General features: G+C 36.9%; 12 protein-coding genes, 1 long non-coding RNA gene and 1 pseudogene across 28 annotated transcripts; 6 read left to right on the top strand and 8 right to left on the bottom strand.

Moving 5' to 3' along the window:
• Positions 1-1,863: 1,863 nt before the first annotated feature.
• On the top strand, positions 1,864-4,250 carry LOC104599304 (RNA-binding (RRM/RBD/RNP motifs) family protein). The gene is made up of 3 exons (XM_010261790.3): positions 1,864-2,313; positions 3,728-3,796; positions 3,866-4,250. Exons 1-3 carry the CDS (start codon positions 2,187-2,189, stop codon positions 4,099-4,101), a joined length of 432 nt encoding a protein of 143 aa, XP_010260092.1. The 5' UTR covers positions 1,864-2,186; the 3' UTR covers positions 4,102-4,250.
• A 1,740-nt stretch (positions 4,251-5,990) lies between these two features.
• LOC104599303 (uncharacterized) lies at positions 5,991-12,440 on the bottom strand. Of its 2 annotated transcripts, none has more exons than XM_010261788.3 (3): positions 11,666-12,440; positions 7,724-8,123; positions 5,991-6,599 (listed from the first exon to the last, which is right to left on the bottom strand). In XM_010261788.3, the coding sequence occupies exons 2-3, from the start codon at positions 8,054-8,056 to the stop codon at positions 6,117-6,119; spliced, it is 816 nt and encodes a 271-aa protein (XP_010260090.1). In that variant the 5' UTR covers positions 8,057-8,123; positions 11,666-12,440; the 3' UTR covers positions 5,991-6,116. The 2 variants fall into 2 exon arrangements, with proteins under 2 accessions (XP_010260090.1, XP_010260091.1); XM_010261789.3 differs by having other exon boundaries at positions 5,991-6,590.
• Positions 12,441-15,996: 3,556 nt separating this feature from the next.
• On the top strand, positions 15,997-17,209 carry LOC148802139 (transcription factor bHLH25-like; annotated as a pseudogene).
• A 7,894-nt stretch (positions 17,210-25,103) lies between these two features.
• LOC104599302 (histone H2A-like) lies at positions 25,104-26,085 on the top strand. The gene is made up of 2 exons (XM_010261787.3): positions 25,104-25,441; positions 25,664-26,085. The coding sequence occupies exons 1-2, from the start codon at positions 25,232-25,234 to the stop codon at positions 25,901-25,903; spliced, it is 450 nt and encodes a 149-aa protein (XP_010260089.1). The 5' UTR covers positions 25,104-25,231; the 3' UTR covers positions 25,904-26,085.
• Positions 26,086-37,162: 11,077 nt separating this feature from the next.
• LOC104599299 (uncharacterized) lies at positions 37,163-40,135 on the bottom strand. The gene is made up of 3 exons (XR_735503.3): positions 39,999-40,135; positions 37,517-37,594; positions 37,163-37,367 (listed from the first exon to the last, which is right to left on the bottom strand). It is a non-coding gene; the product is annotated as an uncharacterized LOC104599299 (long non-coding RNA).
• LOC104599300 (glycine-rich RNA-binding protein 2, mitochondrial-like) lies at positions 39,984-56,466 on the top strand. Of its 7 annotated transcripts, none has more exons than XM_088898775.1 (7): positions 40,017-40,760; positions 40,846-40,882; positions 41,300-41,353; positions 46,982-47,103; positions 55,807-55,875; positions 55,968-56,074; positions 56,167-56,466. In XM_088898775.1, exons 4-7 carry the CDS (start codon positions 47,007-47,009, stop codon positions 56,215-56,217), a joined length of 324 nt encoding a protein of 107 aa, XP_088754901.1. In that variant the 5' UTR covers positions 40,017-40,760; positions 40,846-40,882; positions 41,300-41,353; positions 46,982-47,006; the 3' UTR covers positions 56,218-56,466. The 7 variants fall into 7 exon arrangements, with proteins under 7 accessions (XP_088754899.1, XP_088754902.1, XP_088754903.1 ...); XM_010261784.3 differs by having other exon boundaries at positions 40,834-40,882; XM_010261785.3 differs by having other exon boundaries at positions 40,025-40,658; positions 40,834-40,882.
• A 901-nt stretch (positions 56,467-57,367) lies between these two features.
• Positions 57,368-66,394, bottom strand: LOC104599298 (small RNA-binding protein 11, chloroplastic-like). Of its 2 annotated transcripts, XM_088899048.1 has the most exons (5): positions 65,988-66,287; positions 65,698-65,886; positions 65,362-65,430; positions 65,084-65,190; positions 57,368-57,823 (listed from the first exon to the last, which is right to left on the bottom strand). In XM_088899048.1, exons 2-5 carry the CDS (start codon positions 65,795-65,797, stop codon positions 57,749-57,751), a joined length of 351 nt encoding a protein of 116 aa, XP_088755174.1. In that variant the 5' UTR covers positions 65,798-65,886; positions 65,988-66,287; the 3' UTR covers positions 57,368-57,748. The 2 variants fall into 2 exon arrangements, with proteins under 2 accessions (XP_088755174.1, XP_010260084.1); XM_010261782.3 differs by having other exon boundaries at positions 65,698-66,394.
• Positions 66,395-66,758: 364 nt separating this feature from the next.
• On the bottom strand, positions 66,759-67,430 carry LOC104599297 (histone H2B). The gene has a single exon (XM_010261781.3). It carries the CDS (start codon positions 67,327-67,329, stop codon positions 66,886-66,888), a length of 444 nt encoding a protein of 147 aa, XP_010260083.1. The 5' UTR covers positions 67,330-67,430; the 3' UTR covers positions 66,759-66,885.
• LOC104599296 (uncharacterized) lies at positions 66,759-74,835 on the bottom strand. The gene is made up of 2 exons (XM_010261780.3): positions 73,991-74,835; positions 66,759-70,782 (listed from the first exon to the last, which is right to left on the bottom strand). Exons 1-2 carry the CDS (start codon positions 74,578-74,580, stop codon positions 70,776-70,778), a joined length of 597 nt encoding a protein of 198 aa, XP_010260082.1. The 5' UTR covers positions 74,581-74,835; the 3' UTR covers positions 66,759-70,775.
• A 4,858-nt stretch (positions 74,836-79,693) lies between these two features.
• On the top strand, positions 79,694-84,513 carry LOC104599295 (small ribosomal subunit protein uS8z/uS8w). 2 transcript variants are annotated; one of them, XM_010261779.2, is made up of 4 exons: positions 79,694-79,846; positions 81,685-81,834; positions 81,965-82,125; positions 84,197-84,513. In XM_010261779.2, the coding sequence occupies exons 2-4, from the start codon at positions 81,702-81,704 to the stop codon at positions 84,293-84,295; spliced, it is 393 nt and encodes a 130-aa protein (XP_010260081.1). In that variant the 5' UTR covers positions 79,694-79,846; positions 81,685-81,701; the 3' UTR covers positions 84,296-84,513. The 2 variants fall into 2 exon arrangements, with proteins under 2 accessions (XP_010260081.1, XP_019053590.1); XM_019198045.2 differs by having other exon boundaries at positions 79,722-79,846; positions 81,682-81,834.
• Positions 84,514-88,049: 3,536 nt separating this feature from the next.
• On the bottom strand, positions 88,050-95,127 carry LOC104599294 (soluble inorganic pyrophosphatase 4-like). 5 transcript variants are annotated; one of them, XM_088897110.1, is made up of 10 exons: positions 94,868-95,127; positions 94,128-94,202; positions 90,859-91,003; positions 90,694-90,722; positions 90,487-90,552; positions 90,306-90,413; positions 89,687-89,752; positions 89,486-89,606; positions 89,232-89,313; positions 88,050-88,381 (listed from the first exon to the last, which is right to left on the bottom strand). In XM_088897110.1, the coding sequence occupies exons 3-10, from the start codon at positions 90,992-90,994 to the stop codon at positions 88,339-88,341; spliced, it is 651 nt and encodes a 216-aa protein (XP_088753236.1). In that variant the 5' UTR covers positions 90,995-91,003; positions 94,128-94,202; positions 94,868-95,127; the 3' UTR covers positions 88,050-88,338. The 5 variants fall into 5 exon arrangements, with proteins under 5 accessions (XP_088753236.1, XP_088753235.1, XP_010260077.1 ...); XM_088897109.1 differs by having other exon boundaries at positions 90,859-90,996; XM_010261775.3 differs by having other exon boundaries at positions 94,132-94,202.
• A 12,792-nt stretch (positions 95,128-107,919) lies between these two features.
• Positions 107,920-124,500, top strand: LOC104599292 (ras-related protein RABE1c-like). 3 transcript variants are annotated; one of them, XM_010261772.3, is made up of 9 exons: positions 107,920-108,198; positions 108,416-108,512; positions 122,063-122,135; positions 122,244-122,344; positions 122,658-122,723; positions 122,989-123,086; positions 123,519-123,581; positions 123,675-123,767; positions 124,022-124,500. In XM_010261772.3, the coding sequence occupies exons 2-9, from the start codon at positions 108,440-108,442 to the stop codon at positions 124,103-124,105; spliced, it is 651 nt and encodes a 216-aa protein (XP_010260074.1). In that variant the 5' UTR covers positions 107,920-108,198; positions 108,416-108,439; the 3' UTR covers positions 124,106-124,500. The 3 variants fall into 3 exon arrangements, with proteins under 3 accessions (XP_010260074.1, XP_010260075.1, XP_010260076.1); XM_010261773.3 differs by having other exon boundaries at positions 108,033-108,198; positions 108,398-108,512; XM_010261774.3 differs by having other exon boundaries at positions 108,169-108,300.
• Positions 124,501-127,869: 3,369 nt separating this feature from the next.
• LOC104599379 (putative pectinesterase/pectinesterase inhibitor 7) lies at positions 127,870-129,926 on the bottom strand. The gene is made up of 2 exons (XM_088897565.1): positions 128,779-129,926; positions 127,870-128,694 (listed from the first exon to the last, which is right to left on the bottom strand). The coding sequence occupies exons 1-2, from the start codon at positions 129,776-129,778 to the stop codon at positions 128,003-128,005; spliced, it is 1,692 nt and encodes a 563-aa protein (XP_088753691.1). The 5' UTR covers positions 129,779-129,926; the 3' UTR covers positions 127,870-128,002.
• Positions 129,927-136,753: 6,827 nt separating this feature from the next.
• On the bottom strand, positions 136,754-138,897 carry LOC104599291 (pectinesterase-like). The gene is made up of 2 exons (XM_010261771.3): positions 137,825-138,897; positions 136,754-137,717 (listed from the first exon to the last, which is right to left on the bottom strand). Exons 1-2 carry the CDS (start codon positions 138,822-138,824, stop codon positions 137,026-137,028), a joined length of 1,692 nt encoding a protein of 563 aa, XP_010260073.1. The 5' UTR covers positions 138,825-138,897; the 3' UTR covers positions 136,754-137,025.
• Positions 138,898-142,620: the final 3,723 nt, after the last annotated feature.

The raw sequence follows: 142,620 nt of genomic DNA, 5'->3' as shown, positions 1-142,620 counted from the left end.
GACATGTTGAGGGAGTGGGGTGAAATTTCAAGTTACACACAGACCAAGTTAGTTATGAGTGTGGCTTGGACCCCTCCACCTGGTGGATTCATGAAACTAAACTTTGATGGGTGTAGCAGGGGAAATCCGGGACAATCGGGGATTGGGGTGTTTTTAGGGATGAAAATGGGATCATTTCTGCCATGTTCTCAGGTCCAATTGGAGTGGGTAACTCCCTTAGAGCTGAGATCTTTGCAGTTATGGAAGGAGTCCATAAAGCTATGGAGTTGAATATCAGGAGACTCTTAATTGAAGGGGATTCAGAGGTGGTGATAGGGTGGCTTTTTAAAGATCACAAGGGCTTATGGAAGTACAATAATGAGAGGAGGAAATTCAAGTGACTGGTGCGGGAGATGGAAGTTAAGATATATTGTGTTAAAATATCGGCTAACTCCCTAACTGACAGTTTAGCTAAACAAGGGGCAGAAAGGGACTCACTGTTTTGGGCTAAGCTGTAATTATAGTGTGTTTTCTTTCTTTATTTTTTTCCTTTTCTTGAGGTTCTTTGTTGCTCTTGGAAGATAAGCGTGTTTGTATTCATATTGTAAGTATTCTATTAATGAGTTAATGAAAGTGTTATTGATAAAAAAAAATGGGGTGTATGCCTCCTGGGTGCAAATACAAATTATGTTCATTACACTCTTTGCAAATAGAGTTTTATAGTCAAAAGGCATTGAAGGAATGCGGTTTTGCTCTACCTCACCTCAAGGTTAAAACTAAGAGCCATCATTTACAATCCGGCCTAGCCCACTTCGAAACTTCTGTGGACTTGGGCCTTTGTTTGTTGTTCAGGCACAGCCTAGGCCTAAGCCAGCTTGTACATATATACATATATACTTTATATATTTATCTGTATATGTTATTTTATATTTTACATATAAAATATTAAAATATTGTAATATTTTTTTGAAAGCCATAATATGACATGTGAAGCTTATAATACATATTTTATTATATATTAGGGTTCAACTATATACCGGAAAGGCATCATATCTGTAGAACTTGTAACCAATCAACCAATATTATAAACATATTAACAATCAGATGATATTTATCAAAATTCAGGGGTGAGCTTTGATTGATCAAAGTTCTTCTGGTACCATGCCTTTTCAGCATCATAGATTTTTCCTATATTTTATTATATAATATATAAAATAAATTGTATACACATTATATGAAATAAATTCATGGGCTTTGATTTATTTGGTACCATGTCCTTTGGGCATCATAGATTTTTCAAAATTTCTTAAAGTACCCCTAAGGCTTAGGAAATTGACCATCCACCAAGGTTCAAAATATTGATACGCCCTATACACCGATAGGGGCGTATCGGGCGAATCGATACACATTTTCAAGCCCTTTTTTATTTTTATTTTTTTGCAACCGGTTCAGGGGGGTCGATTTAGGTCTCCGCTACCCCCCTAAACCGGTCAGACCTCTGATACACCCACTATAGAGGTGTATCGGAGGGTCCCAAAATGATACGTATTGGCAGATACGATGCTTTGAACCTTGCCATCTACTATTGGAAAAATAATTGTTATCTAATTTTCTTTGTAAACCATTTAAACATTGACAAAAAATCAACGGTCCCAACTCCTTGTCTCTTCTATCTTGGCACTGTTAATTTTTTGTCAGCGTTTGAATGGTTTATAAAGAAAATTAAATGACATGCCAAGGACATTAATATATTCCAGTAATGAATTGTGGCATTTTAAAAGTTGAGGACCAAAATGACATTAGACAAAGTAGAAGGTACTAATTCATAATTTTCCCCAAGTAAAAACAGTGTCTCAGTCCAAAGCACTTCAACTTGATAAATCAACCCTACCAAATACAACCTTGTCGACTGTCGACCACCTCATCGCCTCGCCAGTTCTTCAAGTGCTAAAATTCGGAACTCGGGAACTGCTGTGCTGGCTGCTGGGAGTCCTCACTCTCTACATTTTGGAGTTCGTGTGGTCTCTTGTCCAATAAGGAGAGTTGGAGCGGCTTCGGCCTCGGGGCTTAGGGTTTTTATCAATATTCGTCGAGTCTTAAAGTCTCAAACTTGACTGATTCAATTTACCCAAAGAAAACAAATATAACTTACAAGTGTTTCTTTCTTCTCTATATCGAATCTCATTTTCGTTGTGGTTCCTTATCTAATGGCGTTTGTCTCTGCTTTCCGACGCGCTCTTAGTGGATCTTCGACGCCTTCGTCTCTCCTTCAGTGGCGATTGGCTTCGATCCGTCTAAACTCTACGCTTACGACACCGAAACTCTTCATCAGCGGTACGTTTGGAAATTAGATGGCCTTTCTCATTTTTCCCTGATAAATAAATTGGACTTTTTATTTTACTCTTTCTTCGTACTTTACTATGGATTGGTTTCATAAAACTTCTTAAAGAACCCTTCTCGCGGTAGGCTGGTATCTGTTTTTTTCTGAGCTTTAATTGTGATTCTAAAAATAAATCATTTTTCTTTTATGACGAACTAAGCTCGCTGGGATGTATATTGTGCTTTCACTTATTCTTCATTCATGGTGGCCTTATTTTGACCTGTTTGTTCACCTTTTATGGAGATTTTCTACTTGCTTGTTTTAATTTTAAAGCCAGAGCTTGGTAGAATTCAATTAATATTATTTTTATTCGTAAAAGTTCAATTAAAACTTTTGTAATATAAGCACTGTGATGTTAGAGCAATGGAAGGTGAATTCCATTTCTTCTTCCTTTTTGCATATAGAAGATTCATGAAGAAAAAGGAGAGAATGGTCCAGAGTTGGTATTTGATGGATGTTTAGAGTCTGGGTAACAGACATGTCGTGCTTTTAGGGTTCGGTATCCAATTCTATGAGGAATTATCACCACAAAATGAACAGGGGAAATTTCCGCTCATGGATGTTAAAGTCAATAGTGTTGTTTTTGGTTGCATGTAAACGAGAGGAAGACAAACTTGAGTGGTAATTGGGTGTTTAAAGTTAGTAGGAAATGAGTAGTTTTCCTGGTAATTGGATTAACTTTGGAAGACAAACTTGAATGGTTAAGTGCCTACTTGTATCATCAATCATGAAATTTTAATCAAGAAAACTTGTTCTCTTTTTGGAATTTATGCAAGATTAGAGGAAATGTTGTCTTCTGATAATTATAGTTGCAACCTTTTTTTTTGGATTTTTTTGTTCATATAGCGATCAACCTGCAAATAAACACTGTAAAATAACATTTTACATGAAAAATATTTATTTTCCTTCATTATACATGCAACCAAATGAAGCCTAAGGGACGCTGATATCATAACGGTTGAAGTGGCTGAATTGAATGATTTATTGCTTTGTCTTTTAACAGATAAAATTATTAAATAATAAAACATTCAAAGGTATAACCAATCTAACTCCAACATCTGCCATTTAGGAGTTCACAACACTGAAAGATAAAGGAATATGACATTCAGTTCAGCCACTTAAGATGTTATTGAACAGCCCCTAATGTTTTTTTCCTAAAATTATGGTTGGCAAATGAAAATTACACTTATGGCCTGGCTGCTTCATATTGCATACCACCCTTATTTGTGCATTTTTCTTTCTCCCATGCTTTCCATTGGTCAACAACCAACCACAGATCTCGTTTGTGCATCCTAATCTATTCATCGGAATATACTGGATGAGAGATATATGGCATGCCTCCTGATCCTAATGCCTCCTCTGTGACAGGTCTTTCGAGATTAACTACAGATGAAAAACTGAAAGAGGCATTTTCTCCTTTTGGCCATCTTCTTGAAGGTATATAGCTTCTTCTTGGACTTTTCAGTATATTATATCATATTCTGATGTAGACATGCAACTTTGCAGCAAAAGTTATAGCGGATAGAGTATCAGGAAGGTCAAAAGGCTTTGGTTTTGTAACATATGCAACCATAGAAGATGCAGAGAAGGCTCGCGAAGGGATGAATGCCAAGTTCTTGGATGGATGGGTTATTTTTGTTGATCCGGCAAAGCCCAGGGAGCCAAGACCACCACCTCAGCCAGAACCAGAACCTTCAGAAACTGGCTTCAGGACAAATAAAACAGTTGGATGGTGTGGGTAATCATTCAGAAATAGTTAATCCTTACGTTTTAGAGACTACTTAGATTATTTAGTTGGAAATACCTGCGAGTTTTGTTTGTGAACCCTTCTATATACTCATTTTTGGCTTAAGTTTAATGTTTTGGTGAATTGTTTTTGTTTTTCTGAGCATTTCCTGTAGTTGTATTTCAACTTATTTAGCTCTCTACCAACAAAGCAAACATGCAACTGATATCGGGGTGTTGAGGAGGTTCTGACCCAGCAGGTGATCACGAAGAAAATTTCAACGGAAAGGAATAAACCAACTCATTGAACCTGAATTTTGGGCAGGATTTTTTTTTTTATAAGAAATATTTACATGAGTATAAATGTTTGAGTTATAGTAGATATATACTTGAGATTTACATGCAAAAAAAGCATGAAGGTGAGTAAGGTGTTTGTGTTGTTTTTTTATATGTACAAAATGCATAGACTGGAATGGGGCAATTAATCTCTTCAGATGATTCCATTGAAGCTGTTCTAGTGTAGTAGGTAGGCATCATTCCTTTAGTAATGAGATCTAGTAGCTTGTCGGCATCTGAACATACCAGGAGGTGCGATATATTAGTAGAAGCAGCTGCGTCAATATCATAGATTAGGGCTCTTAATTCTGCATCATAGGGTCCATTAGCCCAGCATGGTCTTTCTTGTGCTTTATTAATGCTATTGTTATTAGGACATTTGATGAGAAAAGCTTGCGGGTCACAAGAGCCATTAATAAACAATTTTGCATGATTTGACAGTTCAGGTCTGGAAATGACAGTTAATAAAACAATGTTGCATGGTTAGTGGTGTAGCCTGAACAAATGGTGTAATGTAACTTGCTGCCTTTGAAATGATGTCAGAAAGGTGTGGCTGAACCTTGTCAAAAATCTATTTGTTTTTAGCTTGCCAAATGAGATACATGAGGGCGCAAATTTTCCCTGAAGGTAATTTCCTACTGGCTGAACCGACCCTGTAGACTGTAGTGAGGATAGACAATTACTTGATAGATGAAGTGGTTGTGGCGATAGATAATTACTTAACGATATCAGATTGCTCTAGCAAAATAACATTTAAAGAAGATGTGAAAAAAGGACCATTGATGATGATGGCACAGGGAGACTGCTGATTATTAATGATGGAAGCCATGGGTCATTGAACACAGATGCTGGATCCGTCCTTGATTAACCAAACGATATCAGATTGCAAGTTTGCAACTCCTTCAAAATGTGATAAGCTTGCTTCCACCAATGAGAGCTTTTCCTTATGAGTTTGGCTGAAATGTACTGCCATTAGGAAAGTAGTTTAACCTTGATAGTTGAGACCATAGATTGTTTCGGAAGTAAAGAACCTCCAGATCTGTCCAACCAAATAAAACTTTGTTCATGGGTGCAAATGTGCAATTAGAGTCTTTATTTTAGAGTTGGTATCCTTCGGTAAAATTCAGTGGCCATACAAAAATTGGGAATCGCTTGCAGCCTTGCACCACTGAATTTACTAGTGTTGTTTTTACTTCTTCCTGCTTGGGGTTGAAGATAAAACCTTTTTTCAGATTGAATTAGGAAAATATGGGAATCCTACGTGCATTAACAATTGCGTGTGTTTTGTAGCAGATATTTCGTTGTTTATTTTACTGCACAACAGGTTAAAATATTTTGAATTAGTAAAAATTCAGTTATATGCGTGGCCGTCACTTGGGATGAAGCTCATTTCTCTTCCTGAATGAGGACATCAATAGAGATAGATGAGAGACGGAGATGCTGGTGGTAGATGAGGGATGGATCAATGAGCTGACCGGGGAGACTGGATATCCACCTTTACACATTCAGGATGGTGGTGTCCATTCCTGTACAAGGACACCAAAACAGACATAGCTAGAAATCCCAGTCGTTTGAGCTGACAAATGGGTTTTTATTTTTTAAGCCGAAACGCTCATGACAAATGGTGTCCATCCCTTTAGCCGTTCAACAAGATCGGACCATAAGAAGAAACTCAGAAAGTACGACATACAGACATTCACACTGAATGCCCGTGAGGCAAACTATAGGGAAGGGAAATTATGTTTATGTAGCCTCCGCAACCGAGATAATGCTGCTTGGCCAATGACGTCCTCAGGAAGCTACTGCCGCACTTGGATTCCTGACCAGTGACCGCCAAGTCCACAAGTTCGACACTCGACTGACAAAAACCGCCTAAGAGCAACCTTTCACCAACCGGCGGCTTGCAATGCGTGTCCGTGACAACTTTTCGATATTGTTTCTTCTCACCATCGCTACCTCGGGAAGATTTGCCCTTGTGTTTGTGCTTGCCTTTTCCATTTTTCTTATTCCCTCTGGAATGATGGTGGATGTGGCTCTTCACGGTGGTGCGCGACAGGGACGTAGCAGGTGGATCAAACACATCAGAAGCCCATGTCACATTCAACTTCTTCAAAGCTATACCCTGCTTTTCACGGCTACCTTTCATTGCAGACACAAGCTTCAAAGATGTCTGAGAGAGCTAGGCATATAAACAAGGAAAGGTAGAAACTGTTAACAACATATCAAAGTAACTATAAAACCTCAGGGCTAATGACCTCCCACTTGGGAATTGGGAGCAAAGTTTGGCGGTCTGTTCCAAAATAGCCAAGAACTGCATGGATATCATGGGTGGTTTTCACCCAGTCAATTTTTCACATAAGAACTAGGAAGCCAAACCAACCAGTTTTTCAAGGCGCCCTGTATAAAATTTAACTTGATAGTGTCAGACAATCCGGCATCAACATAATCCAGGTAATGAGATACCTCCATATGGTCATTATTATGAACTTTTGGGTCAATAATATAAAATTGAAATTAGGAACCACTTCTTGTAGCAATGGTAAAATTACTCGCCAAGTGACAACTGATGAGTGGAAGGTAGCAGGTTGGAATCTGAGAGCAGCCATTGTGTGTAAAACATACCGAAGGCTAGGTAATGCCCAGTAATTTACCCCAAAAAAAGGTTCATACCCAGTCCACCCCTCCCAAGGCCCGGAACAACATTGCATAATAATGTTCCTTCTATAAAATATGAAATCCAGTTCATATAAAGGTCACAGAACCTTTTTATTAATAAATCTTTCCCCAACTTTCAATACTGTGTGTGTGTATTCTAATGCGGCTTTGGTCCCCAAGGGTGAGATGCATACACTAAACCTACTCGGTAGGTTAGAAGGGTTAGTGACGGGATGCACATGGCACCAGTAGCGTAACATGAAGAGCCTGCCAATCCACGGGCAGGTTTGAACCCATGCCACCTACCAAGGGATACTGTGCAACCAATACCAATTCAACAACGGGTCATTGGTGAAGACATGGTTCCTGCTAATCAAAGCTCAGTATATTTAAGTTCAACATCAGTTGTCATAGTGGTGTGGAGGGTAGAATAGAAAACAACGTTTTTTTTATGTAAAGGTAAGGTAACCATTTAAACTATTAATTTTCATGAATGCTTTATTTTGGAAAGATACCAGCACTTATGAAGTGAACCACATCCAGAATAAATGAAATAAAACTGATAAACATAAACAATCAGGATTCAGGAGTTATCTTTTAACCTTGAGGAGGAACTTCAACATACAGACTAATAATAAACAAACTTACAGGCAGAGATAATGAGCGAGTGCAGGCTGGATTCCAAGGTTCAGTATGGCCATGCAATGTTGCACCAGTTATCTCCTCTCTCCCATCCATATATGCAGAACATGTTATTCCAGAACATGGAAATGTCATACTTTTTGTCAAGCCTTTCTGAGTAGTTGAAACCAATGAATTAGGCTGATGAATTTTCAACTCCCCCGACATTTTGTCATCTGATTGGTATATCTCATCCCCACCTGAAGGTGGAAAACAGCCTGATACCAATTCTTGATCATCATGAATATCTAAGACCTCATTAAGTGCACTTTCAAGTTCTACTACTGAACTATCTCCCATTCGATTACAGTGCCACTGGTTAAGACTTGACCGTCCGTTGATAATACCAGGTGCTACAGAGATAGCACTGCCAAAATACTCATATTAGGAAAACAAAAATCCATGCAATTCACTGATAAATAGTTAAGCTCCAACAATAATTATTATTTACCCCCACCATAATGCACCTGACTCAATAACTTTGACATGGTAAAATCCAGCTGAGAAGTTTATCAACATGCACAAGCAAAAAAATTCTAAAAATTATATATATATATATATAAACTTTATACCATAGACAACTAAAAGAGAAATTACCCATGAAAGACTATTTTACACCATAGCCACAAAGCATCATGATCACATGGTTAAAAGAGTCTCTATACTGCAAAGAGACTTGCACAAGAAGATTAGATACAAGTATGCAATAAACTGGATAAGAATTCCACTGAATGGCAAATACCACGGTAAAGCAGTTAAAAGAACACCAGATGCATGCTGAAAAGAAAACAGAGTGTCTGTTTATACAACAGAAAAATTAGACCGCTGCACACTAACTGCAAAAGGTATTGCAGCCATACAGAGAACATTAATTTGGGAGCAACCTTACAAAAAACCATGTACCTTCCTTGGACCGACAATAAGTTGCATAATAGTTTCATGCCTCAAATGCTCAAGGGGCAGATTAGATGCAACCCTTTCACCTTGGTGCCATTGTTATGTAAGATTATCTCCATCTGTTCACAGCATGAGATAGACAATTTTTTTTCTTTTTCCCCCAATGTGTATAAATTAAGAAATCCTTAACCAGTTGAGGCCACTAGTTTCCCAACCCTTATTACCTAGAAAGTATCCATTAACCAAGGCAGGTGGCACATACAAGTCAATCTCACAAATATCAACTAATAGATGAATATTACCAAACCACTAACATATATAGACCAGTAGCATACATAATGGCACATATCTCAGATTGTTTTGTTATAAATTAAATATATTATTTAGTTATATACAACAATAAGATATGATAAGCATGTTATTCCTAAGAACCCATGGGCAATAATGTGCACAAGTTTTGAAGATAATGTCTCTGCATTGTTCTTAAAGCTTGTTCTTTTTTATGACTGAATCTTCTGATAAGGTGTATGGTCATAAAGTATTGGGAAATATGCATGACTTTTTTTGGCAATAAACAAAAAAGAAAAAATCATTATGAAAGAAAGAAGAATTATTTATCAAAAAAAAAAAGAAACAAGGATACAAAGAGGATAAGATATCACCCATGTAAAAAAATTATAACCCCTTCAATCTACCTCACACCCCAACAAGACAACAATGAACACAGTGACAAAAACCCCTATAACTGAAATAGAAAAAGAAAAACACACACTAACAACACCCCATGATAGATCATATCACACTACAAACATTGCCACAAGGCCCACAACACTCACATCACTGAACTCCCCCCCCCCCAATCAACATAAATCAACAGCAACTTCAGGGGCATCACTACAGAGACTCCCACTAAAATCTTCTAAAATTTGCTTGAAATTTTTACTGCTTCAGACTCTAGACAAGGAATAACTTAACTCGTCAACTTCCCTTTCTTTGCTTTCCTCACCTTCCTACTAGGTCCGACACTAAATAATCTCATTTTCATCTCAGGTAGATATTTGAAACCTGAATGTGTAAATATTCCTTTTTACTTCTGAAGCTTCTAACAGCATTGGGCAACTTAGCTATCCTTTGAATTGGCATTGATTCTCTCTAACTCTAATGCACTGCATTCTTCTTGAAAATATGGACAGAAGCTGTCTCTCCAATCCGACTATTATCAGTCCCTGCAACTCCAACTGAACTCACATTACCTTGATCCTTCTCCCCTTTAGTTCACTTCATCAGTACATTCCCGACCATTCTCAATCATGAGCATCCTAAATTTATCTTCCAATTCTTTAAAGGTTTTCTTGCAAATTCCTGTCATCTAATAAAACCCAGAGCTTTGCTTACCTCTACCTCTGCATTTACAATCACATCTAAGTCAATTGATCTTTGAATTTCATGAGTTTCGTCTACTGCCACTTTATTCATCACTTGAGTCACAGTTCTCAGACAACAACACTTCCAATCTTTCCCTGCAAAGGTCTCGCTCTATATTACCTTTTCCTTTTAAACACCCTCACACCTGAGCCTGTTGGGCTATTCTCCCTTGTTTCCCTCTTCCTGATTTCAACTAATTCATTCTTTCCCTTCTTATCACTTCCTCCTCCACCCTCACCTATCTCATAAACTTCTGCTATGCCTTCAACACCATCCCCTTCTCTTTGTGTTTGATAAGTATTGTCCCCCTCTCTTTCAGGTGTTTGCTTCTCGCCAATCTCCCTATTCCCTTCAACATACTTATTTCCTTCAATGACAATTCCATCTTCCACTGGCTTATCTCTGAAATGGTTGATTGCTCCCTGCAATTCTTCCCAACTGTTAACAATTATCTCAGCTTTATCATTGAACTCCAGATTGAATTAGTAATACTTACTATACTACTATTCAGAGTTGAATTTGAATTAGTAATTGTAGTTAGATTAATAATGCACAAAAAATATGTTTAAATCACCAATGTAACAAACAAAAATTGTATTAGTTCAACAGTAAGCTCATTGACAAAGCCAAAATTTGATTTCCAGACAACCCGTACTGTAAGATTATTGAGCTCACAAACTAAAATTGATGAAGGACCCACAAGGCCTAATTAAAAAGGATGATCATAAGTTATTTGGGCTGCTCTACTGCTTGAAAATAAATGGGATCAGGGGCAGGTCCTAATAATATATAAAATCTTAAAGAAAGAAAAAGAAAAAAAAAAGTCAATAAAAGAAAGATTTTGTCCTCTTCTTTTTTGGGTGTAGGGTATTTTTTTTATCAGCATTCTGGGTGTAGGGTATTTTTTTTATCAGCATTTTGGGTGTAGGATATTATCAAGGCAAATATTTTCATCATCATAGTTTTTTTTTTCCTTTTTCTTTTACTCCAGAAAAGATTGTACAAAACCGGATTGTGTTATCTAAAATTCTAAACTACCATACAAATTTGAGATATGGGACTCCTAACAAATGTTTCTGTATGGATTCTTTTCATATGTGACAATTTCTTTCTTCTTTAATCTCTATGTATTTTTGGTGCCAAAACAACTTTTGATTCAAGTAGTTTTCTATTCTTGGTGAAGAGAACTAGTTCATCCTAAACACAAAGAGCAACTTTTTACTCGTGTAACTTTCTACCCTGGGTGAAGAGAAATATCCAAAGCAATTTCCCCCCTCTGAACGTGTGTCACGTTGATGATTCACTACCACACTACTGAAAACAGAATAATTTTGCAATTACATACCACCGTTTATAATTCATCCTAAACACGACAGGATCGAGCAGAAATTACGGCATTTATTTTACGGAATTATAACGAAAAGCAAAGATAAGCCCAATAATATTAAACACGGTTCTATTAAAATCAAGAAAATTAGGATGCATTTTAAATTCACAGAGTAACGTAACAATTAGCTTATTTATCAAAAAAAACGTAACAATTAGCTTAAATGACAACAGAAAAAAAAAAAAAAAAAAAACTTTTACCTCTAGATTTGAAAGAAAAGAGGTCTCTTCTATAACGAAAGCCAGAAGCACCACGATCCACGACCTTAGAAAAATGACTGAATCCACTCAAACTGCAATTTAACAAGTATTGCCAACTCCCTTGGAGGATTATACTGGTTCAACCGGTTTAAAGAAGAAACGGAGTGAGATTATTCAATAACCGGTTTATAGTATGATCTATAATTCCTTTGTCTCGTTCAGACGGTAAGAAAAGAGGAAGAGGATAATGTGATAGCCGTTCTTATCCAAACGTTAACTGAAATTAACACGACGGTTCCATTTTTCAAACTGTTTCAGACGATGTGAACATGGACCACCATGAAAAGAGGTCACCGAAGGAATCATCTCTTCACGCCGGTGGAAGAACTCTCCGAGCACCGAAGGCATGGTCGATGCTCTTTGAAGCGCTTGACTGAAAGATCTAAAAGACTAACCAAAACGAGCAGTTGCAAAAGAATAGACAAAATCGGATCAACCCAGGATATTGACAAACCTCTCCGATCAATTTAATGAAAACAAGAACAATCGCATCCCCCTTAAAAATCAGCCCATTTAGAGATCGATCTTTTAAATTCAGAGGAGGAAACGTGTTGCGAAAATCCCACAGCGTCTATTCCGATCGACATGGAAGGAGATAAAAGAGTGGATATTACTTATTCGCGGGCACCGAAGGACGGAGAAATGACGCGACTTTTATGTGTACAGACGGGCTTATCGGCTTGGGTAGAAATCAGATTTGATCTCACAAGACCGTGCTCACACCGGTTTACCGAGAAAAGCCTAATGGCCCCAATCCAATACGCACACGTGTCTATTAATACAGTAAATCATGCTTTGTCGTACCTTTCATCGAAGTCAAGTCTACTTTTATTTATCCTTTGGCCTTTCGCTATTGTGGCCTCGTGGGGCTCTCAAGTGTCAACGCCTCAGTAATGGACATCCAGACCCACTCTGTGATCCGAACCCGATTATTTCATACTAGTAATGGTTGGCCGTTCAGATCCGATTGTTTGATCGATGCCGTTTTCTGATAGGCGTAGGGATGAGCAAGAAAATTTGAAAAATTGGAACCGAACCCAAAAATCAATCGAAATTGAACCAAAAATTTGGTTAGTTGAATCAATGGTTTAGTTTCGGTTTGGTATTTTTAAAAAATCAAAGATATTAATTCGATTTTAGTTAGTTAATATAAAAAATAGGTGATTAACCAAACTCACTGGTATATATATTTTTTATATATTTTATATATATTTATGAATATTATATATTTTTTATATATTCTAAATTAATAAAAATGTATTGTATATAAATATATATTTATAATATATAATTTATTATTTATTATTTAAATATGATATTTTTATAAGAAAAATTCCACTTTTAATACCCTAAACTTTAAAGATAATGTAAAGTACTAACTTGGTAACTAAACTTTCAAATGTAATGTGTCACTTCAATACTTCAAACTTTCAAAAAAATATAAAGGTGGTCACTTAAAATAAGACACTATTGGGCCAGGCTTCGTGCATGAATGTCATATGAACTCTCAATTGACGAAATTGGGGAAGATTTTCGACTCTCTTTCTCCCTTGAGGTTATTACTCACTCCCCATATTTAACATACTAAATAGCAATGCGTCGTGGTTGCATAAAAAACTCTGCAACAACCAATGCAAATTTAACATGTCATTGGTTAGTAATGGAGGTGTAGAAGGCTAGCACTAACGGTCATTATTTTATTTTATTATTTTTACTATATTTTGAAAAACCTATTAGTCTTTTTTCGATGCTTCCTCTCTGCCCCCTTTCTTTCTCTCACCCTTCCTTTTGCTCAAGATTTCACATTGTCTACTCAGCACTCCTTTCTCTTGGCTTCCCTATTCCACATTGACCACGGATGATGATTGTGCCACTAGACACTGACCTCCGGCAATGGTTACTCCTTCTCTCTCTCTCTCTCTCTCTCTCAATTTTATTGTTTCCTCTTCTTCCCTCTTCCTTCGAATCGGCAACATGTTAAAATGTTGACTTCTAATGATTTTGAACCCTAAAACCCTAGCTATTGTTTATTGTTTCCGGTGTTAATTATTTGATGCAATAATTAAGGGATCAATATTTTTGCTTTTTTTCTAACATTTTTTGCTTCTCCCAATTAAACCATTATATCTAAACCATATCTATTTTTTTGCTTCACTATATGCATACCTGATTTTAGTTGTTCAGTGTTCATCCCAATGGTCTTCCCACTGATGTGTTACATCAAACTCTTATTCCTTCTCATCCCACTCAGTTATAGATATCAATAATATTTCTCTATGACTTTTAAAAGAATTATAATCAAAAAAGTTGGTTGAATGTTGGGGTTTGGGAGGGCTACTTCATCCTAGGGTTTGGGTTGAATGCACCCATCATTAAATTTTGGTATAGTCTAATACTGGTCTTATTATATTTCCTGATTAACAAGACTGTTTATGATATTTATACAAATTTAGAATAGTATTACTATTACTTGTCAAGTGAAATACCTAATCTACCAAACTCCTTAATTATTGACCATTTCATAAATGACCCAAATCTATATACTTCTTAGCTTATCAACTTCTTGGATGACTGTGTGTTGACTTGTTGCAAAGATACTTAAACATGGCCAACCACCTAAACGTTTATTATTCTTTCTTTAGTTTCATACTTATAATATATTATATACTCCTCTAATATCAACTTTAAATTCATTTTTGTTGAATTCTTTGTAGAGGTAGTTGAATTCAATAGAAACAATAATCTTTTATTTGTTTGTTTTCTTATGTTTTTCTTATCTTTTAATTTGTACTTGATTTTGGTATACATAATACAAAGCAATGAATTGATATATATGGAGAGGAATCTCAATACATATTGAAGCATCCTGATTGGTCTGTGCATCCATGCAGCCATGGGATTTTGATCAATACACATGGGAATAAAAGATTATTAAATATCTCCTTTGGGTTGTGTTTGGTCAATACACAACCTTGATGATTGTGTCAAGACGTTGAAGAACGTGTGATATACAAACTAGCTTAGAAAGAATAGCAGATTTTGATTAATTTTTTTGGTACTTTGACCTATAAATTTGAAAACATGATTCCAACAGCATAGATAGGAACTTCAAAATGTGTGTATATCCGGATTTAGCATCTAAATTCCAAGCTGAACCTCTAAAACCCACTTTTCTTTAACAAATGTTTATTCTTGCTGACCATATTAGTTAGCTTCGTTGTTGTTAAATCATATTTGTGTATGTGAGTCTGTGACTATATGGATCATTAGTCATTATAAGTGAAAGATGAAAAGCATTCGGAGATAAGAGCATTTCGATAATGCTTCTAAACAAATCTCTAATTGCTACCATCGAATGCTGTCAATTACGTAATTAATTACTTATTTTATTAATTCGCATAATTATTTTTGTTAAGTAATAATTTGCAATTACTTATTAATGTAAAAATAGCCATTTCTTAAAGGTAGCGGCATTCAGGTACTCGAACAATAACTTTACATTCAGAAATCCAAATAATTAGAAAAGCAAATTTCATGAATAAAGGAACAAAGTAGAGCTGCAAATTGGGCAGGTTGGGGTTGAACATTTGTTAATGGGTGGAACTTAACAAAGGAAGGTAAAAGAAGGGAATATCTCATTTTTCTCATATCCATAGGTTGTTACTTTTCAGCCTTGAGATTGACATCTAATTCATATGCCCCCTTCACTAGTAAATTGCTGCCCATCATGATCATCTAATTGCAAACCTTCATCATCTAATGGGGCCAATTAAATTAATTGGTGGAACTAAATACTCAGTAGTCAAATAGAGTCCCACTTGGTATGTATGGACTTCAACAAAGTCGTTATCCAATTGCAGCTATAAAACAAAGTACACTACATTGTAACCTATTGTTCGTGCTTTGTCCGATGCCCGGTGATTGCAGTAGTGTTGATGATTGCAGCAGTGGCCCAGACGGAGTGCTAGGTTGCCAATTAAGAGGAAGAGGGAAGAAGAGGAAACAAGAAAAAGGGAGAGAGAGAGAGAGAGAGAGAGAGTAATCGTCGCTGGCGGTCGATGTCCGATGGCGCAATCGTTGCCAACGGTCGATGTGGAATGGGGAGGACGAGAGAAAAGAAAGAAGTAATAGACTATTGGTGAGTTTTTCAAAACATAGTAAGAATAATAAAATAAAAAAAGGGGCCATTAATTTCAGCCTTCAACACCTCTCTTACCAACCAATGACGTGTTAAATTTGCATTGGTGCAACCACAATGCAGAGGACGTGACCTCAAGATTAGGCTCGAGAGACCCGAAAAGCAGCACAAGACCAACGGTTGGAATTCTTGCACCACGGAAAACAAAATTCTTGCATCACGGCGAGTGATCGCGCTCATCAGTCGTACGGAAATCCACTCGGTAACGTAAACTTGAAGGAGGAGACAGTGTCACCGGCGAACATGCTCTTCCCCTCCCACGTTTCTGATCAAAATTATGCATCCAAACCCGGGCATGGGACTAAGAGGGTGAACCCGGCGACGGCGCGGCCGATGCAAGATCATGTAATAGCAGAGAGGAGGCGACGAGAGAAGTTCAGCCAACACTTCATAGCTTTCTCAGCAATTGTTCCTGGCCTTAAGAAGGTTCCCAGGCATTGATATTAATTCGTTATGTCAGAGACTAGCTAGGCTTTCTATTCTTAAGAAAACTTATAGCGTTAAGTAACAAAAAATAAAGAATTTGTTTGGAAATTTATAATTTGTGGTTGTAACAACTGGATAAGACTTCTGTCTTTGGAGACGCTATCAAGTATTTGAAACAACTGTAAGAGCGAATGAGGACATTATGAGAAACAATATTTCAGGAATGAAACCCTTGCTTCTTGATCTTTTTATTCACAAAAAACATACACGTATAAATAACATTACAGCCCTAAAAACAAGGACCTTATCAAGCAACTAATCAATCCTAAACAAGAAGGAAAATCAGCAGCCTAAACAAGAAAGTAAATCACTACCTTCCAATCTCCTACCTAAAATAAAAAACTAATACTTACTTGCTATACAAAGCTATTATACAGCTAATATACAGATAACATTCCAATACATTATAAGCACAGGCCGAGAAGAAAACAGAGGAATCGGTTGTGTTGGTTAGAAGAACTCAGATGTTGGTCGAAGATGACAAGTGTTTCTCGTACGAGAACTTTGGCAGATGTTACTATGATGATGACATGCTCCCGAAGATTGACGTGAGAGTCTCGAACAATAACATGATCATAAGAAATCATTGCGAAAAACATAAAGGAGTTGTGGTGAGAGCACTGGGTGAGATGGAATATCTCCACCTGAATGTTTTGAATATCAGCGTCATACCTTTCAGAAATTTGGCTCTTGATATCACCATAGTTGCTCTGGTAAATTTGTCACCAAATCTTCCGATTAGGGGAAGGGTGATCTACTATCCTCTTATTTGTTTGTTTTCTTATTTTTCTTTAATATGAAGTGTTAGACGTAATCGATTGAGGTGTTTGAGATTCTAGACTAATGAAATTATTGTCTTCTACCTTTAGATTTGAAATATATTATTGTCTAGTTATTTCTTTGCTTTCAGTTGTTTTTTTCTCTCTATCATATTTTATGTTTTTTCTCTCTTTTTCTTTGAAGATAACCAGTAAAGGTAGAAGCTAATGAACAGTGTTCTTTTGAAGGATAGCTTTGACATTTCAACAGATAATTGATAATTGATGGTTGGTTAATGGCAATGTTCAAAATATTATTATGTATCGACCTGTATTAGCCGATACATATCGTATCGGGGCCTTCCCGATATGCCCTACAAGGGGGTGTATCGGGTCAGGCCATGGTTCAGAGGGTAGTCGGGACTTAAACCGACCCCTCTAAACCGGTTTTGAAAAATAAGTAAATAAAACACAAAAAAAAACATCAATACAGGCTGATACACCCTACCGGCGTATAAGTCTGTATCGATATTTAGAACCTTGGTTAACTGCAGGGACCAATTTGACACTTTTTGAAGGTTTAGGTAATGCAGTGACACGTTTGAAAGTTCGTGTACTAACTTGACACTACCCCCAAAATTCAGATACTAAAGTGGAATTTTCCTTATTTTATATAACCGATGAACCAAACCGCTGGTTAACCGATAAGCTTCAGTTCGGTTTTGGTTACCGGTTTGATCTAAAAAATAGGCCCATGATTCGATTAACCTTATCGTGAGCACCCCTAGATAGGCGTTTGCTCATAAAAACGGTGTTATATAATTTCTTAGGTTTTTTTATTTGTTATCATTATTGTTGCTGTCATATATATAGGCGTTTTTGAAAACCACATCAGAAATTATCCTCAGCAAAGGTAGGAAAAAAAAGGGAAAAATACTAAACATGATATATTCTCATACCACACCTTTCTGATTTCTAAGGCGTGGTTTGAGTAAACGTTTTTCGAAAAAAATGGCTAACCAAACAAAGGATTCCCGATGCAGTACTAATGTGGCACCATTTTCTAAAAAAAACTACATCAATCCATCTATCCCAAACACTTAGATCTGAGTCCTATTAAATTTTACATGTATATTACGATTCAACCATCTTAGCCAATTTTCTTAATTGTCTCATAAAAAAACTTACATGGTGTTTGGAAGCGTTGGCGTTTTTTTGGGACCGATTTTCAAGAAAAAATGCCCATGCTTTCAAAACCCATTTTTCACAAAAAAAAAACAAAACAAAACACTTCTGCCACGTAGACAATGAGCAACAGTATGTTGTTTGGTAAGGTGATTTTCATCACCGTTTTTCATGGATGTGCTGACAGGTAAGCACCGTTGAGGGAAACAGTTCACCGAATTTGGCGTTTCATGCATCGGTAGGGTCCCGATTTTCAAAGCATGCCCAATTTTTTAATAATTGACTGAACCAAACAATGAAGTACATGGGCGTTTGCTGAAACGCCTATATAGATCCGGCGTGGCACCATTTATTTGAAAAACAGCCTTGGTTCCAAACATCCCCTTAAATTGCCTTTAATTTTTTGGCAATTAATTAAATATATTCATATCGTTAGTGCACTATTACAATCTATTCGCATGTGATAAATCACATGATCCATATGATTTTTTAAAATCTCAATTTAATCCTTTTGTGGTAAAAAATAATAGACTATAAACGTAAATTGGAGCTGAAAAAAAAAAGATAAATAAATTTTGCTTTTAGGTTTTTCAAATAATTGTTGGAGCTTTCAAATTTCTAGTGGGATTCCAGGAGAAAGAGAACATTACTAGACTACTAGTGGTTGGGTGCACAATACATACACAATGACTTGTAAAATCAAGCAAAGTTCCCATCAGAGACACATGGGATAAAAAATAATCCATGATTTTTCAATCTGTTTGGTTGGTTGCTTTTTGCAATTTATGGGAAATCGAAATAAATAAAATCCTTGACATCATCTCATCTTGAGGGATCACAATTTTTTGTTGATTCTCTGATTTTTAGGTGATTTCGATTTTTGGAAGATAACATGGCATCGGACATGTCTTCGAGAAAAGGATGGTCAATAAAAATAATTATTTTTCTTAATAATGAAAATTAAATACATACTTTAGAATTAATTAAAAATAAAATTATTTTAATATTTGGCAAATATCAATAATTCAACTTTTGGGTCAAATGTATTAACATTTAATGTCATAAATAAATAATAAAAATTAATAAAATATAAATATATAAAAATGAAAAAATATATAATATTGCAAAAAACACTAAGGCACATGTATAATATTAATTAATTATCATATTAAAAAAAAGTAAGTGTGACGTATTCAAATTATTTTTACACCGAAATATAAAACAAATATAGAAAAAATTGAACACATCTATAATTCTATATATACACAATTATTAAAAATATAAATAAGATTGTGGAACTTTGTTTTGACTAAAATCAATGTTTTTAAAAACCAACCCCAAAACGGAACCGCTTTGGCTTCCGGTTTCCGAGTCAACGATTCAACTGTCGCTATAACATTGCTTGCCCTCTTCTTACATCTCTCCCATATCTCTAAATCTCTCTCAAATCCAAAACCATATCTCATATTTTAATATAAGATCAGTGTTTGATGTCCCATCTCTTGCATCAATTTTTCAATTTCTTCACTGGAGCTAGGGGTGAGCATAGTTCGGTTAAAATCGAAAAAATGAACCGAAATTTCGGTTTCGGTTTAATCAGTTTGGCCTATTCATTTTCAGACGGGTTCGGTTATTTTATTCAGTTTTTGTTTATTTTGGTTTTCAGTTTCGATTACCATATTTCCCAATTCGGTTAACGAAAAAATCGAATTAGTTTTATAATTATTTTATATTAATATTTATTAAATTAATTAATTAATACATACACTTATAATGGAAGAGCGAAATCCATGAGATAAGACCAGCCATTAACCGAATTAGCAAAAAATAGGCAATTTTGCATTAACGTATTAGAGAGAGACTCTTTGTCTTCCTCACTGCGGCGTTTGCAGACTTTTTAGTTTCCAGTTTGGCAATTTCACTGTTCGTCTGTCGTCTCATCATCTGTTCTAGACTTCGGAGCAAGAGCAGATCAGATTCCAAAGAGGTAGAGATCGAGAATCATCCCAAGTCCCAGACTCCCAGTCCGATAGCTCCAACCTCAAAGCATTATGCACTTAGGTAGACTTCCGACTGCCACAATTACAACAAGTTACAGCCTTCTTCGATTCTTTTTCTTCTTCCAACTCTAACTTCCGACTACCGCAGTTTAGGCAGGCACTCTGCACCCAGGCAGAGTTATTTGGTTCTTCTTCTTCTTTTCCTGTCTTCACCGCCATCCGGCTTCTGACTGCCGCAGTTTAGGCAGGAACTCTACACTCAAGCAGAGTTCTTAGGTTCTTCTTCTTCTTCAGTGTTCACCACCAGTTTACAAGCTTATAACAACCAACAGGTATTTATTAACTTCTTCTTCTTCTTGAAAGTTAAATAACAATACAAAAAATATTTCAGTTAGAACCGAAATAGCTGAAAAAAAAAGACGGTTCAATTTATTCGATTTTCAAGTATTTCGGTTCTGGATTCGGTTTGTAATATAGCTAATTCAGTTTTTGAAATTTCTTTTTTTTTTTTTTGGTTTTGAACCGAAAAAATCGAATGCTCACCCCTAACTGGAGCTGTAATCTTTTTTTTTGTTACAGCTTAAAAAGAATCACAAAAATGAGAAAACTCTAAATCAAAATGGAATAACTAAAAAACATAACTAAAATTGGCCATTGGGAATAATCAAATAATATTTTGAGATATGAAAGTTTCTTTTATCATTTTTTATATTTTAAAATAAATAAAAATTTAGAATTAGTTTGAAAGCAATCCAATAACTGTTAATCGGGTCAAACATTTTAACAGTTAAACTATCCGGATTAGCAGTTCATTGACCATTTCAACGTTTTTTTTTTTGGTAAAATAGCCGTTTAGGGCCAAAACAAAACCACTAACCTAACTAGTTCTTGGGCCAAAATGGTTAAACCATCTGGTTTGGCCCAATTTTTAAAACATTTACTAAAATACTCATTTTTTGAATTATCTATACTTAATTGTAAGGTTTAAATTGTAAATTGGACTTCTACGTTTCACCTCATTCAATTTTCTCTATTTAAATCTTACATTTTTCTGATAAATGAACAAATGAAAAAAAAAGAGTTATACTATAAATAAAAGCGCCGATGCATAGTGGAATTTTTTTTGGACTAAAATTACCCTCTATTTCGTTGTTTGATAAAGGGTATGAAAGTCTTTTTATTACAACTTTAATGCCAACTTTTGATAGCTACTAAAATGTCCATATTTGTCTATTTATTACATCTCTAATTGTAAGTGTTGAAAATGTAACTTTAATTATTATTTTCCACCTCATTTAACCCCTTTCATTAAGTCTTATACTTAAATGTATTAACTCCCATATTATCTTATTAAATCCTATATTTAAGTCATTTTCGCCAATAAATGGTACTAATTAGATCTATATCAATATTTTTTACAATGTAAACCCATATATCTTAAAAATAGCTAGAAAACAAAAGCATTCTTTATCCAAGTGATGGCTAAGTAATTAAACCATTAAAATCAAATTGACAAACCTATGAATTCATAGTTAGGTAATTAAAATTTAAAAATATACATAAATATAGAAAATTACAAATATGTAGAAAAACTAGACACATTTATGATACTTTTATTAATCAAATTAAAAACAAGTGTAATAAAAAAAAATTTTATTGATAATGAAAATAAAATACATACTTTAGAACTAACCAAAAATAAAATTATTTCACTATTTGGCAAAGATCAATAGTTCAACTTTTGGGTCAAATGTATTAACATTTAATGTCATGAATAAATAATAAAATATAAAAATACAAAAATACATAAATGTTGCAAAAAAATCCAGGCACATGTATAATATTAATTAATTATCATATTAAACAAAAAGTAAATGTGACATATCATAATTATTTTTACATAGAAATATAAAACAAACATATAAAAAATTGAACACATCTATAATACTATATTTACACTATTGTTAAAAATATAAATAAGACTATGGAACTTTATTTTGACTAAAATACTCATTTTTTAATTTAGTCTCTATTTAATTGTGAAGTTTAAATTGTATATTGAACTACTGATTTTCACATCATTCAATTCCCTGTATTTAAATCTTACATTTTTTTGATAAATGAATAGAAAAACACCAAAAAGATAAAAATATTATGAACGAAAGAATTTAACCAAGCATGTAAACATGTCAATGATACTTGAAACTTCAAAACTCAATCCGATCACTGCATATTTAGATGAGGTGTTTATGCAATCAAATTTGTATTTTGCAATATGCATCCGATTAATATTGAAAAACAAAAAGCATGTAAAAACAAAAAATAAAAATACATATTTATAGTATTTTTTGGATACATTGTTACTATCGTTATCATCATATAGAATTACCACTTTCAAAGCATATGCACGCTTACTAGTATAAAGAAAGGGGTAAAATACTTAAACATACTTTGAGTTTTCATTAAGTGACTGAAACATTGAATTGTTCAAAGGGAAAGTCTATGATAAGGAAAAGATATTACTAGTATAAAGAAAGCATTTGACCAATCACAACCCCCTATGAATTTGATGAAAACTCACCTGATTGGTTATTACTTTTATGATGTCGGTTGATTGTTTGTAAGTGTTTTCGATATCATATATCTCTGACATCATAGTTGAACCCTGGTTCGAAAAGACTTAAAGATACGTTGTGACTCTTTTACCCTTTATTTTCTTTCAAAATTTAAAAAATAATAAAAAAAGTTGACAAATCCGAATAAGATTTCAAGTATCAGAGAATATCACTTCTCCCCTCCAACCTTTGATCAGAATATGGTAAGATAGGTTTTAGAGGTCGATTGCAGTGCTATGCTTTCCCAATCCTCTTGCTACCCACTCCCATGTCAATCCCTAGGGGCGCAAATGGATTGGGATCTGATACCCGAGCATATTTGATTGGATTCAGATCACCCCTTTGTTTTGGACATTCGGGTTGGATAAGCTTATATCATATTCGGATTCGAATCACCCCTATTCAATTCAATATATATTATATATTTATAGATATAAATCTACATATAAATAACACATATATATTATTTATTTATATATTTATAAATATACTATTTATATTATAATTTTTATAAATTGTTATATTATTTATTTATTTTTATAAAAAAACGTATGTATATGATAAAAATAATTAAAAAATACTTGTATTTTTTTGTTTTAATTGTATTTAAATTAATATATTTTATATTTTATTTTAATAATTTACTAATTTTTAAGGAAAATAAGTCAGATTTGATCCGAAGATTTAACTTACCAATAAGACTTTAATTCAAATCGTGTCCTACCATATCCGATTGAATCTTCAAATCCAACATGAAGACTTGACTTACCAATAAGACTTGAATTCAAATTGTGTCCTACCAGATCCGATTGAATCTTCAAATCCAATATGAACAATGTCGAATTAGAATCAAATATACCCCATATCAAATCCGATCCAATCAGTTTGCATGCTTATTCATCCCATTAATCCACCATGCCACCAAAAAGACAACTCACGTGTTAATTTTTTTTCTTTGGAAAAATGGAGGCTGCGGCAACATCCTATGATTAAAACGCATCTGCTGGTTTCTTCAGCATCAATTGCCATGATCTTTTGGGGAAGAGATATTAGTTAAAAATAAATACAATTTTGGCATGATGGGGCATGGTTATGTATATAATGGGGAAGGGAAACTTTTAATTTGGGACTGAGATTTGAGTTAATTTTGAATATGTGAACAAACATGGGGTAGGTAATGAATATATGAACAAACAATAAGATTTCATTACTCTCATATGTTAAAAGGGTAAAATAGGATATTAAAATTTTTAAATGAATTTACATTTAAAGTTTCAGTAATCAGGGTATGTTTAAGTCCAATGAGTCAATTCATAAATCCTTTTGAAAAACTAAGGGTATATTTAAGTTATTAATGAAATCTTAAGGTATGTTTAAGTCTTTTATTCTAAAGAAAAAAGAACACAAATATTTGCTTCAATTATTTTCGTCACATATATATACATATATTTTATAAAAAATAAATAATATAAAAGAGTACAAAAAATTGCAATATGAACATATTCATAAATAAAATAAATAAATAACATATATATACCAATTGAGATCGATTATTATTAAATAGGATAAGAAGCTGATTCAAATCCGATCAATTTTTAATCGGATCATATTATCCGATCCGAAAACTCGACACAAGTACATCCGAATCATATATGTTAGGATCGGATCCGATCCATTTGCATCCATAGCTACCTGTTCATTGCCAACAAAACAGAAATTTCACAAATTTTATTGCGAAATTCAGAACCAGCATGTGATGAACACATCGGAGCGCTCATTAATTACTCAATGAGAGCGTGCACATGGAATCATCACTCAATCTTGGGGTGACACCTTTTAGAGATTTTCATCTTTAAAGTAGAACGCGGGGCCCACTTCAGACTTATCCACTATCTATCTAATTCGTCCGAAGCATCTTTTTTTGTTTCCCTCCACTTTTCCATCTCCCCGCTTATAGATGATAAGAGGAGAGATGCTGAGAAAAACCAATCTCAAATTCTATTGGTTCGTTTACAAATGCACGGATCAGTACGCGAGACACCCAAAGCCGTCGATTAAAGTAACGATCTAACGGCTGAGGCGCTCAATCCCAAAATGCAGTGATGGCAATCAAGACTATATAATTGTAAAACAGACGGCAGGGTCTCAACCCTCCGAAACGTTCGCTTTGGACAAGTGTGGATTGGCGTCATATTTCTGGTGTGTCGCTGTTACTGATCCGGCGTGCTTCAGCGTTTGTTTTCTGCCGTCGAGAAGTCTGAGAGATGGAGAACACGGGAAAGGTCAAGAAGGGTGCCGGAGGAAGGAAAGGAGGTGGACCCAAGAAGAAGCCCGTCTCCCGGTCTGTGAAGGCTGGTTTACAGTTCCCCGTCGGAAGGATCGGTCGTTACTTGAAGAAAGGTCGGTACTCGCAGCGTGTCGGAACTGGTGCCCCAGTTTATTTGGCTGCCGTCCTTGAATATCTTGCAGCTGAGGTATTATTCCTCTGTCCATTCATATTTGTGTGTGGATTCTTGGTAGTCCTCTTGGTTTTGTTTCTTTGTAATCGTAAATGTGTTTGATGGGATTTTCTTTGAATCCTGGTGTTTTTTTCTTCACTTACGGCCTTTCCCTCCTAATTCCCCTTCAAAATCCAGTCACACGGGGAATTTTTTCGATTTTGATGTTAATGCAAGGTTGTGTTTTGATGAGATTAGGTGCTGGAGTTGGCTGGTAACGCAGCACGGGACAACAAGAAGAACAGAATTATCCCAAGGCATGTGTTGTTGGCAGTGAGGAACGACGAAGAGTTGGGGAAACTTCTTGCTGGTGTAACGATTGCCTACGGAGGAGTTCTCCCCAACATCAACCCTGTTCTTTTGCCCAAGAAGACCGACAAGGCCACCAAAGAGCCTAGGTCTCCAACCAAGGCTACTAAGTCCCCCAAGAAGGCCTGAGCTTTTGATTTCTTTTCTTCAATCTCTCTTTTTTATTTTTTTTCACCGTGCATTTTGTATGTAAATTTGGGACTTGTATCCTTTCTATTGGTTCCATTTCTACGATTTTAGTTAATTCCAAATCGCCTTCACTCCTTGTGATCGCTATTTCGATTAAATGAATGAAACTGGTTGTTACCTCATTGTTCTCTTCTCGGACCATATCGTTCTTATTTGTTCTCTTCTTTTTCTTTCTACGAGCGGTTAGCGGTCTATGAACATGGATACCATGTATTATCATCTTGTGTGCCAAATTCTTCACTGAATTTGCAGAGATGGAAGCTGCTAGGGGGTCCATTGAAGTAAAAAAAATGCTGCCAGAGCTGATCACATTGCCTGAAATTGATCCTTTCGATGATTTAAAGCATTGGAGTCTTTTTCACTTTTCCTTTGAGGCGAGCGCCCTATTATTATTTCATGGTGCGTGCTGATTGGTGTTTGCATAAACGTTTCATAATGGCAGCTAGATCATCTATCGTTTTGTACCACCGATTACTGAATGTGTTGGACAAATGTTTTTTCGTTTTCCTCTTAATTATGGAAATTGAGCCATATTGTATCATTAATGAATTTTCAACATAATTTTGGTTGATCCACGCTCATTAATTTATAATTCGGTCTTGTTTATTGATTTGGCGGTGTGCTTTAGCACTGATTGACTTTGGCGGCGTTATTCTATGCTCGGCTGCATTCCATTTTGAAGTGTGAAGTTTTTATTCTTTTAAATAAAGCCATCCCAACAAATTGGCACGCATTTGGTTGATTTGGAATTCGTTGAAGTTTTAAATTGTTCTACGGTTTGGTTTTAATCCCCCTACAAGTAATTTCGGCTTATGTTTTTTTATTTTATTAGACTTTAAACCTCCCCTTTGTCATAAAGTGTAATAATAATTATCGGATTTTGAATTTTAAATTCTTAAAATTTTTAAATAATATCCGTTTTTATTTTATATATGAGAGTTTTTGTCTTATAATTGTACATATAAGAGAAAAGAGGAAATTAATAACCATTTGTTATGTTTTAAAGATTACCATCAATTTTATCATTTTGAGTTCACAAGAGTTAATTTACAAAGTTGATAAATCAGTTACGTCTATTACAAAGGTGAAATCACAGCCTTTGTAGATGGGTGGCTGTTAGAGAATGAAAATTTTAGGCTTTTCGTATGAAACTTTGCAAAAATATCTCTCAAACTAATTTTTTCCCAAGGTTTTAATTAGATCTAAAGCTATTATTAATCATTCCATTGAAAGGTTTAATTTTTAAAACCCTAAAATCTTATCTTCAAAGTCATTGGTCTGTTATTATAGCATCTGCAATCTCATCATAGTATAGAACAGTCATGTAAACTTGAACTCCGTACTATTATCCAGAAAAAGGTTCTGGAAAAAATGAAAATAGAAATTTTTTTGACTGGACATACATATAGCACCCACCAAAACATAAATTGAATCACCACTCCTCTTAATCGGTTCTTCTTGTTCTTTTGCCATTTGTTCGCTGCATTGTAATCTTGACCAACAACGGTCGTCATTACCATAGCAGGACGGAACATTGTTCATCTACTTTCTTCAACCTCCTGATTAAGAATCAGAGTAATTCCATCTTCCACCTCTCTATCTCTCTCTTCCTTTCCTTCATTCTTCATTCTTCTCTCTTCTCTCTTCTCCCCTGTTTATGTCAAGAAACATCATTACTAACCCAAAGTCCCAAACCATCAGTCCGCTATAAAGGGATAATATTGGGTTTTTGATAAACGGCACATGAGCTCACATGTGTGCAACCAATTCTTAACAAATTGCTCATGGAAGGGGGATTTTTGTTAGTCCATTTTGAAAATAAAAGGGAGGTCTTAGTATTTAGCATAGACCTGAAGATAGGTTTAAGTCTTTTACGTTTTTTTTTTTTTTATAAATGATAAGATTAGAGAATAGTCTCATTTAATTTTGGCTTTTTTTTTAATTAGAGGTTCAAATTTATTAGAAGGTCAAAAGGGGTTCAAAGATATTTAGGAGGAAATAGAGGGATTTAATAAGTGATAAGATTTGAGAATACTTTTATTAGAGAAGAGTAATGATAGATTTTAATTGAAAAAATTAAAAGGGTTTTTTATGAGGAGATGTGTTTGTATCTTGAGGATATATTTTGACATTAGTTTGGTTTTGGGCTGAGTTAGGATCACCTGCCAACAAAATAAGTTCAACACTCCACCAACAACATCTGATACCATACATTTCATACATGGCGGATTCCACTTTTATGATGAGCCTAGTTTTATAGCAAGATGTGCGATGTCAGATGTTGTTGGAACTTTCTTTGTTGGCAGGTGATCCCAATTTGGGTTGAGTCAGGATCACCTGCCAACACCCTACCAACAACATCTGACACCATACATTTCATACATGGCGGGTCCCACTTTTTATGGTGGGCCCAGTTTTATATTAAGATATGCCGTATTAGATGTTGTTACCCTTAATCCCAACCAATTTATCTAATTTAAATCTATATTTTATAAAAAGGGTAAAAAAAGTTTCAAACAAATTTAATAAAAAATAAAGGATTTAATGGGAGGATAGGGATAGTGTTACAAATATTAACTATTGAAATTGGGGGGGGGGATTAAATCTGTTTTTATTGAGAAAACTAATGATATATTTTAATAAAAAAACTTAAATACATAAGAGAGCTTTCATAAGGGGAAATATGAGGGCCAAAAGCGTTTCAAAGATATTTCATAGGAAATAAGAGATTTAAGTGGGGGATGGAATATGTTATAAATATTGAAGAGAAGTAATGATAGGGGGGATTAAGAATATTTTATTAAAGAGAAGTAATGATAAATTTTAATATAGAAAATTAAGTCATAAGAAGGCTTATATAAGGAGACAAGTTTGCACATATATATTGGATTGGATAGGGTGGATTCATATTTGATTCAATTATAACTGGATTGAATTTGGATCATTATTAATGGATTCAAAATTTAAATCCGAATTTGGACAATCAGTACCACTTGCAATGGTAAGGGGTGTGATGATCAGTAATTGATGCTCACTTTGCAGAATTTGGATTAGCTAAATATGATATCTGTGCTGTAGAACCGATGGTAAGTGGGAGATTGAGTGGTTGTAGGTACTATGCATTTTATGACGTGTGGTACATTATTATTAATTCCCCAGCCCGCTGCACAGCCATTGTGTTCACTCTTCCCTACCCCATTCCCAATTCCCCTGTAAAGTGTAATATGTAATATAAAATAAGGGGAATGATCTATAAAGGGTGGTTTTAGTAGAGGTGAAAGACTCAAAGTCGAAGTGTGGGTTGCGTATTTGTATGAAACTGGAAGAGAGTAAGTTTCGAACCATCTTAATTTTACAGAGGACAGTTATAAATAGTGGCGATTTATATTATTGGTCGCATATCTGTGGTGAATTTATGAAATACACCAACGTTTTTAAAACTGAATCGGACAACGAATGGTCCAATCGTTTGAATTGAATGAATGGTCAGTTCTGATAAAAAAATAAAAGATAAAAAATGTAAAAATTTAAAAACAGTCAAAACCGTTGGATGGTTCGAACGGTTGGCATATCAGTATTTATGTTTTTTTAAAACTGGTTTAGTGCGGCCGATTTAAGGTTCCTCCAACCCCTGAACCAGTCGGAACCCTGATACACCTTCTATAGGGGCATATCGGGGTGCTCCCAATACGATATGTATCGGCCGATATGGGCCGATACGTGTCAATTTTTTGAACCTTGAGTTCGACTGCTCGAGTTAGTGGTTTGCTAACTAAATCAACAGTTTTTGGCGAAATAACGGTTTTAGGGTAAAACGGAATCGGTCACCTGACCAGTTCCTGATTTTTTTGGTTCGACCATCCTGTCCGATCCGGTTTTGAAAACCATGAAAAACACTTGTAGGCTGCGGCCAAAATAAGAATTTATGAAACACACAAGCTTGTATATACCAAAGCTGAATTAAATTTGCAACCAGCAATTAAATGCAAGATGCTCCTTCACCTCTTGAAGGTGCAGTCACCATGGATGTTCTAATATTGGAGTATAAGAGACTAGCCAATGATCCATTAGTTTGGATGGTCACTTGGGTCTGTTCTTTTTTTGGATTTTGAGAGGGGGGAAGTTGGTTAATTGGATTTTGATTCTCACCGATTAAGATACCCATGTTCTTTTTTGATGGAGTCTATGGAAAATTTATTTTTCCCAACAAGTGATAGCCATCTTCTAGGTGGATAAGTAACTTTCCCACATGGGGCCGTAAATTGCTAACACTTGGATGAGACAAAAATTCCTCTTTTAAATTTTAATAATGATTTTTTTAATGGTCAAAACAACCATTTTCTTTTTTATCTAGAAAATAAAGGAACATGGATAAATAAATTTATGTGAGTAAGTGTTTCCCTGATAAGTAATTTCTCGAAAAATGTAAGGAAGTATGAGAGTAAACTGTATAAATCATGGTTTTTAAAAATGAACCGGTGACCGAACCGGTCAGGGGTCCGGTTACCGATTCGAACGACAGGCCCGTTTTAACAAAAAAAAATTAGAAAATTGGAAAATGGTCAAAACCGTTCGAACGGTTAATCAGCTGGTTCAACGGTTTGCTGACCAAAATCAACGGTTTTGAGAGAAAAAAGCAATTTTGGAGGAAAATGGAACCAGTCAAATGATCAGTTCCCAGTTTTTCTTGTCCGGTCCGGTCCGATTTTGAAAACAGTGGTATAAATATATGCTCTCTGAATCAAGGTTAATGGACCCTATGTGCATCCTTTTTCTGTTCATGTAATACCAAAAAAGTAGAATTGACAATAACTCTCTTCTTATTCACTTTGTCGATGGAAGTAGTATTTTCCCCTCTTCCATCACCACTAACTCAGCCATCTCATACTTGATTCGACTATTTGTGTTCACTCTCATCTCTTATTAGAGTTGATTTGAGCTTCCATAAACGCCAGCTAAAAACCCGTTTGATGCACGGGAGGAGAAAAAAAATGATAGTTAATGAGATGCATTACTTTTTCAAAGAAAATGGAATAATAATCATATCATTTGTGATTATTTTTGACTATGACTTAGCCTTAGGAAGCTAGGAAGCATTCATAACCATTCATGAATTAGGAATTTGATGCAAATGAAGCAGGGGAAAAAAAGGACATTTAAACATGAAAGTAGGTGGATCAGAATGCAGAAGAATCCATATTGGAATTGGACTTAACTTGGAGTGGTAGGAATAAGAATCCTCAAGTTTAAAATGAATCATGTTGGGGGACTTGCTAATAGGGCTGTTCACGGGTCGGGTTGGGTCGGTTTACTGTGGTTTTTTCAACCGACCCGATCTGGTCGGGTTACCTGACATAGAAACTGAAATCAACCCAGTGTTAAGCAAAACCGACCTGGTCGGTTTGAGTCGGGTTGGGTCGGTTTCGGTTCTAAGTTCATCCCTGTAATAAAATCTTGCTAATTTTAAAAACATTCATAAATTGAACATCATTTCAGCCATCTCCTATAATAAAATTTAAATGAAAAGTTAATCACAAAAGTTGTTCATTAATCACTATTCACTAATCCAAAGTTTCTTGCAACTATTAAAAAACTAGGTGGCCTAATGGGCTTTGGAACTTCATGTTTGAACTAGGAACTAAGTCGGTTTGATTTGGGTCGGTTTTGGTTTTCACACAAGAAAACCGAAACTGACCCAAATCATCGGTTTAGGAATTTGCACAATCTGAAACCGACCCGTGCTAATGAAAACCCGGCCAACTCGGGTTGGGTCGGTCCGGGTTGGTCGGGTTGGGCCTTCTTATGAACAGCCCTACTTGCTAAGGAAGTCAACGTAGAATTTCCATACATTTAATGTCTTTAATTTAAAAGATAGGGAGAATTAATTTATGCATGGATATACATCCTACAAGCACAATGGATGACATTGTGCCCAAATGCAACTTCAATTAAAATTTTTTAGTCTTACAAATGCATGGGATTCGTTATTTAAGTTTGTGTTGGTCCTGTTAAGGTTCAACACAAACTGGCCCTTTGAACTGGTTTTGAGAGCTCCCTGATACGTCCCTACAGAGGGTGTATCGAGGTTCTGACCGGTTCAGGGGGTGGAGGAGCCTTAAACTGGCCCTTTGAACTGGTTTTGAAAAAAAAGTAAAAAAAAGTATCGATATTGCCCATACGCCCCTACCAGCGTATCGATATTTTGAACCTTGGGTCCTGTGCCAATACAACCTTTCTTATATGCCCCATCTCCAAATAACTTAAATTGCACAATGAAGATCAAGATAAAGAGACCTAACAGTTATATGATAGTAGAGTATTCTAGATTCATACATCCAGGTTTGTTCGATGGATAAAAAAGTTGTTAGCCAACTTATTTTTCTCTAATTTCTTTCTCAAATGTATCAACCAAGAGGTGGCTCACCTCTTCACTTTGCACCCCAAAGAATCACCCTTGTCATAATTTGTTGCAACTTGTAACTACAATTTAAACCAAGGCAGGTTGAAATGGACTTGAGACAATAATATCCTAGTAGTAAAGAAATATTTTGAACTGCTTCATGAGCAAGCCAGTAAGCTCCCAATATATGTCCAAACTGAAAATGTACAACCCCTACATAAACCATTTATGATAGACCTGAAAAATACATAAAACATTGTGTAATAGTTGATACCAACAAAAACTAAATTAAGAGAGAAACATTTAGGTTGCGTTTGGAAACAATGCAAATGGAGTGTAAATCTCGGTTCAGGATAAATTTGCTCTCTGATTCACTTTTGCTTGTGTTTGGCAACATTACATTTATGCATTGACAAATGACAGACCAATGAATATTTACATTGATAATAAGATGTAAAAGTACATCAATAAAAAAGAAGTAAATTTGCATTCAAGTGGACTTTTGATAAATAAAAAGCATATGCTTTATTGAAATTCATGTTTGCATCCATTACAGCTATAAGTCTATTTGATAAGAAGGTAAATTTGTCAGTGCAAAACTAACCCAACTTTGCAATTTATATGAACCATTTTACACTCTACATATTTGCATTCATACTTATTTTCATCGTTTCCAAACACTACCTTATGTACAAACTGTACAAAACATAACAATGCATTAAGTTCCTACTAATAGCCAATTAGTCAAGAAATTGATTGGATTATATTCTTCAATTAATCTATGTATTAACATATCTAGGTTTGAAATATGTAAGATTTTGGAGTTTGGATTTCAATTTGTTTTTTCATGAATTTGTATGTTCACCTTATTCACGAACAACTTACATGTTCATCTTAGAAACCTAAAATTGAGAAAGCAGGAAACAAAACCAAAGCTTTAGGCAGTAACAACTAAAAGTAATTTATTGAAACCAAGCACCCCACCTCAATTTTAGCTTAGATGATTTTCTTTCCAAGACAACTAAAACTGAAAAGGTCAAGAAAGTTAAGCAATTTATGAAAAACCTTATAATTAAGAAAATTAAAAGTTGTTCAAGTTCAACTCAACATCTACTGAAGTTAACATTTAGAAAGCAAAGAACAAAGTTTAAAACCATTACATTATAAGTAATTCCGATACTTAGATAAAAAAATGACTACCACATGAAGGTTGCAGAAGCAAGGAAGCATCCAACAAAATCATATTAGTTTCATCTATCCACAAGGTTTATATATCCAAGTTACTCCAAACTTCAATAGCAAGTTAAAAAACAAAAGAAACCAAAAGTTGCATTGGAAATTTTGAAATAGTTAAACACCAAATTTAATGAAAATTTGGTGAAAAGATATTTTTGCTGGCCATGGCCACGGGCCTTCAGTTCTAGATTTTCTATAGACAATTGGTGTTTCTTATCAATTTTTTCAACCACTTTTCTCCCTTTTTTATATTTTGTTTTTAGTTGCATTAGGATTTAAAGGTTTAACGGTTGCTTTAGAAGGAAAGCAGACCATGCTTATTGCTTATGCAAAGCCAACAAGTCAATAATGTCATTTAGCTTCGCATAGAACCCTCTAAGCAGTCTTTAAAATATATATATATAGGGGTGTTTTCCTCTTTCGCCAAATGGCAGTCTTTAAAACATATATATATTATCGGCTTTGGGCCGATGGTTTGACCGTCTGATTCAAACGAATGATCCATTTTGACAACAAAAATTATAAGCAAAAATTATGGAACCGTTCTGACCACCAGTTTCGGGTTGACAGTTCAACTGTCCGGTTAGAATGGACGGCCTGTTCTAACAACAAAAATTATAAGAAAAAAAATTGAGTGTGTGAGGTCCATTAAGCAGTATCATACATGTTATGTCATTCGAGTGCATGACTCTTATGACCCGAAAATGGAACTGTTCTGGCCACCAATTTTTTGGTTGATGGTTCAACCGTCCAGTTTGAACGGACGGCCCGTTCTGACAACAAAAATTAAAAAAATAAAAAAATGGTAAAAAACCATTGAACAGGTAACGGGTCGATGGTTCGACCACTAGGGTCAATGGGTCGTTGACCGATTCAATGGTTTTTGGCCAGGGACCGGGATTGGGGTGAAACAGAACCGGTTGCCTGGATGGTTCCCAATTAAAAAAATAAAAAAATGGCGGTTCGATCGTCTGGTTCGAAGGACGGGTCATTCTAACAACAAAAATTACAAGCAAAAAATTGAGTGTAAGAAGTTCATTAAGCAGTATCATACGTGTTATGCCATTCGAGCACATGAATCATATGCCCCGAAAATGGAACTGTTTTGACCACTAGTTTTCGTATTGACGGTTCGATCATCTGGTTTGAACTGGTGACCTATTCTGACAACAAAAATAAAAAAAGGCCAAAAACCATTGAACGGATCAACGGGTCAAAACTATTGAACGACTCAACGGGTCGATAGTTCGACTGCTCATGTCAATGGGTCATTGATCGATTTAACGGTTTTTGGCCAGGGACCGGGATTGGGGTAAAATGGAACCGGTTGCCTGGACGGTTCCTGGGCTGAAATGTCCATCTGTCTGGGTCAATGGCGGTTCGAAAACCATGGTTTTTTATGCTTTTGGATTTTCACTATTCAAAGGTTTCTTCTACTGTTGGTTTTATTCGAGCGTGTGCGGTATGTTCCTTTTTTGCTTTTGGATTTTCTACTTTTGTCTTTTTTGTGTGTTTGGTCTTCTTCTTTAACAAAAATTACAGTAAAATAGTTGAGTGTATGAGAACCATTAAGCAGTATCATACGTGTTATGTCATTCAAGCATGCGACTCATACGACTTGAAAACGGAATTGTTCTGCCCACCAATTTTTAAGTCGACGGTTCGACTATCCAGTTTGAACGAATGACCCTTTCTAACAATAAGAATTAAAAAAAAGGCCAAAAACCATTAAACGGGTTGACAGTTTGACCGCCTGGGTCAATGGGTCATTGACCGATTCAATGGTTTTTTGCCAAGGACCGGGATTGGGATAAAACGGAACCAGTTGCCTGGATGGTTCCCAATTAAAAAAAAATAAAAGAATGGTAAAAAACCATTGAATGGGTCAATGGGTCGACAATTCGGTCGCTTAAATCGAGTCAACGGTTTTTTTCCAGGGACAAGGATTGGGGTAAAACAGAACCGATTGCTTAGATGGTTCCTGGGCCAAAATGTTCGTCCGTCCAGGTAAACGGCGGTTCGAAAACCATGGTTTTTTATGCTTTTGTCAAAGGTTTCTTCTACAAAAACCACGGTCTAGGGTTTACCACCATTTTATTTCTTCCCTTTTGTTTTTTCTTTGGGTTTTCTTGTGCAATATTTTTTTTTTTAATTTTTTACAAGACGATCTTCTTTGTCTCTTTCTTTGATTGCATGTATGTTTAGCTCTGTCTCAAAGTGGAACTTTGGACTCGATTTTCTGATTTTTTTTCATTGGCTTTTCTAGTTTAGTGGATTTACCGCCAAATTTTTGTGTTTAAGGTCACTTTGGATTTATCTTTCAAGGTTTTGGAATCCCTTGCAATGTCCACCCTTTTCATGACTATGACTACAAAGTTATTTTGTTTAATTATTGACATCTAGAAAAAATGACCTGGAAACGAAATCGTTCTGGCAACTGGTTTCTAGTTCGATGGTTCGACCGTTTGATTCGAATGGATGGTCCATTTTGACAACAAAAATAAAAAAAATAAAAAATGGACAAAAACTGTTGAATGGGTCAACGGGTCGTTGACTGATTCAACGATTTTTGGCTAGGGACTGAGTTTGGAGTTAAACGGAACCGGTTGCTTGGACGGTTCTTGGGCCAAGCAGTCCTACTGTCGGGGTCAACTGGGTGGTTCTTGGGCCAAACAGTCCTACTGTCGGGGTCAACTGGGTGGTTATTGGCTGTGGACTTAAAAAGCAAACTCTCTCTCTCTCTTAACAAATAAATTGGTTGTAGCTTGGTGGTTTTTGTAGTTATTATTTACATAAGTGGTGAAGGTTTAAATCACATTATATGCATGTTATTTTTACACAAGCGGCAAAGCCATTTGATTATGTCCGGATTTCGGGTTTGACCAAACCACTTAGGTTCAAACTAGTCAAACCAGCCTAAACCACTTAGGTTCAAGGGTGGTTGAATTGTTTAGATCTGGATCAATTCGGTTGGACCAGATCGGACTGGATCGGTTCAGTCAATGGTGGATTGACTTGGACTGGACCATATCAAGTTTGTGCACGAGTTCAAGACCGGACCAGCTGGCCCGAACCAGGTCAATGAAGCTAAATCGGGTTGGTCCAGATTCGGGTTGGGTCGTGTGAATATTTGTCGGTTGGACGGTCTAGATCGGACAAAGCACGTGGAGGCTGAATCATCCGGTCCAAAACCGTTCCGGACTCGGGTCGACTCGGATCGACTTGTACCGGGTCAAGTCAGAGTGTGCGAATATTGGTTGGACTGGATGACCCAAGTTGGACAGAGCAAGCGACACTGAACCATCCCGCCCGGGGTCTATTTCGGATTCAGGTCGACCCGGATCTGTATATGCTGGATTGGGTTCGCATTGAACCGATTCAAACTCAAGTCAAATTGATTTGGATTTATGTTGGGTGAAGTGTATTGATCCAAAACAAAAGTAAATTTAATCAATTATTAATAGAAAATTAATGCATTAATTATAAACTATTTAATTCAAATAAAGAAAATAAAAAAAAGGCTAAGTAATTAATAGTTATGTGTATAATGATTAGCCCTGTAAGTGGCAATTGGTATTCTGTAACTTAATCTTGCCCTAGCTTGAAGGGTGTAACTTTACCCTTTTACCATTAGTATCAAACATAAACACGGAGAATACAAAATAACAAGTCATATGAGTTGGTAAGCCTTCTTCGAATTGAACTTTCTACCAACACACGCCGTAGCAAAATCTTGTTGAAGCTTAAGATGGAACCTTGTTGAATCTCCTTTACAAAATGAGAAAATAACATTCAACCGATGATTGATCAATTGATTGTGAAAAAAAAAAATTAAATAAAGAGAGAGCGAACAAGTGATTGTTTTTAGAATTAGCATTTGAGTTTTTTTATGTAGACAAAATGTAATACATACGTACCTCGATATTGGGGTTTAGGGAGAGAACAAGGAAGGCGTATAATGACAAAGAATTGATTGGAATTAGACAAAGACATCCCTAGAGGTTCAAGAGGAAGATTTGTTAGAAATCATAAAAGTAGCAAGCAACAATACACTAAGAAAATGAACAATTGTGATAATAAACATCAAACAACGAGAAGAAGAAGATTGAAAGAGTATTGCATATCTTATGGTTCAAATATGGAAGGGGGAATATAAATTAACATTGAACTTAAAAAAATAAAAAAAGGTCAAAACTGTTGAACGGTTCAACTGCTCGGGTCAGCGGTGTGCTGATCAAATCAATGTTTTTTGACAAAAAATCAGTTTTAGGGAAAAAATGGAATCGGTCACCTAACTGGTTCCCAGTTTTTCCGGTCCGACCATCCGAACTGGTCCAATTTTGAAAACCATGATTTTAATAACATTAAAAATGGTAAGTGTTAATAAAAAAAATAAAGAATATTATTATGTTTTAGTTTTTAAGTAAAAATTATTCACACGTGTAAGAACCAAGAGATGAGAAGCCTTCGTGTGAACATTGTGGAGCAAGACCCTTCACCTCTCCTATTTCTTATTTATTATATAGATATAGATAAGTAGATATTGTTATGTGATTTAAAGTAACTTGTATCTTTCATACTTTAGATAGAATTTGAACGAATTTTTTCGAGGTTTAGGATTGATAGGTGCTTGGTAAATGGTAGTGTGCCTTAAGCAAAGGAGTACTTGGTAGTGTCCAAGCCCAACTACCTAAGCAAGGGCAAAATATAAGGCTTTACACCCAGGCAGGTCAGGTCCAGACCAAAACTCCAACGTACAAGCGTAACCTAAAAACTTGGGCCAGACTTGGGGCCCAGGTCCATTTCGTTTTCTCTGCCCCTATTTGTAGATTGGGCAAATTTCTAAAACTATTTTATCGTTTAGTTAACCCATGGATTTGAAACTAAAGAGAGGCTGGTTCAGATATAAAAAAAGTTGCAAACTTGGCACCCTCCACTTTGATGATTTGCAAACATAGCAGCTAAGACTGCCAAGGTCACTGAGAAATCCTAGACTCTATCTTTTGTCGAAGAAAAGCTACAGCCATGGCAGGCCCAGTGGCGTGGGTGCACACGACAAACCCAGGATGGTGATGCATAGCACTAGGCAGAGCGCATCCTGACCGTCCGCTCGTAACTAATTCCAGCAAATTCAGTTATAAATAAATGACATCACTATGAGGTAATCCATCTTGGCATTTACTGTTCTAAGCTCTCTAGCTTTCTAGTGACCTCATCTGAGTTACTCCACTTAGTCCTCGTTTGATCACTTATCGTTCTCTTTATTAACTTGATCGTTGGAGTCTCTACCCCTGGGATAACACTTGGGGCCTTTGACGTGCCTCTTCCTCCAAAGGTCCGACTTACAGACCCTCGACTCTATCAGCCTTTAGACACATCAGCCCTCAGCCACGACAGACCTCGGCTAATGGAAGGGTAATTACATTGTTGCCCTTGACCCATCCTAGGCCTAGCAACAATTGTCATCCAAAAATTAGAATATTTCGTCTTTTTTAGGTGTTTCACATAATTCTTTTTTGACTTGGGTTTCTTAAAGATACTCATCAGAAACTTCCTTGTAGATTATCTCTTAGATACTTAGATTTGAAAGGAACCCCAGTTTTTGTTAGTGCTTAACGAACGCCCGTTAAAGAAAGACAGGTCTATGCAATTTTCAGAACCATCTTGTAGAACCGGTTATGTTATCTTGTAGAATTGGCTTAAAATGAGATTTAGAGTAGAAAGGTTTCAATTAGATTTTATTTTGAAAATTTGAGGAATAGTAAAGGATAAATTTGACATTTTATTTTTTTCTTAGTACTTAATGACAATGTCAATTTTAAAAAAACTTGGGGTACTTTAAGACAATATATAAACATTAATGCTATGTTTGGTTTGAAGTAAAATGTAGAAAAATGAAGGAAAACATTTACAAACCTTGTATTGGTTTCCCAGTCTTTCCCTTCCTTTTCCTTCAAACCAAACATGGACTAAGGGTAAAAATAGTCAATTAACTAAAATATACGTATAATTCAAGATATTTGCCCTTTTATTTTACTCAGATTAATTTGGATTTGCTTTAAGAGAGTGCGCCTCACATAGTCACACCAACCTTAAAGAGTGACAAGATCTGCTCCTCACAAATGGGCACTTCACAGATACATCCACCATGCATTGGGAACATTTCCCTTGAATAATAACCAAATAAGTACGAAAAATGTTCCCAATACGCGTGTGAAGCGCCGGTTGTGAGGAGCAGATCCGGTCCGGTCTCACTTACAGTTACAGGTCATTGAAGCCGTCCGGAACATGTTTCCATGAATGATAACGTCAAGTACGAGTTGCGATGAATAAAACGTATCGGATATACAATTTTATGTACTTAAGAAATGTAAATAAAGATAAATTGCAAATTAGTACCTGTAATTCTCCCGCTCTCTACTGCTGCCGTTCACGATTTTAAGCGCTCTCTGTCTCTCCTCCTCCTCCTCCTCTCTCTCTCCTCTTTGTCTTTCAAAATTAAGCCAACTTCCAGATCTTCAAGACTTAAACTTCCCTCCACAATCAATATCGAATCTATCCAAAGATACCTTTTTTGGATCTCAAGCTTAGCCCTTTACTATTACAAAGTAAAATCTGAGCTTGAAAGACCAGAGAAAGAATTTGTCAAGAAATGCTCTTGCTCCATTGACGGATCTTCATCGTCTCCCGTTCGTTGCTGTCTGTCATCTCAATCGATTAAAGACGAGGAAGAAACCGTAGAATAGAAACGATTCTTTGCTGCCGGAAGTCTAAGGGCATGTTTGGTTCACTGTTAGTGGCTTCATTTCTTATGGAGTATGAAAGAGAATGGGCAAGAATGAATGAAATATAAGTGTTTGGATAACCATTTCTTGCCGCAGGACTCATTCTTCCCAGAATGAAACTTGGGTCTCGGACTCTCTCGGGCAAAAAACATAACATATTTTGCGACACGAAAAATATTCGTGCCCCATTTTACCGGCCCATTTTTTTTGTTTGAAGTGTTTGTAACTCTCGAGTACTCAACTGAACCGTCGTCCCCCCCTCTCTCTGTACAAGGTAAAATCGATCTGCTAAGATCGATCTCAACCTTTGAAGCTTATCAAGATCGATTTCTCTTCTTCTTCTTTCTGTGCACCGAGCACGAAGCTAACGGTGAAGGTAAGTTGGATACCTCCTCCTCCTCCTTCTTCTTCTTATCTATTTCTTGCTCTGTTTTTTCCCCTTTTCCTAGGTCGACCACCAGTCTCGGCCCTGTAACCATTAAGAGCAAGCAGAAGAAGGTATTTCATCAATCTTTGTCTCTTCATTTTTTTTTCTTTATTGGTATTTGTGTATTAGATCATTCTGGAGTTTTTTTCCTATCTGGTCAAAAGGGGCATCGATTAAGCAAGCCCCTTTTGATTTTCTTATGGGATATCCATGTTCTACTGTTTGTTTTTTGAGTTGATAGCGAACATTATGAAGAACTTGAGCAAGTAGTCATTCTGATTTCCTTATCTGGTCACATGGCTATTGTTGATTTGTTTTTTATTTTATTGTTTTTATTTGTTGATCAGGAAAATTTTATTGTTTTTATTCTATTATTTACATTCTGCAAAAAATTGTCCAAAATTAATCCTCATCAAATCTAGTTTGGTAACTACGTACTTATTAATGTCAAGCTAAACTTATTGATTTTGGTGCCGAAATCATGTTAGAACAAGGGCTCACCTGCTGGAGCTTCAACAGCATCAGTTGCACTCGTAAGTCAGGTAAGCTCAAACACATGGCTTACAAAATTATATTGCTAGTTTTCTTCTCTATTATCTTTTTCCTATACACTACCTACTTTTTCTTTTGCATCTTTCTCCTTCATGATTATCATTTTTATATGTCACCTTTATCATTATCATTATAGTTCAGTTTGTTTTTAGTTACTGATCAAGGAAAGAGTAAAAACTTAAAATGATTATTGGTAACAAAGATAACTTTATCAAATTAAATATTACTTCTCTACAAACTGACTTTTGGTTGGTCTTTAGTTGCTTTAGTGTCATTTGCAATGATTATATGTTTAATGCCATTTCAAAAAAAAAAAAAAAACTACGATTCTGATAAAGAAAATAACAGTATCAAATCCATGACTGTGTGGACTTTTGGGTCTTTAGTTGCTTTAGTATCAAATCTTGCTGAATAAAGGTGACGAAGTTTGGTAAGTGATACTGATACATTCATGAAGATGGAATCAGGGAGGTTGTGTGGACTTTTGGGTCATTATTGGCAGAGATGGTAAGGCTATAAGGGTGAAGGCTTTGAAAATTGAAATTGAGGGAGAGCCAAATATGAAGGTAGAGTCCATCCATAAACTACATAATCTCAAGCCACAATTTATCCCGTGTCTCAGTCAAAGTTTCTTTTCCTGTCAACAGAAACTTACATAGTTGATCCTCGATCCCATCACTTCTTCTGGACATGATTTCCATAGAAAACCTCTATTAGATCCCATCACTTCTTCTGGACATGATTTCCATAGAAAACCTCTATTAGATCCCATACTTCAAAGAAAAATGAAAAAAAAAGGACTATTTGGGGGGTTGCAGATCACTGTATTTGATTTTGTCTTCATTCCAAACTTCCATTAAATGGACCAAATTCTAAAAGCAAAGCCGTAACAATTGGACCATATATGATCTTTCCTATTGATACCAATTGAATGGTTTGGATTCAGTGATTCCAAGGCCAGGAACCATGTAACCATCATTCATTTTCATTCATTCTATATAGAAATTTGATTGTTATATATGGAGATGTTAGCCCTTGTATTAACCACTTAATCCATCTTTAAACGTGCAGTGTAATTAGAAGGTAAAAGAAAAGGAGAGAAAATGAAATCTGAGAACCAGAAATTTCAATGTTTAAGACTATATAAATATTATATTCCTTTTGCCTCTCTGGTACAAATTTATATGTCTGCATTTCATCATCTCAACATCGGAAAGAAGACATAATTAGAAGGAGACATGGGTAGGTAATAAGTACTCTGGTGAAGCAAAAGATACTACTGTCAAATAACTAAAACTGGAATAAAAGAGGTGACACCTCCAGACTTGCACTGATTTAAAGCACTTCAATTGAGTAAAAATGGTATATAAAGGGAAATCCCATGCTATGCTATCTTCCTCTTGAAATTTGTCTATCCCCTCCAAGTCTCCAACCGCCATGGTATATAAAGGATAATGGTTTTTTACTTTCTCTTTTCCTTTTGCCATTGTTCTCAAAAATACTTCCAGGAAGAAGCTAATCTCTGCAACTCTCTGTTGTTCTTTGCTCTGTTCTCAAAAAGTTCTAGTTCGTTGCTTGGGATACATCTCACAAAATCCTGGTAAACATTATAAACCTTGCTGAAATTTCACACCTGGTTATACATCAGGACCCAACACATGCATCTATTGCCCCATTACTTTCAGCTTCTTCTTCTCATTAAAGCTAGGATTATGGACTAAACTTGGACGGCAGCACTGTGTGATTTCAGTGCAAAACCTTGTATTTTTGTTTTTTTTTTTCTTTTTTGGGATTTTAAGCCTATAAAAGATAAAACAGACAATTTATTGTATTTACTGAATCTCCTTTTAGTATCGTGTTTGTCCATAGCTGCTATCCCAACCATAAAAGCAGATTTTGTATTAGTAAAGCATTGATAGATCCGATGCCTCAACTACATGGCATATACTTAGTCCATGTATTTCTATTTTTTTTAGTAAATTAAATCTTTATTGAGTTTAAAAGGGGGTTAAGTGAGGTTGTACAAAAAGAATGTATCAGAAAATAACCAGCCGCTATAGCTACTACATATATCCACAAACTTCATGTATTTAGCCAATAAAAGTTGAGTATCGGGTGTTCAGTTCTGAAAGACTCGGCATATTTTTTGATGTGGGCGCTTTATTGGGAAGACATATCACCGCCAGCAGCAGCAGTAAAGGGAGCAAGATTTGCTGATTCTCATCTTATCTAATTCCAGCTAGATACAATTCTTATCTTATCAGTTCAGTAGGATAGATTAAGGGAGTCTTATCTTATCTTATCAGTTCAGTCTTATCTTATCTTATCTTATCAGTTCAGTCTTATCTTATCTTATCTTATCAGTTCAGTAGGATAGATTAAGGGAGTCTTATCTTATCTTATCAGTTCAGTAGGATAGATTAAGGGAGTCTTATCTTATCTTATCAATTCAGTCTTATCTTATCTTATCAGTTCAGTAGGATAGATTAAGGGAGTCTTATCTTATCTTATCAATTCAGTCTTATCTTATCTTATCAGTTCAGTAGGATAGATTAGTAGGGAGTCTTCCTAATTAGCAAGGAGTCTTCCTAAAAGTAGGACTCTTATCTCTTGTAATCTCCTATTTAAGGAGCTGATATTATTCAATAAAGGCATCGAAAATTTCAGTCAAGAAAGAGAGCAAGGAGAGTTAGGTGATCTCTTGGACAAATCACCATTAGGGCGCCAAGATAGGTTCATCAAGAGCAGGGAGGAACAAGGGAAAACAGGAGGTTTTCCCCATGGACCGACCCGTGACGAGATCCTATTCTCGGGCCCATAACAATTTGGTATCAGAGCAAGGCGTCATGGGTGACCTTGAGCAGTTGAAGACTAGGGTTCAGGATCTGGAGCTCAAGATCGTGGAAAACAACACGAAGGTGCGCGAGATCAAGGACGACGTCCGAGAATTAAGGCGCTTGATGGAGCTGTACTTTTCCAGCAAGGAAAGGAACCCGGAAGGGGCTGCAACCACAACCGGCCGCCGACCAGACGTGGCAGAATCGTCGGGCGAGCAGTAGGTCGTTGCCCTAGCGTAGGTTAGCAACACCCCGAATGTTCCGATTAAGCAGGAATCCGGTGTTGTCGAGGTGTTGCAGAATCTTGGGATTGCATATCTTCAAGTTGTTGCAGGTGTTGGGGCAAGTGCTGGTGAAGGAGCTTGTATGCCTCATGTTGCGGTTGCAAATGTTGCAAAAGAGTGTTTGTTAGTTGCAGTTAGATCAGATCCTAGGGCTGCACATATCTGGGTGAATCTTGCTAATGCATACTATTGAGCTGGTGATCATAGAAATGTTGGAAAGTGCCTGGAGAAGGCAGCAAAACTGGAGCCTAATTGCATGTCAACTCGATATGCTGTTGTGCTTCATCGTATCAAGGATGCAGAAAGGTCTGCGAATGAAATGGCTTCAATACTCAGAGAAGGGGACTCTGCAACAATTGAGCTTCGGATAGCATGGGCAGGACTTGCCATGGTTCACAAGGCTCAACATGAAATGGAACTGGACATAATGATTTGACGGAAATGGAAGAGCGGGCTCTATACACTCTAAAGCAGGCAATAGAAGAGGATCCAGATGATGCGGTTCAGTGGCACCAGCTTGGCCTTCACAATCTTTGTACTCTACAGTTCAAGACATCTCAGAAGTACCTTAAGGCTGCAGTTGGCCGCGACAAAGAATGCAGCTACGCATGGTCAAATCTTGGTATCTCACTACAGCTGTCTGAGGATGAGCCATCTTCATTGGAATCCGATCCAGGAGGGCAAAATCATTCCACCTATCCGGGATTTCTTTGACTGTGTTTCAAGACACCCATCCTGAATTCGAGCTTGAGGACAAGCTCGTAGTCCAGGAGGGGAGTAATGATGTGGGCGCTTTATTGGGAAGACATATCACCGCCGGCAGCAGCTGTAAAGGGAGCAAGATTTTTTGATTCTCATCTTATCTAATTCTAACTAGATACAGTTCTTATCTTATCAGTTCAGTAGGATAGATTAAGGGAGTCTTATCTTATCTTATCAGTTCAGTCTTATCTTATCAGTTCAGTAGGATAGATTAATGGAGTCTTATCTTATCTTATCAATTCAATAGGATAGATTAGTAGGGAGTCTTCCTAATTAGCAAGGAGTCTTCCTAAAAGTAGGACTCTTATCTCTTGTAATCTTCTATTTAAGGAGCTGATGTTATTCAATAAAGACATCGGAAATTTCAGTCAAGAAAGAGAGCAAGGAGAGTTAGGTCTTGGACAAATCACCATTAGGGCGCCAAGATAGGTTCATCAAGAGTAGGGAGGAACAAGGGAAAACATTTTTCCTCATAATTTTATCACTAAATTAATTTAAAATCATATACAGAAAGACAAAGCAATGGGATAATGGTTGCTATAAAAATAAGAAGATTAATGTTGTCCTTCATTTTACACGTGCTTTTTACAAATGTAATAACAGTCTACCACCATAGACCTAATGCTGTTATTATCTGTTTTACCTACCATATTCAAAATCAAGGAATTTAAAGAAAACTATGGTACAAATATTTGCTGAATCACTTGCAAGGCATGGAGTCCCTAGGGAACAAATGTTTTGGGGTGTAACATTTGGGGGAAGTTTGTAAGAAGATTGAAATGTAAGGGTGTTAAGTAGTGTGGACTAACCTAACAGAGATACTTATATCTTGTACATTATTTTTTCTATGAAAATCAATAAAGCCAACTATTTCCAATAAAAAAACTAGTTTTGAAGATATTCCAGCATATGAAAGAACAACTTGATTTGAACAGAAAGCAGGAAATACTAATAAGAGCAGAATTCCTGGCTATCCACCAAGGTCTAACTTCTAAGAATAAGGAGGGACCTAAACTATCATCCGCTGTTGGTAGAGAGATTCAAAGGTCATAGTGGGATAGCTTTGTGGAAACAACATGGTACCATGGCAGTATTGACATATTGTGAGAGAAATCAAGCACATATCATGAGAAGTGGAAGCCAACTTCACATGGTTCAGCAAACTTGTAATAATTTGGCAGATAGTTTGGCTAAACAAGGGGTAAATATAGCACAGATGTTCCAGGGAGTTGTCCCAAGGGATTTAAATAAGTCCCGAAAACTGAAAAAGAAAGATAATGGGTTAGGTAGCAGAGCTACCCTAAATTTGAGATATGGGATACCTGGATTACCTCTTGTACATACCATTCTTTTCCAACAATTAATAAAAAGTTCCAGTTATTGATAAAAAGCACACTATTAACTATTTGTTGAATTGTATTGCATTTTCACATTTTCCCTTTGGTGAATTTCACACCATCTCTAATTTAAATGATATATTCAACTACTCCTTAAAACTAAAAGATTATTCCTTGGACATGGTTTTGTCTATCATTCGGTCAGATAATTGATTCCAAGAAATTGGTTGCTGCCAAACGTGATTCTGTTTTTGAGAAACATGAATCAAATGATTGTGCCAAACAAGACTGGTGATTCTCAGGATGAAAATTCTTAGAATCTATTCTTTTCTGAAAGGATTATGAGAATGAGAATCTCCAGAATTGATGCCAAACGGGGCCTGACTATCTCGTTTCAGGTCGGGGATTGCAGGTCAAGGTATTATGCAGTGCTTGAGGATCAAACATGCGTCATGGGCTTTTCATACTGCAAATAGATGGCTGATCTCACGAGGCTCCTGTAGTAAGTTGTTTGTTGGAGGTATAGTGCTCCATTCTTCCTGTTTCAACATCAATGGTTGAACTAAATTACACAGTTCTTTGCAGATGTTATGTCTTCGTTTTATCGAATGAGTTCTATAATTTTTTTTTGGATTTCCACTATATAATTAATAAGCATCTATGATTAACATTGGTGCTGCTCCTCGTTGATTTTATCATTTGCATTTCACATTTGTCCAAATTTAATGTTGCTTATATAGTTGAATACATAAAGATGTTAATGCATATTTTGCACAAAACCTCAATTTCATACTCTTATTCATTAATTTTCTTTCCTTTTCCTTTTCTTAGTTTTTTAATGATAACAACAGAGTAAGCTTTTATACATGTTTCGTCTACTGGACTGCTTTGATGGATATTGACAATTTGGCTAGGAAAACGAGAACACCTTTGGTGATTCAGCAATGGATATTCCATAGTGTTGTTGGTGGTTAAAATTTACTTCCGAAAGTCCATGATGCCATTTGTTTTCATCTTTGAATACTTAAGCTCTCCTAGTTCCTTCCAGTCGCATTTGATTCCTGATCTGAGTTTAGGATGTAACTTGACTTCCCTCCCTTTTGAGGTGGAGATCATTAGGTACCTCGTACCTATGGCTTGTGCTTTTTTGTTCCTTTTAGGAATAACAGGACAGAAACTCATCCTTTGCAAAATCAATGCAATAGAACCCATCATCACTTTACAGTGATGCAAAATCCGTAGGAGGATTTTGCACTTGTTGTCTGATCGTATCTGATGGTGTGCGATCTAATAGTTCCTTGCTAGAGGACAACTCAAACGTCGGGCTGATGAGGTCGGCGGGCTGAGCTGCAAGAGAACCGTGTGAAAGTACCTGGAGTGGACACTATGATGCTTAAGTCAACGATGAGTAGAAGAAAGCAAGAGAGCTAGAATGCAAGAGAGTCTGGGTGCACAATCGTGCATACCTTCTGTGGTTGAAGGAGGTGCCTTTTTATATAGGCATGGGTAGTCATTAGGTCTCATGCAGTGGGCACTCCAATGCTTAAGTCAACGATGAGTGGAAGGAAGCAAGAGAGCTAGAATGCAGGAGAGTCTGAGTGCACATTGCGCATACCTTTTGTGGTTGAAAGAGGTGCCTTTGTATAGGCATGGGTAGTTATGGGTCTCACGTAGCGCATTCGAGATCTCCGGAAGGATGTGGCTTATCGGCCCGCCACGCTAGGAGGTGGTTTATGTGGATAGCGATAAGGCTTATCCGATTATCTCCAAAGCGGGCGGTGCAGAAGTTAACTCTATCGGTCAGGTGACGTGATCCTGGAAGACTCAAAGACGATAAGTTGCACGCAACGGAATCCATCGCCACTTCACATAGGTCGCCACCTTGTGCCTCGACCAGGTCGGTGAGTGTCCTTGGCGGGTGGTCGACCCTTCTGCTGAGGCCCCTGGTCTGATCTTGCCAAGGTCGTCGGTTTGCTCCGCCGAGGTTGTTGGCACACACCATCGAGGTGTGTACGTTGCATGAGGCCATGCCTTCCTTGACCCTAGCCAAGGTACCGAGGTGATATTGAGCATCCGAAGTGTGTCCAAGGTGGCTTTGAGGTGATTCCGAGGTGAATCCAACTAATTTGGTAAGTACACGTCATTGCCTACGTGGCGCTGAGGTGTTATGCAATGGTTCAGGAGTGCCACGTGGTGCGATGTCACTGGAGGGCCAAATTACCCCTCATCAATTGCCCCCACTCATGAGTCGAAGTCGGTTCGGTGAAGGGAGTAGCATGTTGTAGATTCTGGCCCAAAGTGGCTTGGTTCAGCTGGTTCGGTGGCAGTGGCCCGATTCTCTCGCCCGAACCGGTCTGATAGGTCATGTTGGGCGTGCAGGCCTCACGTGGCAAATTCAAGTTTTTAATTAGGCACGCTGATGGCTTAGCGGCTTAAAGTAGTGTTAAGAGTTTCAGGACACTTTAAACGTTAATGAACTTTCAGGACACTTTTCTCTTGTTTTCTTCCACTCATTGCTGATTTAGGCATCGGAGTGCCCACCCCGGGTACTCTAACACTTTTCTATTGCAATTTGGCCCACTGACCTCATCAGCCCAACGCCTGAGCTGTCCTCCAGCAAGGAGCTACCTGATCACACACCATCAATATCATTTTCTTAACCTCTAAGAGTTTGTAGGCTATTGAGTAAACATTCTTTCAATGTCTCCAATAAATAAGCTATTGTTTTTGTTCAGAATGTGGACCATGAAATCAATAGACATTTGTATGTGCCTTAAGCCTTAAAAGTTCATTTCTCTGCCTCATGTTTTTGCCAAACCTGTCAATTCATATCATGCTATACTTTGACATTCAAATCTGTCAATGAAACAGACTAGTTATATACTTCATTAGAATTTCTTGAAATAGGTCTTGACACCTTCATCCATATTCAGAGCCACCAAGTGGTTTGCACTTCGAGTGTATGTTTAAACAGGAAGTAGAAGACACCCTCCCCTTGCAGATATCCTTATGGGGTTTGAGTAGGACAAACTCTTCTTGTGCAGAGGGAACTATCAAGACCAGGCAAAAGATTCAATAATAGTGTGTGCTACACAATACAACTGAAGTAAAGGGTTTCTCCCATATGCAGATATCCTTGTTACCTTGTAGCTTCAACAGGACATACTCTTTATGTGGAGGGAATTATCAAGACTGGGTTCTGTTGTGTTCATGGCCATTTTTATTGGGTGAAGTATCAAGACCAGGCAAAAGATTCAATAATAGTGTGTGCTACACAATACAACTGAAGTAAAGGGTTTCTCCCATATGCAGATATCCTTGTTACCTTGTAGCTTCAACAGGACATACTCTTTATGTGGAGGGAATTATCAAGACTGGGTTCTGTTGTGTTCACGGCCATTTTTATTGGGTGAAGTATTGGTTCAGGTGACATTACTTGTGAAACATGAAACAATAAAAAAAGAAAGGAAAGATTTGCATGAGATGTGACTGGGAAATGAGTAAATATATGAATGAAAGCTCCTTCATTTAACACAGACTGCATAGAATGTCATCACTTGGTAATACTTTTTAGCTGATTCATTGCCTGTGGTAGAAATCTTTTCTTGTTTGAAGTCATGTGGAACCTAAACTTCTTGGTTACAAATCCCAGGCATTGACACTGGAGTGTTGCGTAGAACAAATAGGGACCTATCGAGGAGGCAACCTTTAGCTCTGGAGCTTTACTGCCATATTAGGACCATGTGTATAAAATGTCTTTATATGTATCTATGTACATACATGCACAATACAATGTATTGTTTGTTTTGCTATTAACTGGCTGCAAAAGGAAGATATTAGTTTGTGGAAGTTCTCGAATGAAAAAAAAAAAGAAGAAAATTTACCAGCTCACTCAAGACATGCAAATTCAGTTTCAGTGGTCCAAGAGGAGTGCCAATTCTTTCGCAGACTATTTAGCTAAACAAGGAGTGGGAAGAGCTAGTTTCTTTTGGGCTGTGTTGTAATGTGATGTTTTACTTTTAGGGTGGGGTAAGAGATTTTACCCCCCTTCCTGTTGTATCTTCTTCCATCTCCTTTTATTAATAAAAGTTTCTGTTATTGATAAAAAAAATACAATGTATTGTTTGCTGGTGCATATCTAAAGGTTTATTGACCAGAAGCTGGGAGCAACATGGGGTAATCACCTTTTTTATAATATTGACCAAATGCATGCTCTTTCATACACATGACAATTGAATCTTGGCCTAAAATGATGATTGTTGATAACTACAAACACTGGAAATGTTTGAAAATAATTTCTCAACCAGACTTGACATTTCTCATCCAATTCATGCGTTAACCTAAGTTTGTCAATTTACTCTTTGGCCTAGAGTTAGTCCTGACCATCTAGGTTCTTGGGAGGGTGGAATGGATACAGACGTGATCTTTGGCCTTTTTTGTTCTCAAGAAGTGGCTACTCTCAGACTTGAACCTATTTTGAGATTTTACCATTGTACCATTGGAAAGTCCTATTAGCTCTTTTTTCTTTTCCTTTCTTCTGTTGGGAAAACCTGGGGTTCTGCTTAAATCATACAAGGAAATTTAAAAATTCATTTTTCCTCATCTAAGAGACGAAGACCCCCTACAAAAGTTGAAAGGAAAAAAAAAAAAAGAACCCAGCCAACAGCCACTTATAACATTAATGCTTTAGATAATATCAATTTTTTCAGACACTGATGTTACACACCCTACCCCTATTGGGACAGTTTTGGTATACCTCTAATCAAGATGGGCTAGGGACTAGGGTTCAGGTTGTAGAATGACACCTCATAATGGCTTTGGGTTTGGGTCAGGTAATGATGTATACCATCCCTGGAAATTTCAAATCATATATTCCCCATAAATTTTCGTGTATACTCAATTTTATTAATGTTTTTTCGTTTTTCATTTTGCCTAGCTCGGCCCCCATGCCCTGTCACCATCCTGGCCCACTATTCACAGGGTGGGGTGGGTTTGGGTTGGAGTTAAGTCTGGTTGATTTGGATTAAGCATATTGACATGCCCAGGCATAGTTGTCAAGGCGACGCCTAGGTGACAAGGCGCCCTTATGGAGGCTTGCCTCGCCCAGTCACCTATATGGTTTTCATATTACCATATCATTTATTGAATGCTCGTATATATTTATTTCATTTTATTGGCCGGTTTTAGTTTATTAACATACACCCTGTTGTATGTTACACTTTTTGGGTTCTAAACATAGACTGAGAAGAGAGAGAAAAGACTGACGACTCAGAAGACCGAGAAGACAGAGAAGACCAACAGAAGAGTTTCCATTGTTTCAACTGACGATTGAGAAGAGAAGACAAAGAAGACCGATGACTGAGAAGGGTTTTTAAGTCGTCCCGTTTTCCTGTATTCTTTCTTACGTTTTTATAAGAAATATTGTTGGAACAAAACAGGGGCTTTGCTGATGCCCCCACCCCTCCTCCTTGGAATGGTCCTATACTCTTATTTTTTTAGTTCTTTTTTTAAAGACTTTTGGGAACAAGACTGGGGCTCTTCTTCTTCGTCCCCTTATTTTTCTCCTTTTTTGTTGCATTCAACCTTGTTATTGGCCTGAGACAAGGTCTCTGCCCCAGTCCAAGTTCTCCTCTTATTTGTGGATTTTTATTTTTTTATTCTTTTTAAGAAAATCTGTTTTGGGAACAAAACAGAGCCCCCTCATTTTTCTCTTTTCCTTGCTGATTTCCTTTTTTTTTTTTGCCTGATACAGGTTAGTAAACATTGATTTAATATATTTAAATGATGTATTTATGATGGCATTTTTATGTTTTTATATGAAATTTATAGTTAGTTACTCATTTGAATGGTTTTTATTGCTAATAGCTTAGGAGAAGTAGGGATCCTTAGATTTTATGCTTTCAGACTCCATCGCTAGGCATCCACCTAGTCACCTGGGTGCTTGGTTTGTGGTATTTTGTTGTGAGGGAAATGTCAACAGTTTCCTTGGGGGCAGCAAACCTTGAAAGTTGAAATCTCATGGATTGCAAGGTTAGCTAACTCGATGGGCTTCACTATAAGTGGCCTTCTGCTTACCTCTGAGGCTTCAAACTCTGCTACCAATTGCTTTGGATGGGGTGCCTGCCTTTCTATTTCAAATCAACTCAACTAAAATTTGTCCCAACTATATGGGGTTGGATACATGAGTCCTTTTATCTATTCCTCTATAAAGTTCCATACCCATTGTTAGTTATGGGCCCTTAAATCATTCCCTATTACTTCTACCCCTGTCCTCTTTTATCTGCCCAAGCTCTTCCAGACCCTTCAACTTGTAATAGATCATTTGGTCTTACTGGTGCTGTAAATGGTCTTATCTGCATGTGACTAAATTATCATAGTCTACTTTCCCTCATTTCATCACCTATTGAAGCTACTCCTAGGTTACTTTGAATAAGTTTATTCTTAACCCTATTGATCCATTGATCCATCCAACACTTGCATTTCTGCTATGCTCATTTTTTGGACATGTTTCTTAACTGCCCAATACTCAGCTCTATACAACATTGTTGAGCCTTTAGCTGTTTTAAAGATTTTCCTTTCATTTGTAGTGGTATTCACCTATCACATACGACTTGAGATGCACCACTCCATTTTGCTCATTTAAGTTCTTGAGTGATGGCCTTCTTAATGTCTCCCTTATTATAGATCATCAAACCAAGGTAATAAAATAAAATAGGTCACATTAAGATATCTCTTAGGGATTGTTTGTTTGCACTGATTGGGCATTCGAAATCTGAAAAGATGAATTCTCATAGGTCTCAGACCGTTTGGTACAATATCTGAGTCTGAACTCTTAATTTTCAAGATGCCTCTTAGTAGTCAAATAGCCATCCACCTCTTAGTCAGCTAAGAAATGTTTTATAACCTTTTGTTCCAAAAAATATGAGCTCACTCTATGATAGAAATGCTTGTCTTTTACTTAGAACCCTACTTTTCTCACACACCATGGCCTCTCTTTGGTTTCTCTTTATTTGGTGGAGCCAATGCTACAAGCAAACAATGTCCTTCCTATTTTCCCCTTTCTTTTTTCTCTTCATCTAAAAAAAACTCATAAATTCGTAGGGCTAAATATGTAAAACAATCTCTAGGACAGAAAGGCAAGAAAGTAAACTTGGCTATTCAGAGTCTAGTGCCACACAACTTTTGTGCTCTCTCAGACATCATGGTTCAGTTTTACCAAATGCCACCTTAGTCTCCAATTCTAAGTGTCCTTAGTTTTCATTCTTATAATTATTAAATTTATGTGGCATATATTCCGATAAAAAATGTATTAGGCCTACTTATTTTAAAACCTCTTATTTGTAAGGCATTTATTCATAAATCTAATTTTTAATCCTCACTCGTTTATCAATCATCCATGTCATCTGCAAACAACAAAAACCATGGGACCTCCTAGATATGTTTAATCAATTCATCCATGACTAGTGTAAACAAATAAGGGCTAAGTGTTGAGCCTTGGTGAAGTTCAATTGGAACTGGAAGTTCTAATGCCTCTCCCCCAAGTGGTTTTATATTAGTCGTTGCAAAACCATATGATGATTTCTCTTCTCTCTAGATCAATTTGGTTTTCTGATATACTTGTTTCATGTCACAACCCTCCCAAAGTTTCATAGTGTATCTCATGAATTTAATACCATGGTAATTACCAAAAGAAATTGAGAGATTTTCTTTAGAGAGACTGGAAAGAGGGAAAGAAATAACACTTGGTGAACTGGAACAAAATTTGCTGGCCCAAATGCCAAGGGGGCTGGGTGTTAAAAGGGTGAAGAATGTTAACATTGCTCTGCTAGGGAAGTGGTTTTGGAGGTTTGGGGAAAATCAAGGAGGGCTGTGGAAAAGAGTGGTGCAGGCTAAATATGGTGAAGGAATTTGGGGCGGGATCCAGGAGCTTCTAGCCAATCCTACAGTGCTCAGTTTGGAAAGGAATTGAAAAGGCATATAATATGTTTGCAAAAGGAGTGGGATTCAAAATAAGAAATGGAGAATAGGTCAATTTTTGGATGTATGGTGTGGAGATGGTTCTTTTGGCTGAGAGTTTCCCAGTTTTATTTGAAGTTGCAATGGATAAAGAAGTCAAAGTTGCTGACTGCTTGCAGATTCAAGATGGTAATGTGATCTGGGCCCCACAATTCAGGAGGAATTTAAATGATTGGGAAGTGAATGGGTGGCCGGCATTGCTACAGCAGTTGTATAATATGCTGGTGGAGGCTGACAGGTCTGACAGGAAGAGTTTGGAAGTGGGACAAGACTGGAGGTTTCACAGTTATAAGGTTTTGGACAATGTAGAAGGATAATCAATCCCAGTTCACATCATGTGGAGTAAAAATGTGCCTTCAAAATCTTTCTTTGTATGGACTGCTTACCTTAGCAGAATATTCACCAGCGGAAAGGCTTATTGCTAGATTCAGATGGCTGTGTATTGTGGGAAGGACAGCTGGAAACAGTGAATCATCTCTCGCTGCACTGCAGTTTCTCTCATGGGATTTGGAGCAGCATTTCAGGTTTATTTGAAGTACAAAATTGCTGCCCAGGATCAATTGAGGAGTTGGTATGAGGTTTGAGGGTGGAAGGGCTAGTAAAAGAGGAAAGCTCCCAGCAGTGGTATCTTGGTATCTTTGGCAAGAGAGGAAAGCTAGGGTCTTCAAAAACAAGTCTAGTTCTGCTGATGCTATTTATCAAAAAAAAAATGGAAAAGATGTTTTCATGGTTGGCTAGTCATAGGTTGTTTAAGGGTGTAGGTTTTGAGTTTTTTGTACATGACAATCTTTTTGTAAAGCAGGGTGGGGTGTCAAGGTCAGAGGGGACAGCTTTTTAGGGTCCCTGAGTATATCATCTTGCTGTACTTTCTGTTCATGTTAATACATTTATACTTTACCTTCTCTTAAAAAATCCCATGATAATTACTACAACTTCGTATATCACCTTTCACACTTTCCATTTCCTTCTATCTTAATAAAATGTGCATCTATTGTTAACAAAGGTTAGCAATTTTCCTTGATCTTTTTTGTTAGTCCTAAACTGAGATTTTGAAGACTATACATTAAGAGTGAATTATAGTTATTTTCCTTGATAAAATGTACTTCTATTTATCAAGCAGTTTTCCTTGATCTTTTCCACATTTCATCTTTTTGGTTTTTATTTATCTAAGTTCTTTTGTAAATTATAGTTATTTCTTGAGTTGCAGGCCTTTCTTACGATACCAATGAAAGTGTCCTGAAGGATGCTTTTGAGAAGTTTGGTGAAATCATTCAAGGTATTTTGAACAGGATCTGAACAGTCTCCGTTTTCTTCAGGTTCTTGATCAGCACAGAAAGTATTTAAGTAAAACATTTTCACATTTTGCAGTTAAAGTCATATGCAATCATAGGACTGCAAAATCTGAAGGGTATGGATTTGTGCACTTTGCTTCAGATGCCGCAGCAAGCATAGCACTTCAAAAGATGGATGGCCAGGTAAAAATTTAAATTATTATGTATCTGTTATATGTCCGATTACCTTGCTTCAAAGCCTTCAATTAACCATTTGATTTCATGCTTTCTCCCAGTTACTGGATGGCAGAAACATTCGTGTCCAGTATGCAAATAAGGGGCGTTGAGCAGGATAAGGCATTGCGGTCTCTGAATCACATCCACTTACATGAAGGCAATTTTTTTAGAACCATTTTGGTAGTTCTTGTATTAATGACCTGAACCATCCGATGAAATTGAGACCATTTGGATAAAGATTGTAGAGGTTCCTAAACAAGAATGAGATACACAAGTTGAGACAATAGTATGATATGCTGTGTTATTTGAAAGGTTCATATATAAATTTCATAATGCAAATTGGAAGTGTTATTGTGATATTTCCCTATCATATCTATACCATGCACTTCTATCCCCATTGATTTTTGTATGCCAAAAAATACTCATCGTCTGTGTTGTTCGAAGAAGCTCAAAAGGTCACATTCAAAGTTCAAAGTATCGATATGTATGGGCCGATACGTATCATGCCGATGGCTTCTTGATACACCCCTCCAGGGACTGTATCGGGTCAGACTGGTTCAGAGGGTAGCCGGGTCTTAAACCCTTCTGAACTGGTTTCAAAAAAAATAAATAAAACCTAAAAAAAATGTACCGATACAGCTTGGTCACATTTCATGATCTTGAATTTGGCTCGATCCACTTCCTACTTTTTTATTTTTGGTGTAGGGGCAGCCTTCAAATCCCATTTGTAAACTTCAGGGGATAGGGGTTGTCAAAAAAAAGAGAGTAATCTCAGGATTGTTTATACGCATGACAATGGCATGCTCTCAATTTTTTTAGCATCGAGAATTGGTATATGTTTATTTTCTCGCATCATAGTTGGGTCTGGCTAGCTCTTCTGGTTGCTTGAAGTCCATGCAGTGTTGCGACTCCTTTAAAAGATCCCAGTAATCGACAGGATGCAAATCAGATAACAGACTCGAAGATTGACCCTCTTGACCTTCTATTACTTCTTTTAGACTGGACATTTGGCGCTCTTCTTTGGTTAGGATGCAAATTGATGTGTCCTCTTTAAATGGAATCACTAATCGATTTCTGTTTTCCAATTTGCCTAACCCAAATTTAATAAGCGAGCTGTCAACCCTCTCTAACACTACCCTCAAAAGTGTTGCGACTGCCTTGAACAACCAAAAGTGAGCCATACAAAAAATGCGGCCTCAGTCCAAGGAAAACATTTTCTGCTTCTAGTTCAGCATTTATACGGTTTTACCACCCACAGGAAAAAAATTAAAAACAGTTTATGATCATTGATCAATCAGTGAATAGGCACGCATACATTCCCATAAAGAACAACAAACTTGAAACTAAAACACCTCTCTCAGCTAGGCACGGGATAATGGGATACTAATTAAAATTACCTGTATGGCTATATCTAAGACAAAAAAAAAGGCATACTTTCTTGTATTGTCAAATTTGAATTGTTAGTATTAACCAACCACATATGCTACTGTTTGGGAATTGGGACCACGAAATAAAACCAACGCATGCATGGAGACCAGAAATCTGTTATGAACCACCAAAAGAGCCGAATGGAGGGAAGCATATCTTGGAGACAAAGTGGCTTTACCACCACAACTTAACAAAATGAGATATGAGTCACCATTAGGAGGTAGCCTTCTTCTCTTTATGTGTTGAAGTCTTTGCAACCTCCACGAATATCAATCTGCCATCTACCATCTGTCATAATATCAACACAAACTTTCATAACAAACAGACAGATGAATAAAATGTATAAATCCTCCATTTTATTTAGCTTCACAGCATTTGGGAGTAATATGTAATTTTCTTAAATATTTAAATGCACCAAGTTTTTATCACCATCTTGATCAACATTTTGACAGTTGAAAATGCAATGCAGAGATTCTTTACACTAAACAACTTTTTTACTTCATGTATCAGCCATAATGTTAATTCCACCAGTGTGAGCTTGTCTTACACTGCCAGTCCTAATTCCGGATTAAGGAGGGTTGCATCAGGTTCGCTGCTGGCACTAAAGCTTTGGCCAAACTCTTATGATCATGGATCCTGATTTACCTGTTTTGTGATAGCATTACATAGAAAGGAATGGTGAAAGAGGATTCATGTGGTTGACCCATATAGTTCGGAAGGCTTGGATGATGATGATATCAGCCATAATATTCTTAGGGTTCCAAAGAAATCCTCAGACAAACAAAAGTTATGTAGCACCAAGCAGAACACTGGTGCAAAGTGAGCTATTACTATCGGGTGCACAAGTAGAAAACCAAGCAAGCATGGTAAGCTATGTAGCATCAAGAAGACAAGAAAAAATGTACTGAACTAAAAGAAATGTAAGTTGATTCCCAGGTATTAACACTACAATCTTTTAAAGCAACTTGAAGTATTTTAGAGTATTTAAAGGACAAGGGAAAATATCCACTCATTACTACAATTTACAAATTAAAAATTCCATGTAGGGCACATACTATCCATCCTTAGTTTGTTGGTTCTAGCTTTAAAAGAACTTTGTGGCATTTCTCCTGCTGATACGAAAAAGAACCTAGAAGAAATTTTAAAGCCACTCCATGGCTAATTTTATAGGGCCTCTATCCTCCATCCCGTACAAAGTGAAATCAAGTTACTTTTTATGGGGCACCCCAAAGCAAACCAGGTCCCTCAGTAATCAGAATGCTGTTATTCGGATTGAATGGAAACATGTTTTGAGCCTAAAATGGCTTTATTGGAAGCACAGATTCTACCGAGGCCAAAGTCCTTGCCCTCCTCATGAATGGCTGTGTAAACTAACATCACATCTCATCTCATGGAAAGTGATGGGAGACAAAGTGTGCCTAGAAGGCTAGAATACCAGGAAGTATTCTTTATTTTCTTAAAGAAATTAAAGAAACCTAAGTTTCCATTTTCACTGAAACTAGATGGATTCATAGACATACGAAATATTGAACACAGTGGACAGCTTAGCTGGATATGGGGCAGAAACTAGAAAAGGCATTTTCTGCAATGCAATGGCATTTTACCTGCTTTTTTCCTGTTAGAGTATTGCATATTTTCATATATTAATACAATTTTCATATCCTTTCTGAAAACAGGAAAAAAAAAACATCAATACCTTAATGACCAAGCTATTGAACACCCTAAACAAAACAATCAACTAGACTAAAACTCTTTTGCCTCATATGACACTGCTCTCACTAAAAAGACAAGTTCAATTTTTTTTAGGGTGATAATGAATAGAATACCTAATACCAATAAAAAAATAAAATGCCCATTACCCTTCAAAACGATTCCTCTTGTCAATACGATGTTGTTAAACTTTATACCCATTAAGAACTAATACAATGTGTTCTCTCATCCAAATGCTCATTAGAATGGTAATAGCCTTTTTCTGAGAAAAGTTAACTGAATTTCATTGAAACAAGCGAGAGGTAAACAAGGAGGTGTACAAAGTAAACAGTTTAAGACCCCTAAGGTTACACAGGAGGAATCCTTCCACAGTAGGAGACCTCTAAATGAGCACCTAGTTTTGCTAAGCTATCTGCAATAACTTGGAAACCAGTACAGATTTACATTCATAGAAGCCAATCAATCCCTTGCCTCTGCTAGAAAGTGGCTGAGTCTCCAAGGTCCAGCCTCCTGCTTTCCTAACCATTTTATAGTGTTTGCAGAATCGCCTTCAATGTAGCCATCACTTCTGCCTTGGTAGAATCAGCTATACCAATCACTCCACTGTACCCCCTTTCATTTCTCAAAGCTCTTCCAATGCCAGCTACACCAGGGTTACCTGATGTACTTCCATCCCCCATCAGAAAATACTTTTGCTTATACCAAATGTCAAATGAAATTGCAACAGAGAATGGAAAATGAAAATCCATCCATCAATGAGAAATAAATTGTAGTAGTACAACAAGATTGCATCAGAATCACAAAAGACCCAAAAAATCTTCTCAAAACTCAAAAAGTGTTCAAAAGCAGGACAAAAAATACTAATCAACCTATCTGACTAGACGAATAGGATGCTGTTATCAAAATATTGACAGTGGGAATTCTTCTGAAGAGATCTGTGACTGACAACCAGGAATGAATCGAAGATATAACCTGTTGGGCCACCTATCCAAACGACCAAACCCCAACTCTCCCTTTCAAAAGTCCTATTCCTCTCCTTCCACAGGCCCCAACATATAGCATGGGGGGTTGTGCCCCATAAGATCTTCCTTCTTTGGTTTAACCTGGCAGCTTCCAGGACTGCAAGAGCTCAAGCAAACACCTTGGATGACACCAGCTTCCAGGACTACATGGCAGTGCAGGAAAAGATGATCAATGGACTCCACTCCCTGACCACACATCACACACTCCAAAGAGTTCAGAGACATTCCCCTTCTTGCTAGCTGAACCTTTGATAGGCACTTGCCATTCACAGCTGCCCACATGAAGAAGTCAATCTTGGAAGGAATATGTGAAACCTCCTTCCAAGGAAAACCCAGAGGGGGTACAAATAGGGTTGCACAATTTGAAGGATTTCAACTACAATATGTTTGGTTCGGGCTCATCCAAAATTTAATAAGTACTCAACCCAACCTGATCCAAGTTGCATCCTAGAATTAGTGTTTCCTCTAGTTTAACAGCTTTACAAGTCAAGACACCAGGGATATGGACCATATGGTGGTCAATCTGAAAGTCAATAGCATAAGTGATCACTTTTTTATGCCATGCGAAACAAAACAATGTAATATTAATTCTAACATCAGCTGAACCTGCAATATCCTGATTCAAAATGTGTCTTTACATTTTGGAGAAGGAATTAAAATGAATTCATTCCTTAAAATACTAAAATGATACTGTTTCTATCTTTTCTCAACAACTAGCATTGGCACCCCTTCAGATGGTGAACTTGTCACTCAAAAGCAATGGAAAACCATAGTGGAATCATTTTATACAAGATGCTCACCTAATTTCCCAAGGAGAATATTTGGAGCAATGTAGAATGGAACATTACTTCGAAGAAGGGCAGTCTTGAGGTGAATGGGTTTCTCGCTAGTACCTCAAGCACAGCAATTTGTGGGAATTGAAATTTAAGGGTAATGTCTCATGGGAGAAAAATGTACTTTTAAAGCATAGTTTTAAAAAGGTAATGAGGTGTATGCCAAATGTAAGTTTTGGCCAAACTGCCTTGACTCGATAGCTCCATACTTTATATGAGGCTCACGCTTCTAGTTAAAGGCATGAAGATGGGCCTTGGTGCAACAGTTGGGTTGCTCCATTGCGACCTGGGTGAGCAACATTCAAATCTTGGAAACAGCCTCTCTTAGTATCAGCAGGGGTAAGGCTGCACACATCTGTCCCTCCCTAGACCCCTGCATTGGTGGGAGCCTCATGCACTGGTCAACTGAAAAATGGAAAAAATAATAATAATAAAACATGTCAACATAAATCTTTCCCCGAGTTTAAGTAAACTTAGTAATTCAGTTATATAATCTTGCTTTATAATTAGTTATCAATAAAATGAAACGAACTCAAAAATCTCTCTTAACCCAAAAGTATCTCCTCATTTTTCTCCCATTCTCTTACTCCATGTCCCAATCTACCATTCCAGGTGAGTATAACATTTCCACTACTGCATTTTGATAGAAGCAGTATTGGTAACCCAGGGCCCTTGGGTATTGGGAGTATTTTAAGGGATGAGGAAGGGAAAATAATTGCCTTGTTCTCAGGTCCAATTGAAGCAGGTGACTCCCTTAGAGCTAAGATGTTGGTGGCATTGGAAGGTATACGGAGACCAAAAGAGTTAAATATTGTTTTTTTTTTTTTTGAAAAGGTAAAGTATTGTATTAAGTATCAAACAGTATAAAGATCTGTACAAGAGGCTAAGGAGTTAAATATAATGAAGCTGATTATAGAAGGATACTCCAAACTGGTGGGGTGCTGGTTGAAAGAAGACAAAAATGCTCTGTGGACTTACAGCAATGAAAAGAAAAAAATTAAGTGCCTGACAAAAGACATGGAAGTAAAAGTGAATTGGGTTAAGAGATGTGCCAACTCTTTTGTTGATGGTTTAGCAAAACAGGGGGTGAACAGGGATGCTTTGCTTTGGGCTCAATTGTAATTCTTTTTCTGTTTTGTCTGTTTCTTGTCGGGGGAGATAAGAGAGATCAGCTCTTCCCATTGTATCCTTAATTTTCTTCAATGAAATCTTCTGTTATTGATCAGAAATATATATATATATTTATATATTTATATATTTCCACTACCGTGTTCAAGCATGGTATGTGGAAATAGGACCCACTGATGCATGAACTAAAAATAATGGTAATATTTCTTTGAATAAAAATTAATAAAGAAAGAAAAGAGGAAATATCAATATAGTGAAACAAATTTGAATAAAATTAACAACAATGAACAAATGTTATTTAAAAATATTTAAGAAATATTAGAGAATGCACATAAATCAAGAAAACAAGTCATTTCATTTATTTAGAGAAGGTTATAAATCTAAAAGAAAATACAAAATAAAATTTTGAAAAGCTATGTTTCTTATTAATAAAACAAATTTTATCCTGAAATGTACAAAAAAGTACAGATAAATTTACTTGGACATCAAATGCATGTATGCATGTGCTGCAAAGTAGGCTCTAAAAGCAAGCTAGCTTAAGATATGCAAAGAATTGAGATGTGGGATATTAGACATGAATGGAATATAAGTAACCAAAATTCTGATTTTATGGCTTCCTTTTGTAAAAGCAAAAGGGGTGTGCTTTTGCATGTAATTAGATACCAGGGCCCCTATCTTATTGAGGATGATGTTATAAGCAAGGTTCAAAATTTTGATACACTCTGATACAGTGCAAGGGGTGTATCAGTACTTTGAACCTTGTGGCCACCCATTTTTTTTAGTTTTTTTTTTAAAAAATAGGTCAGTAGGTAGGTCTTTAGGCCTGTCTACCCCCTGAAATAGGTCAAAACCCCGAAAAACTAGTATTTTATGTATCAGTGACCCACCGACACGTGACGAAATCTTTAACCTTGGTTATAAGATGGAATTGTCAATAACTGTAACTGTTTTCATTTTCGTTTATAAATCTGGTTGTGATCTGTCTCAAATCCAAGTTACCCATGAGGAAATTATTTCAAACTTGGTCATATGATAGTAGGGGTGACCATGAGCCAAGCTATTCACGAGCTGCTCGAGCTCGGCTTGGTTTCAACCAAGCTTCGAGTCAAGCTCGAGCCTAATAGAGATCGGCTCGTGAGCCTCACGAGCCGAGCTCGAATATAATATATATATACCTCACGAGCCGAGCTCAAATATATATATATTATAATTCTTAATTTTTTAAATATCAAATAAAAAATATTTATATATTTTTTATTTTTATAAAACATTTTTTTCTGAAATCGAGCTTGAGCCTCCTACTATTCGGCTCGGCTCGAATCCACCCCTATATGATAGTATACCTTGAAACTATTAGTCATAAAAAAATCTCACAAATATTCAAATTACATCCATGACATGACAATTATTGTAACAACATCTGGTAGACTGCTCAAGAAAGATCTTAGGCAGCTTATTATCAAATTGCATTGTTCTTATATGTCCCTTGGAAATTATTTAAACCTCAAAGTTTTTACTTGATTTCATCATTAGAGGTAGCAAGCTATTGCCTCCCCTGCTTTCCAAACATAGACAGGGATAGAGGTGTTTTATGGAGGTGATTGACACATATTCCAGTCCTATTGAGAATGGCGGATATTCCTAGGAATCACAGATTAAACTCAACATGGTGGATATTCCTAGGAATCACAGATTAAACTCAACATGGTGGATATTCCTAGGAATCACAGGTCCATTGGGAATTTATTGTGCTTTTAAATAACCTGTGAGGGAGGTGATTGACACATATTCCAGTCTTATTGAGAATGCAGCACGCAACAGCCATAAGAGCAAAGATTTTCTCTCCTATGGGGTATGGAGGGAGTGGAGGTTGAGGGAGACTAGCTTGGATACTTCAATATTTAGTTAGGGAAGGAAGACCCTTGGCAGTCGTGATGAGCAATTTGTTCAGAAAGGTTCCAGGCTTCCAGCACTGAATTCTGCATCAGATGCTTGGTAAGGAATGGAGTGAAATTTACAGTTGAGTGGATTATCTCAAGGATCAAAATTTGATACGTTATGCCCCGTATCAGGCGTGTCATATCATGTCTTTTGGGTTCCGAATCCTACCAAAAACCAAATTTTGAAAAAAAAAAACACCAAAAAATATATAATAGCGCAAGGTTTTTGGTAAAGATACGCCTCTGCCGATACACAAGGGCATATCGATACTTTGAACCTTGGATTATCTTAAGTGGCTGTTTTTGGTCTGCTATCATGGTTCTTCCTCTCACAACTAGTTAAAGAAGGTTACTTGTACCCTAGGATATGATATTGCAACTAAGAAAAAAAAAAAGGAAGCCACTGACAACATCAACTACTGATGATTCTCTGATCAGCTATCTGTCTCTTTTCCTTTAATACTAGTTTGGAGAAGATGCCAATGAACACCCATTCATCATCTAAGCCCTATCCCAACCATATGGGGTCAGCTACATGAATCACGTTTTGACATTCCATTCTGTTTGGTGCCAATGAATAATAGTTAAATTATGAGTGCTTAAATCATTTCTTACTACTTCAACCCAAGTCCTTTTTGGTGCCAACGATCCACCTCTAGACAAAAATTATGTAGTGGTAAGCCTATACCAATTCTGTATATATTTTGTCTGGACATCTTTCTGACTTATCCTGGGCTATTCATTGGTTTCAAGTAGTTCATTAAGTTATAGAACAGATTCTTAGCACTTCCAGAAACAATTGTGTGAAAAGGGAAACGTGATACATTATAACCAACAAATAGTCTGGAAGAAGTTACAGAGAAATTTTTTATTGTCAATAAAATACCAAGGGAGAGTACGGTATATTGGTAGTACCCTGCCATTCATAGCCTTCAATGCCTTCTGTGCTTCATTTTCAGATTCATATGTCACAAAACCAAACCCTTTAGGCCTTTGAGTTCTAGGGTCCTTTACCAGTCTTGCTGCATAACAACCAATGAAGGAAAAGATAACAGTAATAACAATGAAGCACCCAAAAGGGAAAACATGATTGTCATCAATGCTACTATAATAAGCATACTTTTTACATGATTAAACTAAACCTAAAGGGTAAAGAAAGAGTTTGAAAGAAAATGTTTTCAGAAAAAGGATACCTTCTTTCACAATACCAAAGGATGAAAATAACTTCTTCAATTCTTTATCCGTAGTGTATGATGACAATCCTAGAAGACAGAGTAAATGAAGAATAAGGAGATCCCAAGAATATGGTGAAGTCTGAAAAGATTATATAGTAAATATAAAGAAGATGCTGAAGCACGCCGGACATAACAACTTTTTTTTAGGTAAACGTACACATAGCAATAATTGATTTTAAGCTCATTGTGCAAAACAGTAGTGTTTTCAGAAAGGAAAGAATTAAGGGGAGAGCAAGAAGAACAGAGAGAAATAGAAAATGAAGAACTAGGGCTCGAAAGTGATACAGAACATACTGCTGACGAAGAGCTGGGAGCTGAATTTCCTGCTTGAAACGTTGAAACATTGAAACCAGGGAGTTGGGATCATATTCTTTACTAAGAGGGATGCCATCATCGTGGAGAACTAGAAATTAAGAACAGCCTTGTCCCTGATGAATACTCTTCTCCCCAAAATGTTTTTCAACTCCGGAGAGAGATAACCTTCTTGAAAACGACTAGATGATGCGAGTCAGCTTCTATTCATACGATGAACAGTGTTGAAAAAGCAGACACAATAGGCTAAGGAAGCTGTTGGGTCTTCTTACCTGTTAATGCCTTTCAATAAACAACGAAGAGTAGCAAAAAATCCCTATAGGCTCTAAGACCCAGACCGTTCTCCACAGTCCGGTCCAAGGCCCAGACCGTTCTCCACAGTGGTGTAGAACTCGAAACACGGAGAGAAGATACCATACCAGTTACCAGTAGCCAGTATTAGGCTATTAGGTGAGTCTATTTGGTGTGCCCGAAACTATCCAGGGCTCCGGCACCCTGAGATCCTCATCCTCTCTCAAGAGTAGAGTCGGGTCCCAATTTTTTAAGTACGGGTACCGGACCACAAGCCTACGAAACCCTACGAAGTGCCCACGATTTTACATTTTTTGTTGATAGAATGTTAACAGCAATGAACAATTTTGTCCTCGTAGACAGACGTGGGCTTAGCTAGAGTGCCCACTGGATCCGGACTCGTGACCCACCGAATTTTATCGGACGCCGCCAGAGAAACCAACCCAACGAATTAGACTCCGGATTTTCCTACCCATTTTTTCATCTATTCTGTGAGGTGCTTCACTGCACATGCTAAAGTCGTGTGCATGTGAGGATACACATCTGCGCCCCACCTCACATGCACATCTCGCTGCATAGTAATTACTAAAATATTATTATGTATTATTGCACAAAACGAAAATGGAAGCTCAAGAGCCTAAAATGGTGGAGAAATCACAGGAGATGGAACAGATTCTACCCTAAAATTTACAGTAACAAATGGATGTCAGTGATCCAGGAGAACGGCTAATCAAAAACAATCAGAACAAAAGTAAACCGTAACCACAGATTACATTGAAACACTAGAAAATTCGTAAACAATTACATGGTTTTGAGTTTTGACCTACGATTATCTGACTAAAAAGGGAGGGAAAAAGAAGGAAGAAATTAAATCTGTCTTCAAGAACTGGTAAATTTGGTGACAGCCTTTGTGCCCTCGGAGACGGCATGCTTAGCCAATTCACCGGGAAGAACGAGACGAACGGCGGTCTGGATCTCCCGAGAGGTGATTGTTGGCTTCTTGTTGTAACGAGCCAGCCTCGAGGCCTCCTGTGCGAGCTTCTCGAATATGTCATTGATGAAACTGTTCATGATGCCCATGGCCTTACTCGAGATCCCGATATCCGGGTGCACCTGCTTCAACACCTTGAATATGTAGATCTTGTACGTCTCACTGTTCTTCTTCGTTTTCTTCTTCTTTTTCTTATCTCCAGCGGCGGCACCATCCTTCGGCAGCCTCTTCTCCGCCTTGGGCTTCTTCTCGGCCGGGGCTTTCTCCGCTACGGTCTTCTTCTCTTCTGCCGGCTTCTTCTCGGCGGGCTTCTTCTCGGCCTTCGGTGCCATCGTAGGAAAATTGGGCCGATAAGAAACGAGGGATGACTAAACTCTTAAACGTCAAGTGGGGATATTGAGGGGCTTCGCGGTAGTCCGGTGAGGGACGCAAAGTGGTGGACGAAAGACTTTATACAAGAGGAGGAAGTATTTTATTGGAAGATGAACTTTCACACGGATCGCTGACCTGGCACGATCCCTGTCCAACGAATTCCCCTTTTGTACTAGGATTGTTAACGAACGGCTTAGATGTGATAAACTACTATGATACTATCTACTATCTTAATCCTAATTCCTAATCCTATGGGTGATGTCCGAATCACCTAGGAGCTTTGCATCTTTTTCTGCTTTGGCGGCAAACAAATTATTTAAAATTAGGGGTTATTATGAAAAACTCCCCTTAAATTTTTCATTTCTCTCTTAAACTTACCTTTAAGGCTTTAACTTCTCAAAATCTCCAAAGACCTTTATCAAAGAATTTTGTTATCTATAACGTCATTAATTATTTTTAATTATTAAATTAACCCTGATAATATATTAAATGAAATAATTGTTTTAAAAAGAAAATAAGTAAAAAATATCTCTTTATTATATTCTTCCAATCCAAATGCCCCAAGACTTTGGATGAAACACCAAATTCTTATATGGAAAGGTAGCATAACAAATTTCATCATCATACAATTTTCATTCATAGCAACTCAAAGTAAGGGTAGTGTAATAAATCCATTTAAGAAAATAAAACAAGGAATAAACATATAGTGTGTGTGTGTATACAAAAGTCGTGCTTGGGCTGAAAAACATGCATCACAAAGCAATATGGTATGTTATGGACCTTGGATCCCCTAAAAGCAAAAACTTTGCACATAGCATCCGTCCAATTGTACAAAGGTGGGGCCAGGATTTTTCTTGGGGAGGGGGGGAGGAGGGGGGACGAGAAGGTTCAAAGTATCGATACGATACGCCCTGTATTGGGCATATCGTATTATATCTTTTGGTCTTGATACACCTATTTACAGGTGTTTCGGGACCCTCGTTTATTTCAATAAAAAACATTTAAAATATCTTTAAAAATAAAAAATTGAAAAAAAAAACCCTTTGAATGGGTATTTTTTAGTACCGATACGCCCCTGCCAATACACAGGGGCACATCGATACTTTGAACCATGAGAAGCTAATAAGCATGGAGTAGGGGGCAATAGTTAACAAATATTGATGGGGACTAAAATAGATGTTTCCAATGTGCCATTGGATTCTCATGCAACCATATTTTTAGAGTGTGTGCAAAGTTTTTGCTTATAGGAAATCTCATTGCTATAATATGTAATTACATGTTCAACTGAAAGAGGGAGGAGAAACCATATAACATTTTCTTTTGATAATTACCATATAACAATTCAAGTACATAATAGAACAACCTTTGCAATTCGAAGAATAGCCTTATTGACTTTCACAAAAGTGAGTAGTTTGATTTGGCCTCATTCATTTTTTGGATAGCTATTTTACCTTGGTAATATCACTTTATGGGGGCAAGTGAACTTACTTTTAGTTGTGTAAGTTTGTTTCTTACGTAAACTTTACAGTTACTCGTCTATTTATAAAAAATACATTATTAAAATGGATAAATTTGTCAGTTGATGACGAGTGATAAGGTAGTGGTGGTGCTGATTTGACCTCAAAAGCAGTTAATGGAAACATGGGTGATTGAACCGTTTGTATTGTTAACTAGCATCAATTCTATTAGGGATGCCAACGGATTAGATGCAGTTGTATTTGCATCTGCATCAGATTATAAAACCTCTATATCAATTCTATTATGGCTGTCATGTTAAATTCAGATTTAATCTGAAGCTCTTATTTAAAATGACCAAAAAACAAAGAAGTAATGAAAAGCCCTAATTATTTTTAACTAATAAATGTAAGATATTTATTTACCAAAAAATATAAGATATAAATTTATAAATTACAAACTTGATATAATTATACACGATCTACATATAATCATACTACATCATCATCATCATCATTATTGGTGATACACACCACTAATAAACCCCCTCCCAAAATTCAATAGTTGTGGGAATTGAATCCACGTCCTTGATGGAACAAACCAGTTAACATATCAACTTAACCACTCCCTCTGTCATCATCATCCATGCTTATTGAAACTACATTTATGCATATATTATATATTACATATAAATAAAATAATAATGTTTTATCGGATTCGATTTTTTAATCGTATCAAACAGGGTTAAATTTACATCCAATTCAATTATTAATAGGATGCAAATTATAACATCTAAATCCATGATAACCTAATTCAAAGTCGAATCAGGTATTGAACTTTTGGAATCCATTAACAGCCTTTAATTCATTCCAAACCTGAAATTAATTAAAATTCATTAAATTAATCAAAAAACCATTGACATGAACAACTGAACCATTGACCCATTTGACCCAACCAACAAGTCACTGGGGTATAAATTAATACTTTTGAAAACCATAACTATGTTTGGTGGTCAGGGGCTGAAGGCTCTTTTCCACTATTTTTGCCTAAAAAACTTCCTTGGCCTTAAATCCTATTTTTTAGCTTCCTTAATATATAAAAAATAAAAATAAAATATAAATATAAGTTACACCTAAAACAACACAGGCACATTCCACAAATAACATACATACATGCTTATATAACGGGACAGATGCATGCATAGTGTTTTGAGTATTTTTGCCTCTCTGTATCAAGAATCAAGGATTTGAAACACCCTGCTGCTCATTGTATTTCAATTTTCAATTGAACCACCAAATGACTGTCACTGTCACCTTAGATTTTTAAGATAAACATGCATTTGAAACATACCAGAGCACCGCTGCCAAGATCAATACCTTTAGTTCTCTTCTTACTTTAATATTTTTATGATTTTCCCCCTTCTGAATGAAAGACAGCCACAACACACTCATATAGCTCTGCACTTGCGACAACTCATTTAAATTTATACTCTTGAGAGACCTCTAGAGCTATGACAGAGAGAGACATCTAAAAACCATGGTTTCAAAACCGGACCGGACCGGAAAACCGGAAACAATCACCTGACTGTTTCCCATTTTCCCCAAAATTACTTTTTGACCAAAAACTATTGATTTGGTTAGTAAACTGCTGATCCGGGCGGTCAAACCATCAAGCCGTTTGACCCGAGAATGATGTTTGGCTGTTTTGGGGGTTTTTTAAATTTTTAAATTTTTTATTTTTTTTGTCACAGCGGCTCATCCATTCGGACCAGATGGTCAGACCGTTTGACCTGGGAACAAGACCCAGAACGGTTCATGTCCGGTCCGGTTTTAAAAACCTTTGCTAAAAACAAAGTATAACAAAGACCATAAAATATAAACAAATACAGTCTCCTCTTCAGAGATCGGACCCTGGTCTTCTTGGCAGTCCAACGCATTACGAGTCTCCCCAACTAAAATCTGGAAATTTCAAAAAAGTGGAAAAACAAAGGCAATGTTCATACATAAGTAAACATTTTATGGCAGAAAAATAACATAATTATAATAATCAACTCTCTGCATTACAATTTGGCAACTTGCATGCCTGCATTTGTGAGTGTGTAGAAAGGAAGAGAACATAAATAAAGCCCAGATAGGACCCAAATTTGATTGTTCTGATAACTAATTGGTTAGATTCATCAACTGACATAGCTCTCAGGTTTAATGGTGAAATGTGTGCAACAACTTTTCTATTTAAAAAAAAAAAGAAAGAAACGTGTGCAACTTACGATGAAACCTAGGGATGTCAATGGACCGGGCTAATCAGGTAATCCATCTCACCGCTATCGTGATACATTTAATATTTGGGATGCCCCTAAGTGGGTTAGGGATGGCTTTGGTTTGTGGAATGCCTGCAGTTATGGTGTTTACTGTTTACCATCCTGAGACAGGCAACAACCAGGCAGCCTGCAGGAGGATGTTGGATTCAAATAGGCTACAGAAGACAACTGTAGAACTAGGTTAGCAATATTATTATGGACAGTAATAATCACCCCTCTTCTGATATGCTGGAATTTAACTCCTGGAATTTGTACCAGAGTGCCTGGAATCACTGAATATGATTCCTGAGGTCAACTTTAGTATAAGAAAACATTGTCCAAGTTATATTTCATTATTATGGATACTATCCTTACTGCAGAGCATACAAGGCACAAAGAAACATCCGGGATTGACTCCCCACCCTAGGAAAAACAGATAATTGCATAGCAGAACTGCAAGCTAGCATTGCCAGCATGGCTTACCTGATGTTCTCAGTCACAGTTAACAGGGGTCTTGGGAGGGATGGGATTTGATATTATCCTAACCTTCATTTTCTTCCGCAAAGTGGCCACCCTCAGAATCTTAAAAAAAAAAGAGGCCGCCCTCAGATTCAAACTAGTGTTCTTATGCTTGTCAGTCAAGTATACCATTGCACCAAACAATGGCCCCTTTTCAAGAACTAGATTGTGACCACAAAATTCCAACCTCCATATTACACTGGGAAAAGTAAAGCATAAGGACAACCTTTTCAAGTATAGCCATTGCCTTGTAAAGTTGAAAACATCCATGACTTTACATGTGTTTGGGTGATAATGATAAGGTTTACAGCGTAGCAGAATTACAAAAGAAATATCATTTGATATTTGAAAAGTTTAAATCCAAGGGCTTCTTAATTAAGAAAATACAAAAAAGCGACTTTAAGAGGAAGATATTGTTAACAGCTATCCTTGGGAAAACTGAACATCAGAGCAATTCTTTTGTCAGCAATATCAGAGCAATTGCCACAATTCTTCATATGTAATTATGTCTAATAAATTAACTGCGTATTTAATCCTTTTAACTTACAACTACCTTTTTAATCCTTTAATATTTTATCGTAATACATGCCCAAAATCAAACAAAAAAATACCAAATATTATTTCTACTCAAAAGCAATTATCAAACAATCTGCTTAAAAACGCTTAAGTACTTGAGGTTGGGTTTAAAAATCAAAACGAGTCTTACTAGCTAAAATGTAAGGTAACTTATAAGCAGGCATAACCACTAATACAAACAGGGAAAGAGATTTAGACTGGAGGACAAGGACACGTAGAAAACGCTAAATTTATATAAGGCATATCTCTTGTTATTCATGTTAATAACTTAATATCAAGAAATATATGATGATTACAATGAAAAGTAAGAGAACAACCAGAATGAGGAACAATATAACATGTTCAATCTAAGATAGGGCTGACATGGACTGCAAGATTCAATACATGGCCAATCATGGACTGCAAGATTCAACACATGGCCATTGGCCAATCCAGAAGGTTCCCTATCTGATGAATGGTTTGGATTCACCAGAAGATTCCTCAAATAGCTAAAATACAATAGAATACATGCAAAAGCTCCCTACTAACCCAATAAGGAAACCTTTTCTCCATATATATGTATGACTCAGTCAAGGATTTAAATTCAAATGAGTAAGGTTTTTTGCTGGGTCCTAACTTCCAGCTTGCTTCAAAACTGAAATCTTACCACAATTTTTAATGGAATTTCAGAATCTGTTCCAAATTTCACGAAACTTAAATGCATACTCCAACTTCTTTTCTCTTTTTCTACTCTTTTCTTTATCTCCTTTTTTATCTTATCAACTTTCAAGTTCCACAATCCTACTTCATCTAGTTGTCTAAATTCTACCCCATTCATGAACCTGTGTGAGACCACAGGTTCAAGTCTGATAGCAGACAATTCATGCTAATACATGTTCTGATTAAGCCAATGTCCAGTTCACCCCTCCCAATACCCAGGACCAGCATTACAGAATGGTCTTTTATAGTAATACTTCCATGTCATGCCTAAGTAACCAAGTGAATAGGGTAGACCATGACAAATTGACAACAAAACAATAAATGAACATTTTCTTGCTTGGTAACTTAAAAGTTTTATTAAGCAATAAATGGACAATGACACTAACCATTACTTATCAAAAAAAATAACACTAACCACTACCCAATGTTGGTCCCAGCTCTCTGGAGTCTTGGTAGGGATGGACCAATGTTCTTGTATGAAAAGAAGTATATATACAGAATGAAGAGAATCGACAAATGGGCACTTGAAGGAAATAGTTTGAGAAATATTTATCCTCATACAATCATACTCAGAAACATAATCATTAAAAAAAATCACCAATCACAAATCTCAAGAGTTAGGTATAGTATAAATATGTAAGCCATCTGCATAAAGCTTGTCATACCTCCTCCATCAATGGGTTTTTCTCTAATGTACTTCATAATATCCCATTCCCAGAATATCAATTGACGTTTGAATAAACGACCATGCAGGTCTAACCACGATAGATAAACTGTTACTGTGCAATGCAATACAATACTGACCATAACAATGTCTAACATCTAACTTCGCCCCATCCCAACCAAAAAAATGCGGGAACCAAAACCAACGCAACGTAAAGAACTGTGAACTGAATAAATAACATGAAAAGTCATGGTGCATATATAGAAGTCATAATTCAACAGCAGTTTAGGTAACATGAAAATGTCCAAGATACACATTCAACTCCCAAAAATATATAAAGCACACTGGCACCGGGAAATGCTAGAAACAGAGAGGGGAAACCGGGAAAAAACAAATGCCAATGAAGCCATACCTCGGAGAACCCGCATACAAATTCCGACGAAGAATCCGGCCAGTGATCGAATCTCCACTATCGATCAACTCTCTCAGCCCCAAATTCTCAGCTTTCCGCCCCTCTTCTTCATCTCCCTCCTCCTTCTCTCCATCCGTGTTTTCGTCTGGAGTTGGCTTCAAGGGCAACCTCTCAAAGTAATTACCATAAATATACTCGGGCGTATAGCCATTCTCCTCATCGAACAACGTGATATGGCCGTGCCACTCCCAAACACGATAATCTGAGCCCGTCTCTTCATGGAAACCAACACAGATGTGGTGATCACCAATCGTGACGGCTTGTCCTGAATTGGGTTTTAGGGTTTCGGTCTTGGCGCTAAGGATTGTGCGGATGATCTCCTTCTCGAGCTTTGCTTCCTCCTTGGCCATCAGGGATTTGTCTTCGTCGTCGAAGTTGTCGTCAATGGAGCTGTTATCGAGTAATAAATCTTCCAAGCTTTGGGAGAGGTAAGAGTTCGTATGGAGATAAGGAGATCGGAGTTGCAATCTACCCATCATGCTTTGGAGGAGGAGACTGTCGAAGCTGCTGTAGTTGTTGTAAGAACTCATCTTCACTTGTTTTGGGTTTCTCTGTCTTGTCTCTGATGAAGGAGCAACGGGGAAGTTACTGGACTGGAAGGGTTTTAGCAGGGGTTTTGGATTGTATCCGATTTGCTCCGCATAAAGCGCCTCACACCAACCTCACCGCACATTCCGAATATCTCCCATACTTATATTTTCATTGATGGGACAGTTACCATTTTCTTCATGGCCCGAGTTCGGATTAGACCTGTTCATGTGCCGCCGGGCTTTCACCTGTTATTAATATAATATAGCGAGAAGTACCAATCAGCCCAGATCAGAATTCTCTATAAGGGGGAATGCATCCTGAAATTCACGGTCAGGATGTGGTTATTGGGGGCAGAGGATTAGTAGTAAGAGGGCTGGAATTCAGAATTCTGTATCGTGTGTTTTTGTATTTCTCTTTATATCGAGGGCACGAGCCCAAGTTGAAAGCCCTCGTGGAGGTGTGAATTGGGTCGTACTCTCCTGCGGCCTATGGGCCGTCCTATCCTCCAGGGATAATTTGGGGGGTCATCTTGGCATGACCCACGGCCCAAGCTCATGCCGTGCCGTGGGCCTGAGTGGGGTGAGCTGTAGGTCATGCTAGGCCTTGGGTATGGGCCAAATTGGATTATACTGTTTTTTTTTTTATTTCTTTGTTAAGTAAAACTAAATTATTTAATTTTTCTTTGGGAACTATTTGAAAAAATAAGAAATCTAACAAATAAATGAAAAAAAAATACTTAATCAAATAAAAAGTCAAGGAAACAAAGACTCAAAGTGAATAATAAATTGGAAAAAAAATTATGAATTTTATTTCATTTAAATTTGAATGATACAAATCATACAATGGTTGGATCAATGAAATATAAAAATTAGAAAATGGAAAAAATTAATAAAATATAAAAAATACAATATAGTTACAAATTGAAAATAAAAATTATATTATTACAAAAATCAAATAAATTAAATAAAATTAAAACAAAATTTACAATAATTTGAAAAAATGTTATACAACTATTGAGTATAGAAAAAATATTGACTTCATCGTTTTCTCCTATTGTTCTTAACTTTTATCGTTTTCTTAAGATGAAACATCAAGTGTAGTGTCATGTCCTCCTTTTGTCTTGTAATTTATCTTCAATATCCAGCCAATCTTTAAAGTAAATGCACATATCTAGGCTTTCATCATTCATATAGCTTCTCTTGTTGTCCAATACCCTAGTCCTTGCACTATAACAAGACTCCGATGGAACTGTAGACACCAGAGAGGTTAGTATATCTCACATGCCATGGCGGCGAGAACTGGATAATTTTTTGTATGTTCAGCTTACCCAAAATGCCCCCAAACTAGTTGTTATATAGCTATCGAGGGGCATTTGTGTCATTCTCCCCCCTTCAAGACCAAAATACATGAATACCTCCCCTATATAGTTGTTTATAGCTTGTTGCCTCCCCATCCGAAAAGCTGAAACTAGTCATTAGGGGATCCCTAACGGCTAGTTTATCGGACATGCTGAGCGTGGCCCACTACGGACTTGTGAGACATGCCATAGGCTGGGTTGTGTCAGCACATGAGCCGCAGGTGACATAACACGCATAGTCATGCCAGCCTGTGGTCTTGGAACCCCAAGCCCAACACGGCCTGGACCATCGTATCAGGCCTGGCATGACCCCCGTGCTGTCTTGCTGGGCCATGCTGGGTTGCGGGCAGTATGGCCTTATTTACACGTCTCATGAATTATGAATGAAAACGCTAGAGTGCCACTCTAGTTGTCGGAGAGAGAGAGAGACCTAGAGTTGTTTTTAGTTGTCGAAGTGTCATTGTAGATGTTATTGAAGCTATTGCGGAATGGGGATTAGGGACACCGCCTCTCATCTGGATAGACAAAGACCAAGGAGAATGATACTTCATTGCTCACTGGTCACGCCGCTTGTTGAAGGAGATTATCCAATAGGTACCACCGATGTTGATGTGGAAGATAAGAAACTTCCAAGTTATTGTAGATTCGAACAAGTTGAGGGAGAGAGACTATCGAAGAAGAAGAATTGGGGTTAGGAAATAATATGTATATTATTATATTTTTGGTAACATATATTATTAATTATTATTACATATATAATATTATCAGGCCGGGCCAGGCTTTTTATGTGAAATCCCAAGCCCAACCCAAAATTGAGTCGAGCTTAGATAATAAGATCCGGACCCATGGGCCTAATAATATTGTCCAAGCACGATTGTAATTGGGCCTAACTGAGCCAGCCCGTCGGGCTACCCAACCCATGAACAGGTCTAGTTCAGGGTTGACTCTTCTCAAAATTTGAATGGAATTGGCTCAAAGTCTACACCCGATAGAATATGCAAGCCAAAAAGTTCGATCTATGAATAGGTCATGCAACGTGTTGTAAGATAGCACGTTTCACACCAATTTCACAACACCTACAACCCCACATTTGAAATATCTCCCGTAAATGTATATTGTCATGTTGTTGGAAAATAATAAATAAGGTATTTTGAACTTATCAGTAATCGCTTTCCAAACTGAAAACTTGTAGGAGTGTAGTGTTGCAGAACTGACAATATGAGAACCTGCAGAGAGAAAGATGGATGAGTAGTGTCATTTGGTTACTATCCTTAAAACCACATTTGTCCCATACGGTGCAGTTGGGTGATTGCAAATTGGTTGCCAAGATAAAAAATCCACAGGCCACTAGTAAGTGTGCACTCGCTTACAAAACCTTCGCGAACCATAGAGAATGATGCTCGTATTGATAGAGAAGATTGTCGAATGTATTGGTGTGAGAAACTAGGTTGACCAACACTCCTTTAATAGAGTGTTCTCAGTCACCCAAATTGACACAAAAGTGTCATTTCAGGCAGAGAGGCCTCTTCAAAACAGTGCACTTGTTTGAAAATACACAAAGTGGAAGTGACACAAATGGGCAGGAAAACGTTTAAAAACAAAAAAAAAAATTGAAATTTAAAAGTCAAATGTTTAAATCGGTCAAAAGCAAAAACATCCTGCACGTATACACACCCACGCCCCAACCCGGTTCAGCACGTGGATGTGAAAAACACCCCCATCCCCTCCTTCATATGCATGGAAATATCTATAATATAGATATACTCCATCTATACTCCTTTGTCAAGCAATGTGGGACAAACAGGAAAAAACAAAACTAAAAAATACAAGAGAGATGAAATATTTTTGAAAATTTGAAATCTCATGCAGATTGGATTTATCATGATGTCCATGTACCGTACGGCTGCAATGAGGTTGGTGTGAGGTGCGATTTGTGAGGAAAAAATCCAAATTTAGATTTCACATTTTTTATTTTTGTGATAATTTTAATACTTTTAAAATGGGGTTTGACATTGAACCGCACCAAACCCATGCCCAATGACATAGTGACATTGAAAATTTGTTTAGGCTGCGTTTCAAAGCGGTGTAAAACGTTAGATGTAAAAGTCCACCGATGACTTTTCATAGTGAACCATTTGAAAATATGAACCATTGAGCATAAAAAAAGCGTGCTTATTGATTGATGTAGTATTACATCGAGTTTTTGTATTGATAATCAATGTAAAACCTATCATAAGTGACATTTTACATTAATTTATGATATAACATCCAAATATTTATAAATCTGAACTAGAGTAATGTTTTACATTGATATTGATTTACACTTCAAATAAACACCGATAAAATTAAACTGATGGTTAGGGATGTTAGTGGATCGGTTTAGCATGGATTCGCCTCAACCCTAACTTGACCCTACAGTGCCTCAACCTGAGCCCAACCTCCATCAGACCCATATTAAAAATATGCAGTTTCCAAAACCAAGCACAACACTATAGGGTCTAACCCACCGGCCCGACTCGACATGTAGCATTTCAATTGCATTTTTTATATAATATATGATGTCACTCTTCCCATTAAAAAAAAACAAAACAAACATGTAAATAAATCTTAAACTTTAAAACTATAGAGTTAAAAGTTAAAAAGTTACAATAATACTTTATCTATATGCAAGGTATCATGACCCGACTGGGGTGGGGGGTGGGGGGTCAATCAAAACCCAAACCCGACCCGAGTGGAAGAATCAAAACCCTAACCCGACCACAAAACTGAATATATTGGCCCTAACCCAACCCTATAGGGTCGATCCAAACCGAGCTTATCATTTAACCCAATCCCACCGACCCTACCGATGGTGAGATTTTACACCTATTCCAAACGCAAAGTGTAGTTGAGTAGATGATGTCATTGATGAAAAAGGTAACCGCGTTTTGTACACCCTCGGGTTCACTGGATGAGTGAACCCACCAACGAGTGATGACCACGTTGTCCCTAACATTTTGGCGGACGTTAACATGCATCGTGGTTGAACCAAGCAAAACACGACAAAAATATCCGATAAAATCCTTTGTAAGAAGAGAACCCGAGAGCCTTGTCTCTCATTTTTTCTTCTCCTCCATCGGCGAGCACACCACATCGTCCGTCGTCCATCGTCCATCGTCCATCGATGGCGAAACTATGGCGCCAATATATGGTATGGCATCCTCCTCCTCTTCTTCTTCTCCTCCTCCCCTCCTTCTTATGTTTTGAACATATCGAATGTGAAAATAAGAGCGCTTATCAAATTATATAAAAAAAGGAGAATTTGAAAACAATGGCTTAAAACATTTTTTTGCAGAAAAGGGAGAAAGAAATAAAAAAAATCTATGATGCGAAAAAGATATAGTATGGAAAGAGCTTTGACCAACCAAAATCTATCCATGAATTTTAATAAATAACACCTAATTCGCTACTAAGTTTATGACTGGAATTGATTGGTTAGATGCGTTCCAGATATCATATATTTTCCGTATCATATGCGAACCCATAAAAGAGTAAATCCGGCTCTAATTTGAATGAACCGGGTTCGGACCTTAACTTTTACCAAAGTTTGAATGAACGTGGTCCAACGTCCGAGCTTGAAAGTGGTATAAAATGTTGATGGGCCGAACACGAAGCCCGACCCGTGAACAAGCTTAAATTGATGATTATGTTGCCTCTCATATTAATTATTAATATTTTTTTTTTTCCAAAAAACCAAGGAAATCGTAATTCACAAACCTAAAACAGAGGGCAGTTGTGTAATTACAGAAGAGAACCCCGTATAATAGGCTACCGAGGTTTCTTTATTTCACCCTCGAAGGCCCAAAACCCTAGCTCCTTCTCTTCATAAACTACGGTTTAGAGAGGCCGCCGCAGATCTCTGCTTACAGGTACTATTTCGATCCTCGAAACAAAGGATATTACTTCGTTCCCTCTTTTCTTTTTACTACCGGTGTTTGTTCATAGGTTCGATTGTTATCTTCTGCCAGTCACCTTTCTCTGTATGTTTCTATTTGGATTGAGAAAGACGCATCCATGGATTTGTTGTTATACTCTGTTCTGCTTTTCTTTGATCGTTGTTTGCTTTGTCTTGCTTTCCTTTTTTTCCTTTCGTTTTTTCTCCACTCGAATGAAATGCAAATGTATCTAATCGCTTCATGCCTAAGTTGTTTGAGAAAGGACTCGTCTTGTTTTATATTGTTTTGGTTTCTTTGTGTATGTAAATGTAATAACAAAAAAAAAAAAAGAAAGTTGTTTCTTCTCATGTCAACTTGTACACATACATTCTGAGCTAAGCGATCGCTGTTGACATGAGCCGGATACCGGCGGTTTACCCAAATATTTTACTGGTTGAATAATTCTAACAATTTGATTTGGTGGAATATTCTCATACATTAGCAAGCATGGTGATTGCCCAAGTTTTGTTCATATTTGATGTATATTAGGTTACATATTACGTCTTCTATTGTTAGACTAATTTTCAGAGCAAGCCTACCACATTTACTTGCTAGCATTTGCATATAGTCCGTCTCCGGGGTGAAGCTTTACTATGAATTGGCTTCCTATGCACGTTGCTATTGCAGTGAATAGTTTGTTAAACTGCTAATGTGTACATTGCTTATGTTATACCCGAACTATGTTCGAGGCATGGCTGTAAATAGAAGCATAGGTTCTATGGTGTTGGATGCATTGCCTAGTAGCATGATAAGAGACCCCTTGTAGTTGCTCACTTTGGTAATATTTGAAAACCCATGCTCGCTATTATTAACCCATTAGGTTTCTTAAAGTTTCATAATCCAAATTTGTCAGCTGTCTTTGACAAGAAGAATAAGTAGGCATGTGGTTACCAAAAACAAATGGTTGCTTGTAATCTGTTCAGCCTGTTGAGACAGGAGAAACACATGAGACTTAACTCCACAACCTATGTTTGTTTCTACCCCCCTTTCACTATTGCTCTCAGCATCATTACCAGCATGATGGTTGGTCATTGGTGTATATTGTTCTTATTCTTTCATCACTTTGGTTCTTCCCTCTTGGGTATTATCTAAGCTGAATTGTTATTGTTAATATGAACCTGTCAAAGATTGCATTTAAGGAAGCGAATCAAGTAATAAGATTTGAGAAAGCTTTGGCTGTCCACAGGCTATTGACATGTGACGTGTTAATTCATACAACTATCCCTTCGACACTGTTTGCAATAGCATGTAGTTTGTATGGACTAACGTGTCATGCAGGGAGAGCCCTGTAGACAGCCTTTTTTCTACGAGATTTACCTTTCTAAATTGAGATTTCACTTTTACAATGGAATCCAAGATCGCCATTGGACTTAAGGAGGTCTGCAATACACATATTGTGACATGGCACTGAAGATTTTTCTTTTGCTTAATTGGAAGCTGTCCATTTATAGGTTCTGTTATTCAATCGAAGATATCTACTTGCATAGCAAACTTCTGTCTAATCCATACATGTTGGGTACTTTGATAAGAATCCAAGTGTTCATAATAGTGTATTAGTGTTGGCTGTTTCTGTATTGGTTGCATCTAAAATGTCAAGATTTGTCCCGAACAGTTCTTATTTTACTGTTCCTGGTTAATATTGTCAATGTGCATGAAAAAAGCAAGTATCAATCAGATTTTTTTTTGATAAATGATCAATCAGATTGCATTTGGCATGTGATTTATAACCTCTGATTGTTAAGGACAATAACCACGGTTTTCACTCTTAGCAGGAGCAAGTGTTGGGAAAATGGTGAGAGTTAGTGTCTTAAACGATGCTCTTAAAAGCATGTATAATGCAGAGAAGCGGGGAAAGCGACAGGTTATGATTAGACCATCATCAAAAGTGATTATCAAGTTTCTCCTTGTCATGCAGAAGCATGGTTTGCGCCTATCCCTAATTTCTCTATGTCTATATTCTATTCTATTCATTTTGGATTCCAATCCTCAATATTTACTTTCCTACATTTTTTTGGCACTAAATTTTTGTTCTTGCTATTGGTCTCTCTGAAGGTTATATTGGGGAGTTTGAGTATGTTGATGACCACAGAGCTGGCAAGATTGTGGTTGAACTGAATGGAAGGCTTAACAAGTGTGGGGTTATTAGTCCTCGTTTTGATCTTGGGGTTAAAGATATTGAAAACTGGACTGCGAGGTTGCTTCCTTCAAGACAGGTTTGGGTCTTGCTTTTAACTATTATAGAAAAAAATGTTCTGGTTATTACTGTTTGAAAAACATCTCCTGAAAATTGCTGGTTACAATGACTATTTTAGTAACAAAAGATACTTTCAGCCATGCCAATGTTAGACTTTACATTGAGTGTTCACCCTTTTGATGGTTCCTTCGAGATAACTGTTGTCAAGGCATCGTGGTGAAGCCAGGTGTTATGGGGGGTATGCTGTTGCCTATGCAATCCACCTATGCATTGGACTTTTTAAAATGTAAAACCTAAATATGAGAGGTAATTCCCTATATTTCAATGCACCCAGCAGGCTTCTTTCATTAATACTTAGCAATAATTTTCATAAAAAATTTTGAACTTCATATTGAAACATAGAAGATCAACAAATAATGAAAAACACAGAAAATGAAGAATGAAAGAAGGTTCTCTTCGAAAGAGGAAGGGAAAAACTTGGAAAATAAGTGCCCCTGTTTTTGTCCCTGAAGAAGAAAAGGAAGGGGCAGAATTAGAACCTTTGTTTCCCTTGTGTGTTGATTGATAAAGTCTACCACCGAGGTTAGGTGGATTCTGGCTAGACTTCCATCATTGGTTATCTAATCTTGTAAACATTTCCAGTTCTAATGACCAAGTATCTTACTAGCCTTATCTATCAGGAAATCTTTAAGTTCTTATAGGTTCAGGTTTTGAAGTCTTCCACATAGTGTATACCGACTTTTGTGTTGAACTGACCCTTCTACAAATAAGAAAGAAAAAAAACATTTACTATTATTTGAGTTATGAAAGAGTTTATGATGAGGCATGATATCCCAAAGTGATAACCAATCAACCAGTATCGGAAGTATTGTAATCAGTCAGCAAGTTTCTTCATGATTCATGGGAGTTCTTATTGATCAAAGTTCTTTCTGTGTCATAACTGGCATCATATGTATTGCTATTATATAAGCCCCCAAAATGAATAATCTAATGCTATGGTGTCTTGTAATATTATAATCTTTCAAAATAAAAATGTTGCCTTGTGCAAAAAGGGTGCCTTGTTGTGTAGGGGTTGTCTTGACAACCATGTTCAACAGACCACGTCATCTTTGTATAGATGGGCTGGCCTCATCCAATCAGGTGATATTTCCCTTGGAGTCCGGTTGTGGCCAAAATGGTTGGTTCTGACCCTGTTGCAGATGGTATGTCTAGTCCTATGTGTTAAGATGTTATTTTTGTGTTGGTATTCTTGTTTCACTTGGTTCTGGTTTTGGTACGGTTGTCTTGACAACCATGTTCAACAGACCATGTCATCTTTGTATAGATGGGCTGGCCTCATCCAATCAGGTGATATTTCCCTTAGAGTCCGGTTGTGGCCAAAATGGTTGGTTCTGACCCTGTTGCAGATGGTATGTCTAGTCCTATGTGTTAAGGATGTTATTTTTGTGTTGGCATTCTTGTTTCACTTGGTTCTGGTTTTGGTACCAACACGGCAATAATCCATGGTTCCAATCCAACAAAATAACTGTTTTGAACATTAACTTTTTATGGCTTTCTGAACTAGAAAGCATGGTTTGCTATGTACACGTGACATTAAAATTGTATGATATGTTTCACGCACCAGTATGGCTTAAAACGTAATGGTTCTATTTGATGTGTCTACCAGAATATGATATTTGACACACTAATGTGGCTTCAACTGTTATGTTTCTATTTGATGATAACTATATGATGGTATCTATCAAAAAATGAACCATGAACAGAAACAACCTCTTATACATCTTGCGGTTAAAAAGGATTTTGTTATTTTTCAAGAATCATATCACTTTCTGAGTCATGAACCTAATACTACCTTGTAGTATCCCAGATCAATGGTTGAGTAAGGTGAGGTGGTGTTTGGTTCGTGATTCAAAAAAGGACGGTTCTGTGCCAAACCATATCATCCTTTTTTTTTGAAAATGAAAACATTGATTTTGAACCATCATAGGCAATAGGCTTTGTTCTATGTATGGTTATAGTCATAAGTCATGCATGCTTTTGATTTATAGTTTTTTTTTTTGTTTTGATCGATTTTATGAAAAATCCTGCAGTTTGGATACATAGTGCTGACAACTTCTGCTGGTATCATGGACCATGAAGAGGCTAGGAGAAAGAATGTAGGTGGTAAGGTACTTGGTTTCTTCTATTAGGTTGAAGAGTGTGGAGGCGGTAGAGCAGTTATTTCTTCTAGTAGGCGAGTTTTCACTCGGGATGTAGTTGGAATTTTATGCATCCTGAGGATTTTATTTTGGTGCTTTTTGGAACGTTGTACTGTTTTTTTTTTTATATTTACTCGTCGAATTTTCTTTTATATTTTGAATTTTATTGGAGATTATTAGATGCAACTATTTTAGAGGATTAAGGTTCATATTTTTTCTTCTTACTAGGCATGGCATACCAGGACAAGTTCGTGCCTCTTTGTTATGGGACTTTCAGAGTCCTTGTTCCTACAATAATAAATAGTAATTACTCCTTGTGATTAACTCAAAGGTCAGGCCAATCTGTGAAGTCTTTATTCACAGGATTAATGGTTCAGCCCATGGTTTTAAAAAACGACCTGGAAACGGAACCCTTCTGGCCACTGATTTCCTTGTTGATGGTTCCACTGTTCGGTTCAAACGGATGGCCCTTTTTGACAAAAAAATAAAAAATAAAAAATGGCCAACAGTTGAACAGGGTGAATGGTCAATAGTTCAACCGTCTGAGTCAAAGGGTCGCTGATTGATTCAATGGTTTTTGCTATAGATTAGGTTTGTAATAAAATGGAACAGGTTGCCTGTTCGGTTTCTGGGCCGAACAGTCTGACCCTCCGGTGGAGTGACGGACGTGGCCAATTAAAGTCGTTAAAAATTAGAGGTGGATGATTCATGATTCATTCAGTCGCATGATAAAATAGCATATCAAGTAATAACCGTATGGGCCTAGCACAGCCACAGGTGGTAATGAGACAACGACACGCATTGTTTCCTCATTAATATATGGTTGAGATTTATCTGATTACCTGGATTGGATGAGTTTGTTCGTCTCCGCATTAAATTAATCTTTAATTGAGACAAGTGATTTACAGAGCCCAACTGCTCAAGTCAAAACGGGATGAACGCCGATACGTTGATGTTAATTGCTTCAACTAAAGAGTCCGCTCTTTTGTATTGTAATATTTGTATGCCTGAATTAAAATATTAATGCACCATCCGATATGCCTGTAGGGGTGTATCAGGAAGTTATGATATTGATACTTGAACTTTGCATCATAGTGAATCTCGAGATGGTTAGGTATTATATTTTTTTTGTATTGGTAGTGAAGGGTTCCATTAATCAAATTTTAGGATTGAAAAATAAATCTTAGTATCCAAGCATATCTGGGTATATTGATACCAATATAATATTCCTAATATGTGATATATCATTCTGATATTTTAATCCTCGTTCTACAATGACCGCTAAAGGGGGTGGTTCCGTGGTGCAGTGGTGGTGTTGTCCTTGTTTTAGTTTAGTCAATACAAATTTGTGAGAAATATGTATTGTCACATTATATATAAGCAATATTCAAAATATTGATGTCCAATATGTCAGTATAGGCGTATTGGATGAATCGATACCTTTTTTTTATGTTTTATTTATTTGTTTTTCGAAATAGGTTCAGGGGGGCTGGGTTAGGTCTCCTTTACACCCTGAATCGGTCAGACCCCCGATACACCCATTATAGGGGCGTATTGGAGGGGTCCCGGAATGATACGTATCGGTCAATATAGACTGAATCGATACCTTTTTTTTCATGTTTTATTTATTTATTTTTCGAAATAGGTTCAGGGGGGCTGGGTTAGGTCTCCTTTACACCCTGAATCGGTCAGACCCCCGATACACCCACTATAGGGGCGTATTGGAGGGGTCCCGGAATGATACGTATCAGTCGATAGACTGATACTTTGAACCTTGTTTGTAAGCATCTATTAATTAGAAAATGCATGTGTTTGAGTGTTTTAGATAGAAATAACAATTTGTGTTGATGAACTCAGAATATTTTTAAATATTTTCAGGTAGAAATCCCTCTCTTTCTCTCTCTCTCTCTCTCAACTTAAAACGCAACAGCAATAAAACACTGCTATACCAAATAACTCGATTCTAAGGTTCACTCACGTTAGTCTCTGTGATAGGGCGGATCCTACTCTGCGGTTCTGCCAATCTGCCAAGGACAATGAGGGAGGTGTGGCACACTTTGCAGTTAACTCCAGATCTCCTGTCTACAAGAATTTTACCCATGCCTACTCACAAAATACTATCATACTATCTCGTAGAGAACATTTCTCTATATGCACAATAACATGGAAGAAGATGAGATGTTCCCTATGTGTGACTAAAATGTTAGATGAGTAGGTGTGGGTAGGAAATCCTTTGCTCTCAGGTAATATAATTCATTGAACGAGAAAAGTAGGCAACCTTCTAACTTTTAACTTCTCACAGTCTGCCAGTCGTACTGGTTTTGCTTAATTTTTGGAATCATCAACCAATAAGGTTTATCCGTGTGGCATTCGATTATTTTTATCCAACTCAACTGATGCAACTGTATAGACTATAGAGATCGCAACTCGAAAAGGGAAAACTTGGAACTTGCAGGCTTGCTGCCCTTGTATAGACTATAGAGATCTTTAATCAACCAACGTTAACCAATGACACATCTACATAAAAAAAAAGAAACAAAAAAAAAAGGAAAGAGTTCGTTGTATTTCCATTGTAATTGAGTTAAACGTAGACTACTATAATTTATTATAAAAAGCTGAAGAATTAGAAGAAAACAGACATCTCCATTATCAAAACAGCTTAAAGCAGGAACCATCTCAGCTAGAGCTTAGAGGAGACATTGCCAAAGGATCTCAAGTTGCCCACGTGGAGAGAATTACGATAACGACCTAACCACCGCCACCACCATCGCCAGTGCATTTGCTCGTCATCATCTTCATCGTTGGCATCGCCCTCCACGGCTTCGGACCCCATGAGAAGAGACTCAAATGAAAAAACGGACTGCTCTAAAATAGGTGAGAGGCGGAAAGAGATGTAGAGAGAATAGTAGGCGGGGTTTAATAAAGGGAATTGGCTTTCGGGCTTCTGTGATTTGCTTTACTCAAGGGTCGGGGGGGGGGGGGGGGGGTGATATTCGGTAAAGCAACAGAGGATCTTCTCGGCATATACTCGAAGCACAAATAGCTTTGCATACTCTTTATTCTCCCATTTGCCGTCATGTATGCTATATGTTTTATTCGCCTTCTAAAAAGGCAAACGCGGCAATTGTGGAATCTACGCAAGTATTTTCCCCTCATTTTTAGCTTGCTGTTTCGCCAAATTAGCACTTCTCTCATCTTATCATTAAAAATTAATTATATTGAAATTGAGATATTCAAGAATAAATTATTGTACTAAATAATCTACTTCCATTTAAAATTATAATCCATTTGAAAATAATAAAAATTAATTAACCATAACAAAAATAATTTAGTTAAATAAAATAGAAATAATTATTGTTATTGATAAAAATATTTTTATTAATATAATAAGAATAATTTAATCAATAAAAGGAATAAGATAAACTAAAAATGAATATCAATTTAAAATTAATATAAAACTAATACAGAATTATCTAATAATTATTAGTTTTTTTTTATTAATTTAAAACTAACTTAAGTTCCACTAAAAAATAATATAGTTAATTAAATTTTAGAAGAAATTCAAATTTAATAAAAACTTGATATACATAAATAAAGTCAATTTTTACTAATTTTAAAATTAATAAAAAATATTAGTTTTAAGAGTGCAAAACCTTAATCATATTTCTAAACCTTGAATTCATACTCTTCCCAAAACTGAGCCAGAAAATTATAAACTGCAGAAAAAACAATACCAGAACCACTATTTTGATAATATCATCTGATTGGTAACCACTTTTATGATACCAAACCGGTTCATTGCTCTTTTTTCTTATCGCTATTCTAAATTTATTTGCGGGAAAATCAAAACAAGCTGTCATGAGAGTATTACAAATACAAATTTACAAACCCATTCACTAGAAGACGTAATATAAAAAGCACACGTTCGGTGATACAGACGTGCAAGAAAAGTTTTAGAGATTCCTTAACAATGAAAACCTACATATGCGCCAGCCATTTTGTATGAAGATAATGATGTCCTGCGACGGGTCTGCCTATCTCCGAAGGCCCTCCACAATATAGTCCGCATATAGATTCCTTCATGTCAAAAAGAAACAAAACAAGTGAATCACTACTCCACAATTGACATATTAAGCGTATGTTCGCCAATGTGTATGGTTCGTTTTCTAAAACAAAGTACGGATGTTTTTGTTTTAGAAAACAAAACCAAACAGGTGGAATTGTAAATCACTTTATTAAAACACTAAGCAGGTGGAATCGTTTAGCCAGACACCAGCACAAAACTCTCTCTCTCTCTCTGCCATTGAAGATGTTTACTAATGTGTATGGTTTTGTATTTTGAAAACAAAAACTGCAACATCAGCAAAATCATATTGTTTTTGCTGATGAGGCAAATGGTTCGTTTTCTAAAACAAAGTACGGATGTTTTTGTTTTAGAAAACAAAACCAAACAGGTGGAATTGTAAATCACTTTATTAAAACACTAAGCAGGTGGAATCGTTTAGCCAGACACCAGCACAAAACTCTCTCTCTCTCTCTCTCTGCCATTGAAGATGTTTACTAATGTGTATGGTTTTGTATTTTGAAAACAAAAACTGCAACATCAGCAAAATCATATTGTTTTTGCTGATGAGGCAGGCATTGGGCTCCACATTGGAGTTGGCCCATAAAGTCCCCAACCTTGCTACCCTGGTGCAGATGGGATTCGATCGCAAATCTCCGCTACCACCAGCTGGAGACCTTACCAATTACCAACCAACCAGTTGGTACCTTGCGGTTGTGGTGGTTATTTTTGTTCTCAAAAACAAAATCACATTTTTGCAATGTAAAAGATGGTCTTCAGCCATTTTGAGGCAATTGCACGTTAGCAGAATTCTATCCATCAAGGGGAAAACAATAAGCAGATAAGAAAGAAATAGCAACTTACATGGAGTGCTGGATGGCTTCATAGGCTGTTGATGATGGCAGAAACTCATTAACTGCAACTTCCTTGTTTTCATTTTTCTTGTCTGATTGGGATTTGTCAAGAGGATAAAACAAACCAAATATGTAGTAGTTGTGTACTTGTGTTGTCATAATTCATAAATACCAATAAAAGTGTCAATCAGTATGGTATTACCATAAAAAACAAAGAAATGAATAATATATAAACATGACAAGAAACCAGTGAATAAGGGATACAATCTTCAAAGAAGCGCCTGATCTCAGCCAAGCGATGGGGTGGAAGTTCCTTGATATCATTGTAGTGTCGGTACTCAGGATCATCAGCGCACACCGCAATTATCTTGTCATCTTTCTCACCCTGTATTACTTTGTATTAAACTATATTGTAGCCTTTTTCAGAGGCTAAATGAAGATTAATTTGTTAGCTGGAATACATGCCTGGTCAATCATAGGCATGAGGCCTATGGCTTTAGCACGAAGAAAACATCCCGGAAGAACTGGTTCCTATAAATGTTTGCAACACCACAAAGAATCAGAGAACCATGTTTCATCATTGAGAAACCACTTAAGGACAGCCCATTCAGAAATGTAGGCATGTCAGACACTGGATTGTGCTTCAAGCATCAGGCACCAATTATATTCAATATGAACCTCAATTTATTATATTTCAGTTTTTTTATAATTTTTGCCAACTCTTATCTTTTTACCATTTTTACCCCATGAATTCAGCTTATCCTGTAAATTATTTCTATTGGAGCATAAAATGGAGAGGATTGGCCTCAAATCTATCCAGACCCATACCCGGTTTTAGTTGGCCTGGGCCCAACCCAAATCTCGAAGAAGAGATCCACTTATGGTCTTATGGACCAACTGACCAAGTAATGGTAGACAAGGGTCCAGATATCAGGACCCATTTCCCCATCTGGATGCAGATATCAATTCATCAAGATCTGCTCCAGAAGCAACCCATTTATGCCTTTGAACCTTGTGGAATAAACCTTCATATATGTAAATTATACTTTGACATGAGTAACATAAAATTTGCATCATATAATACCTGCATCAGGACCAAAACATCCATTGGATCACTATCCTCACAAAGTGTGCGTGGAATGAATCCATAGTTATGAGGGTAGACAACTGATGAATACAATACACGATCAACCTGCATAATAAAACTTATGGATAAAGAGAGAGTTCAATCGAGCAAAATGACAAATAAAGGGTTTCTTGGTTACCTTGATCAAGCCAGTTTTCTTGTCCAGTTCATACTTCACTTTACTCCCTTTTCCTATTTCAACCACCTGCAAAGATTGGCAGGTCCTTTGTTACATGGGAAGAAAGCCTTTGTTATGTGCTATATTTAAACCATTGGGATCAAGTATGGTTTATGGCTTGCATGTCTCATTATGTCAGCCAGGTTCCAGAGATTAATCAATCCTTACACAGTTGAAAATTGTTGGAGCTCCAGGTCCTGAATCCATAAATACAACAAATAAGGGTGATGCCATTTATACTGACACGAATAATAGAAAGATAAGTAGTAGAAATTTATAAATATGAACTGATAGCAGCAAGAACAGATGTCATGTTTCAATGAAATTAATTACCTATCTCAAGATCATGCCATGGGTGTGCTGCAACTGATCTCCTAGACAAGGAAGAGAGTATCCTTTCATTGAGAGGAGGATGTGCTTTTTGCTGTGATCCAGATGTTTTCTTTGGAGTCTCAATAGGTGGACTCATAACTGCAAGCTGAAAATACTTGTGGATGAGCATTTCAGAAGTTTGTTATGTTTTTTCTGCAGTACATATTCTCAAGGTAGAAAGGAATTGCAGCTTTATAAATTAGTTTGCAAGGTGTTTTTTAAATAATAAAAAACGACTCCAATAAGGTTCTCATAGAGCATTTTGTACAAATACTAGAATATTAATAATGGAAAACCCTAAGGTTGTGTTTGGTTTGAAGGAAAATGTAGGGAAAGGCAAGGAAACCTATACAAGGTTTGTAAAGGTTTCCCTACATTTCCCTACCTTTTCCTTCAAACCAAACATAGCCTAAGTGAAAAGAAACACCAAGGAAAAGCCAAGGATGCTATACTCCATTTTGTCTTTCCCAGTATGGATAATGTTGTATTAATGTGTCTAACAAATATGCCAAGCTCCCCTTAAAGAAAGTAAATGAATGCCCAGTGACTTGTGTATATTGATCTAGAACTCACACAAAAAGATGAATAAAAAAGTTCACTATATGACATCTGAATATTCTGCACTTAAAATAGATTGTAAGTCGATGATGTTTAGCATTCGGTATACTATATGCTAGTTTTATTATTAAAGCATTAGAACTCTTTTGTAACATTCAAATATATCAATTACTAACTCAACAGACAAATTTAATCTGACTTTTGACTTTGGAAATCATTTTTTTATGTATGTTCATTGGAAATCATTAGAACCTGGTTATATAGAAATTCCAGTGTAAAACACAGAAGATTTCGAAAAAAAGCATTGATACCAAAATGATCAACAACTCTGATAGAGATGAGGAAGGACACCAAATAGCATACATTAGGAGGTGAGAAAAAGATTGTGCATGCTGTGCTACTGGAGTATATAACTCTTGGAATGGCATGAAAAGTTAATCCAAAGCATGGAAATGTTCTGATCGTTTTATTCATTAGATTTATTGTTATTATTCAGATGATCTTAAAGTTACAAAATTGCCCCTGGGCTTGGTGCCTCCAAATAAGCTCCTCCGGTCACCCCTGCCCAGGCTGCCTAGCTAATTATGTCAAGAGCTAAGTCTCCAATCAACTCCTTGTGCCAAGGGGTTCCTCAAGAGCCACCATACCACTAGCAATTAAATGGACGCCTGGAAAAATAATAGTAGAAAATACTTAAAGAAGAAACATGTGATAATTCAACAAACTCCATGAACTTGTCACTTTCTTCACCCCCATACCTATTTGAAGAAAATCATTCTTTTTCAAGTTTAGAAAATGATATTTCTTTCCACTTCTTTTTTGGCATAATTTCAAAAGGAGTACACACTGTTCCAGTCAACCATAGCAAACATATTTTGTAATTCATTCCATTAGGGCATATCTCTTTGCTAAAGCGGATGCCCTTTAATTGATCTTTTTCCTAGAAACATGAACCAACAGACTCTTTCTCAATTGATCTTCCGATAGTCCTTGTTGCATGACCATACCATCTCAAAATAAGTCTCTCTTTCAAGTAAACCAATGGCATTCATTGCATAGCTATGGCATCTCAAAATAAACCTGTTAGAACCAATGGCTTTCATTGCATAGCCATGGCATCTAAAAAAAAACTGTTAGCCAGTGGCTTTTGCTGCATGAACATCCTGTCTCAAATTAAATCTCCTCTTTTAAAGTTATGACTTGCAATGCATACTTAGTAGTCACTGTACATAAACTCTCAAATGTTTTCATTGGGTTAGCAAGCATCCAATCTACAAAAAACATTTTATGTCCAATCAAATTTGAAACACGCATATAGCACATAAAACATGCATACAATAGTTGTATGCGCCTACAAGACCTCAGTTTGCCTTTAACAACAGTGTGGATACAAGAATCTTGCATTAGCAGTAGGGTACCAAATCTACAACGCACATACAATATGCACACCAAAGCCCAGAGCTTCCAAATTATAATTATCTCAGAAAAAACAAGCTTCTTGTTTTAAAATTAAAGATTGATATATAAGATCACTGGTGAAATTTTATGTGAAAATGAGCCATGTATCTAGAATATGGAAATGATATAATATCATACTTGGAAGCAAGATGCAGAACCATAAAAAGGAGAGAAGGAAATTCAAATCATGGCATTGGCATGATTCAAACACCCATGGTGTAGGGATTAAGGAGTTAGGGTAAGTTTTAGTGAAACTATTGAACATCTCTTGCAACTGGCATTGAACAAGTTGATAAAAACATAACAGGTGGTTATAAAGCCAACAAGTTGAGTTTATGCACAGTTGGACATCTTGTCCTAAATGCATGGTGAGACCAATGAAAAAACACGCTACAGGACAAAATTTGGCACAACTGTTACCTTGTCTGTGGGGCAAGGTTGCTTACATCATTTTTTACCAAGATCCTTCAAACCCCAAATATCCTCCAATCAGTAACTGTTGCAGCTGTTATACACGCAATTAGTAAACATGACTTCCACCGTAAATCCACCCTGTATGACATTGTTTCCAAACTAAATGCCAATACTTTTGAAAACGTTTTGGACTAGTTTTTTCGAACTGCTTTTGCATTTTGTGTTTAGTCAAGGTGATTCTTCCTAACTTTCTATTATGATTCTGGTTAGTTGAGATAAAGCGATACATCAGCTAACTTTGACAGAACAACTCATCATATCTTCTCATGAATAGCCAACTCTTCTTGATGGGAGGACATCGTAGTCTGTACTCTCCACCATCATGTGACACAACAGAAGTTTGCTAGACTAGTAGATCTTTTTAGGAGAGAAGTGAGAGATCTAAGACAGGCTCAAGTGCCTTTTAAAGGACTAGTTGTCCTTAAAAGACTGAATCTGACTGAACAGCTTAGGCAAGGACTGTCATTGGAACAATTGCCTCTTGAGTTGAGGATCAGCCAGAAGTATTGATCACTGTCAGCACAGCAGGGATAAGGTCTAGCACTTCTGCATTTATGTAGTTATCAAATACATCTTATTTTTATCTTTACACGTGCACATGCATCTATTGGTAAGGTGGCTACAATGTAAGAACCATAAGATGATGGATCCCTAAATTTTTTAATTTGAACTAGGAACAATCTCCTCTGTTTAATAAAATAAAATCCTAGGTATGTAAAAGGAAAAGGAAAAGATCATACTAACAGTTTCTTCCATTAAGTGTTTAGATCCGATAAACAATAGATGCAAATACCTCGAGAATATTGATCTCCTGACTACAAAATGTTGAAGAAAATATAAGAATTAGAATACAAAATTCGATTTAACCGAAACACATTACCAAATAACAAGTTAATGACACTGGATCTTCGAATAGCATTAGAAAGGAACAACAAAGTCTACCTTCCATGACAAATACAAATTTAGGTAGCTAATCTGGGATAAGTTCTATGATCTAAAATATATCATACAGAATGCTACATGGTTGAGGTAGGACCTACTCACTGCACATTGATAAACCCAAAATTTACCTACGATAGAACAACAGCTACAATGATTAATGAACGCAAAAAAATCTGCGAAACAGCTGCAGATCCACCAAATCAACGGTACATGATCTGATAATCTATGCCAATTGAAAGGCGGGGGAGAGAGAGAGAGAGAAAGAAGAATGTAGCTGGACTAAAGCGTGTATATTTCGAATAAGAAAGTGACACCAGTGCAGCACATAGCAATAACAAAGACGAAAATGTGAACCACTCCATGCAATATAATTAACACTCAACAGAACATAGATATCCATGAACAGAAAGAACGATCACAAGAAGAGACAGAAGCTCAAAATGAATTTGCATCAAATACAACAAATCACCTCCGGACCCGGAGATCCAAAACCCTAGAAATGACAGTGTTTAGTAGTGTAACCAAATCTGGAACGTACCTGAAATAATCAAAGGTCGAAAGCAGAGGCGGAAGAATCAATCCGGTCTTTCAATCGGATCAAATGACAACAAAGAAGAACAAAATCTAAAATCTCGAGAAGAAAGCAGAGGACAAGTGAGAAGAACGGCAAGGGAATATCTAAAGAAATGAGAAACCCTAGCTGAGACGCATTTAAGTAGAGGGGAAGAAGTCGTGCAGCTCGTTCTCCCGCTTCTTTTCCTCTTTTGCCGTTCTTTTTATGTACGTTGCTGTAGGTCACGAAACCAGACTTTATAACAATTTTCCGGGAATTGCAAAGCAACACGTGTAACGTATTGATTGGTGATTACTCCAGGGCCCACACGGACAAGGGACGGCATTTCTAACGGTCGTTCCGGTTCGGTACAGTCGGGTCCAACCAATCAAAACGCAAAAATGCAAAAGGTGGTGGGACGTCTCCATTAAACGAAACGGCAGCATTCGCCATTAGGGTGTGTGGTAAGACTTGTGAAGAGAGGGGACTAGGAGTGAGGAGAGGTAGCGTGGAAGACTGGAAGCCAGCTCTGCCTTTACTGGACAAAGAGGCTTGAATGATTCCGAGGATAAAGGGATAATTCTTCTCTGGCGTTTACATTCGAAACAAGTTATACCACTGAGATGAGATCCGATCTCCACCACTCGGGGTCGGGGGAGAAAACTTCTCACTTGTATTATTATTATAAAAGAGTAAAACCTACCAGTCTTCTACTACAGTCTATCGATACCTATAAACTAGCCTATCAGAAAAGAAAAGTTCTACGAGCTTGTTTGGCATCGCCGTGTTTTGCTGTTCTTGCCGTTAAATAAATACTGCGTCCAGATCTGCTACCCACAAACATGAAGCACCACCGACAAGCCTATCCACGACACTACAGCCGCACATCGGGAACATCGTGTCTCCTAGATGGCTTTTCATATAAACGAGCAAATTATATATATATATATTGATGATTTTGGCTTCTACCAAAAAAAAAATGTAGAGGGCCGATTTGATATTTCCGTAATCAAGGACGTGCTGCTACAGTGCCCTTTATCAAGGAAAGAATTAAAAAAAAAAAGTCATTTTTATGAGTTGTCCTACAGAAATTTCTAATAGAAATAAATGATTAACCATATATATATATTAATATTAATAACCCCATTTAACAAAAAAAGCGTTGAAATATCTATGATGTTGTCTATACCATTTTTGTCATTTATATTAAAACAAATTAGGAATGAAAAATAATTTTGTTTAAAACTTAAAAAATAATGAAAATGTTTCAAATTGAGAAATCATATACATCCATTTTATGAAGAAGCAAATGCAGTGTATTTGGAGCTCGGTGCTAGATCTACTATATTGGTCAACCCAACAATATAATATTGATGTAAGCTTTAAAAGCATTTGTATGGTGGCATGGTGCTACAAGTTTGACCAACTCATGCTCATGAAAAAGTGTGATCAAATCATATGATCCATTTATATTATAATCATCTAAAAAGATTAATTGATTAGAGTGAATTTATTCTGATTTGATGTTTCTCCTGTATCGCTACACTATGGGGTTGTTCTTTTTCTGGATTTTGAGAGGGGAGAAAGTTGGTCAATGGGATTTTGATTCCCATCGACTAAGAATCCCATGTTCTTTTTTCAGATTTATGTGAAGATCAAGGAAAGTTTATTTTTTTTGGTAAGTGATCTCATCTCCTTGGCAGGTAAATAACTTTCTCACTTCGAGGAAAGTTGTCAACACTTGAATGGGACAAAAATGCTCATTATAATAATGGATTTTTATGGATAAAATGATTATTGTCTTGTTTTCATAGGAAATAAAAGAACATGGGTAAATGTACTTATCCGAACGGATAAGTCTTTTTTGGAAAATACTTACTTAGATTAGTGCATTTACCCAGATAAATAGCTTACCAAAAAGCAAACGGAGTCTATATAGAGAATTGATTTGGGCACAAAAGGATGAAGAAACCATGGTTTGTAAAGATAAACTCAAAATATAAAGAGTGTAGTCTTTTTAAAATATATAGCAAAAACTGGTTGTGCCAGAAAATAAAACAAAAAAAAATAATGTTTTCAAACCTAAAAATAAAGTTAGAGAATCACTAGCTGTTGCCTGTTGAGCCTAAAAACGGATTTATCTTTATCACTTTTTCATTTAAAAATAAAGAATAAGTTAATCCTAAACTCATCAGCACTATTTCCCAGCTTTTTTTTTTCCTTTCTTCATCAGTGCTCTCTCTACACTGCAACACATATTATAAGCCCGAAGACAAATTCATTCAACATCAGCTTTTGTTTGCAGGATTTAAGAATCTAAAGCTAAAGCTTGGAGAATAAAGCAAGAGGTTAGGCAATTTTTTCAATATTCATCAACAATTGAGATAATCTTTGCATGGCAAAAACAATTGAGATTACCTTTTCTGGCGACTTTGGTAGGTCATATATTGGTTCCAACGATCTAGTAGTGTGTGTGAGTGATCGCATCTAACCAAGTAACCAGGTAGTGTTTGAGATCCACTGTTGCTAAGAAACGGTTGGGGAATGTGGATATTTGCTGAATATACTATTCAAATCCTCGTTATGTAATTTTAACTGCTAGTGTGTTATTGGCAATTTTCTCATTCTAATTTCTCCTTATAGGGCTGTCAATGGGTCGGGTCTGACCCAATAGATCCGCCGCGATTGGGTTGGTTCTGGTTTCAGAAATTGGTACCGATGGGTCAGTGTCAGGTTTTGATATCGTGTCCTGATTATTATTGGTTTGGAACCGGTTTCATTCAGTTTCGAACTGATTCAAACCTGATCCGAGTTATATACATATAATATATAATATTAAATAAATTATATAATACATATAATATAATATTTAATATATATATATTTATTTATTATAATCAGGTCCATCGAGTTAGACCCGGTTGTCCTAAGAACCAATCAATTTGGTTCTGGTCTAAAAATTACAGACCCTATCGGGTCCGGTTCAGTTCAGCCCTCACTATTTCATTTTGGGTTGGTTTCCGGTTCTAGATGGTCCAGACCAAACCCCACCCGTTGACAGTCCTAAATATGCAATGTAGAACTCAATGTTAAAAAAGACCTAGGACCGGAATTGTATTGGCTAGTAGTTTTCGAATCAACGGTTCAACCGTTTGATTCGAATGAATAGCCCGTTATGACAAATAAATAAAAAATGACCAAAATCATTGAATAGATCGACGATTCGACTGCCCGAGTCAAACGGATTATTGACCGATTCAACAATTTTTAGCTAAAAACCAAGTTTGAATTAAAACAAAACTGGCTGCCTGAACAACTCTCGGGCTGAAAGGTTCGACCGCCTAGATCTCCCACTAGTTGCAACTCATGGGGTTTTCTCTTATTTACTTTCACAAATGCCAACTTTGCTTCATAATCATAAGCCACTTGTGTGGGTGATGTACACACTCAACCCGCGACCCAGTCATGTTTCAGGTCCATGTGAAGCCTATTTAATAGAGCATATTTGACTTGAAGCAAAGACACCATAATTTGCATTCAATTTTCCACGCAAAGGGGTGTTGAATCTTGAGTATTGGGGAAACTTCTTACACTTTTTTTATATTGCATTATAGACCTGTTCATGGGCCAAGTAACTTGGCCAGACCTGGTCGCAGGTTTGGTCTGTAAGTATCAAGGCCAATTGTTTTTTAGGATAGACTCAAACTTTTGTAAATAAGCCCAGTCTGAGACTATGTTCAGCCCAACAATATTATCTATAATATTATAAAACAGATTTTGACTTGGTTGCGGTTCGGGTCATCAAAGTTAAGTTTAATCATACGTGTCAGGGTCCGTTTGATTTATAGGAATAGGGGTCTGGAATTGGAATGGGAATGGGTTATTTTGATTCCAATTATTTGGTTGGGTGGAATTGGAATCCAATTCCTATTCCTGCTGGAATGACATTCCCCCATTTGAAGGAATGGCCATTCTTTGCCCTTCCCTTGAGAATGAAATTTCATTCCTGTTGGTTTTAATTCCCATTCCCATTTCTATCTGAACTAAACAGACTATGGGAAATGACCATTTTGATTCCGATTCCAAAGGATTTTGGTTTTGATTCCTATTCTGATTCTGACTATGAACGAAACGGACCCTAATACTTGCATACATGGATAACTTATGTTCTCACACCGGTATATAATAAAAAGATATATATTAGTAAATGGTAATATATGGTAAAAACATATATTAAATTTACTAATATATTATTTGTATTAATAATGTATAATAAAAATTGTGCATTCTTAGTCAGACCAAGCTTCGACTTTATATAAGGACTGGGCTTGAACTCAAGGTCTAGGCCTGATGGTCAAGCTAAACTCCGGCTCAGGCTTGGATATTCTCTGTTAATAAAGAGGCAAACCCACCACGAACCCGGCCCATCCTAGACCATACACAAGTTTAGTTGCATCTAGTAACACCTATCAATTATAAACAAAATGTCTATCTCTTTTGTTCTTAATGTAGCTTAAAGCATGACTATTGAAACCGGAATGTTTTAACTTGAAACACCACGACATCAAACAGCATGAATTAGTGCAATGCTATGATCATGGGCAGAAAATTTGCAATGGAAATGTAAAGCACAAAAAATTGTCAGATTTTTTTACCACTCAGCACACTATCACAAGTTGTACAAGATGCAAAGCAGAAGAACGCTATGGTGCAGAAATATGAGCAATGATCTAGGGTATGGAAGAAGCAAGTGAGCTCAATTGAATAATCTGGATGTTAGTTCTGATGGTCTGATAAACAAGCTAGGGCTGTGTTTGGAAACGATGCAAATAAGTGTGAATGCAAATATGTAGAGTATAAAATGGTTCATATAAATTGTAAATTTAGGTTAGTTTTGCACTGATAGATTTACCTTCTTTTCAAATAGACTTCTAGTTGTAATGGATGTTGATGGTGCACGATCTAAATGCTCCTATATGGAGAGTAGCTCGGACGTCAGTCCGCTTAGTTGGCCGGTCGAACTGCAAGAAAAAAATGCTCAAAGGACTCGGGGTGGCTTACCTAGTCTGGGTGCTCCGATGCTTAAGCCAGTAACTATATGCAAGCTGAAGGCCTGTAAGCTAGAAGGCTAGTGAGCAAATAATCGTGTGTACCTTGTAACGTTGGGGTTGGTGCATTTATATAGGTGAGCTGTCGTAGGTCTTATGAAACACATCCGAGATCCCTGGCCCGTACTACTAGGAATTTGTTCCACACTCAAAGGTGGACTTCGTGTGAGCTGATAAGGCTTATCGAGTCCGTCCGATCCGAGTGGGATAAGGATAAGGCTTTGCGGATGTGCGGAGTGATCCCATAGAGATCGGAGACAGCTGGCTAGCTTCTAGAAAATGGCTACGTGTCACCTCGACAGGTCAGGGCATCACAAGCTTCTCATACCTCAGTCTTGGCTGAGGTGCCCGAGGTACCCGAGCTGACCTGGGAATGCTGAATCGTCATCCAGTCAGCAGATTGCTTCCACATATCCGGGTGTTGATAGGTCGGGCCAAATTATCCCTCATTAGATGCAAACATCAATTCCAATAAAAGCATATATTTTTTTATCAAAATCCCACTTTAATGCAAATTTACTTATTTTTTATCGATGTACTTTTACATCTTATTATCAATCTAAATATGCATTGGTCTGTCATTTGTCAATGCATAAATGTAATGTTGCCAAATATTGGCAAAAGTGAACTAGAGTGCATTTTTACCCTGAATCGGATTTACACTCCATTTGCATTGTTTCCAAACGCAACTTAAAGGGGCAAACCAACGAAACATCTTATTTCTCTGGGGACATCATTTGAGCTTGTCCAACTCTTTTGATTATCTCTTTTGTATGGACACCAAGATCAGAAAATATTCTCGCTCAGTCTCCAACTTATTTTGCTTGTATATACATAGCTTACAAGTAGGGTGTGCTCACGACTCATTTTTTAAACCGAATCGGGGTTTTTTATTATATATAATATACATAAAATATATACAAATATATGTATACCGGTCGATTCAGTTAATTGTCGGTTTTCTATTTTGGTTAACCGAAATTGAACTAGTACCCTCATTTTTTTAAATACTGAACTGACCAGTTCATTTAACCAAATTTTCAGTTTGGTTTTGATCGATTTTTTCGATCAGTTCAGTTTTTTGGTTTTTCTTGCTAGCCCCTACTTACAAGCCACCTCATGGACAAACAGTTTATATGCACATAAATAAATAGTATTTTCATCTGGGTTGGGGGGTTTATGGGTTATGGGGATGAACTTTGAACAGCATGGTAAGATGACTACTTTATCCCCAAATATTTTATAATATAACTGTATTTTTTTTAGAATTTGTTACTCAAGCTGTGTTTGGTTTGAAGGAAAAAGTAGGGAAAGGAAAGAAAAGTTTAAGAAACATATACGAATCTTGTATGGGCTTCCCTAATTTTCTCTTCCTTTCCTTATCTTTTCCTTCAAACCAAACACAGCCTTATCCCTTGGGAATGAGAATTTTATTCCAACCAACCAAAAAAAAAGACAAGTGATCTATAGATCCCTTAATAGACAATTTTGATTCTGATTCTAAGGGAATTTTTACAAGCCAAATCGACCCTTAGTTTAGTCAATTCAAGAGTTATAGAATGGTCTTCAAAGAGGTATAGGGTCCAGCTATACAGAGCGAAAGGACATTCTACCATTTTTCATATTGAATGTGCCGAGAGCGCCAATGCCCTAAGTCTCAATTGATTGATAACTTGTTTACTCTAAATAAAAAAGAATAGTTGACCACACTGCATCGTATGTACTTGAAAGACAAAATTGAAGACAATTGTTGATAGTTGATACTTGGCAACAACTTGTAGTTGGGTATTCATTTTTCTTTTCGTGGTCGGTTATTAAATTACATCCACATTTAATGAAAATTGAAAAACAAATCCTTACTCCAATTTGTGGTTTAACGTGGGAGTTTAGAACCAATTTGCAGTATTCAACTCTGAATTAGAAAATTTTCGCACATCAACTTCTAAATTCCACATCATTAAGTTGGTGTTTGCTATCAATGTAGCTTTTGGAAGAAATGGTGTCGGGTTAGCATTGGTGATGTGTTTAACAGAAAAATGTCTAAAAAATTATTTGGTTGAGCCTTTTATCTGATAAATGATTCTCGAAAATTGTATGAACCGTTTATTAAAAAATATTAAATCTAATGTTTTTCATTTTTAATACCGATTTTTCACTGTTTGGCTTATATGGCACATATTGGCACTGAGATATAAAAAAATCTTATAAAATATTTAAAGCAGATTTTTGTCTCATTTTTTAAGAAAAAATCGTACAAAACATTTATCTTATAAATGCCATCGATATCAAACAACCTCTAAAATAAGGAGTTTTCAGTTTTCACCCATATGTATGAGTTGAATTTAGAATTGCTCCTTACGTATGGCACACCACACCAATCTCACGGTGTATCGCAATCATGTATTGAAAACATCTCCGCGGTTTGATATTATTTATGAGAAGATGTTATTAATACACGGCTGCAATGCACTGTGAGATTGATATGAGGCACGCTGTGTGAGGAGCAAATGCAAACTAGTATGATTTGATTTTCTCAAAACAAATAGATTGCCACCCCAACATAAAACCAGATGATGCTGGGCCTATTATTATTGTTATTCTGATTGGTTCGATTTGAACGCGAGAAAAGCAGGACTTGATCCTGACTCCTGAGTGTCGGTGGAAACTAAATCCGTTGACCAGTGTTCTGGTTGTAGAAAATTAGAACATATAGGTAACAATATGCGACTTGGTCAGCTGGTCAATCCGTTGGTTTCTGGTTTAATTTTAATCATCAGTCTTAAGCTGACAAGCCTGCAGGTTCAAATCTTAGAAAAAGAGTGTGTAAACGACTAAGTAAATTGAATCCTCTGGATGAGATACATTGAAAATCTTTCCAAATTAAAATTATCTTGCTTTTTTCCCCTGAAAATAGCAGAACTTGTATTAAAATTGTACATGTAATGCATTGAGGGGTAACAGATATAGCAAATAGGTTCCCCTGTTACAAGCCTTAATAGTTAGTTGATGAGTTAATGGAGACTGGATCTACTTTTTACATCAACTTCACAGCACATCGCAGTTATATATCAGAAATATACTTGTACTTGTATGTTATTATTTATGGGGAGATATTCTCAATACAAAGCTGTGAACAAATTTAGATTATAGCTAATGCATTATGCTGTATATTTACATATTTTTTTTCTTAGCTTCCTGAAGACCCAGTATGATAGCTTGCCATTCAGATATCATACTATACCCAGTATGATAGCTTCCTCAAAATTCATGAATTTTGAGTAATACATACGAACTGACGGTTTGATTACATGAGTGTAAGAATGAGAAATCAACAAATAGGTTATACATAAGATCTTGCTGAAGGGTCCTGCTGTTTAGAGAAGATGACATTCCTTTTGCTTCAAACTGATAATGAGATACGCTTTAACATTTCTTAGTGTCCCAAACAAGCATGACATTTTGATACATTTTTATTTTTGGTTTCTTGAATCCTAGATGAGCCTCAAGCCTCAAGGCAATAGCAATCGAGTGCATATATATGTTTTTATCATGTTTTGATATTACACTCCATATATGTTGCAACTTGCAACCATTGTTCAATTGGCATATGCAATAGAGTGTTAGTGTTTGGACTATCCTGCATTTCCTCAGGAAAATACTGACACACTACTGATCAGTGATCATAGATAACAGTTAGCAAGATAATTAAGAAATTAAAGGAGACTATGTGTATATTTTATTGAGGTTGCAACACTATAACAATAAATATTTTTAGCCATGGTTTCCATTAACGAAAAACATGGTTAAATATGATATATAAAACCATTGCCAAAGGTTTTAACAACTGTTTTTTTTTTTATGTTTTTAGTCTGTTGCTAAAAATAAAATTTCTTGTAGTAAAGAAAATACTCTGCACTTAGTGTTCATGTCGCAAGTTGTAAAAAAGGTATGCGCATATGGTGAAATTATGAGTTATTTTGTTTTTCTTTTTTTTTTTTTTTAATTACTGTTGTGAACTTGATAGTAGGTCCAAAATAATTACCAAAGAAAGTGAAAAAGCATGAAAGTTGTAATATTATATCCACCTTGTCTATTTGACCATCTAGGTTGGACACATCATTGCTTCATGTGGTTGAAATAGATTAGGTTGTGTAAAGGAGAAACCAAATACAAGCAATGTTATAAACATTTTTATTCAAAGGTGAGGGGGTATAATTGGACCCCATTTGGATTAGGGATGGTAGTGGGCCGGTTACGAGGAGGGTTTTGTAAATTTTAAATCCTAAATGCCTCCCTTAGACCCCCCAATCCTTATTCTCCTCAAAATCTGTAGCGGGTAGAATTTTTAGAATCCAAACTCTTTCCATGCATGAAAATGCAAAACCCTACTTGACCCTATTCTCCTCGCATTTGAGGGTGGGGTGGTCCTAAAACATGCATCTAATTTCTTATTATATATAAGCAATAACCGAGTAAAATGGCATGCGTAAACATCAAAATTTCCTATCATTTGATTAAAACATGTAAAACCCATAAACTATCAATTATCCTTTGTATGCAATTCAAAATATTATTACATTAAACACTTAATACATAAGTTCATATATCTTCTAACAATATATGGATCAAGGAGGGTCGGATTTAAGCTAATACTGTACCCTATCTATACATGCATGATACTTAAAATTCCAAAACCCCTTGTGCCCCCAAATCTGTTTTTCTATGAAAAAAAAAATACAAGAAGAACCCTATTAGATTGGATACCCATTGGGTAAGGTAGAAATTGCCACCGGCAGACTATTACATGCCAAAATAATTGCTTAATTGGAGCATGATCACTATTTAAACCATTTTTTGGGCTTCAATAGGCACTACTTGTATAATGACCGATCAAGGATTGCTATATCGGTCTTTTTATTTCCTCTCCTAATAATGGTTCCACACAAGTGTGTGATCTAGGCAAATCCCAAATGTAAAAATAAAAACAATGGAGTCCTGGAAAAGATGTCCTCCATGAACCTTTTCCACCTTTAATTTGGTTTCTTGTACTTGAGAAAATGGCATCCTCCATCCACCATAATCAATAGTTCTTTTGTCATCAAAAGATAATGTAGTGGATAATCATCTTGGACATTGTTTGGTGGGGAAGACAGTATTGCTATAATGAGCTTGAGAAGAGGTTGCCAATAAAGGTAATTAATCTAGTTGAGTAGAGGAACGATGCATTAAGTTAAAGGAATTGCTGGGAGATGGAATAGAGATCCTGTTTCCTCTGGCCTCCTTCCATCATGTGAATGTCTCGCTCTTCTTAAATGATATGCCATTTAATTAAATGGAGTAAAATGAGAAGGTTATAATGTTCTGAACAACCCGAATTCTGGTCTGGTTGTCTGTCTAAGCCCTACTTGATGCTGGGTTTCAGATGCCAAATAAATAACACATGCAACATAGGTGGGATCTAGGGGCTCTATACTCTCATACTCGTATACACTTTCCTTGTTCCTGACTCCAACGTCAGCTTTATTTTTTTCCCAATATCCCAGAAGTTGAGATGGTCATTTGGCATCAATCTATAAAACGAGGCGAAAGATAAAACCTGTGGAATCATACTAGTATGGCTAGTGGGCCTAAGTGCACCTCTGTTCTGCCCCCGCTCCTTAATTCCCTTCTTTAGTTTGAAAAGAGTGCAAATATAAATATGTACAATGTAAATACATTCAAAATAATACTAAGTTTTGCATTCTATATATTTGTATTTGTATTTATTTCAAAATGAACCTTAATATGCAGAGTTCAGCTTCTATCAAGGCAATGCCTGTCCGAGCAGTTTTTACAGCCTTGCATTGGGAATATCTCCCTACTCATGTGCTTTATTTCATGAGGAGATATTCCTGATGCAAGGTTGCAAGAGGATGTTGGGACGGTGTGAGCATGGGCTTGCCCTGACCGAAACTGATCTCGTATGTGCATAATGTAATACCAAAAAGCATGGCTTTTGTTTCAAACTCTACAATATGTAGGGTGACAAATGGATTGGATCGAATTGGATATAAGGTATATCTAAATTCGATTTGTTTATATTGAGATTTGAAATGAATCTTATTCATTGGGTTTTTAATTGGGTTCGAGTTAAATTCAGATCGCAATATATTGAATAGCATTAATAAGTCAAACTAAAAATATCAAAATATTATATATTATTAACAAAATATATTGAAAATAAATTTTATGGATCTTGAACAAATGACTTTAGAAAAAAACACATCCTAATCAACTTTACTAATAGAAAATAAAAATGTTAAAAGCATATGCATTTAAATTGGATTTGGATCAATTATATCATATTGGATAAGTGTGGATCCATATTTGATCCAATTATAAACCAATCAAAATTAGATCGCCCTTAACAGGATTGAATTAGAATTAGAATCAGATTTTGGATACCATTTGCATCCCTACACATATGTAGAAAACTTCAATGTATGTGATCTATCTTAAGTTGATTCTTCTTATGAGATTTCCATGTTATAGGACCTTTTCCCAATAGTAGGCACAACATTGTAAACACATTCAATAAGCACTTAATAAATATTTTGACAACTGTATCAAAAGTTTTTTTTTTTTTCAAAATTTTCAAGGGTAGTCTAGGGTATTTAAAACAAAAGGTGTCAAAAAATTTTATAAGTGCTTACTCAATGTGCTCACCATGTGTGCCAACCTGATCCAGACTACAAATTCCTAATATTAGTGTTTCATGAAAATATATCATATATGTTGCTTGGGCTTTGGTTGTTTGTAGTGAAAAATCTGAAACAGATGCAAAATTTGCTTATATATGTGTGTAACTATTATTTGCATTCATACCTAATGCACAATTTGAACTTTGTGTCTCACTTGCACTCCATGACAGTACAAATTTTGCATCCCAAAATGTTTGCTACCTTTTGTTCTTCCTCAAATTTCTCCTTGTAAACTTGGAGGCTATATAACATCCTATTTTATTCATGGTTTTTAAAATCGACTCGGAGACCAAACCGGTCAGGGGTCCGGTTACCGGGTCGAATGGTCGGCCCGTTATGACAAAAAATTATTAAAAAATAAAAAAATAAAAAACAGTCAAAATTGTTCGAATGATTAAAACAATTAACTGCCCGGGTCAGCGATTTACTGACCAAAATCAACGGTTTTTTAAAAAATTCTGATTTTGGGGATAACCAAAACTGGTCATCTGACCGGTTCCCGAGTTTTCCGGTCCGGTCCAGTTTTAAAAACCATGATTTTACTCATCCCAAAAAAAATGACTCCAATTCTATTGAAAATACGTTGCGTTAAGATAGGTTATACACCTCCAAAGTCCAATCACAAAATAATCATGCTAATTGCCGTGCATTTGGAATGTGCACCGAGTGTTATACATCTTGTTTCTAGAGAATTTTGACCCCAAATAAATAACCCTCAACCTGCTGGTTTCATTCCCTTTCATGTGAATGGGAATCACACCATTTTACTTCCCATTTCATTTCTCACAAACAAATAAAACCAAACTAAACCTAAAGAAAAAATAAATCAGAAATTACATTCAAAATATTTGCACTCCCTACATTTAACACGAGTTCAAATTTTACATTGTAAACAAGTAAAACTTTATCCTAAAGGTTCAATTTGGAAAGAATATAAATATAAATATAAATATAAATATAAATATAAATATATACAGAAAATATAAAATAATAAAAATATAAGACTTTGCATTCTACATATTTTTATTTGTATTCCTTCCAAACTAAGCCTAAACTTTAAACCTGTAATATTTTCTTTTGTCATTTGAATGCAACACAGCACAAGGAGTGAGTAATATATCGTCACATGGTCCAGAGAATTAGGGTTTCTATTGGAGTAATAAATTCGCCACCAGTACGCATACTTTTCTGCTGCAAGTAAATATGTAGGCATTTGATCCTTCAATAACGAGACCAGCGTGCAAACGCTACCTATACGCGGAATGGGATGATATAATGAGCTTTTTCCTTAGAGAGGAGGTTGCATTTTACGCGGAGCGCATTTTATCTTCTCCACGACGCCAACGGCTGCTAGCGTGCGCAGGTTAGCGAACAGCGCCCCCACAAACCCCCAAAGAAAGAAAAGTCTGGTGCGCTTCCAGTTCCAGCCTGGGTTCGACGGAGAACGGATCAAGGTGTCCCCTATTTGGTAAATCTCTCTCTCTCTCTCTCTCCTCAAAATCTTCAACGGCCGATCACTGCTGACGTCCTAGAGACGCTTCCCTCCTTCCACTTTCTCCCTTTGTTTTTGGTGCTTTTTTTTTTCCTTCTCTATCTCTAATTTCCCCTTGTTATTTTCCCTTTATATTTTGATTTTCAGTTTCTGTTACTTATTTTCTTACACGCAGAGACAAATTATATTGTAGGCTTTTCTCCGCATCTGTTATTCGATGGCTGCTCCACCTGCTAGGGCCCGAGCCGATTACGATTACCTGATAAAGCTTCTCCTGATCGGCGACAGCGGTAAGCGTTCTGTTCTCTGAATTTGTCTTACTCTATGATTTCTTTGAAACTGATTTTCTTCCAATTTGTCCAGATCGTGATTTAGATCCGAAATTCAAATCTCTTCTGGTATTGATGGCGAGAGGTCTATATCCCTGTTTTAGTTTCATACTAGTATGCTTATTCGGATGGGGGAAGGGGGGGGGTTAAGATTAGCGATGTTCGGTTTGGTCGACCGTCTTTGGCTTTTACAGATCTTATGTTTTGGTTGGGGATTCGGACCCTAGTTTCGCAGTATATTATGTCTTCTGATTTTGAGCACACGATCTACTCTGCGTCTGGCTAATTCATATATGGAGAGGCGTTGGTTCAATAGTCAACACCATTCTCCATCGGGGATGCATCTTTTGGCCTGTTTACTGGGTTTATTCGAACTCTCATTTCTTCCTTCTAGACAGATATGGACACATGACAAACTCTGATTTAATTGGTTGTGCATACTTAGTCTCATTAGAGATGCGGTCTTTCTAGTCCTAGTTTACTTCCTACGGTTTTTCATTAAGTATTCAAATACCTTAAGGAATCACCATGGCTGTAAAATTTAATCCTGGACCAGTTTGTAAGAGCTATAAGAGATAAGACGATCTCTTCCTTTAAGTATTGCAATACTTCTTTATTTTGCTGGCTACTAAAAAAGATTTCTTCCTTCAAGTATTGACGCTATCCATTCCCTTCATTGTTGGACGTCCTTTTCTCATTGCTTCCGAACTGATTTCTACTTTTATCTTTTAATGAAGAAAATCTAATCTCAACAACACCTTTATACAATTCCAATTCTGGCTCTTGGGTTACTTTCCTGTATTTTTGTTGCTTTCAAGTGCCTGATGATGGGTGATCAAAGCAATGTTTTTTAGTATGACTCTTGATTTCCTCCTTTTTTCTCTGTAGTTTATGACTTGATTCATCTCACCCTCCTTGCCTAACAAGGGTGTATTTAACAAAACAATAAGTTCTCATGATATTTGTGTTTTATGCTAAGGTATGTTGTCTAGATCATATTTTTGACATGGTTATCAGCCATTATGATTTCTCCCGCTGTATCATTCCTATCTTGTGTTCAAGAGTGATGCTGCCAGATGAGAGAACAACTTCAAATTTATTTAATATCTTTATTCAACATGAACCTTTCCTTTGAAGCCTCTATCAGTTTTTTTTTGGGGGAAATGGTAACATTTCATATTTCATTGCAAGGCAGCCATGGAGTTCAGATCCCTCAGAATCCATCTAAACAAGCAACTTAAGGAAGGTTAAATGTCCTGGGTCTCATTCAGAAAGTGAGAAAATCCCAAAGGGCCCAAAAACTTAGTGGAAGCCTAGCCAATAGCATTCCTAGAATCACCTTCTATAACAACAGGCCTGGCTGAAATAGACTTAGCAATCCTCAGGCCAACCAGCAAGGCTCTGACTTAAGCTTCAGAGGCATCTACAGGTCCACTAAAGGCCCAGACCACCCTGCCCTCAGAAGTGAGGATTAGGCTACCAATGCCAGCTGCCCCTAGAAGACATTGGCCTGATTTCTGCTGTCATCAATCCTCAAAATAAAATCAGTAGCTGGCGTAGGATTGGGGGAAGGATTGAAGCTAGGGTCAGCTGGAGATAAAGACAAGATATCAATGAGATTCCTATTCAAGTCTCCATAGGAAGCATGCACTGCACTAGCTTACCATATCTTGATAGGTCTTCAAGATACCAACTTCTAGAAAAGCCTAGAGTTGTATTTGGAAGACCCAACTTAAATAAAGGGTGCCTAGAAAATGGGCCCAAATGAGTCTAGAAACAGAGCAGTGTGGGAATAGGTTGTCTGCTGTTTACTGCTCAACATTGAATAGAGGACAAGTGGTGGAATTGACAAGTATGCTTCTTCTCCTCAGCTTATCTTGTGAGATGCTTAACCCAAGGTTGCTGTCTGAACCAAGAATGCCACTTTTGAAGGTACCTTTCGTGCCCAAACTACTTTGTAAGGGAAAGAATAGCCTTCCAATTCTGGGCTGATATGCTGCATCATAGGTTTTACTAAAAATGAATGTTTACTGTCCCACTTCTAGATTCCCTAGATTCCTTTAGTGACAATAGGCTGGTACTACTGGATCTGCAGCATTAGATTCTCCATCCCATCAATTTCCCAATTGAAAAGGAGTGTGAGGGTTTAGGGAGTGCAACAAAAAGGAGAGCAGCTAAGGAACTTCTAAGAAAGGAAAAGCCTCATATTCTTTTGATTTAGGAGTCCAAAATTCAAGAGATGGATAAGAAGCTTTTGGGGTGAAAGAGAAACCAATTGGAGTTTTACTTTGTCAGTTGTCTTGGGATGCTTCAGGGGGAATAGCATGGAAGGAAGATGTAGTTCATTGTACTGAAGAGTTGATGGGGAACTTTACTATGCCGATTAAATTGAAAAATGGTCAGGATGGGTTTGATTGGGTTTTAACAAATGTTTATGGACCTAATTCTTGTAGGGAAAGAAACTTGATGCAGGAAGAGTTAGTAGATGTAAGGGATCTATGGGAGGGACCTTGGTGGGTATGTTGGAGGTGACTTCAATGTATTAAGATTTGCAGAAGAAATGAATAATGCAAGACAGAGAATAACAAAATTCAATGCTTTTATTGATTCCTTTGATTTGAGAGATATTCCCCTAGGACAATCAAGGTTCACTTGGTCTAATCTTCAAGCAAATCCTATTTGTTCCAACCTGGACAGATTCTTGTTTTTTGTTGATTGGGAAGAGCATTGGAATGGATTGTTAGGGGAAATTTGCCCAGAGTCACATGACTCACATCTACTCACTGGCCGATCTATGTTTTTAGCAAGAAGTTGTTGGTCCTATTCCTTTCAGCTTTGAAAATGTGTAGCTTACACTCCCTGACTTTAAATAAAAAGTGAAGGAGTGGTGGAGTGAACAACAACAATGTCCCAAATGGGAGGGGTAGAAATTTATGAAATTACAAAAGTTGAAGGCATAAATAAAAGAGTGGCACAAGTTGCATTTTGGAAGATTGGAGGAGAAGAAGGCTAATCTGATCTTGCAAATTGAGGAGATTGATAGAAAGAAATTAGAAGGTTCTCCGGGAGAGGAAGACATAGGTTTAAGGTTGAATTTGAAAAAGGAACTTGAGAATACTTTGCTAAGGGAGGAAATAAGTTGGAAACAGAAGTTGAGGGAGAAATGGATTAAGGAGGGAGATGGTAGTACTAGGTACTTCCATGCAATTGCCAATGGTAGAAGAAGGAAAAACCTTATCTCTTCCTTAAAAATTGATGGCATGGAAATCACAGATCAAGCAGAGATAGCTAAGGCCTTTGTGGACACTTTTAAATCAATTTATTTGAAGCCACTTAATGAACAATGGCCAGTTGAAGGGTTGAATTGGGAATCAATTGAAGCTTCACAAACCCTACTTTTGGAAGAAAGGTTTGAGGAAGAGGAAATCAAGAAAGCAATTTTTGCTATGGATAACACATCGGGTCCAAATGGATTTACAATGGCCTTTTATCAATATTGTTGGGAGGTCATCAAGTTGGGTTTGCTTACACTTAGTGTTCAAATAGTTCCACATGGGGTATAATTAATCCATGAGTGAACTCCAACTTTATTACCCTGGTGCCTAAAAAGTCTAATGCTAGATATTCGAAGGATTTCAGAATTATTAGCTTGGTTACTAGCATTTATAAAATAATTGTTAAGGTGTTGTCTCTTAGGATTAAGAAAATTCTTCCCAGCATTGTCTCTCCAAAGTGCCTTGATTCGGGATAGACAAATTGTGGATCAAATTCTTATTGCAAATGAATGTGTTAAGGCTCAAAAAAGATCTAAGAAAAACGAAGTGGCAATTAAGTTGGCCTCGAAGAAAGCTTATGCTCTTGTAGATTGGGAGTTCTTAATTGACATCACTAGAAATTGTGGATTTGGAGAATTGTGGTGTAAGTGGATCAAAGGTTGCTTGCAAAACAAGGGACTGCTAAGGGGAATATGTTTTCGGCTGTGTTGTAATACAATGTTTGTGGTTAAAACTTCCTCTACTTGGGATTGATAGTTGTATTTTGAAAATTCACTAATGAAGTTATTGTTTCCAATAAAAAAGGTTGCTTGCAAACAAGCCACTTTTTAGTGATTGTTAATGGATTGGTGGTTGATTTTTTCGAGACGTATAGAGGTCTAAGACAAGAAGACCCCCTTTCCCCCTTTCCTCTTCACTTTGGTGGCAAAGGTTTTGAGTAGATTGATCTCTAGGGCTAGTTAATTGCAATTTCTTAATGGTTGGGTGGTGGGGAGAGATAGAGTGGTGGTCACCCATCTTCAGTTTGCAGATGACATTTTGATTTTTTTTTTTTTTTGGTGATGGGGTTGAAAATCTGAAATTGGTTGTGAGTCTCTTTGAAAGAATATCTAATTTAAAAGTTAATTGGGGCAAGAGTGTGATGGTTGGTATAAATGTTGAAGAAGAGGAGTTAAACTCATTGGCTAAGAGTTTGGGGTGTGAGAGAGGGGAGTGACCTTTAAAATATTTAGGATTACCTTTAGGCGGCAAGCTGAGGTCTATTAGCTTTTGGAATTCGATCTTGGAGAGTTGAGAAAAGATTAGATGGATGGAAAAATAAACTATATTTCTTTAGGGGGGAGAATCACTTTGATAGAACCCACTTTGGCTATCTCCCTGTTTGTTTCATGTCTATTTTTAGGATGGCTCAAACGGTTGTGAAGATAGTAGAGAAATTAATCAGGGACTTTTTTTTTTTTAAATTTTTGAGAAGAGGTAAAGTATGAATTCACTAAAACCAAAAAAGGACTCATGTACAACCAGTGGTTTACAATGGGGAGTAGAGAAAAAAAAGGATCATTTGGTTAGATGGGAGAAGGTAGTCAAAAGGAAAGAAGAGTGTGGGTTGGTATAGGAAACATTAGCAATATAAACCTTGCTCTTTTAATTAAGTGGTTGTGGTACTTCACTTTAGAGAATGAAAGGTTGTGGCACAAAGTGGTTTCAAGTGTTCATGGGCTGTCAAGGAATGGATGGGATGCTATTATTTTGCAAAGGGATAGTCAAGCAACACTGTGGAAAGTAGTGCATGGTATCCTCAATTTCTTGAGTATATTAGGTATGATCTAGCTTCTGGTAATAGGATTAGATTATGGGAAGATGTGTCGGTCGGGGAGCTTCCCTTGAAAGATGTGTTCCCTTCATTGTATGTTCTCTCAAGCCTTAAAGAGAAAGCTGTGTTTGATTTCATTGGGTCTCCCTCCTCTTTTGGGGTGGGATGGAGTTTGCTTGTTGAACATATTGGATAACCTGGTATTTGATGTTTTTATGGGTGATATATGGATGTGGTCCCTTAGTCTGTTAGGTTTGTTTATTTGTAAATATACCTTGTGATTGCCTCTTCGTCCTTTTTCTCTCCTTCGAAAGAAGTATGGAGTGCCCCCATCCCCCCAAAAGTTGGTGCTTTCTATTGGGAAGTGTATCATAGATGCATCAACACGAGTGATCTGTTGCAAAATAAAAGACCAAATTAATCTTTGTCTCCCAATTGGTGCATTTTGTGTAAGTTGAATGGTGAAATTGCTTACCACTTATTAATCTCCTGTCCTTTTGTTTGTTGTATTTGGGAATGGTCTTGCTCTTTAGCCTGTTTTTTCTTAGAGGAACAAAGAAAAGAGGTAGAATATTGTGGAAGTGTGCAAGGGCAGCATAGTGTGGATAGTTTGGGAGGAGAGGAACTTAAGAAACTTTGAGGATAAGGAAAGAAATAAGGGGAATTTATTGAGACTGTTACGGTAAGAGTAGCACAATAGGTGAAGACTTTGAAACTGTTTTCAGAATCGGATATTTCAGTGGAAGACTTTTTTAGAAATTGGAGGTCGATGGCTCTTTCCTCCTCTAGGAAACAAAAACTCCTTGAGGTTGGTCTCCCCCAAATGATGGGTGGATGAAACTTAATTTTTATGGAAGCAGTGTGGGCAATCTAGGTCCATCTAGAATTGGAGAAGTGATACAAGATGGAGGTGGGAATAGTTGTGGTCTGTTTTTGGGACCAATTGATCAGGGTGATTCAGTAAGAGCGGAATTCATGGCTGCTATTTATTGGCATGCAAAAAGTGAAGGAAATGGGAATCACAAGGCTGATTGTAGAAGGAGACTCAAAGATAATCATTGGTTGGTTGAAAAGTGGATAAGGGGTTTTATGGCAATTTAGGTTGCGTTTGGCAGCGCTGAACTGAGCTCTGAATGCCATTTTTTTTGCTTTTTGGTGCTTCAAGGTCGTTCTGTAGCATCTCTGAACTGATCATCTGAACATTGAAAGCTGCTCCAAACTCTTCAGACCTTGAGCTAGCTCCGAGCGCATTTGGAGGTAGCAGACAAAAATGGTTTTCCATCCATGCCCTTAATTTCCATCTGATCCTTCTTTCTCTCTCTTCGTCTCTCTTAAACCAGTGACTGGCAACCAAAGTTGCAAATTTAGACTAAAGAAAATGGGCTTCAATCAGAGATGACTGGTGGCCAGCGACTAGCAATCAAAATCATAGACTAGACTGAAGACAATGAGCTTTCACCATAGATGACTGGCAACCAGGGACTGCAACCAAAATCACAAATTAGACTAAAGATGATGGGCTTCCATTGCAGATGACCAGCGATTCTGATAGTGGTCAAGAAAGATAAGGAGAGAGCAAAGGGTTTTTTGTTCGAACTAGAGAAAATCCCCTTTGCACAAGCTGTACGGGACTTTGACCTTTTTTAATCATCTCTGTTTTGAAGCTTCTCCTTTTTTTCTTCCACATCCTTAATAGCTCTTGAGTTTCTTCTGTTTTGTTTCTCTATCTAAAATTTGGTTCCCAAGTTGAGGAATTGGAATTAAGGTTGCTGTGCAACTTGTTTGCATTGGTCAGTCCATCATTCCTCACTCCCCTTCCTCTTGTCAAATGCTCGCCTCTGCACTGGTATCTCCGTTGAAAAGATGTAGCAAAAATGACTGAACTATTGTCTACTGAAATTTTCCTCGAGGCGACCAGTTGTCTCTATTCTGAACGTCATCGATAAGGTTCTTGAGGTCAAGTTCTTGCGAGTACACAAAAACCAGAGGCCAAATGTTAAAGAGAGCTGCCAACGCCAATTCAGATGTATCATTTTCTAACGAAGAAATCGCCTAGCACATTCAGGAATTAGCGCTTAAGTTCCTTTCAAATGAAGAAAACGAAATTATAAACTATAAAGATATAGAATCAGATGAAGCCGACAATTCCAGAGATGAAGAAAGAGGAAGCAACAACAGTTGCTTCAATGAAGATTTATCCACAGCTCTGTCTTGCACCTTCTGCTCTCTCAAGAGCCTCTCACAATTTTCAAATTTCACTTGTGTAGAATCTTACAGACGGTGGCTCTCTAACAACCTGCTCTGTTTCAACCTCTCTGTCACCAACCTTAGCATTGTAAACACCTTTCTTGGTACTTGACCAGCGATCAAATCTGTTGTCTTGGCTGAGGACAACCTTAGCATCAAAGTCTAGTGACCAAATGTATCATCTTGTGGTTGAAGACAACCTTAGTGTCAATGTCTAAGCACCTCTGTTTCAAGTGTTGAGAGGTTGAAGACAACCTCTTATTTAATTAATATCATTTTACAATATTTTATAAAATACTATAATATTTATTCAATTAATATTTTTGTATTAATATTAATTTATAATATTAATATTTGAAGACAAATATTATTTTATAATATTTTCTTTAATATTATAATATTTTAATGATTTTCTTGTATTGCTATTTAAGTAATAATGTGATGGTAACTTTGCAAAATGTACATTTTTCAGATATTAGAACATTCAGATTACTGAACAACTATACCATATTCAGATACCTGTAAAAGCAGAAAAACAAATTTTGCACAGAATATTTTCAGAGTTTCTTTTGCTTTTCAGATTTCTGACTTCATATTTACTGAACGCCACCTTAGAAATGAGTTCAGGCAGTTCAAGATGTTGTCAAGACCGATGCACATTCATGTAGGATAGATTAGAAGGTGCGCTAATGGTTTGGCGGATGGATTAGCTAAGCAAAGAGTACATCTAACAACCTCTTGTTGGCAGATGGATTAGCTAAGCAAAGAGTACATAGATATCATTTGTATTGGGTTCAATGTTAATAGGGTTGTGGAATGTTGGTTCTAAAGGGTTTTAGTTCTAACAACCTCTTGTTGTAATCCCTTTATTAAGCCTTGATAAAATTCTATGTTGCTAATAAAAAAAAAACCCAATCGAAAGGGTTCATCTTGAAAACAGGAGCCCAAACTTTAATAGGGCCTTCAGCAGAGAACATTTCTGCAACTGTGGTGTCTTTATTAATAGGAGAGTTAAAGAGGCTGGGGTATGTTCATCTAAGGATCTGTTACCACACCAAATATCCAACCAACCTGAGTGCCATCACTCAATTTGTTGACAATGCTTTTCAAGGAAATGAGCATGGATCTTACTTGGTTGTCAATTGTTAATAAGAAAATCTCTCTAGATTTACTTGGTTGTTGGGTATCAATGCAAAATCTTGTCTGTTTTAGATTTTTGTAATTGGGTGAGACCATAGTTGATTTTGTTGCGGATTGTTGGAATGCCATACTATAGGTATTTTAAGTTGAGGATTGCAAGCTTTATACAAGTCCTGTGAATATGGAGGTTATTGATTTTGTGTCTATTATATGTGGCTTTTTTGATTGTTGTCTACTATATGTGGCTTGCCCTATTATTTGGAAAACTTATGGGTGTTGCTTTTGATCTGAAAAGCTTATGGGAAACTTAGGGGTGCTGCTTTTGCCCACCTATTTCTTATTGTTCTTGCCTTTGCTGGCTAGTGTAGTGAAGAAATTGCTAGGTCTGTCAATGGGTTGAGTCCATCTGACAGAACTGAACTAACTGAATCGATTATGTTGGTTCTGGTTCTGTGGTTTTGTCCCAGTTAATAATTGGGTCAGGACTGGTTCTTTCTGTTTCATGCCGACTCAGACCTGAAGCAATTATATAGTTTTTTTGAGAAAAGGTAAAGCAATTATATAGTTAATAATATATGAAGGCCTTCTGGTTTTCTTGTAATTTTTATTATATTCTATGTCCAAACTCCAAAATGGTAAACTTTATAGATTGTATATAAGATAATTTTTAAGGTTATATTGTTAAAATAAAGTTTAAATTGTTATTATCATTGGAAATTATAGGTGTCATGTATAATTGGGTCTAGTCGGGTCAGACTCTGTTGTCCCGATTAATAAATGGGATGGTTCTGGGTCTGTCATATGGAGCTGATTAATAATCAACTTGGGACTGATTTATCAAAAAGAAAAAAAAATCAGTTTGGGACTGGTACGGCCTGTCCCAAACCAGACCCTACCCATTGACAGCTCTAGATATTGGAAAAATAAAAATGAAGGGCCTTCTATAAAGGGGGTGAAGAGCTTAAATTACATTTGGTAGATTGGAAGAAAATTTGTAGTCCAAAGAACACATGAGGTTTGCGTGTGAAATGATTGGAGACGTTGAACATAGATGATAGCTCTTTTAAGCAAATGATTTTGGCATTTTAATGAGTAGTGGGATACCTTATGGAGGCAAGTTATTGCTTCCAAATATGACATAAGGAATTTGGATTGGGGCCAAATTGGGTTACATTGTCTTGTTTGTTTGTGGTATCGAAGGGGATTGAGAAGTCTTATGGCGATTTCATAAAAGGCATCAGCTACAAAATTACTAATGGTCCCTCTATAAAAAGGAGCCTGTTTTGAGGTTTCTTTCTCCCCCTATTCTCCCATTGTCTCTTAATTGGGATTTTGGGTTCCGTAGAGGGTTGAGGGATGAGAAATCGGTTTCTGCCTTTGAGCTCTTACTTTTACTTGATTCTATTTGTTTGGACCCTCCTAAACTAGATAGAAGAATTTGGTCTTTGACCTCGAGTGGCTCCTTCTCTTGTTCTTCCTTCTTTAAGTCCCTATGCTTTATTCCTTCCCCTTTGTTGTTCCCAATTAAAGAAGTCTGGTCAAGGCCAATTCCACCTAAAATTGATGGTTTTTGTTGGGAAGTGTATTATGGTAAAATTAATACTGTGGACAATGTACAAAAAAGGGGACCTTATTTATGCTTGTCCCCCAATTGGTGCATTTTATGTAAAGTGCAGAATGAGGACTTTTATCAACTATTCATTTCTTGCTCTTTTACAATAAATATTTGGAATTGGGTTGTTATGCTATTTGGGTATAGGTGGAACCTGCCTCCTGAAGTAAATCTACTTTTTGATCCGTCTTTTTTTGGTTGGCAAACAAAGAGGGAAAGTAATGTGGAAATGTATTAGGGCAGCCCTCTTATGGACCATTTGGGAGGAAAGAAATGCCAAAATTTTCTAGGAGAAGGAGAGAAGTCATTATTGAAATAAAGGATTGTATACTTACCAGGGCAATCCTTTGGCTAAAAACTACAGATCTCTTTGGTGATTACTCTAGTGATGACCTTCGAAGGAGTTGGGCAGCAGTGGCCTTCACATCATCCAAGAAAAATAGAACACAAGCAAGTTGGTTACCCCAGTGGACCATCGGGTATAGGAGGGATCTTGAGGAATAAGGAGGCAACATTCTGTCCTTATTCTTAGGTCCAGTGGGTTATGGAGACTCTACAAGGGCTGAGATATTAGCTGTGGTACAAGGACTACAGATTTCCAACCAACTTGGAGCGACTAATGTGATAGTTGAAGGAGACTCTAAGGTGATAGTGGGATGGATGTTGGACCCAGAAACTGTTGTTTGGGGATATATGGACATCATCAAAAAAGTCAAATGGCTTACGAGAACCATGTCAGTTAGCTTTCAGTGGGTTAGTAGATCGACAAATGCTTTGGCAGATTCTTTAGCTAAACAAGGGGCTTCAAGGGATTCTCTGTTTTTGGCTATTTGGAACCACCTTTAAGGGGAGGAAACACCTCATTCCTCCTCTTAGGGTGCTTTATGCTTGTACTGTTTCTATCTCTATTTAATAAAATACCACTCGTTCATAAAAAAAATAAGTTGGGTGATGATTGGCCACTTGTGGAGGCTTCTATTCATTGCAGCTCATAATAGGGAAGCACTTGTAAATGGATGTTATAATGAATAAAAAATTGTAGTCATATGGAACCCTCGCCTCATAAGAAATCTCAATGACTGGGAAGCAGGGTCATGGCAGAACTACTGCAAAAAATTCAGAGTGATACCATGTGTGGCTCAATAAGATAGGAGGGTGTGAAGTGGGATCATTTAGGTTCTCTGGAAAGTAATGTCTGTGTTATGCTCTGTGAGGGCTGAAACTGTAATTCATCTTTTCCTACATTATCACTTTACCAGACTTATATGGGCTTGAGTCTTTAGGCTCTTTTGGGTGGAAAAAGTGCTTTCTTTCATTGTTGGCGTCTAAAAGGCTTAAGCAATAGAAGAATAGCAAGCTGGAAGATGATGTCCTTTGCTGACCGATCAGAAAAAAAGACGACAACTTTTGCTATCCTTTGGTGCATTTGGGCTGAATAAAATGCGAACATCCTTGAGACTTTAGGCTCTTTTGGGTGGAAAAAATGCTTTCTTTCATTGTTGGCGTCTAAAAGACTTGAAGGAATAGAGGAAAAGCAATGTGGAATATGATGTCTTTTGCTAACCGATCAGAAAAAAAAGACGATAACTTTTGCTATCCTTTGGTGCATTTGGGCTGAACAAAATGCATACATCTTTGAGAACAAATTCAGCATGGATAAGGGGGCACCTTGTCTTCATGGATGTATTTGTCATTTAGAGGAGTCCCACAGTTTGTATTTTGATCTGAACATTTTATTTCTGATACACTGGCGCATAATCCTTGGTGTACATGGGTTCTGAGGTAATCACATGTTCTTATATTAAATACAATGCTTTACCATTCAATAAAAAACAGAAATCCTTTTGCATCCATAATTCATAGATTTGCATTTATCTGGTCTTTTTTTTTTCCCTTTCATTTCACATGTGATATACTTTGTATCATAGGGGATGGTGTGTCAAGGGAAAAAATTGAAGGGATAGAGTTCAACTTGTTTGAATCTTGTAGTTCTGAGGAAAATCTCTTATACTGGTATTTTCTATCTTTTTTTAATTAATTTAATGTAGGATGGGTATTATATCGATCATCCCATTGAGGGGGATGGTTCATTGAACTCAGGGATTGAAGGTTGCTTCTTCTGCTTGCTTGTCCAGCTGGGGATTTGATTTAGGTCCCAGAATTTAAGATGTGCCTAAAACTCGCATCTGTAGATAGGCTTGATTTCTCAGCAAAACACAAGTAACAAAGCCCCATATTTTGTTTCTTCCACCTTAACAGCAGAGCTAGGTGCAGTAGTGCAGATACAGATCTAGATGTGAAATTTTCCCAATCTTTGATTGAGAAAAACTAATATTATTACTTGATGAATACCCATCACTCCTAATAAATTGGAGGTAGGCAACATGAAGCACCTAACAGCTGACAAAAAACAAAATCAGATACTGGGACCTTAAATTACAATTGTTGCCCCTGGACCTGGAGCTTCCTGTTTCACTCCCGTCCATGTTAGACTATCCACCAAGCTATTAGCAAACCATGGTGTCTAGCAGCTGAATGAGCAAATCAGATTGACTGCCAATACCGTAACTCGTAATTGGTGTTGTAGACAGGTCCTTGAGCCTTTGATTTAAAACCAACTAATCACCACCTGGCAATCAAATTCCACTAACATATCTATTCACTCCTTTTCTGCTTTAAGTCTCAGTCCATTCAACATAGCTAAAAGTTCAGTTCTTAGTTTCCGGTCTCTTCTGTTCCTGATGATTCCAATCCAATTCATAACCCCTTGATTGAACTAAAGGGCTGTGTTTATAGCCTGATTTGATGGGGGTGGGAGTGGGGTTCTTTTAGATGGCCTGAGAGGTAATCTTGGTTCTCTTAGGCATAAGGTTTTATATCTTTTATGTTTTTTCAGGTCTTTATTCTGATGTCAAGGCTTTTGCTTATGATTAGGTGTATGATGGACAAGCTATGGAAATCTTGTCATTAATTCTGGCTGCTTGGTTTTTCTCATTCTCTCCTATTAAGCAGAATGTCTGTGTTGTTTAGGAATTCTGAAGCAGTTCGCATTTCGTGTTTCAAAAGTCTTAGCTCTCACTCTAAACAAGCAGTTCATAACTTGTTTAGGAAATTCATTGTTTATGTAACAAGCTCAAGAGACGTTTTTTTTTTTTAATGTTTAGTCTGAGCTCTTAGTCTAAAAGGCTTAAGAGTCTTAGGGGTTGATTTATAATTAATGGCTGAATTGACTATCTGAATAACATAGTGCTTTGCATCATTGTCATTTATTTTGTATACTTATGAGGGGTCCTGGAGGTCTTTCTTACTAGTTATAATTTCTGTGTAATGTAAAATATCATTTCTTTGGTTTCAATTAATTCTTACATAGTTACATATGGACCTTCAGTACTTATGTTTTCCTTGTTGCATTATTCCTTTACAGGTGTGGGTAAGAGTTGCCTTCTATTGCGTTTCTCGGATGGGTCTTTCACCACCAGTTTCATTACTACCATTGGGTATGTGCTCTCTAACCTTTATTTTGTTGGTATTGGGCTGTTCAATAAACTATAAGAGTCCTTTTCAGAAATTAACTTCTGATTCCAAGATCATGGTTTCTTCTGCAGTATCGATTTTAAAATAAGAACCATTGAACTTGATGGTAAACGAATCAAGCTGCAAATCTGGGATACAGCTGGTCAAGAGCGGTTCCGAACAATTACTACAGGTAGATATATATGTGAATGAAACTTGGTCCCTTTGTTTTTGTTTTTTATTTTTTATTTATTATTATTTTTTTTGGGGGGGGGGTCTTAACCTCATCTTCACAAAATAATCCCAAGTTTGATATCAGTCCATCGAGATATTTGGTCTAAGATACGTTTTCCATTTGGCTCATGGCCTTATTCCATGCTTAATTCTTATGCAATATACTTGGTGTTTGTGAGAGAGAGTGATTTTGGGAGACCAGGTGCTAATGTCCTTGTACTGATTTACTTCCCAGTAATTTAGTTCTCATTGTCTCCTTGGATATTTTGCAGCTTACTACCGTGGTGCCATGGGTATTTTGCTGGTTTATGATGTTACCGACGAGTCGTCATTCAACAGTAACTGCCTCTTCTTTCTTATCTTTTGAAGCTGGAATAGATAGATCTATTATTTTACAAGCAATAGGATTTTGAAATTTCCATCCGCCTAAAGGAAGAATCAGCCATCTACTTCATTGGCTCTCGAGTTGAATATTCTTCCCTGACCTATTTTTTGCACAAATAGTACTTGGAGGATGTTGCTTTGCTATTAAAGGTGGAATTTAGCTAATTTTCATTTTCTTTTCTTGTTTTCACTAAATCTGGTTCATCGTCATGTTCAAAGATATCAGGAACTGGATCCGCAACATTGAACAACATGCTTCTGATAATGTCAATAAAATACTGGTGGGAAACAAGGCTGACATGGATGAAAGCAAAAGGGTAACATTCTGCTAAATTTGTCCATCCCATAGAAATTTGTGCCTTCTAGTATTTTGTGGGGTGACTGGGGTCTATGATACCTGTACATGGATGCAGTATTGTGCTAGATGCTTCAACTTTAGTGCATATTTCTTATCCAACACCTTGTGCAGCCTTGTTCTTGCCTTGTCCAGGTATCATAGGGTGGGACCATAAGCTCTTGCTTGCTGTGCAAGTTCCTGCTTTTGAGTAGAGCTGTTGAGTTGCTTGTTGGGTCCCTGTATCCTGTCTAAAACACGAGGACAGGCTGTTATTGCTGTTATTTTCCCCTTTCTTTCAGTTATTTAAAAATAATAATAATTTATAATCAGCTTTCTTTCATCATCATCATCATCATCTTTCAATAATGAGTTGAATTAAAAGAAAAGAAACCATTGATTTTCTTTTTCTTAGGCTGTTCCTACCTCTAAGGGCCAAGCACTTGCTGATGAGTATGGCATCAAGTTCTTTGAGACTGTAAGTAGAACTTGGTTACTGATATTTGATTCTCTACGCCAGAATAGATGGTCCTTTCTCTGTAAATCCTAAAATATACTTTATGTTCTGTAGAGTGCAAAAACGAATTTAAATGTGGAGCAGGTTTTCTTTTCCATAGCAAGGGATATCAAGCAGAGGCTTGCAGAGTCTGACTCCAGGGCTGAGGTATAAGATTTATAAGATAAATTTGTATCATTTTATCTGCCTTTCTCCCCTCGAAATCTTCCGGGCAAAAACTGGTGTAGAGGGCATTCAATTGCCATGCTTCACAGGTCAACCATTCGGTGATCTGTGTCCTTGAAATTGATGCAGCACTATTACATGCTTTGCTTTGGGTTTATGAACTCCTATTGGTCTAGTTTTCATTGTAAACCTTTTTGACTTCTACGTGACATTTCTTTTGTTTTGAATGGATGCAGCCCCAGACAATAAGGATTAACCAACAGGATCAGGCTGCTGGGTCTGGCCAAACTGCCCAAAAATCAACTTGCTGCGGTTCTTAAAATGATGATGTGATGGCAAGCGAGGAGGGTGAGAGGGGGGGCTGGTCCAGGCGGTGAAAATATTGTTGAAAAATCTAATTGTTTTATATATGGAGGATGTTTGTATTTTTCTCCTTATCATTCTTTCACCTACTACTTGTTTTTAGTGTGCGAAAGGTAGTTTTTCACTTATTGGAGGAATTGATTAATGACAGACGGTCATTTTTTCCTTCTTTTCTTTTTGGTCTGGGATAGAAGAACCCTGATATTGTTCCTGTCCTTAATGTAGAAAGATGAATAGATGCAGCTTTCAATTTCCTTGTTTAATCGTTCCTTTTGCCCTTTATTTTGTGGCCGGTGGCCCAACTTTCACTTGTCCTCTTTGGTTTGACAAATTTGAAATTGTACTTTCATTATATGGAGCAGAGCTGCAGAAGTGGTTGTGTTGAACTTGAACCTTTTACTCTTGATTAAACATACAAAGTTCAAATCAACTTTGTTAGCAGATAAGTATTAATTTTATATAGGAATGAGCGTATTTATACGAATATTATTCAATAAAGATTAAATGGGTATTTGGAACAAATGTTTGGATCGGATTTAAATTGTGACAAATAGATACCATTTGCACTCCAATATACAGAAGTACAGAACTCAATGACAATCCTTCATGCCGTGTTTGGTTTGAAAGTAAAAGAAAGGAAACAAACATCTTAATTAATTTCCCTTGACCTTACTTTTCTTTCAGACCAAACACATCCTCAACTATGATTTAATATGCCGATATTATTTTAAACTATTGTTTTTGGCTGTGCTGACATGTGGCGTAGGCGGAATGGCTCATCCCAGATGTATTATTGGCTATGGGGGTGCAAATTGGTTCCATGCAAAATTCTTCATCCTTGCCCAAGTTGCATTCCCTAATTTTCTATGTTCCATTTTTTCTTCTACTATACTACATTGGATTTTCATTAATTTTTTGCTTTGATCTTGTAGTATATTAATTACGTCTTGAAGCAATTTGAAATAAATATTCTACTAATGTTTTGATATATTCATCTGATGACCTATAATTGCACTATTTTCTAACATTTGATGTGTATTCCTATATAATTCATACTTCAAATGCAAAAATCTAATCATGTAATTTTTATATATCTATACTTTATCTATAGCCCTTTGACCTTTATTTAGATTTTTTGTTACTCAAGTATATTCTCTTCTTATATATGCATTCTTACTCTAACCATTTCTGGCAACGAATAATGTCACCACCTTCGTTATTTTATTTAAGCATTTACTTTTTTTTTTTTTTTTGTCAATCATCTTCTTTTCTTGTTGTTTACATTTGATATTAAGCAACATCACCTTGATTGTGATTGTTTAGAGAAGAAATTTAAATTTTTAACGGAAGCACCAAATGGCATTGGATATTGATAAATGATAACAAACCCTTCTATGCCAAAATAAGATTTTTTCTTTTTCTTTTTTCCGTTTTTTAATCATGTAGTTTTCATTCAAAGAAATAGTTCTCTGGAAGGAAAGTATGGGAATTTTTTTTGAACCTTGACAGTTTTCTAAGGGCATATGGGTAATTCCTGCCCTTAGCGATTGAGGAGCACTTAATATGGGTACACGTTCTGGATGCATTTACTCTTAAGCCAATGACATTGGGGTTGTGGTCGGTCCGATGCCTCTTCAGGTCCTCCTACATGACTACGATATACGGAACGGTTGTACATCGTGCATTGCTCCCCACCTGGGCGACTCCTATTATAAAAGAGACTGCAACCAGAGATAGGCATGCATACTTTAATTATCACTTACACTCTTGTGGTGATTTCTATTCTCTTTGAACCCTCGGCTAACTTGATCGATGGAATCCTTGCCCCTGGAAACACTTCCGGGGCAAATTGTATAGTATACGTTAGATTTGGCAGATTGGGCAGCACCAAATACCAATATGTATAGTATACGTTAGATTCAAGGCAAATTGTATGGTTCAGATACTGCACCTTGAAACCAAAAACGTGACTACGTGAGTAAACCATACGATTAATCGATATTTAAGGTGTCCTAAATATTTAATCTAAATACAAATATGCACATTCATAATGTATTTATGTATTTCGCTATTTGCACCGAACATATTTGTATTTGCACTTAGAATTGCTCCTGCATATAATATATGGTCACATCTCTATCTTTATTTGATCAATATAGCTTAGGTGATTGCACGACATCATAAAAGTAGTAACCAATCATGTGGATTTTCATTAAAATTCATCGCGAGTTGTGATTTTCGCTGTTATGTCTTTCCGGGATTATAGATTTTTTATTTCATATTTCTAGCATTCCACCATCAGATGGTTCTAATCATCGTTGATTACAACTTTTTGATATTATTAGTAGCCAAAAATTTAAGCTCCCCCTTGAATTTTTGATTAATATCACTACCAGTTGATTCAAAAACACTTGATTTTAACAGATTCAAATTTTACTTTTTACCCTTAAAATGGTGTGGATCCTGATTCTATAAAAATGGCACGGGTGGCTGCTATTTATGATTCAGATGAGAGGCTCTCTTTATTGAGAAAAGAATTGTTTAACCAGAGTACAGGGAGAGAGTCTGGGAGAGTATGAGATTTTCCATCATTAGAAATTTAGAACAAACAACATACGCACATGGCTAAGTTAGGCTCCTAATTGCCCAAATCTCAAACCTCTACGATCCCCATTCCCCACCTATCTGGTGTGGTTGGTGGAAGTTGCAAAGCATTGATTGAGTTCATCTCTCTCAGCTGGTGCTCATCACTCAGCCAACAACCTGCCGCTCCTACTTAGGTCATGTTTGAGATTGCTTAACTTAAAAATAAGTGTTTATTGGAATAAAGCACTTATTTGCATTTGATATCCAACTTTTTCTAGTGCTTATTTTTTTAAGATAAGTACTTATTTTATATTGGGCGTTGGATAATCTTTTTCTCTAATAAGCAATTAAATAAGCATTTATGACAATTTTCTCTTTCATCTTCTTTTAAATTTTCAAAATATACCCTTTAAAAGCACTTTTATTAAATTACTTTTATAAAAATACTTTTATGAAAGTACTTTTACAAAAACGTTTCTATGAAAATATTTTAATGAAAGCACTTTTACAAAAGCATTTTTATAAAAGAACTTTTATGAAAGCACTTTTAAAAAAATATCCTTACGAAAGCACTTTCATGAAAGTTCTTTTATGAAATCACTTTTATGAAAGTACTTTTACAATAAAAGTGCATTCATAAAAATACTTTTATAAAAATGCTTTCATGAAAGTGTTTTCAAAAAAATACTTTTATAAAATTCAAATAGGGATAATTTTATAAGTGGTATTTTAAAATTCAACTAATTATAATTTTGGAAGAAAAAAAATTGAATAAGTGCTTATGCTTAATGACCCAAATAAACAATTATTTTTATTTTTAAGCACTCGTGGCCTTAGGTGGGTGTCGGTGGGTTGGACCGAACCCCCTCAGACATTCCACGGTATATATAATTATATACAGGTATATCCACTTATTTGACGTACAATATGTAGTGATCATCGGGTGATGAATCTTCACCGTTCAGTAATGAAATATCAATTCAATTCAACCCCACTAACCCAGCATCAGCATTCAAGCTACCCGCCCGATACACGCTGCAGTCAGTAGCCTAATAGTCGTTGTTGTTGGGTTTTAAAAGAGGTGGTTAAACAATAAATATATTAATCAATCCCTTCACTTTCCATGAATTAATTCTCTTAATTTTCAGCTTGTTAGCTGTGTTCTTCTTCCTCTTCTTATTGTTATTCATTACAAATCCTTGGCAATTAATAGATTATCAAAAGAATCTCTTGAAAGCAATAGAAAAATATAGAAAATATAGTTAGTTTCATAGTAAGCCACCGCTGTAAGGCACTCCTGTGGCAGGTAACCAGTCATCCCCCAACACAAAGTTGGAGACAGTGAAATTGGCTGCATCTGTAGCGTTTATCGCATGGTAACCCTGCCACGAAACCCTGTTCGTTGTCACTGATCCAGCGCCTGTATTGTTGTATTCCGCGTAGTAGAGTGTGCTCAGTGCAAAATCTCCAGACCATGCTATCCAACCAGCTGGATCTATGAAGCTATCAATGAAAGATTGCAGATAGACAGTCCTAGAGTACTCTTTCCATGGTCGTCCTAGATAAGAGCTTGTAGTTCCATTGCTAGAAACCAAGTCTGGAGTCGCCATGATATTACAGTTCTGAATGGAAATTCCGGTGTTCTGGTTTGGGTCTGTTCTACCTTGGGCAGTCAGGGCATTGAACTGTCCTTGCATCGGCAGCCGGGCATAAATGTTGCAGTTTTGGAAAACAGCGGCGGCATTTCCGAATATGAAGTCCACAGTTCCATATATATCACATTCCCTGTAGAACTGCCTGAGGGAATGGGCGTATAGGGTATCCTGGTAGCCTTCGAAGCTACAGCTGTAGAAGGTTGACAAGTCTGCTCCATTCCGAACCGCCACCGCCTGATGCTTGATTGCTCCGGCAGTGTTGCGAACTGTTATATTTATTGCGACGAACCCTTGTCCAACCACAGCTGCATGCATGCAAACCAAATATTAATTAGATTACTTTCTCTCTTACAGAGATTAATTCATTTCAACGTTCTAAGTTAGCTTACCCAAGGTTGCAGAATTGAATGTGGTCCATCCATCAACCACGCTTCGGTTGCCAGTGATCACAGTCTGGTTAATGCCATCTCCGATCATCATCAGATTCTTCTTATTTTTGGCAATGGAGACATACTCCTCGTAGATCCCAGCGGCAATGTAAATCAGGAAGTAGCCATCGCTGGCATTGGTGTTATTCGGAGCAGCAGCGACTGCATCATTGATGGTGGTGAAGTTTCCGCTTCCGTCCTGACTCACCACCACCATGTCACTCACTAGGACATCGGCCACAGTTGTCTGTAGAAGCTTCCTTCTGCTAACCGACTCATAGAACTCCAGGTTTCGTCTCGACATTTGCAGAGGTAAGCGACCGTCTCGAACCGCTTCCATGTCTGAGAACATAAGCTTCCTCGGCTTTACTACTTTGCTCTTTTTATGAACCCAGCCACGAGTGAACAGTGCCAGAGAGACACTGTAGAGTTTGTTCCCATCGGAGAGAGGGGTATAAATACCATTCCTGACGCTCCAAGCTGATTTCGTTACCTGAAGGCCGTCTAGACAAGTCTGTTGGTTAGTCATTATGGCGCTAAGCAAAGTTTGGACGTCGTCAGTTTCCAAGCTGAGGAGAGGTTTGGTAGAATTGAGAGTTTGCAGAGTAGTTGATAAGAAATCCATGTTTAATCCCGCTAGGAAACGGCAGTCTTCGAGTGTCTGGATGGCAGTTGTTGACAAAGTCGACCGGTTTTTGAGATACCGATCAATCAAATTCAGGAACTTCTTCGCTGTTGATAGAGACCGGCGGACCGAGAACCGGCCATAGTCCTTGATATTGTTTGAGTGGTTGCTAGGGAGCATTGATTTGCAGACGTAAGGATAGAGAGTGGAGTTGCAGGCATTATCGAGTGCGACTGGAGTTGATGCAGGATCCTGTGCAAGTGACAAGGAGAAAGAGGAGACGAGAAAGAGAATGACAAGAAGGTGAGCTACGGAGGAGAAGAGGTTAGAGGCCATGGTTTTGGGAAAGGCTTAACTACTGGGTTTGATTGATGAAGCGCAGTAGTGGGTTAGGTGCATATATAGAGATTAATAATGTAGAAGATGAAACTGATTAATTAGCTAGAACCCACCCTACCTAGATCTAGATGAACATGAACGTTGCGTTAGTTTGTTTTTATATTTTGAAGTCAACCATTCTCACTGCACAGAGAAGAAGGGAGGTGATAATAATTAATAATTTTGAATTTACGACTATTTAATGTATAAGGTCAACTTCTATGGCCACCCAAAAGCGCGTTGATCCTGAATCCTGATACAAGAGTCCCCAAACGCAAAAGCCGAGTTCTACACCAATGACAATGAACAGTTAATTCTGAGCGGCTGATCGGCGGGGTTCCTACTTGTTATTTAAGAATAAAAGAATAAAATAAACGAATTGGATTAGTTGAGAACTAGTCGGTTGGATCTTGGGAAGGTTATTGTGGTGAAGAGGCTAAGAACCAAGACGCTAGGTTCATGCTAAGCAACTCAGAAGTTGACGAGGGGTTGTATTGACGGAGATTGGGTTCAGTCCCGGCGGTTAAGAGATACGACCTGTCATTTTACATGTTCAGATCTTCTACCAACAAAACACGTTCCAATTCTCTACTAGCTTAATCTAACACCACACATTTCACCATGTGGTGTGAGATTATGTTGGTAGAGGGTTGAAACGTGTTTTATTGACAGGTGATCCAAACTCGGTTCAAGCTTGACAAGTGAAGAAAGTGGCGAACCAATTTCAGTAGAGAATTGTACATTCATTTCAGCGTGTTAGACAATGACATACCATGCATCCACGGGGTTTTGGTCGGGTTGGGATACAGAGAATGGACTGAAGAAGGACCTGTTTGTCTGGCTTATTTTTAGCTCATTGAATAAATTAATATGACAAAACTCTTGAACTCAAGAGGAGCCAAATGTATATATAGGCTATGTAGCCATGTGTATGCATGTGCATAGTTGGGTATTTTTAAAATTCTAGAATGAGTTTAAACAAACCTAAAATGTTTTTATCTACTCCTTTGGATGGATTTATTTTATTTTATTTTATTTGAAGCCATTTAATGTTACTAAGATTTTTTTTTAATTAGAGATATTAGACATTAAATTCATATGCCTCATGATCAATCAGCCATCTTAAAAATCCAAGTGATCAATGATTTCAAGTAATTCATGACGTGATCAATGCAAGAAATTCTCCAAATAAAAAAAAAATAGTCCATGTAAATAATGTATACCAAATTAAAGAAAATATTTGGGCCAGCACAGTGGTCAGTTAAGATTAGTGCTTTAATCACTGCCGTCCAAATCATTTATTAATGAAGATTTAATTGATCTAGGCCATCTAATAAAAGTTCAGGCTATTAATTAAATGCTTCTTACCTAATAGCAAAGAATTAATATTGGCCATCTAAGCAATGTATACAGTCTTCAATAAGATTAATTACTCAATCAATTCCAACCATCTAAATAATACACCAAGACTTCATTTAATACTGTCCATCCAAATGACGTATGCAATCAACCCAAGTAAAAAAATGAAAATAGCAGAAAAAAGAGAGTCAAAACATGGGAATTTTTCATAATTTTAATTTAACAGAGTTAAACATATATTTCTCAAAGCTTAGTACTAAAGTGGCCCATTTGAAAGTTCAGACTCTAAAGTTAGACCGCCCCCAAAGTATATGATACCTATTTGCAATTAACCCTTGGGATTGATCTTGATAGGGTAAGCTTTGGTCTAATCCCGCCTTGATCACCTTGGTTGGGGAGAGGGGGTTAGGTACAGATGATCATTTTTGATCCAGCCTAGCTTAACCCATCATTTTTTTGTCCCTAGCCAATCATATTCTTGTCAAGCTCAGCCCAACCTGGACCCGCATCAAGCCCACACGCAATGTAGGCCGAGCCTGTGAGTCTTAGGCCCAGCTTCCCGAGCCCGACTTAGAAATTAGACGTATAATATCTTACATTTTTTTTATAATAACATGGTATAATATTTTACTAAATATATATATCTATATAAATGTAATAAATGTTTATATATATGGTATTATATTAATATATACATCACTATTTTTAAATATATCTTTCTGTAATTATGAATATAAATTTGAATTAAAAATTTAATTTTAATTCAAATGGAGAAACCCATATGTCTGGCCCAGCTGTCCTGGAACCGGGCCCAAACATATAATATCAGGCCCAGGGTGCGAGCCGGGCTGGTCCAGGCCCTTACAGACCTTAATGCTGTTGATACCTTATAAAACCCAGCCCGGGCCCGACCCAGTCCATGGTCATCCCTAGGCATAGGGTTTTTGGAGAATGCAAGTCATACAAGAATGGCACGAAGCTTCCATGTCATTCACTTCATCCAATATTAATGATTTCGCTTCCGCCCGGGAGCAAATCATCCAATTTGTCTTTTAATGTAATTTTAATATCCAAACCACACTTTTATTTGTTTTATCTTTATCCGATTCGTGATTTCGTCTTTCGTGGTTTGGCCTCACGTCCGGACCACTATTATTTTATTAAATATATTTTTCTACTTCTCCGTTATCTCCTTACTCCTCTTATATGTGCAAATGTTTCATATGTGAATAAGACGGAAAAATCTGGAACCTCCTCTTCTGAAAAAGATAAAGATAAATAGAAGAAAAACGAAATCAAAAGATTTCATGTTTCGAGCAGTAGATGACTCGCGTAATGAGCATATAACATGTTTAACGGGGGAAATTTGTTGCTTTATAAGGTTGTAACTTGGGCTGGGTTAATTTGAACCCAACTTTAATCCAACCCAAAAAAATTGGGTTGGGTTGATGTTCGGGATAGGATTAGGTTGAAATTTATGAATTTGATTTTATTTTGGGTTGGGTTAGGGTTGACCTTTTGGGCAATCTGACTCAACCCGAATCCGACTTTATAGTATATATCATATATAAATATATATTATATATGATCATACATTGATTTGTTTAGATGCGTTATAGTTGTATAGCCACTACCACATACTATCATTTATTTCATTTAAAATATTCACTTCACTTAATCCTAATTAAAAATACTAAAACCTTGATAACATATTTTATGTTTTTTGAATATTTTATTCTTTATCTCCTCTCTGTTGTTTGCCACCCATATTATAAATCATCATAATAAACTACAGTCATTTCAAACACATTTTTTTCTGACTTTTGTACTGAAAAGAACCAATAAAAACATCAACAAACAAATACTAATAAAATATAAGATTAATATATGTAATGAAAGTTAAGATCTAAGATTAAGAAATTTTACAAAATTTTAAAGGAAGGGAAGAAGGTTGGGTTGGACCCAACCTGAACCCAGCCCTTTGGCTTTGGTTGGGTTATGGTTGAAAGAATTTAGTTAAGGTTAGGGTTGGGGGTTTAGAACTTAGGATTAAGCTAGGGTTGGTGTCAATCCGACCTAACCCGGCCCAACTTGCAGCCCTAACTGACATACAACACTATCTGCAGTTTCACACATTTGATCTCATGTTTTTGTCTCCGGAGAGACACCGAGTGATCATCTCAACTACTGGGTAATGGAAATCCTAATCCTTACTTATTTCTACATTGACAAACATTCCCTTAAAAACTTAAATTTTATAAATTTGTCATATAATTATTTTTGAAGAATTGAAGTTCCTATTAAACCAAACAAACGCTGAGAGAATTGTAAAATTTTGAAATTTATTTTCTTTTTGAAAATATATATGATCAAAATACTTATATCAATTATTAGATAAAACAGTTTGATTTCCTAGACATGTTGATAATTAATCTAATGAGTAATGACTGGCAATCAATTTATAAAATTTATTATTTAGAAAAAAACACAGATAGTAATGACTGTCACATTGACTTGAAATCCCCAAAACAACAGAGAGGATCATATTCCAATTCCCACTCAATAAGAAAAAGTCTAAAATCATATTATGACATTAGTATAATTTTATTATAAAAGAAGAAAGCTCTGGTTGAATACACACTAGCACAGCCACCGACTCCGGCCCCTATACTCCACCCTCCATTTTAATGTTCTTTAGCAACCCCTTTTTGACTTTTGATTTATAGTTAGAACAACGCGGTTTCCAGAAATCAATCCACAAACAACCCATCTAGATGAAGTCGGGATGAATCCAATCAATTAAGGGTGCTTTCCTGAAAGCCAATTGTAAGGCCAAAATGTCTATCTCCTAGCTCAAGCACATAACGCTAGATTTTCGCTGATGCATTATTGCATATAGAAGGTAGGGATGCAACTATTGTTGAGCTAACCAAAACCCAGTCCAGAAAGAGGGCTTGGATTGAATAATTGTTTAGCGTTAGAAAACGTCACCCCATTCAAGATCAGATTATGTTAGGGTTGAGAGGTTGAGAAGAGATGTGGGTTAGGATTGAGAATTCCTTCTACCGGATCCAAGATCCAACCACAAGAAGATGTGTTAGATTATTGTATCCAAGTATGTAACTTTGTGCGTGGGAATGGGGGAAGAAAATCTCAAGTGTTGAGGGTTGGGCTAGAGTTCCTCCACTACCAGACTAAATCCAGTCCGAGTTGGGTTGCTACTTGGGATGGTTGGTTTGTTTTGTCACCGAGCCAAACCCAACCCACCTAGGTCTTAAACAAAATACACTGACTCAACCCATCTGATATGATGAGGGCCTAGTTCTTTAGGATTGAGTTCGGTTGGTTAGTAAATGTTGGGTTTGGCATGAGATGAGAGGAGGATCTCACTTATGTGTCCTAAATTTATCATGGAACAAATTGGTAACAGTGACGGAGAATATGAATTAAGTATTTCCAAACAAATGCAATAAGATGGGAAATTTTGTATGGGTGATGGATAGGTCTGCTAGTTGTATGGGAAATCTTGCAAGGTTGAATGACCAAGGAATCTTCCACGTTGAAAGATCATTTAAGGTCCAAAATAGCTAGGAATAGCCCATATATTCTTCTCATTATCTTCTATTGACTATTGATGGATCAAATTTTAACACCAATTAAAAGTGCGTGTTTTAGTGGGCTAGAACATCTTGAAACTGGCTCAATATAAGATTCAACCGAGGTTCACAACCATGGGCTGGGCGTGGGCCTCAACTACCAATACAATCAAAGCTTAAAAAGTTTAGTTAGGCTTAGCTTTTCTTTTTGGTAGAGTTAGGCTTAGGTTGACGCCTCGGTAAACCTGATCTCCAACTCGGCCCACTGGGCAGTGTAAGCTTGTTTAAGCAGCGTTTGATTGCAGTGTGAAATTAATTTGCACTGGTGTGGATGCATGGGAGGTTACAGTAAAATGATGTAAAATAGGAAGTAAAACGATGTGGTTACTGCAGTGCATGCAAATGAAAATAAATTTCGTATCAGTTAGGAATGAAAATCATGATAAAAATAAATGAATGCAAAATTTAACCAGGTCAAAATTTCTAATTGGTTCAAATTTGCACTGCAAACAAGCAGAGCGTTATAGGAGAATGCTACGGAAATTCAAAATGATCATACTTAGAACCGGCCCAGGTTATGGGCCTGAAACATGACCCTGGGCCCAGTCTGGGCGTAATTCATAGCCTATTTCTTTTGTATATAAAATATTACACCTATATAATATGGTATATTAAATGTCATATATCATGCATATAAATTTATTACATATTATGGGTTCGAAGTATTAGTCTCAGGCAAGGTCAGACCCCGAAATTTGCGGGCCCTGGTTTGGCCTGAACACAAAACCTAGGCCCAAGTCTAGAATTTCTGGGCCGGCCCGAAATGATTACTCTTACTTTCTTTTGTTAATTAAAAAGAAGGATCGTTTACTAAAACACCCCCTATAGTTTCATAGATTTACTAAATCCTAACTTTGTAAATTACATTTTACTATAACACTTCTCTAGTTTGCAAATTGCAATCAATTTACTTAATCAACCTTTCTTTAGATGATAGTAGAAAACGACAGTTCTGACCCTATCCATTTATATAAATTTAATCAAAAGAAAATAAGAATAAAAAACCATTTTTGCCCCTAATAAGACATGAGATGAGCTCATAACCTTGAATATTTTCCATTCAGTTTAAGTGATCATGTTACTATTTTTAGATGGAAAAATAAACAATTCTTAATGAAAAGGTCGATTAAGTAAATGGATTGAAAACTAGAGAAGGTGTTTTAGTAAATGACAACTATATGGGGTGTTCTCCCTAAAAAACATTAAATAAAAATTCCATTTATCAATATCCTTGCAAATTGCAATACGGGTTTACAAATTGTTGACCGATATGGTCAAGTTAAGCGCCTAAACCTGATAGCTAGCCAACTACTTGATCCCTACCTGTCTGGATCAACGGAAAATGTTGACCTTACATCTTAGCCTGTTGGGACGGTAACCTCTTGCATCACTCGTATTCAACATCCGTGATCCTCTCCGAAATCTTGGCCCAAGCTTCTGTTAAAAAACAGAAAAGAAAAGAAAGAAAGAAGAGAACAAGCTGAAACTTCAAAAAAAGAAAAACAAAACAAAAGACAGACTAATGGATATATAACAGAACCGTCATTAAAATTTAGTTTAATTTAGAAGGGTTAATGGTGTTCAAACCCAATAACCAGCTCAACAACTTGCGAGTTACGTCTGGTGAGTTTCTTCAACTTGGACCCAGAATTTTTAAGTCACCGATTTCAGGTCATCTCCCTCACTGCAGACGGCATATCGATCGTAAAGCTTTTCTTTTTGGACGATGGCTGACCTAGAAAACCCAGACCAACCATCTGATAATATATGCCTCATCGTTCACTGATTTATGCTCGAGTCTCGGCCAATGACGGTCGACGGAGCCATTCATGTCAGCCGCGCCACAGCCTTTTGAGCTTTTGACTACTTATCACAATCATTGCTACTTGAGGTTTAAAGTACAATTAATGGAAAGATGGAACCACAAAATTTAGAATATATCTATCCTTCATCTCTTGGAAGTTGGAATGAATTGAAGGGCTAGCTGCGTACATCTTACAATAACACTGTTTTCAGTGTTTAAAACATGATTAATACATACATAGGAAGATGACCCCACCCAAAGCAAGCTTAATTAGCCACGCACGCTTGGGGAATGGGGACAATTAATTCTGATAATTGTATATTCAGACTGAATAATTAAATTTATTGGACAAACAAGATCGAGAGCAAATAAGCAAAGTGTATTTTTCACAGCAAGCCGCTAGTGTAAGGAACTTTAGTGGTGGGTATCCAATTATCCCCTAATAGGAAATTAGAGACAGTGAAATTGGCTGCATCCGTGGCATTTATGAGATGGTAACCAGGCCACGTAACCCTATCCGTAGTCCCTGATCCAGGCCCTGTGTTGTTGTACTCGGCGTAGTAGAGCGTGGTCAGCGCAAAATCTCCAGACCATGCCATCCAACCTGCGGGATCTATCAAGCTATCAATGAAGGATTGCATATAGACGGTCCTAGAGTACTGCTTCCATGGTCGCCCAAGGTAGGTTTTGGTGGTGCCACTGCTAGATGCTAAGTCGGAAGCTGCTCTAATGTTACAGTTCTGAATACTAGTGCCGGTGTTCTGATTTGGGTCTGTTCTGCCTTGGGCCGTGAGGGCATTGAACTGGCCTTGCATCGGCAGCCGAGCATATATGTTGCAGTCTTGGAAAACAGCGGCAGCATTTCCGAATATGAAGTCCACAGTTCCATATATATCACATTCCCTGTAGAACTGCCTGAGGGAATGGGTGTATAAGGTATCTTGGTAGCCTTCGAAGCTACAACTATAGAATGTCGACAAGTCTGCTCCATTCCGGACTGCCACTGCCTGGTGCTTGATTGCCCCAGCGGTGTTGCGGACTGTTATATTTATTGCCACGAAACCTTCTCCAACCACAGCTGCAATAAGAAGAATATATACATATCAAGATAATTAGTTAACTAATTAGCAGAATTGAATGTAGAATTGAATGTAGTCCACCCATCAACTACGCAAGCGTACGTACCCAATGTTGCAGAATTGAATGTAGTCCACCCATCAACTACGCTTCGGTTGCCTGAGATTATCGTCTGGTTAATGCCGTCTCCAATCATCATCAGATACTTGGTTTTCTTAGAAATGGATACATATTCCTCATAGATCCCGGCAACAACGTAAATCAAAAAGTATCCATCACTTGCTTTGGTGTTGTTTGGAGCTGCAGCTACAGCGTCGTTGATGGTGGTGAAATTTCCGCTTCCATCTTGGCTTACCACCACCATCTCTCTCACTAGGACATCGGGCACGGTTGTCTGAAGAAGCTTTCTTCTGCTAACCGATTCATACATCTCCCGATTCCGGCTCGACATTATCAGAGGTAAGCGACCAGCTGCATGTCGACCTACTTCCATGTCGGAGAACATGAGCTTTCTCCCCTTGGCTTTGTTCTTTCTGTGAACCCAGCCGCGGGTGAACAGTGCAAGAGACACACTGTAGAGTTTGTTTCCGTCGGAAAGAGGGGTGGAGATGCCATTCTTGACAACAGTCCAAGCTGAGGTAGTAGACTGAAGCCCATCTAAACAAGTTTGTTGGTTAGTCATTATGGCGCTAAGCAATGTCTGGACATCATCGGTCTCTAAGCTGGGCAGAGACCCGGTAGAACTGATAGTATTAACCGTGCTAGACAAGTAATCCATATTTAATTCTGCTAGAAGTTGACAATCTTCCAGCGCCCGGATTGCAGGTGTTGACAGTGTTAACCGGGCCCTGAGATACCGATCAACCAAAGTCGAAAACTTTGTCGCCACAGACAGTGATCGGCGAACCGAAAATCTACCATAATCATAGATGCTACCTGACTGATTCTGTGGGAGCACAGATTTGCAGAAGTAAGGATAAGGAGTGGAGTTACAAGCATTTTCCGGTGCAATAGGTGTCGGGGCAGGATTTTGTGCAAGAGACCAAGAGGAGAAGAAAAGGAGGACGAGAAGGGCAGCAGAGAAAGCAAAGAAGGAGATTGAAGCCATGGTAATGAGAAGGCTCACTGGTTCGATGAATTGCAGTAGTGGGCTAGGCCTCTAGATATAGAAGAGAGAAGAGAACTATTGATTTGATACTCAGAAACATACATGTGGGCATGTTTAATTTGTTTTATATTTCAGGTCAACTTGTGTGACTACAATACAGAAGGGATCGAAGAGGTGTTAGTTTGTATTAATTAGTCGACTTTTATGACTACTCAGAAGTCAGAAACTCGTGTTAATTCTCGGATAGTTCAAATAAAAAGAAAATAAAAGAATACTAATAGAGGAAATAGTAATATTTGGTTTCAATCTATCATATAAAGCAATTTTATATCAAAATAAGCTTAAAGAAATCTGTATTACAAGTTGAAAGAATACTAATTAATCAACACATATATTTGGTTGACTTAACCCAATCAACATTTCTAAGAAACCCGCGGGCATCCCAAGAACTGTTGTGGCTGTCTCTATTCCCAGTAAGAACAGTCCCACCGTCCCTTTGAAGTCCAAGTCAGAAAACGGTGTACCTATGTAATCTGCTTCAATCTTTATCATGAATACAGAAGCCAGTAAGCTGTTCTACTACTAATTGTCATTTTTCAATAATCTCAAAAGGCAGTCTACTACACTTGCAGAGAATTCTTGGGCTGATTGGCCTCAATTATTTTTAACAGTGAATAACAAACAAAATGTTAGAGAGAAATTGGTTGAGAACAGGTCGGCACTTTGGACCATTTCAGCCCATAGAAAAACCATGCACGGGAAAACAAGGATTTTCTTCATTTCTTGAATCTATTTTGGGCTTGACAAACTAAGGGGTACGTTATTTGCAATATGAATGATCTTCTGATTCAGGCTAGCAGTCTTTGATATATGATTAAATAACAGAAACACTCAAACGGGTCAATGGGACAATTCAGGGACAATCAATTCATGGGTTAATATATAGAAAATTAGAAATTGTTTGTCCGAGTAATTGGAACTACAAAACCGGAGGAAGGTTAGGCCCCTCTGGCACAAAAATTTAAGGGGGAGGGTCGATCAAAAAATAAAAACACAAAGGAAATAAAACAAAGAGACAAAGAACAAAAGAAAAAAGGAGAAGAAAACGTAACGTAAATATGAAGAGTGCCAATCAACAAGTTGGGTGTGTCATGTGTGTATTGGCCTTATTAATAGGCTCGGGCGTCGGTCCCTTGTACTGGCTCCCCACGATTACGCACGCCCTTCTATTTTGGGCTACCAAAGTCTTCGTCTTCTCGTCCTTCTTCTCACTGGTTAAGGCGGATTCCATATATCTGTAGTCATACTCATACCCAACTTTGGACGGGTCCCATCAAATAGAAGAGCCTTCGCCAGAATCATCAGTAAAAACAATATTATATTAGATGATTTCACCTTTTTAGGGGATTTGGCCAATATATATAGATGATTTTGATTTTTAAAACGAAAGTCACATATGGTGGCAAACACCCCTTTTATACATTTTCCACTTCTTATTAACTTATTTTCTTTCCTTTTCATCTACGACTTCACCTTTAACAGTGTATTATGATCTTCTCTAGGGGTGCTAGTTGGGTATCCAATTTTAAGAATATATTCTGTATCGGGCCCATTCAAATTTTAACAATTTGAATGTTTCAAAAGGTAAGTTTTACCATACTAACATAATTATGAATAATTAAATGCATATAAAATAATATAAATATAAGGTTTTACACTAGGAATAGTGTTTTTAAAATTGGATGGGATCAGACGGTTGGACCAGAAAAATAGGAACAGATTATCTGATAGGTTCTGTTTCACCTCAAAACCGTTGATTTAATCAGTAAACTGTTAACTCGGGCGATCAAACCACTGAACCATCAATCCGGATAACGGTTTTTGGCCATTTTTTTGTTATTTGTTTTTTATTTTTTTGTTAGAGTGGGCTATCTGTTCGGATCAGACAGTTAGACCATTCGGCTCAGGAACCAGACCCTAGAACGATTTTCTGTCCAGTCCGATTTTAAAAACCTTAACTAAGAGTCAGTGAACCACAAATAATCGAGATTGATTCAGTGCTCACACCGTTTATACAGCCTTTTATAGCCGTGCATTGAAACTATCTTCATACTTGTAAGGCACTGTGCAAACATGGTTTTGTGAGGACTAAATCCGATTTAATCATTCGTGTTTTATCTTCTCCTTGCCTCGCCTCGCCTCGCCTCTTTATTAAAATGTGAAACGCGTCTTTGGTTCTAATTTTGCCGAACTTTTTGTAGACAAACCCGAAAACGCGTTTAAGAGAAAGAATGTATGCGAGAGGATTGCAGATAGCAGTGAAATGAGGCTCCGGGTTGGGGAGACATCAAAATTGTTTGTGTCACAGCTTGGGTTTTCTTCGAGTCAATGAATCAATTTCCTTCCGTTGGCGGAGGCGGCTATACCAGGAATAATCCTGCAAGTAGAGATGGGAGATGATGATAATTTGCGATATTTCACGAAATATCACCCTTTGGACCCAGCCACCGACATGAAATATTGGAGTTTATAGCTATTCTTTCTTTTAATTTTTAATTATAGAAGTCTAAGGAGAATAATATGCAATGAGACCCAAACTGACGAGATTGCGTTTCGATAAGCCTCCACATGATTAATGTTTTTTTTTATTGGTGCTTATGAAGGCCAAAACTACAAATCCCCAATTTTAGTCTGTGATTTGGGGCTCAAGTATTTTGGCATTAAATTGTCATGTTTTTAATTAAAAATAATTCGTATCAAACACTTACTGCACTTTCTTGTCTGGCTCATTTTAGTTTTTCCTAACCCAAAGCATGGATTTGGATTTTGTCTTTAAGATACCTGATACCCAAACCTGATTATATTTAACACAGATATCCATCCCTATTACTTGATTATAAGCCTAAATTACGGGGAAATCTCTATGCCAGAAAGATATGATAATGGATGAGCTTTGACCAAATCAAACCCAAGCATGTAAATTTTAATAAAGAGCATATGATAAGAATTGATTGGTTATAAGTTATTTTGGTATCAGAGCCAAGCCCTAATAAATATATGTTTTATAAAAAATAGTATAAATAGTAAAAAACGTTAAGAGAGGATTCAAATCCTTCCTCTTGTGTTCCAGGCACTTTGGGACAATTGGTACGACCTCTAAGCTGGTTAGTAGATCTGTTCATGGGCCAGGCCGGGCTGGGTTTTGTATATGTTTTAATAGAATACATTTAGGCCCAAGCTCGAGCCCAATCCGACCATCAGGCCTAGGTCTTGAGCCTGAGCCCAGCCCACATATAAAGCCCGAAGCCCAAGCCCGAGCCCGGCCTAGGTCTGTCTCACTATTACGTGGAAAAAAAGAGAAGAGGAACAACGAAAAAAATATTGTATATATATATATATATATTTATTTAATATAAAGTATCAAGTAGACCTGTTCACAGGCCGGGCTTTGGGTCCAACTTTACATTGTCTCGGGTTCAGGTTTTGGGCTTGGCCCATTAGAATTTTTACAAAAGCTAAACCCAAGCCTAACTTATGGACAGGTCTAGTATCAAGTCGAGCTTAAACTTGAATTGGGTTTTTTTGAAAAATCCTGAGCCCGATCCAAAAAAATTCAGACCCAATGCTTTAAGCCCAAGCCCGAATCCACATACCTAAAATTATGGCCAAATCTGACTTATAACAGGCTAGGCGAGGCTAGGCCAGGCCAGGCCAGAGGTCTACTGGTTAGTTGAAACATAGGATCAGTTGCTATAAACTCGTCAACAACGGCTCAAATGGTATGACCTTGAGCTGG

The sequence above is a fragment of the Nelumbo nucifera genome, chromosome 2 (genome assembly GCF_055504915.1).
Source record: "Nelumbo nucifera cultivar China Antique chromosome 2, China Antique-T2T, whole genome shotgun sequence".
NCBI lineage: Eukaryota > Viridiplantae > Streptophyta > Magnoliopsida > Proteales > Nelumbonaceae > Nelumbo > Nelumbo nucifera.
This window is presented reverse-complemented; position numbering and strand designations above follow the sequence as displayed.

Bases quoted from the DNA above. Each gene is read 5' to 3' on its own strand.
- LOC104599292 (XM_010261772.3), top strand. From the start codon at position 108,440: ATGGCTGCTCCACCTGCTAGGGCCCGAGCCGATTACGATTACCTGATA. The intron at 122,345-122,657 runs GTAGATATATAT...GATATTTTGCAG, and splicing joins GTTCCGAACAATTACTACAG to CTTACTACCGTGGTGCCATG. The intron at 123,087-123,518 runs GTAACATTCTGC...TCTTTTTCTTAG, and splicing joins ACATGGATGAAAGCAAAAGG to GCTGTTCCTACCTCTAAGGG.
- LOC104599379 (XM_088897565.1), bottom strand. From the start codon at position 129,778: ATGGCCTCTAACCTCTTCTCCTCCGTAGCTCACCTTCTTGTCATTCTC. The intron at 128,695-128,778 runs GTAAGCTAACTT...GCATGCATGCAG, and splicing joins ATTCAATTCTGCAACCTTGG to CTGTGGTTGGACAAGGGTTC.
- LOC104599297 (XM_010261781.3), bottom strand. From the start codon at position 67,329: ATGGCACCGAAGGCCGAGAAGAAGCCCGCCGAGAAGAAGCCGGCAGAA.
- LOC104599298 (XM_010261782.3), bottom strand. From the start codon at position 65,797: ATGATGGCATCCCTCTTAGTAAAGAATATGATCCCAACTCCCTGGTTT. The intron at 65,191-65,361 runs GTATCCTTTTTC...GTTGTTATGCAG, and splicing joins CTTTGGTATTGTGAAAGAAG to CAAGACTGGTAAAGGACCCT. The intron at 57,824-65,083 runs GTACTACCAATA...ATATTATGACAG, and splicing joins TGAAGGCTATGAATGGCAGG to ATGGTAGATGGCAGATTGAT.
- LOC104599304 (XM_010261790.3), top strand. From the start codon at position 2,187: ATGGCGTTTGTCTCTGCTTTCCGACGCGCTCTTAGTGGATCTTCGACG. The intron at 2,314-3,727 runs GTACGTTTGGAA...CCTCTGTGACAG, and splicing joins ACCGAAACTCTTCATCAGCG to GTCTTTCGAGATTAACTACA. The intron at 3,797-3,865 runs GTATATAGCTTC...GCAACTTTGCAG, and splicing joins TTTTGGCCATCTTCTTGAAG to CAAAAGTTATAGCGGATAGA.
- LOC104599296 (XM_010261780.3), bottom strand. From the start codon at position 74,580: ATGAGTTCTTACAACAACTACAGCAGCTTCGACAGTCTCCTCCTCCAA.
- LOC104599303 (XM_010261788.3), bottom strand. From the start codon at position 8,056: ATGGGAGATAGTTCAGTAGTAGAACTTGAAAGTGCACTTAATGAGGTC. The intron at 6,600-7,723 runs GTAAGTTTGTTT...TTATATGCCTAG, and splicing joins CTCGCTCATTATCTCTGCCT to CTCTCTCAGACATCTTTGAA.
- LOC104599291 (XM_010261771.3), bottom strand. From the start codon at position 138,824: ATGGCTTCAATCTCCTTCTTTGCTTTCTCTGCTGCCCTTCTCGTCCTC. The intron at 137,718-137,824 runs GTACGTACGCTT...TTCTTATTGCAG, and splicing joins ATTCAATTCTGCAACATTGG to CTGTGGTTGGAGAAGGTTTC.
- LOC104599302 (XM_010261787.3), top strand. From the start codon at position 25,232: ATGGAGAACACGGGAAAGGTCAAGAAGGGTGCCGGAGGAAGGAAAGGA. The intron at 25,442-25,663 runs GTATTATTCCTC...TGATGAGATTAG, and splicing joins TTGAATATCTTGCAGCTGAG to GTGCTGGAGTTGGCTGGTAA.
- LOC104599300 (XM_088898773.1), top strand. From the start codon at position 47,007: ATGCAGTGCTTGAGGATCAAACATGCGTCATGGGCTTTTCATACTGCA. The intron at 55,876-55,967 runs GTATTTTGAACA...CACATTTTGCAG, and splicing joins GTTTGGTGAAATCATTCAAG to TTAAAGTCATATGCAATCAT. The intron at 56,075-56,166 runs GTAAAAATTTAA...GCTTTCTCCCAG, and splicing joins TTCAAAAGATGGATGGCCAG to TTACTGGATGGCAGAAACAT.
- LOC104599295 (XM_010261779.2), top strand. From the start codon at position 81,702: ATGGTGAGAGTTAGTGTCTTAAACGATGCTCTTAAAAGCATGTATAAT. The intron at 81,835-81,964 runs GTTTGCGCCTAT...GTCTCTCTGAAG, and splicing joins CCTTGTCATGCAGAAGCATG to GTTATATTGGGGAGTTTGAG. The intron at 82,126-84,196 runs GTTTGGGTCTTG...AAAATCCTGCAG, and splicing joins GGTTGCTTCCTTCAAGACAG to TTTGGATACATAGTGCTGAC.
- LOC104599294 (XM_010261775.3), bottom strand. The intron at 90,723-90,858 runs GTAATTAATTTC...TTATGGATTCAG, and splicing joins ATGGCATGATCTTGAGATAG to GACCTGGAGCTCCAACAATT. The intron at 90,553-90,693 runs GTAAGGATTGAT...CAATCTTTGCAG, and splicing joins CTCCAACAATTTTCAACTGT to GTGGTTGAAATAGGAAAAGG.